Raw genomic sequence first — 123542 nt, forward strand, 5'->3', positions numbered from 1 at the left:
GATGGTAGTTGGTGTTAGCAGAAAAATGGGTGCTTGGTGTGCAATGGTGTCGCAGGGTTTGCTCACCACAATTTGGTCGAGCGGTGAAGCGTAAATGTTGTTGACAGTTCCTCCTTCCTGTCGGTACAGACTGTCGTGGTGAAGAGAGAGCTGAATCAAAAAGTGAAGCTCTCGATTCACTGGTCTATGTACGTTCCTACCCTCATCTTTGGACACGAGCTTTGGGTAGTGACCAAAAGGATAAGGTCACGTATACAAGCGACCGAAATGAGTTTTTTCCAAATGATGTCTGGGCTCTCCCTTAGAGATAGGAGCCTGGTCATCCAGGAGGGACTCGGTGTAGAGCCGCTGCTCCTTCACTTCGAGAGGAGCCAGTTGAGGTGGCTCGGGCATCTGGTCAGGATGCCTCCTGGACGCCTCCCTGGTGAGGTGTTCCGGGCACGTCCCACCGGGAGGAGGCCCCGGGGAAGACCCAGGACACGCTGGAGGGACTATGTCTCTTGGCTGGCCTGAGAACACATTGGGATTCCTCCGGAGGAGCTGGAAGAAGTGGCTGGGGAGAGGGGAGTCTGGGCCTCCCCATCGAAGATGATGGGTGGATGGTTCCTCCTTTGTGTTGAAGCTGTAACTGAGTGGGGCCTCAGTTGTAGCTTGGCCCCAGTGTCAGGTTAGTTGGTGCTGGGAGATCTTTTATTAGAAACCTTAGATGTTTAGTTATTCTCATACTTTTTGTTCAGGTTTCCTCCTTTTCAATCAAAGATCCTTCTGCTTATTATTATTCTTTTTACAAATTAAACAATTAATTGTACACACATAAGAAATAAGTTAATAATAATAGTACAATGCAAGGGGGTTGTTTTCACACACATCATGGGAGAGGAAACGTCTCCCACCAGTTTGATGGAGCTGATGTAAGTGAACCAAAGCAGCAGCTGTGTGTAAAGTCTGTAGTTCTGGTGCAGAGCAAAGCCACAAAACACACAGATATTATCAAAATAAATTTTATTCTAGACCTTAAGATCTGAGTGATATACCAACAGTCTGATCAGGAGGCTGCAGGCTGCAACCGTGACAAAGTACAACGTAGGACTGTGGAAAGACCCCAACCCCCCCAAAAGAAAAAAAAAAACAATTTTCAGAAAATTGGTATTTACATGTTCTGTGTTATATTACACCAACAATTACATCTGTTTTTTGTTTTGTTTTTCTTTTTATTGTTTTGAGTACGTGGCTACAAACGAATCAAAATTACAAAAGTACAAAACCTTCGAGGGCTTTCCGACATAGCAAACATGGGATCGGTGTTAGCACTGTTCCTGCCCACCCAAAACCAAACGGGGGGGGGGGGTAAAATACCATTTCATTGTCACAGGGATCCAGCTCAGACACTGGATCTGGCTTTATCGAAGCAAATAAAGGTACGAGCAATTTTTTGTGGCGGATATGTAACGGGTCGGCTGACGGGTCCTTTTTGACTGATTGTGAGTTGAAGACGACCGGTAAACCTGCTTCTAAAGACAAGTTTCTGATGGATTGAATCTTCCCTCATTTTAGGCTAAAGTGCAAAACAACTTCGAGTGCCGACTGCTTTGGTTGCAGCTGTGGCGGTGCAATGGTGTCTCGTAAGATTCAACGAAGCTGCCTGCGTCTGGATGTTCGCTTCATCAACAGCCGACTTGTCTTCAAAAGCAAAACCTAAACACTGCAAACTAATCGCCGTCTGTCTGTCACCTGTGTGTTGGCGATAATGAGGGGCAACAACTGTCCACTGCGGTGTGGCGCATCGGTCGGGACAACCGGGTACGGCCGTTTTTAGCAGAAGAGAGGACGCCCTTTTAGAAGAAAGCGAGGGAAAGAAGGACTGTTCCAACACCGTCTGGTTTTCATCAGGAGAGAAACAAAGCACAGCTACCGGATGGTTGTGTCAGCCAAATTCATGTGGCTAAGCTGGTTTATCGCTTTGCCTCACACCTGAAGAAGATGTGTGGCCCAGATGAACTTTTAGACGTTTTGAATAGTCAGTTTGCAAGCACCTGAAAAATGATTTCCTAGAAACCGACAAATTGGCCCGACGTCCTTCAAGTTTGCGTCGCCCGGAGAAACCGATTTCATCTACCTCTAACTTTGGGGCTTTTGTTGGTATATTTGCCATTTTTTTTGTTATTTTTTACCAAAAAAAAAAAAATGTATTGATTGACATCTACCAAAATCGGAATGGGCAGGTCAAGCTTTTTAAATATCGGTGATTGGCCAGAAAACAACAATCGCCCCCCCACCCCTTAAATGAAAACAGCTAGGATGGCTGTCAAATACTGTCACTTGCAAAAGCAGTCATAACTCTTGAAGCTTTTCAACATTCTGTTATGGTAAAACCATGTATGTGATTGGGTTTTATGTGATGGGCCAACATAAATTGTAGCTTAATCGCGCAGTGGAAGAAAAATGGGTAGAAAATTTTACAGTGTGTATTTGTATTCAGCCTCATTAACTCTGATAAAAACTGCCTTTAAGATAACCAGATCAGTATTGGCAGGATAACAACCAACTGATTTTAGATCAGGCTCACTTTCCTATCCCCAAAGTTAAAAATGGTAGTGGCAGCATCATGGTGTGGTGATGCATTTATTTATTTTTTTTTTCTGTAGAAACAGAAAGGTGGTCAGAGGACAGATGGAGTTAAACACCTTGGTGAAAAAGACTTGGGACTCGGGTGGAGGTTCAACTACCAGAGTGGTCCAGTCAAAGCCCAGACCTAAATCCATTTTGGAATCTGAGAAAAAACTTAATTATTGGTATTATTTATTCAACTTGGCTAAGCTAACACTAGTTTGCAATGATAACTAGTCCAGTTGTTTTCCAAATTTTTCACTATTTGCTTATTTGTGTAGGACTATCACACAAAGTCCCAACAAAATAGAAGGAAAGCTTATGGTTCCGACTTAAAAACTGAGGAGATGTGAATACTTTTGCAAGGCTCCGCTCACTCTTAAAACCGGCGACAACTTAAAAACGTCTCTTCGGTTAGAAGAATGAGTTGGCATATGTCACCAACAGGAAACGAACAGATCTGTGAATGGAAAGAGACGAGCTTCTCAAAACTTCCCCCTTGCCTCGTTCTCACACGTCACAAGACGAACCCGGCGAGGTCCAAATTTAGCTCTGTGTGGGCCGCCAGATTCTGACGGGTATGATGCGCACGCAGCGACAGAGATCAAAAATCTGGACACTTCTGATTTAGCGGATATGGACATGAGAAGACAGAAAGGATGCCGGAGTTTTATTTGACCGATTGGGGGTCCCAGTGACGTTGGGGAGGCTCTTCCGACGTCTGCACGGCGCAGGCCAGACGAGCTGTGGGACATCCACGAAGAAGCGGAACCTGATGGGACAGACAGCAGTGTGGCGGACAGGCAGGGACAGTCGTTTTGGCTATGTACACATTCGTAGTCGGTCCACAGCTACACCACACACACAAGTGTCATTTCCTCAGCTCTAGCACGCAAACCTGTGAAACAGAAACCGCAAAAGGTTAGACGGGGTGTGTGTTTTTTCCTTTTGTTTCCCTACCATTTCACAAAACATTCAGCATCTGCAGGGTGACAGCTTCTTATCAGCTCGCACTGGGAGACGCTCTGCTCTCCGTCTGCAGACTGGAGAAAACATCTCCACCGCAGAGACGTCGGGTCTCAGAGCGTCGTGTTGGGTGAAACTACGTGAACTGGTTTGGGAAAACGCTGGCAGGCGTGATCTCGACCTGCCTCTACTCAGCAGACCTGTGACATTTGCGAGATTGTTTTTGTAGTTTGCAACTAAAAGAGAGGAAATGTGGATGGAGATCGGATCTGATGCCCAATGCGAGGATACTGAGTATTCAGACCAAGGCTGCAGCTGATGATTATTTTAGCAACTGATTAATCGAACAGAAAAAAAACTTGCACAGTGTGCAGATTTTTCATTAATATAAAAGATATAAATAAATAGTCTTTTAAATTAAAATAAGACTTTTTATTGTCTAAAATTAAATAAGGTTTTTTTTTCTTGCGTTTTGATCATTTCTAACAAAGGATGTCTTTGCAGATAAAGTAATACCTTCTGCTTGGCTTAACATCTATTCAGTGTGGGGCTGATCTGGTCATTTGTTTTGTAATAGCTAATTAATTGGATAAAAAAAGGTTCTTGATTGGTTGTTTCTAGCTAGAGCTGTGAGAGGGCTGAGGAGCGCCATTTTCTCACAGATCGTTTGTCTCACAACAAACTGTCACGACATAGTGAAACTTTCAACAAATACGTAAAAAAAATATTTTTTTAAAATAAAAGTTAAATAGTTAAACTTAAAGCTTTTGCAGTCATTTACCACATTATTAATATCTAGAGTGCATTTGAAAAGAATTTAATCGAATAAAATTGTGCTTTTTTTTTGCTGTAAGATCCCCTGTCCCTCAGGTAGTGGCTCCATCTAGTGGAACTGAAAGGTACTACTATTTAGTACCTATTTAACCCAGGTTTAAGAGCTGTTTCATTTGAGAATGCCCAGAATCCTAATCGCAGTAATACAGAGAGGAAAACTCACTGATCCGTCTGACGCGCTCGCTCCTACTCTGTCCCCTGTGGCGTTCCAGCACACCTCAAAGATCCCACCGGTCCCCCGGTAGCTGTGAACTAAAGCACCCGTCTGCAGACGCACAAAAAGTTCTCTTAGACCAGCGTGTGTTTCTGACATGTTTCATCTTCTATCTGTGAGTAAAGCACAGTTTTTTTTTTTCCCAGACCTGAGTATTCCAGATGTGGACACACTTGTCGAAGGAGCCGCTGGCCAGGTGCTTGCCGTCAGGACTGAAGGCTACGCTGTAGACGGGCTCCTGGTGGCGGATTAGTGTGTGGATGCACACCCCACGCTCCACGTCCCACAGGCGCACAGTCGAGTCGAACGAGGCGCTTTGAGGGAAGGAAAAGCGGATGTAGAGTCACGGATATGAAGGTATGTGCTGCAAAATATATAAATAACTAGAAACCGTAGCGACACCAAATGGTTATGGGTTCACCCGTGGATCGGTCGGCCGGCCCAATTTATTTAATTTTGGGTTATTGCATCACGAGTGTTAATAGCAAGTTTCTAAACTGCTACAATTTGTTCTGTTGGCAGACAACATTAATGTATTTCCATACAGTAGAAAAGTATGTAAGATTTAAAAAAAAATGCTTGTCTGATATTTTAATTGATTATAAATCAAAGTAAAGCAAAATATATGCACCGTTTTGCAATTTTTTTTTAATCCAATTTAACAACTGAACTGTTGATAAATGGCGACCAAACATACATAGTGCACATTTCTTGCCGTATTTGTAGACAGACATTTAAATCATTTTCCAAAAATGAAGAAACTTTTAGTATTGAGTGATGTATTATCCTTATATTTTGAACTGTTGCCGAGAAACACAAAGTTTAGTTTATCCTTTAAAAAAACAGAAAGACAAGCAGAAAATGTTATTAAAGTTATTAATAGAGAACCAACAAATACAATTTTTATTCATTTTAATACATCAGCGTTTCAGCGCTTGGCAGATTTTCCAACAGCAAAAATGATCTGTGGTGTAATAAGAGTCTTGAGGGGGCAGAAAAAAATAAAAAAATAAAAACAAGCAAAAAGTCGCCGTCTCTGAACTCGTACCTGGCCAGCATGAGGTTTGCACTGGGATTGTTGGTCGAAGGGCCCGTGGGGCTCCATTTGATGGTGTAGATTTCTTTACTATGGGCCTGAAGGTCATGGACACACGAATCCTGCTTCATGCTCCAGATCTACAGCAGAAGGATCAGAGGTGATGACCAGAATGAATCTCTGAATTGGACATACGGTACATTAACAAACACGCTGGAATACAGACTGCTGACCTTGAGCGTCATGTCGTCTGAGCAGGAGGCCAGCAAGCTGCCCGTGGGATCCCACTTTATGGCGTTCACTTCGTTCTACATGAGCATGATTTAAATTCAAATAGAGAACATGTCATAAGAATTAAGAGATGCTGAAGAAAAAAACGACACCAGCTATTTTAGAACCAAAGCTTTCTTTGTCCACTGCAATGCTGCTTTTATTACAGCTTAGCCCACTTCCTGTTACTGGACAGACTCTACTTAAAGGTTCTTGGTTCTTCATGTCTGGTAGGAGTCTAAGTTCAGCCTTTGTGTTTAATCACAGCTACATCATGACTTAAAGCTGCAGTATTTAACTTTTATATATATATAAAAAGGAAGGATATGTTTTCCATAGTTATTGAAACTGTTGCTTTATGTGGTGACAGTTTGGTATGATAATGGAGCTCCTCTGCCTTCTCACAAGTCTAACTAGAAACAACCAATCAGAGCCAAGAGGCGGGACTTAGTGCTGTCAATCACAATCTTGTGTGGCTCTTCCTTTCTGCTAAGCTGCAGCTGGCGCAGCTTGCCATAAATGCTAAGGCTAGTTAGCATAGCAACCAATGACGACGGATAAACACTTTTCCTGTAACGGTAACTTGTTTCCCCACCATCGGCTCATTTTTAGCAGCGAGTACATGAGGATGATTGACAGCCCTAAGGCCCTCCTCCTGCCTCTGATTGGTTGTTTTTGACCAAGAGCGGTGCATTTCTTCAGACGGCAACAGCTAGCTGAAAGAGGATGTGGAAGGAGATTGATATTTTCACAGATCATCTGCCTCATATTACACAGACGCAACATGGCAACAGTTTTAACAAATATGTAGTAAACATATTTGGCATAAAAGTGACATACTGAAGCTTTAACAATGTGAGCGACTAGTTTTTCCCATACTCTTATCTCTATCTGACGTCAGCGTTAGTTTGACGTTCTGAGACTTTTCGGTTTGAAATCTGAGGGTGAACATGCTCGAGCAGACGCCGCGTTCCCACCGTGCGCGCGGCGTGAGTGAGGATGGTGACGGCTGTCGTACCGAGTGTCCCTGGAAAGTCTTGACGGGTCTGTCCTGACCCAGCTTGCACACATGGATGCACATGTCTGTGCTGCAGGAGGCGAACGTGTTGTTGTTCTGCCAGTCCACATCCAGAGCCGGTGCTGTCGGCGCATGAACACATGGAAGTCATGAGCTGGATATAAAATGTTTTTATTCTAACCTGTTGCGGTCAGATCTAAGTGACCTGTGAGAAGATTATCTTCGCAGCGACATCAGACTGTAAAAACACCTGATTTTACAGGGGGAACCTCAACTTCTAACACGCAGAATTTAGCCAGACGTTACGCAGGGAAACAGTGGAGTGAAAAAAAGCGGCTGGCTGTTGTCACTCACCTGAGTGGAAAGGAAACTGCTGCTTTGCTTCCCCTGTGTGCGCGTCCCAGATAATTGTTGTCTGTGTGGACAAAGAGGCAGAGAGAGAGAGTTCCACTACCTTACTTCCCAATGTGAAACGTGAAACAAAAGACTTTCTGACCATTAAATTTGTGTTTTCTGATTGATTCTGAGACAACAGAAAAAACTTCAGAGTGACATAAAAAATCATCCAGAATTTCACCAACAATCTTGTTGGATACGTTGAAAGCGGTGCCAAGAGGGGAAGTGATTTTTTTTGGGGCATCGTACATGAATAAGTGCAGAGGGACAAAACCGACAGACAAAAAAAAGATAAAAAATTAAGAAAATACAAGGTGAAATAAGATGATATATGGAAATAGGGTTGGGTTTAAAAATTTTTTTTTGAATGCCTTGATATTGATTTATAAAACCCTTAAATTGACCTTTTAATACGTCTTCAGACTTGAGTCTTTCCAGATGTAAACAACAGCATGCAACGTGTCAACAAATCTGTGCAAGCAACAAATGGAAAATGTGACGTACAAGATTAGGAATCCTAAAGTCCAAGAGACACTGGTGAGCCCAAAAAGCTAATTATTAATAAGTAATAATCGGCTATTAACTCCACATTTCGAATCAACATTTTATTTTATGTAGCATGAGCTGACATTTTGTGCAACCGGCATTTCCCTCTTTTGTTGCACTGGAAGACTGCTGGAGGTCGGAGGTCATTAAGAAGCGACTAGGATCAGGAAACGGGATGTGGTTTTTTTTAAGTAACAGCTTATTTGTTACTTATTGTTACATAATCCTGCGTAACAGGAGTATATTCTTTAACATTAATTCTATACTTAACAATTAATATATGTAATCAATAACATCACAACTAATGATCTGCTATCTGGATTTAATAGTAAAATAAAACAATTGCAGAACAGATCATGAGATCACGTTAGGCATTTTTGTTTTAATTTGCATGCAATTACAATGAAACTGTTTTATTTCTGTTCATAAGAGTCTCTTACCAACACTGCCTAATACAGAGTTAACATGCTGTTACGCTTTAGTACACTAGATGGCAGTGTTTACTCATCAACTGATGCGTTTCTGACTCTTCAGAAACATTTAGAGCAGGGGTGTCAAAGTCAAATGGACGGAGGGCCAAATAAAAAATTTAGGTACAAGCCGAGGGCCGGACTGATCGAATGTTCATTGAAATTTTTTTAAATGACGCATATAGTCTAGTGAACCTAATTGAACCTACTGAAAACCTAACAAATATATTCCAATATGATCAGATAAATAAAGCAATATTCTCTTATGGCTCTGTCAGTAATCTTTAATTTTCAACAGACACAACTGAAATATTTTTAAAATATAATTGGATTGAAATACAATAAAATAAAGTGCAAAAATCTATTAATCAAAAACAACACTTTCATCAAGGAGAAGTAACATGTAGTGAAAACAAATATTAAACTCAGTGTCCACCTTCCTTTTGCCATTTTTGATGGGTATCTGAAAGTTAATTTTACAGTTATGCTGACGACTGCTGTGCTAATAACCCTTCTAGACCGGACGTGTCGCCAGCGACACATCTAAATTTGCAGTACCGTAATTCCGCCACACGTAGCGCTAAGTGGAAAAATTCCAACGGTTTCTGAAAGGGGAGACGTTGCACTTTCCAGCAAGTATCGGGTTAATACGGTAACTTCGCAGCTGCAGCTGCAGAAAGTGTAATTAATCCGGGGGGCACTCGTTTAATAGACGGTATATTTCGGCAATAACTTGGTGGATATTGAAAGTCTCATCTCACAGAACATTTAAAGAACTACTTACTGTTCAAATAAGGAAGATATTTTTTTTCAGACGGGGTGCCGGCTTGCTGCGGTCTGCGGGCCGGTTCTAATAATAAATCAAGATCATCCCAGGGGCCGTAAAAAATCTTCTCGCGGGCCGGATGTGGCCCGCGGGCCTTGACTCTGACATATGTGATTTAGAGCGACAAGCAGCTGATGTCTGATCCCATCCTCAACTCGTCAGAAATCTGCACAGAATGCTTTCCCTGTCTTTATATTTGTTATTCCTAATCGCACGTTTGTAAAAGGAAGAGCAGCTATCTTCACTTTAAGACAGCTTTTCTGCTTCAGCTTTAGAAAATGTATAGCTTCAAATCCAAAAATACGGCAAGCGGCCAAACTCCAGCTGAAAATCAATGAGCCTTACCTTATCTACTCCGGCGCTGAGGATGAAGTTGCCTTTTTTGTTCCACTTGAGTGCAAATATGGGCCCTTTGTGCTGACCCAAAGTACTGGCCAGGTTTCCTGAAGAGCACAACAATCAGACGACTCCACGAAGGAGATAAACGAGGTGTTTTGTAAAGCTGTGTGTGTGTGTTACCATCTTTCGTCCATATCCGGGCGAAGCCGTCGTATGAGCCGGTGGCCAGTAACGTGCCCTCACTCTGGAAGAGAGGCGGGATTCTTGTTAGCTAAACGGGTTTCATCTTCATAATTAATGAGTTTATTGTTTTTTTTTTCGTGTGAGACTTTAAGAGGAAAACGTCAGCTTTGATTTTATGCTGTGAACGACCCTGGCAGTGGGATAATCAGTACATGTTTTGTTGGAAGAGTGACATCACGTCAGGCAACAGGGAATCACAGATTCCAGTTTTGTGGCTGATCCCGACCTGCCGATAACTATAGGGAATGTCAGCAACCTTTGTAGGTTAGATTGACAAATAATAAGCTATTACACGACGCTTTGTAAAAGTATTCACATCCCTTGACCAATGGAACTTTATTTTTCTGTTTTTATTGGGGGTTTTTTTAACGATGGACTCAAACCAGTCCATAAAAATGAAGCCTTGTAGTAAAAACTGTCTTGAATGTGACCTGAATTTTATTTCTGCCTTTTGCTGCAAACAGTCAAATTTCTGCCATTTGTTTGACGCAAATCAGCTCAAGCTTTTTTCATAATACCAATGTAGGTCTGGACTTTGACTAGGCCATTCTTACACCCGACTATGCTCTGATCTGAACCAGTCAGTTTTGCTGAAGGCTGTTGTTCTGCTGGAAGGAGAGCCTCCGCATTTCCTCCCAGGATAGCTCCGCCCATTTTCCCATCAGGTACGAGCAGCTTCTCTGTGCCCGCAGCATGATGCTGCCACCACCGTATTTCACAGTTTGGGATACAAAACACTTGCATTTCATCAATAAAAAAGGATAAATACAGAAATGAAAAATAAATTAAAATGATGAAAAGCAGATTAAAGAATAATAAACGACAAAATATCAAAAGACAAAATGTTTATTTGTTTCAAAATAAAAAGAAAATCTGAATTTATTTTTTTAAAAATGTAAATAAATGTTTAAATAAATGAATAAAAACAAATAATAATAATAATAATAAAACCAAAAATATTTATGTTATGCTATTTAAAATTGAGAAGAAGAAAACAGTACTTTTCTCGTGGGGAAAAATAAGACTAGACGTTGTGACTAGACGGAAGGGCTTCGGCAGTAAGAAGTGCTTCGACGTCCAGATCGAGAAACGTTTCTGGGTTAGACTCCACACACTCACATTCCAGTCCAGCGAGGTGACGTCCTTGTTGCTGGGGACGTCCTGGCCACCCTCCCGTATGCAGTGCCTCAGAACCAGCTGGGTGGACCCCCCCGTGCTGTTCTCACTCAGGTTCCAGATCCGCGCCGTCGAGTCTCCTGACCTGGATCAGAAAAAAGGAAAGACACCATTTACAAAGCAAAAAGAAGAAAAGAGAAAGTCATTTATCTGGTCAATCGAGGCGTTTTTGGGTTTTTTTCCCCCCTGCGCATTTAGCCTTCTATGTGAATTGTCACTGTTTATTCGCCGTATGTACACTTTTACAGGGCGTCCTTATTTAATAGTGTCTGTTTTTAATCCTGTTTTAATCTCCGTGGAGCCGCGATAACGAGCCCAGGGATGTAAAGGCGGAGCGGCAGAAAAGAGCACAGCTGATTCAAACGGTGGGCGTTATGACTCAGAACAACACAATGGGTGACTCTGACTTCTTCATTAAACAGCAGTAAAAGGGAAACAGTGTTTTCCTGTGTGATGACGAAAAAAGAAAACGCGCAGAAAGCAGAAAAACATACAGACGGATCAGAGCCGCTGCAACGACGCGGTGGGATTTCTGCTGCCAGATCTTTCCCCGGAATGTCAACCTCGCGCGTTAACGTGTTGCTATGGTAGCAAAATAAAACCACATCAGATCAGGATCGGATTCATTAGCAGCAGTGTGCTGACATGTAGAAAAAGGATTAATTGTCAAAGTATTTCTGCGTGTTTCAATGTAGAAAAACGAAGATTAGTGTTTGACCGATAATCTGGGCTAATATTTGCAAGGTTTTTTTCTTACATCGACAAGTGTACGCTTTCAACTACTTTTAATGTATTTTTAGCTTCTAATTTAGTTCTTCACACCCTTTGAAAGTCTGTCTTTGTCTCAGCATGAGTGGGAAGAAACAACGGTAAATGTTCTAACTACTGTTAAAATGTTTTCCTTGTTTTGTTAATGTCTCTTTTTTTTTTTTGCTTAAATTGAGACTTTTGTAACATTTGTTACCATTGTTTCATTTTTATCATATAAATGGAGGAAGAAAAGGCTAGAAATGCACTTATCCGATATGATGTTTATCAGTTCCAATATTGACAAAAATTCAAGATTGGGATTCTGTGACATACGGGCAGATCTACTCAGTCTAATTCTATGGTCTGTGTAATGAACAACGTCATGCTTTATTTATTCTATATTACACTTTATGAACTATTCTTAATTGAACTAACTGAACAAATGAAAGTTGCTTGCACGTGTTTGACCAAGCTTGTGAATTTATTGGTGCATTTAAGTATCTTTACTGGTGGAAAGTTATCTAATTAATTTATAATTCAGTATATTTGCGTCTGTGTTTTTCTAAAAAAAAAAAAAAAAATAAACATTTTAAGTCCATCCGGCTGTTTTTCTGAATCGGATCGGTATCGGCCGATACAGGAAGTGAAAAAAGTGGATCGATGCTTCCCTAGAAAAAGCAACATCGGTTTCAAGAATCGGCTCAAAACAATCGGCAGCACATAATGGGGATTGCTGAGACTGACGTCCAAATAATTGCCATTGGTTGAAAAAAAACAAACCCCACATGCATCGGTTGATTTCTACAGAAGATGGATTATGTTTTTCTGAGAAAATTGATTAAAAACGCCACGACCGCTCTGAAACACGTTCCACACACAGAAAGGCGGCGCTGACCCAGAGGCGAGGAGGTCGTTCACCGGGTTCCAGGCACAGATAAAAACCTCCGACTCGTGGCCTCGCAGGACCATGGCTTTGCTCTGGGGGATCTCCACATCCCGGTCCACCTCCATCATTTCTGAGTGGTTATCTACAGCAGAGGGAAGGGAGTACAGTCAAACCGAGGATTAACCGGCCATGACACAAATAATCAGTCAGACCTGCACACGTTCCAGACTTTGAGGCCAAACTCTAGTGTTTCAGCATTGAGCTACCGATACTGGTTTTAGATTATTTCAATTTTAAAAAACAAAACAAAGATAAAATATCAAATCAAAGGATGCAGCAGTGAGAAGCGGTGCTCTTCCTGTTGTTCACCTCAGTAACTTGTTTCCATGAAGCGAGTGGCTCCACTGGGATTTAGATCAGAGGAACATGCAGGATGTCCATTTTGAGAGTGAGCATCACAAAGTGCTTTAATATGACTCCAGGATCTGCCAGAGTTGTCATGGTAACAACTTTTGCTTAGCACTTGTGAAATCTATGACTTGATATTTTGTCTCACGGGGGGGAAAAAAAACTACATATGCAAGTATACAACTTTATGAATTTAAAGGAGCAGCCTGTATTTATGAAACACAGCACCATTATATAACACAATCAAGTAACTGTCAGCTTGAGTTGATATGGAAATGCTGTACATATCAAACATAATGTAAAAGAAATTGGATTTTACAATTTAATGCCTTGCAATTGTGCCTTTGTCTCTTTAAGAAGCTCTTGTTCCTTCTTGAAACTCCGCCTTCAGGAAGTCATCAAGACATTTTTATCAGCGCTGCACTGAGAAGCAAATCCTATAATGACTCAGCAGATAGGGAGTTGGGGGGAACAACACATGGTGCAGTTCCACCAGCAGCTAATTGCTGCTGGCTAGTCTGAAGGAGCTGAGTGAAGGAGCCTCTGTGACGCAGAAGCTTGGAAGCTGCAGCTCAGAGGAAGAGCTACACCTCGAAGGCGGGGCTAGGGCCAATCAGGCGTTTTGTACAGCTGAATGGTTGCCATGGAGATTAAAATATTTATCAAGCATACATGAAAGAATCAAAGCAACACTCCAAATGAGTTTTTGAGTTTTACATGACAACATCATGTAAAACTCAGAAAAAGTAGTTTTTACATAATACTGCTCTTTTAAGACATTTTAAGGTCTTAAAGACATTTGTGCCCATCCAATCACTGAACAGATGCTTAGAACAGATATGTGTGGATGTGCCAAAACTTCCTCCAGCTGAACAAAAACAAAACTGAAGTTATTATTTTTGGACCTAAAGAGGAACGATCTAGAGTCAGGGCACAGCTTCAGTTATTACAACTAAAAACCAGCGATCAGGCCAGAAACCTGGGAGTAGTGATGGACTCTGACCTGAACATTCAGAGCCACATAAAGACAGTTACAAAGACGGCCTTCTATCACCTGAAGAACATTTCCAGGATTAAAGGACTAATGTCTCAGCCAGATCTAGAGAAACTCATCCATGCGTTTATCTTCAGTCGTATTGATTATTGTAACGCCGTCTTCACAGGTCTGTCCAACAAATCAATCAAACAGCTGCAGCTGATCCAGAATGCTGCTGCTGGTGTTCTCACTAAAACCAGGAAGATAGAGCACATAACACCAGTTTTAAAGTCTCTCCACTGGCTCCCTGTAGCTCAAAGAATAGACTTTAAAATACTGTTGTTAGTTTATAAATCACTGAATGGTTTAGCACCACAATACATTAAAGATTTGCTGCTGTTGTATCAACCTTCCAGACCTCTCAGGTCTTCTGGTTCTGGTCTGCTCTGCATCCCCAGAACCAGAACCAAACCAGGAGAAGCAGCATTTAGCATCTATGCACCACAAATCTGGAACAAACTTCCAGAAAACTGTAAAACAGCTGAAACACTGACTTCCTTTAAATCTCAACTAAAAACCCACTTGTTTAGAGTTGTATTTGAAACGTAATCAATTGCAAATTTATTGATGGAATCTGACTTGATATTGTTTTTATTGTTGATTCTATGTTGCATTGTGTTTTTGTGTTTGATTTGATGTAAAGCACTTTGAAATGCCTTGCTGCTGAAATGTGCTATACAAATAAAGTTTGATTTGATTTGATTTGATAAGGTCTTAATTTTAGATACATGAATTCAAAATCTTATAAGGATGCACAGACACCCTGAGTGGGAGAAAGCTTCCTCATTTCTCAGTGCACGTTTATCTTGACTCATCCTAAATTCCCTACAAATCACACAAGGAGCAGCATGGTGTGCGTGGAGTTAGCTTACTGGCTAAGGCATGTGATCCGTTTTCCTCTCCGTTAGCAGGGCCCCCGTCGCCATTCTTGGAGCCTCCCTGTGGCCCTGTGCTGCTGCCGCTGCCACTGCTGCTGCCGCTGCCTGCCGCCGCCTGCTGAGCCAGTTTGTCTCGGTAGGCCTGCTGCCGGGTCTGGACCACATCCGGCATGACGGCGTCGATCAGAGACAGTGACTCGATGGGCCGTCCGTCAAACAGGGTCCCGTCCTAGAGAGAGGCAACAAACTTCACACTCACACCGCAGAGCAGCGCGTCACTGTCCGTAGGAGGACGGACGTTGGGAAAAGAAGCGAAACTACGAAGGAGGTTTTTCTCCTAATTAAAAGGAAGCGGAACCTCGTTGATGCTGACTTCGGCCTCCACATACTGCAGGCCCTTCTGGATGATGGAGATGAGGGCAGCAGGGGGCACCAGGGCTCCATTGATGTTCGACTGGCTGATGTGGCTCTCTATGCCAAAGGTGAATGCTGAGTGGGAGAACCCTGGAGCATGGTGGGAAAAAAACGGGAAGTAGGACGGAAGCTCATTAGCGTAGTGTCCGAAAGGTTAGCTGCAGCAGCGGCTGTGAAATAATTTTAAATCGACACTACAAGGTTTTCTGATGGCACAGAAAGCACCTGTACCTGACTCTTGTAGGTATCTGTAAACCAGGAAGTTGACCTCATCACTGCTGATGCTCATTTTTAGTCCTGCTGATTAAACCATCAGGTCAGCACAGGTCAGTAGCCTGTAAAACACGAACAGAAGTGGATGAAACAAACTGTAAAACTCTAGAAAAATCCCAACCCGGAACTGTAAATCTGAACGAGATTTTCTGTTTCCACCCTTCTTTCACTAAAGGCACATGCCTCGTCGCTGAAGCCAGGCCCACCGGTTTCCACTCATTAACCTACATCTGGAAGTGATTCCTGCTCGGCTGGTGTTTGTGCTCTATTCCTGTTCTGGCAGAACCTACGCTGTTTAAATGGAAATGTCGGAATAAACAAGGAGAGTGGAAAAAGGACAGAATGTCCACTGTTTGCATTCTGCCAGCCCGCTGAGTGAGTCAACGCGTCTTCTGCTGCGTCCCTACAGACTGACCTCCAACGCCAGCTAAACCTGGAGGCCTGGAATGGAGGAAAAGGCCTCCAGGAAGCCGTGAAGCAGGCGGTCAGAGAGTCCAGCTGGCTACTGGGCCTCAACAATACGACTCAGCAGATTTCAGGTTATTCTACACAAGCTCTGGCAGAGATGGAACTCAGTGTTTGATCCTACATGGATTCACGCCAGTCCAGTTCAGTCCGCTTTAATCCAACTCCAGCTGGTCTCCCTATAAAGTCCGGTTCAGTTTGGGGAGGTGTGAATTCGTAATCGAACTCTTGATTTAAAAAAGCGAACTGTGGTCCGACTAAACACCTCGACCTCAGTTCGGTTGAAGGGAACTCTGGTGTGGTTTGAAATCATATGTGAACACCAAGCAGACCGGAAACCGCTTCAGAAGCAGGAAGTGGACTGTAAGGCAAGGCTTTCTGGGTAAACATAATCAAAGCAAATACGTCTAGCGTTGGAGGGAGAAATAGGTTGTGTTTTTTTGTTGTGTTTTTTTTTTTTAACCAAAGGCAAAAGAGAAATCCTCCAAACACTAGAATCTGACGCTACTCCATATTTGCTTGCATTTCGTGAAGAAGGATGTTGTGCTCCGTGTCTTCTTCAAAGGTTTTCATGTCGTTTCCTTCAGTGGTTCTTGATGCAGCGCCACCACAGGTGTGGAGGGGAACAGTTTTTCAATCAGTTTATGGTGTGAAAAAGAACCGCAGCACCCGAAAATGTAACAAATGCTGCAATTTTGTCCCCAATGAAGCAGAGTTTCCTGGACTATCGGGTCTGAAAATAGAAATAAGATATTGGCTTCTTAGGGCATTTTCACACCTGATAGTTCGGTAGACTCGGTTCCATTGGAGACCAAACTGGCAACATCTGGTTTATTTTCAGCTACTGTAATTCACTTTCACACCTCACTCAGTCAAATGAATAAAACACTTAGAAAAATTGTTCATCCCATCACCTGTAGGGGCGCTCCACCAAAAACCACTGAAGAAGAATTGAACGCAACTTCCTTCTTCACAAAATGAAAACAAAAATGCAGTAGCGTCAGATTTTAGTGGTCGTAGAATTCTTCTTTTGTTTTTGGTAAAAAAAAAAAAAAAAAAAAAAAACACAAGCAACTTCTCCTGCTGGCAGTAGACTCTCATTTACCCAGAATGCCCTGCATCATAGTCCGCTTCCTGCTTTTGGAGAGGTCTCCAGTCCGCTTGGGATTCACATATGAATTTGAGCCGTACCGGAGTTCACCTCAACCAAACCGAGACCTGTGTTTATATGCAAACCGGACTTTTTGTTTTTGGTCCCCATCAGAGTTTCATTTCACATTCACGCCTCTAGAACTTGATTAAAGGAAACCAACAAAGTGAACGAAATAATGAAACCTCCAATCAACAGACAGACAACCAACCAATTTAAATTCAGAGTCATCAAATACGGAGCCAGAATTATGCTGACTGATGGCTAAAGTGTGCAGTCAATTCCCTGAGTTTCAAAGCCTGGAATTTTGGGATTCAGAAAACAAATGACACAAAAAGGCCCGACTGCATGTACAGAATCAATTTAGCGTTGCTTTTCTCAACTCCTAACAGGAATGCGGTCATCAATACAGTACCCATGTGATCATCAAGACGTCTTCAGTTGCACATGACGGCCGCCTCGTCTCTGGCCCCTGAAACAGAGAACAAAAACAGACCCTGAATGTTCACCGTCGACTTCACGAACCTTCAAATACTCTGTACTTGCACTCTGCAGTGTCGATTTGCTTCTTTCAAACTGGTGTTTTTCAGAAAATTGAGGCAGCGAGACAACTTCTCAAGATAGTAGAGCGACAGTACATTAGTAGAGCGCAGCTATATGAAAAGTTATATTTGCGAAATATTCCCCGAAAACGTGGTTTGTCTGTTTTATGGTGACCTCGTGTCCAGAGGGCCAGAAAGCTGGGAACAAACCGAAACAGAAAAGAAAACAAAAGTTTCTTCTTACTTTTAACTGAGTTCTATAGTAACAAGGATGATCTGCACAGATTTTATTAGTTTTACTCAAAGACATTAGGCTGCTGTCCTTCATTGTGAGGAAAATGAAGAACAGTGTAAAAACTGTTTTTGTATACTAGATTGTTGTATTTACATTTGCATAATATTACACCATTCCCTTCAAATGTTCAAATAGCCATTACCTTGCACACGCAGAGACATTCTGTACAATTGAAAAGTTCATTTATTTCAGTAACTCCTTCACTAAGTGAAGTTTATATACATTACTTAAAACACAAATTGATGTTTTCAAGCCTTCATTTCTGCTAAATATGAAGATTTTCCAAATCACAGTCATAAAAGTGTGACATTTTAGACCAGAAAATCATGTCAGATGAATTAAAAACATTTCTAACACAGAAATTGGGGTTCATTAGAAAAGTATGTTTAAAACCAGCTGTAAGGTTATTTTCAGAAAGGTACTTTAATTCTGAGAAATGGGCATCATCGAATTGAATACGTTCTGCACCTGAAAATTAACCAAAGAACGAAAAAACTAAGACGTCTTCTGTAACTAATGAAAACGAAACAATATTTAACTAATAAAAACCAGCAAACCCGCTCTAAAAACGAATTAAAACAGACATAATTAGACTAAAAGTCACCACAAAAAATAAAACCAAACTGTAACGAAAAACCCTGGGCTGAAGGTGTTCAGGAAGTCCAGATTGCCTTGATAATCACATTCAGCTTTTGTTAGTGATGAAGATGACGATGGATGGTTTGCGGGACCAACCAGTCACGGGACTGACATCAATCACCAACAAGAGAAAGACGCCGAGGTGTAAACTGTAAATCTGAAGCATTTGATTGGCCTCCGGAGCTCGTTTGCCTCCAGTGTCTTCAAAATCTTTAGAACAGGGAAACACCCGGCACAGATTTAGTTCACATGGTGATATCAATACCAGAGCAGACTTCCTGTTGTCCGCCTCGTCTCTGAAACCTCACAGCTGTGCGGCTGCGGAGCGTGTCGGTGACCGCGAAGGGAAACTGTCCAGTCAGCAGATTTCTACATCCTAATCTAACCCTACTTTACGCTTCTGTATCAAAAATACACTTTTTTTCACTTTTTGTTTGTTTGGCATAATATTCAAATTTTTAAAGAAATTATATTTGGGTTTCTCATTAGCTTTAAATTATAATTATCAAAATTAACATGTAGGAGTTTAGCTTGAAAAAAAAGGATTAGAAGATTTGAATATGGTAATATTTCCATTCATAAAGACGCACCTGTGCTTGTGCAAATGCTCATACTTGTTTAAAACGGATAGCAAAAGGAGCTAAACTAACTTTAGAGTGGACATCAGGCGGACCAGCCCAGTTCGTGGTGATAGGGGAGTATCACGGCCATTCTATAAATAAAAAGACAAACAACGTGGAATATCTGGAGCTGCCTGCTGTTCAAATGAACTACTGCAACTCAGTTGTTTCGGAAATTAAAGTTATCACAGCGGTAGTGTAAAGCCGTGTAACCTTAGCTCACTGGCTACCATGCGTGTGTAATCAGTTCTGCATGGCGCTGGTTGTACCCGTCAACACACATGCCAGTCAGTCAAGGCGGGGTACGGCTTACTTATTTTGATGCAGGCATTTGCGTCCCGTGCCTATTATAATAACTTCGCATTTGTGCTTGTTATCTTTATTGCGTTATTACTACTAATTACCATTAGTTGAATCCCTCTCTAACATAAATTCCTCCCTTGAACCAAAAGGTCGTTAGGCTGCTACCCCCGTGGACTTGCCAACAAGCTAGCTAGCTAACTGGATAAACCAAGCATGCTATGCTAATGACAGTGTAGCTACAATGTCATACCTACTTGGATTAAAACTTCCAACAGACGGTATCTTCCATTCACTTTGACGCTAAAGTCAGACCATGATGTCGCTTTAATCCATTGTAGGGTTGCTCCCTTTAACGCATAGATGAACTATGGTGAGGTTATAATATTAAAGCTAAAACCCGGCGGTAAGAGCCCAGCAACGGCTTCAGACACACAGCGGAGTGACCTGTCATGCTAAAATGGGCTCCTTGTAACTACTGTTATTTCAGAACGTTAGACAGACACTAAAGCCTATTTGAAAGATCATTAACCCGTGGTGGCAGCAGGGACACAGTATATGTTTACAGTTACGGTTAGTGTGGAGGATAACGTTAAGTGACTTGATTTAAGGCGGACATAACTATTTATTGGTATCTCTAGCCTAGTTTTAAAAGGCCACCATGCACCTGCGTGTGTTTAGCACAAGCTGAAAGCGTTAATTAAACATTAATTCATGGTACATTACTCACGTTCAAAGAAGGGAAAAAAACAACGAAGCAGCGATTCTTTAAAACGAGCGAAGACAGAAGAAAATGAGGAGAACTAAAAGCCTAGCGTTCAGAAGTTTATCATGAATCAGTCATAACAGAACCTTGTTGCCCATCCCCCACTACACCTCATTTTCTCTTGGCAAGTCACCACTAGCTGTGGATTAATGACACCCCAGCCCCCCATCCTTTGCTCAGTCATTCAGACTAGGAAAGTCAACAACAAGCTTACATCATCATTGCAATTTGGATTTTACACAGATTTTTTTTTTCTGGCAGCTCTCAGTGCTCATATCCGCTTCCCTAGCGTTGTATCTCATGGTGAAAGATATTTTCTCACATTCCTGTCTTTATAGGCTTAACGATCAAGCTGGATTTTTCTTTCTCCCACTGACAAGTATCTAACTTGCTATACTTTTTTTTTCTTCTTGGAAAAAATAATATCCTTAAATTCAGTGGTGGACTAATGTGAAAGCACTATTCATACTTGCTTTCACCAACCAATGCTAAAACGCTACACAACACACTATTTAGTGGAAGCTAATACTAAAGCGCTAACGTCAATCAAGTTTATAACCACTAAGTGTCTAATAATGTTCATCAAAATTATATATCAACTTCAACAGGGTCAAATGCCGTGTCAAACTGCTATTTGTACTTTATACTTTATCAGCTAAAATAGCATATAAAATCATGCCATTTTATAGCATGACTTTGTAGTCATTAAAAAGTCTTTAGTTAGTAAAACAGCAAAAGCCACACGTTCTACAATTAACAATCTATATGTAGCTTAAGTTCTACTAACTTCACAGAAAAGCTAAGGGTGCAGCATTAAATATGTAATAAATAATCCCTGTATGGAAAAGAAGAACACAAATACAGCATTCTTTTCACAGCAGAAATGGTTTCATTCTTATTTCAGGATACCTTCGTTTAGTCAGCGGTCCAGCTGCAGTCCTTCTTTTTCAGCATGAGATGATGAAATATGCTGAAATGCTGTTATGGAGTCCTTGAAATTTGCAGAACAGTATCAGAAACTGTCCTGCATAATCATTGTCGCACGGCTGTTTTATATGACCACTAAACATCAGCTGTGATAGAAGAACTTTTTACAAATTACAGCATCTACTCATTGGTTTTTGCATAATCAAACGCTCACCTACACGCCCGGTGTTCTGTCAGATAGCCATACATTGTCAGATCGTCATACGCGTATGACAAACTGATGGCTATATCTGTCCGATCAGCATACGTTTGCATACGTTTCAGCATACGTTGTCAGATAGTCATACGCTTAGCTCAGACATGTATACGTTGTCATTACCATATGATTTTATTTAATGAGCAACATAGAATCATGACGTAGATAAGGATTTTTTTCAAAAGTGAAACACTGGTTTTGCCCCAGTTTCAATGTGGGTAAAATTGCGTTTTCATACACGACATGCTATCCAAGTTAGCAGACATGTTATCCAACCCAAAAATATTAAGGAAGTGGGGGACGTGAATTTAAACAGGGCGTGTTTTAGGACGTGTTTTGTAGTTTACTGCAGCTGCAGCAGCATTAAATTTAATTTATTTAGTTACTTTTTATTGTGTCTCTTCTCGCGTATGACAAGCTGACGACTCCTCTCAATATGGCGGACCTCCTGCAGAATGCGCATGCGCTCTTACCATATGTATGCTATTCTGACATGTATGGCTATCTGACAGAACACCGGCTCTCGCCCCACACACACATCCTTCTGCTTTACAAACTGAGAAATTTGTTTTGACTTTTATTCATTTTTATAACTGCATTATGCCTAACCTAGACTTATTCCTTAATATGAATGAAAGTGGCTAACCTTAATTCACATCATACCTCTAAATCAAACTAGTACAATGTGTTAAACTGGAGAAAGTCAGATGCCAAAATGCTCCCAAAACACTAAAACTATCCCTTTAATTCAGCACAGAACTTCCTGTTGTTCAGCGAGGTTCTGCAGAGTTCACACGCTGCACCACTACCGGGGGCGCCAATCCTCATTGACTGGACACGAAACAAAGGAAGTGAATATTTGTTCTGAGCACAAATGACATTTTAATATTTATTTTGTTTCCGTAGCGCCCTGGGCGGAACGCCCCGTTGCCCCCATATAAAACATGCCTGCCGGTCTGAAGCAGGTCATTTGCAATACGTGGTTGCATTTTCACAATCACTTGCACTGCTTTACTAATTTTGAAACATTTCTGCTATTATTGTGCATCTATTTTTTTTGTTGTAAATAGGTGTTTTTTTTGTTTTGTTTTTTTTTTATGTTCAATACTTGCATGTTTAAAAAGAAAAGAGAGAAAAAACTACTTTGGTTCCCGTAGAGAGGAGAACGCTATTTTTATTTCTGATAATCGCATCATTTGGGGCCTGCCATGCAAAGCAATGGCAGGAACCATTACTCTACACCCAGTAAGGTGTCTCTTTATTATTCTTTAGTTCTTCCGTGACCGTTAATAGAGCTGAAATGGTAGAATGAACCCCTATAAAAGTGGTATCAAAACGTGCGGCTTGATCCCGGCATAGGAGCTATTACTTCTGGTGGGATTCTGAGTAAATATGACCAAAAAATAAGCAAAAAACAACCCCCATAAAACCATCTCCATTAGTGTGTATTGCGCCATGAGGGCGATTTTTAAATCGCTCTCACGGCCACAAATATCGTCCTATTGGTATGAAACTCGGTCACGACATTGATAGGCATGTCTGCTCAGGGAAAATCTGTTCGATTTTTTTCTTCGATGTACGGTTTTCTGTCAATGTGCTTCAGAGTAAAGTCATGCATTTTCATTTAAACACAGGCCTGCAACTTTTTCACACTCTCCGGGAGTTGGTGAGTAGCGAACTGAAGATTTAATATAAAGCTTACTGAAAATGCTGCTTAGGACTACAAATACGCATTACTGTATTTCTAAGGTGGAGAATCAGTGGAAACAGAGGAGGAGCTGCAATTTAGAACTACTTGTGTTTTGAGCGTTATTGTACTGATTTAACCCAATCACTGTTATACATGGCATTAGTTTGGACCTTAGTAATGAAGATTAACAAAAATTTCAAAATGAAAGACTTGACAATTTTTACATCATGTAATTGCTGGTTTTGGCTTTATTTGACTGGTTTATCCACAGCACTGTTACACATTGAATTAGTGTGGCCATTAAAATAAAGCTTACTGAAAATTTCAAAATAAAAGCCTCAGTATCGTCCTCAAGTTAGTGCACTGCTGCAGGTGGTGCAATAATATTATTCTGAATTATCTTTTTTTCTCAGGTTAGGGAACTGCCTAGCAAAACAAGGCAGTTCATTAGCATTAGCCTTTTAGCTTAAATAAGCTATTACCTATATTTCTGATTTATTAGTCATGTTTAGTATGCTGAATGGAGTAAGTAAAGTACAGACAACACGCTAGTGATGCCTGACATGCTACTGACAGCATTCACGCTAACATTAGCATTTTGGCTATTTTTAGCAGATACATTCACTTTATCATCCTGAATGGTGCAAGTCCATGTTAGTGAAGATGCTTGTGACTTTCCACACACTATTGACTACTATTTAGCAAAGCTTAGGCAGTTTGTTAGCATTAGCTTGTTAACCTAAATAAGCTATAACCTATTTTCTTACTTATTAGCCATGTTTAGTGGACTGAATGGAGTAAGTTATTCATGGACAGTTAGCGATGCCCCTAATGCTACTGACAACATTTAGGCTTATGTTAGCATTTTGGCTAATGTAAGCCAAAATGCTAATGTGCATTTTAGCATACACTATCATTTAGTTAAATTGATAAAGATAAAGCTAAATTTAGCTAACCTTAGCATTAGCAAATATTAGCTAAATGCAATTTAGCTAATCTTAGCATTAGCAAATATTAGCTAAATGCAATTTAGCTAATATTAGCTAAATGCAATTTAGCTAATTGCTAAAATAAGCATTTAGCAAAAATTAGCTAATGCTAAATTTAGCTAAAATTAGCATTAACAAAAATGAGCTAAATGCTAATTTAGCTAATTAGCAATTAGCATTTCGGTTAATATCAGCCAAAATGCGAAATGTCTTGGCTAATGCTAACATTTAGCCAAAACATTAGCATTTTGACTAATTTTACCTCATACGCTCATTTTAACAAGCTGAATGGCGCAAGTCCGTGTCAGTCGACGTTCTCGTGATTCTCCTCATGCCGTCGATCGCGCTGCAGCTTTCTATGGCGTCGACGCTAACTTTTATTGTCGGAACGCTGGGTCCAGATCAACGGGGGACTTTGGCAAGCCCCATTTAAATTTCTTAAGAAATTTTCTAGTTTTTATACTATTTTACCTCTTTTAAAAAGAACTTGCGTTTAACTTCCTCCCGTTTCTTCTGTGGCAGGTTCTTCTCATTCTGGAGGAATTTGGCTCTCTTACCGGGACGTATCTCAATCTTTGCATGACAATATCGCTTATGGAAGTCAAGAAAGAGAATAAAACTATTTCCTGATATTAAGTCTGAGTAGTAAGACAAGTGTTATACTATCAATTATATGGCTTCCAACCTCAAAATCATGTTGAGTTTTTTAAAAAAAAAAACCATCAAGCTCTCTGCAAAATGGAGGAAGAGGAAGTTTAGCTATGAAATTATATTCACCTTTCTTTTTTTGTTTTGGTGGTCAATTTAAAGTTAGTACTATTGCTTTATGGTCTGTTAAGGTGTTGGCATAATTTCTGTTTGGCAATGCTCTGATTGTCTAAGACCTGCAGCCACGAATCAGATGAGACCACAAAAAAAGTCAGTCATCCAACTTCAGCCTGGGAGCTTGTTGTCAAGAGCACATATGACATCATGTTCAACCCTTATGATTGAACATGATGTCACGGATAATTAATGACGAGCACAGAAGTCCAGAACACCACTAGGGTTTAAATCGTCCCTTCATCCTTCCATCCCTTCATCCTTTCATCCCCTTCTAACATGACAAACAATCATGCACACACACCGACCTAAGGACAATTTAGAGAGACCAATTAACCTGACACTCATGTTTTTGGACTGTGGGGGGAAGCCGGAGCACCCGGAGAGAACCCACACCTGCACAGGGAGAACATGCAAACTCCATGCAGAAAAAAGGCCTGGAATTGAATCCAGAACCTTCTTTCTGCAAGGCAACAGTTCTACCAACTGCGCCACTGTGCATCATGCCTTCTTTTCTAAATCTTTAAACTTATATCTTTGTGTTGTGGTCTGTGCTGGTGAATTGAAGTCAATATGTTAACTTATGTTCAGGAGGAGGGTCACATCCAGACCACACCTCTAATTATATGGATTTATCTAATTTCATCCCTTCGTCCCATCCATTTATTTTCTTACACCTTTATCCCATTGAGATCTGTGCTGGTGCCCATCTCCAGTGGTCAACGGGCGAGAGGCTGTGTACACCCTGGACAGGTCGCCAGTCCATCACAGAGACAATCATATCCACACAAACACAGAGACCTAAGGAGAATTTAGAGAGACCAATTAACCTAACATGTTTTTGGACTGTGGGGGGAAGCCGGAGCACCCGGAGAGAACCCACACCTGCACAGGGAGAACATGCAAACTCCATGCAGAAAAAAGGCCTGGAATTGAACCCAGAACCTTCTTTCTGCAAGGCAACAGTTCTACCAACTGTGCCACTGTGCATCATGCCTTCTTTTCTAAATCTTTAAGCTTATATCTTTGTGTTGTGGTCTGTGCTGGTGAATTGAAGTCAATATGTTAACTTAAGATCAGGAGGAGGGTCACATCCAGACCACACCTCTAATTTTCCAATCAGTTCTTGGCTCACTCTTTCCAAATCTTCATCCATCATTATTTTGAGAAGACTCATGGTTTTGACCCATAACATGAACAGTGTAACACATTTTCTTCCTTCTGTCTCTTCCATTTTTCTGGTTTTCTCAAACCCAGAGCATGGCGGAACTTTTTCACTAACGACTTCTTCACTGGCGGGGGAGCCTTTGCCTCTGCAATCTCCTGATCCTTCTTTTTGAGCTCCTCTGAGATCTGGCGATTTTGTGCAATTTGCCGTTCAAATTCAGCAGTCAATGCATCCAGTTCTTCTTTATACTTTACTTCGTTTAAGAAGAGCTTCCGTTTTACTTCGTCCAGCTCCTTTTGCAGCAGGTTCTTCTCAGCGTGGAGGAATTTTGCCCTCTTCCCGTTCCTTATCTCAACCTCGGCATGTCGATATCTTTCATCTCTATGTTCCTGCTCCATCGTTTGTATTTCCTCCCTAAGGGCTAAAATATCAATTTCGTATTTTTGGACCATTTCCAGAGTCGCATCTTTGACTTGGTCCAGCTCTTTCTGGATGCATCTCTCTGCCTCTTTGGAAGCATCTTGCGTTGCAGCCATTTTTTGATGAAGCGTTTCATTCTCCATCTGTAATTCTGCATATAGCAGTTTGTTAATGTTCGCCATCTCATCGTGAGCTTCTTTGTCATCTTTCAGCTCCCGCTCCAGTGAACATATCCGTGTTTTAAGTGTTAAAACATCTGTCTTGAATTTTTTGGTCATTTCCATGTTTTTGTCTTTCATTTGGTCCACTTCTTTCTGGAGAGAAGTCTCTTTCTCTCTGCTGGTGTTTTGCAGAGATGACAATTGTCTATGAAGTGCCTCATTTTCCAATTCCAAATCTGAATATAGCATCTGGTTGATTTTCAAAACTTTAGCCTGAGCTTCTTCATTCTCACTCAGCTTCATCTGCAATGACTCCACCTTTTGTCCCAGGGCTTTAACAGAAGTATCATGGTTCGATAGTAAGTCTTGGTAGGAATTGGTCATCTTTTTCAGCTCTTCTGTCAGATGCCTCTCCTTCTCTTCAGACGTCTTCCTCAGCAGTGACAAGGCCTTCTTCATTTCTGTTGTCTGAGCTGGATTTTGACCTTTAAGGATTTGAAAAAAACTCTTGTTTGTCTTTGTTTTTTCTACCTCCAGCTCTTCCTGTAAAGTTTCCACCTGTTCTGCTAGCTTAATCATGTCAGTTTCAAGCTTGGCGAGAACTTCTTGGAGGGCCTTATTTTCCATCTGAAGTTCATTCGTTCCTTTTTTTGCCTCACTGCATCTGTCAAAGTTGTTTCCATTAAGCTCATATTTTTCCAGCTTCAGTTTTACACTGCGCAGTTCCTCTTCCAAATCATTTGCTCTCTGGTGCTCCTCGATGAATTTGGCTCTTTCTCCATCCAAGAGAGTCTTCAGTCTGTTAAGCTCCTCCTCAAAAGAATTACCGCCATCCTGATTTTGACTGTTCTTCAGTCCGTCTTCCTGGCATTTAGTTTCCTCTTTGAGGAATTCCTTCATCTGTGTCTCCATTTCGCTCAAAAATCGTTTTGAAAATATGCTGCAAAACAGTGATAACAGTGATTTCTCTAGAAGCTGTCTCCACTCGACCTTGTGCTTTCTGACTAGCAAGAGAACTAATCGACTGAACTTCAAGTGAAGTTCTGTAGTGACATCACAACATGTCTTGTGACATCATAGGACTGTCCATGGTGACCTTTGACAGTGTTCTGGAATTCTGCACCTTGTGTATTTTTATTTTTTTTTAAAGAATGAAAATGAATTAAGAGTTCCAGCCATATTTTATACAAATAATGAAATGAAATCAAATAATCAAAAGTTTCTGTAAGCTAAGTTTAATTTTGTCTATGTGTGGTGGATGCTCCTACCATCCACCACACATAGATGGTAGCACCACATTTCTGTGGTGTTAAACATACTAACACCACATCGTGCAAAGCCTCCAAATGTAAAAGTCCTGAAAAGGGAAATAATTCAGTAGATGAACCACAAACATGTTCTTTCCTTTGTGTATTGAATGAGTTATTGTTGTGTACATGCATACACACAGAATGATGACTCCAAACTTAGAACAACCTCCTGTGAGGTTTGAACAGATTCATAAGAAACAACGCCGCTAAAGTGGCGTGTCATCCCGCGCACTCAGGCAGATATCCTGCCTGAGTTTGGAAAGGCGGGCAGATGTTGCAGGCCAACAACATCTGCACAGCTGCTGCAGCACGCTGAGAAATTAAGAAGTTTTTTATTTCTCAGAAAAATCAAACTTGTTCTGAACTGGAATTGACTTTTTAAATGCTTTTTCTTACACCTCCTTATAAAGGTTTGCACCAAACCTTAACATAAGTTACCAGAACTCAACAACTGAGAGAAACTTCCCCCGCTACACACACATATGAGTAGTAGCAAACTAGTTCAGCTTCAACTGACAGATAATATACATTTTATTTTTTATGTAAAAAAATGTAAAAAAAACCCCAAAAAACAAAAACTGTTCCCATTTGTAAAGTTTACCTTATTACACAAGTTAATGAATCATATTGTCATATACAATCCCAGTACTATTCAATAACAGAGATCCTCAGGCTCTTTTCCTCCATCTTTTTAGTTTGTAGCATTTAAAACTCCACTTTTTTTAATTAATTGAATTGTGGCCAATTGCTCCTGTATTGCTTTGATTGTTAGAAGGAAAAAAAAAAAAAAAAGAAGCACAAATCTGTTTCATTTTGTCTCCATATTAACGAGAAAGTCCCCCCACTTTCTGGCCGGTTCTCTGACAGCTGACAGGACTATGTGCTCCTTCACTCCCACTGCATGAGAGGCTTTTGGCAGCAGAAGAAGTCTGGAGCGGATTCCTCATGCAGAGTGCCAGGCTTTATGCAACATATTATTCACATTCAGAGACAAATCTTGTGAGATGACGCGCCTCTTCTTTGTCGCTATAAATCTCACTCGTCCGTTTTCGCCTCCTGTATTGCATGGTGCAGACCCGTGTGCAGCAGGACGGCAGACGGAAGGCTTGTCTGCATTATTAGACAGGAAAAAGCCCAAACTGTGAGGTCTGTTTGTGTCAGCAAAGCACTGCCGCTCTCCAAGAAACCTGAACCAGCACAGACTCCTTTTGTAAAATAAATAAGATATTGTGTTGCCTGTATGTGACTTTTTGCTTATACCCCTGGAAACATTTCAGCATTCGTCGTGACAATGCAATAAACCAACAAGAAAGCTGGCGGGCGCTATGGGATGTAGGTCCAGAAGCGTATTACAAGCTTCAGCGCCTTTCAGTCCAGCTCTGAGACGCCTGAAAGACATCATCCCAGAGGTTTTCACAGTGCAGACACAGAACCACAAGAACTCCCTCTAATTAAAACAGAAATTGTGGAAAGCGTGCATGTGTGCGTGTGTGTGTGTGTGTGTGTGTGTGTGTGCACCGAATGCACCTGGGAAGACTCAATGTGCTGTTGAGCCAAATAGTTGCTGGAACTTTCTGTGGTTGTTTTAAGAACTAGAGAACTTACTGACGTTTTTTCTTTTTTTTTTTTTTTTTCCTCATTGTGATTTGCATTGAACATAGAAATGCTGAGTGACTGCAAACACGAGTTCAACATTCACTCCAAAGAAATCAGATTTTTCTTTTTTTTTTTTTTTTTACCACACTTCCACCATAAAGTTCAGCAGAGTTTATTGGGATTTTATGCTCAGATGACCACAAAGAAGCGCACAACTCCAATGGAACTAGTTTTTATTGTTTCAGACACAAAATATGGAAATATCAAAAAGCGTAGCTATATTAGACATTTATTTGCTTTTCGGGGGCCCTGAGTTATTGTGCTGTAAAGGTGCCTGTCAATAATATATCAGCTGTTGCAACTGTTTTGAATTACGTCTTTGTCGCCTTTGCACATTTCCAACCTCGTCCTACACCTGCTTATCCTGGTGGGCCGAGGCCTGGCGGAGGTCGTGTCAATGTGTGAGAGGTCAGCAGAGTCTCTGCAGGAGGCAGCAGGAGGGCTCTGCATAGCCACAGACTGACAAGTCGTCACATTCCGCTTTTCAAAGTAGCTTAATCTGTTTGGGTTCATTGTTCAAATGCTCATTTTCACCATGTCATTCATTCATTCATTCATTCATTGATATTTATTGCATAATTCAACCTAAATATGTAGTTAACAAGCTTTGGCATCTAACTAAATATTTCATTAGCCGCAATTTACATTTTTAGCAAGTAACAATGCAACTATTTTCTTTAGTTTGGAACTAAATATTAAAATGGAGTTAGCAATCTAAATATTGAATTTGTAAATGAATTATTTAGTAATTATTCAGTTTACCACATAAATATTTAGTCTCAAAATGTAGCATGCAAGCTAAATATTTAGCTCGAAACTAAATATCTAGTTAGGAAGCGCAATATGTACTTCATGCTGCTCCCAACAAGATGCCGCCCTGGGTGGTTGCCCACGACATCGCCCACATCAGAAATCTCTACTCCCTATAATACCCTTCAGATTCATTCTTCTCACTCAGTTTTTGCTCTTGTATTTTATGTTAGTCATATTTTTCATTTTGATTTAGTAAATTTCCCACCAATCCAGCATAATTCAGTTCAATTTAATTAGAAGATGACTATAATATCTGTGTGTGAGCTCAGAAAGCTGATCTGAAGGACACTTTTTTTGTTTATGTCGACCAGTTGGTCTATTTCAGTCACATTTGCATCAATATCTGTTGGAGTAAAGCTTTATTTTACGGATGCGGCAAATGAAAGGGCTCATTCAAGGCTCTGGCTGTCTGCGTTTGATGTGTGTGAAACTGAAAAAGAGGCAAAGACATGGGGCTGCAGCTCAGCTCGCTGCTGGGTCAGCAGGAGCTATTTCAAGTTCCCGAGAAACAAAGCAGCAGCATCGCCTTTCATGCCCGGCGTACACGTTTCACCTCCGAAGGGAAACACAGGCCGCACTGTCTGGTTACATTTAGGCTTCACCTCCAATAATGAACACAGGTTCCTGACCATCCGCCCCCTTCAGTCTTTCTCATCTTGTCGTTTTTTTGTTTTGTTTTGTTTTTTGGCCCGAGGTTTAATTAAAGGGGAAAGCTTCCTGCAGTTCTGCTTTAAGAGAGTTAGATTTTTTTTTTTTTTTTGGCTGCAGCTGCAGGGAGACGGACTCGTATAATCTTACAAACCAAATAGGATACGCACAGGCTGCAGCCAAGACCGACTGGGGTCAGCCAGGAATAATCCCTGCTCTGGTCAGACTGTTGAGGAAATGACTCCTTACAGAGGGTTAGAGGACAGAAAAATAGCTGGAAGGCCGAGAAGAAATAAACAAGCCCTTCATTATTCTGAAAGGCGGTTCGTCAAGCGAGCACACAGGGGTTGTGTTCATGTTTATTCACTTAAATATCTGGTATAGCACCAATACTTATTTATTGCTTGTTTGATTAAAAGTAAATAAATCTTTTATTTACACTTTATTAACTTTATTTATGTCATTAATTGCTTGAAATGATTTCTGTCCATTTTGTTCGTTACCTTTCATGACATGTTTTGAACGCCTTTCATTCATTTACTTATTTATTTTTATTTTATTGATTGATTGATTGATTTCTATAAAAACATTTCATGATTGTCTCATGAAGTTTTTTCAACTTTGCCTTTATTTGTTTATTTACTTATTAGTTAATGGATTTTTGTTAAAAAAGTCATTGTTTTTTTAATGACATCGTTATTGACTTATTTGATAAATTTTATCTCTTGGTTGATTTTTATACATTTTTTTGTGATCTTTTATGAACTTTCTACTAACTTTTATTTACTTATGTATTTTATGTTGTTGATTGGTTCATTAATTTCTATTTAAAAAAAAAAATCATGATTGTTTTTTTTTAAGGTTTTTGTCAACTTTTTAAATGCTATTTATGTATTTATTGGTTGATTGATTTCCAGAAAACCTTTTCTTTATTTTATGGTGTTTTCATTAAATGAACTTTACTTATTTATTTATTGGTTGATTGACTTCTAGAAAAATATAATATATTGCATCAAATATCGATTGTTACTTTTAATCCTTCATAACCTCTATTGCCTGCGTTAATACAGAATCTGCAACATCTGCTGTGTGTTATGAAATGAATATAGTTTGTCAATAGAAAAGTTGCAACAACTTTTCAACAAAATAAATCATCCTGAAAAGGAACTTCACTGGAGGTAACCTGAAATCAAAGAAACAAACAAATAAATAAAAAATAAAATAAAAATAAAAAACGTGTGCTACACTGACACCTTGTGGTCAAATTTAGCCACATTCGTGAGTCAAGTGTCTGACATTCAAGTTGGGCTTTTGTGACATTTGAAGACAGGGGATATTTGAAATCTTAAAATTCTGCCTTTGAAGCCGTGCCCTCCCTGCAGACCTCCTCATACAAATATAGAACTGGACGCAAACAGTCCTGGCCACTTATTCAGAGCGATGTAGCAAGACCGGCTGGTTTTGAGCAGGACTTGCATTGTGGAGAGAACTCACATGACGGTGTTAGGCATGGCAGGCATCCCGATCACTTGGGGCAAGAGTTTAGACGAGTGGTGGCCAGCCGCTCTCCGTTGCCACCCAGACCTTGTTGAGAGAGCCACTGCTGACACTTGAAGTCCAAAGACCGGATTATCTCAACAGTCCAGCGACAGGAGGTGGAATCCCTCTGACTGTACGTATTACCACCTTTATTTCATTTTGGCTGACACTAATGACTTGGCACAGCTGGGGACTTATGCTTAGCTTCATGGGGATGTAGGAGGATATTAAAGCGAGCGCATGGCTGGAGATGGTGATCATAGATAAGTCAAGCCATTTCCTGGAAATCTGCAGCTATTTTCCAAACCAGTGTACTAAATAATTCAGAACAGGCAATTCCAGAATTCAAACAAATAATTTTGAGACACAAACATTTGTCAGGAGTCCGTTAAAACACCAGTATGTAACTCTTGCTTTAAAATGAATAAAAATTCTATATATTTGTTGAAAATGTCTCTATGTCGTGACAGTACGAGACAGACAATCTGTGAAAATTTTTTTTAGCTCCTTTCCCTTCTCCCAGAGCTAACTAGAATCAACCAATCAGAGCCAGGAGGAGGGTCTTAGTGCTGTCAACCCAGACAGATATTCTCTAATATATATTGGAAGCCTACAAGTTCCACCTGATCAACAGCATTTATTGATAAACTGGAGAAGTTGGTGGGGTTTCCACTAAAGTGTTTCAAACGTCGACAGACCAGGACTACTTTGTGACACTTGGTACTTATACATCTGGGAAAAAAACAATTTAATTCTGGGGCTCCTCCAGGCTCTCAGTCCTCTTCATAATCTCCCAGCTCAGATTATACAGTACTACAACAACACTAACCATCAGTATGCTGATGATAGACATATTTATATCTCTGTCTTTGAATGACCAACAGCTCACAGCTGTGTTTGAGTCAGTGTGTCAAAGGCTCAAACAAATGGAGATATATATATATATATATATATATATATATATATATATATATATATATATATATATATATATATATATATATATATATATATATATCATTGTTTTTGGAACCAAAATTGCAAACATAGCTGTTATCCAGCACTTAATGGACTTGGTGGGGCTACAAATCCCAAAGCATACAAGAAACATAAATGTTACTTTGAACTCAGATTCAAATTTGATCAAGCATAAAATATGCTATTAAATCGTCTTATGACAATCTTGAAAACATGGCAAGAATAAATGGTTTCCTTCCAAAATAGGACATTAAATAATTGGTGTGTGCTTTATTCCAGACATTAAAGGTAACTGGAATAGTAGAAGACTTCATAAATTAATACAAGAAAAGGGTTTGGAAGCTTGCCTTGCTCGGCTCACAATGAAATTCTTGCTCTAGCACAGAACCACAAGTCCCACAACAGTTTCTGAATTGTATTCATTCACATACAACCCAAGTAAACACATCGCTCTCACCCTTCCATTCTGAGCACTTCCCCCCACGCAGCAATGGCTTGTGGGCCTTTTCTGCACAAGAAAGGCATCTTAATAATAAGACAGAGCATAACACTGATTTGAGCAGGACTCTCTTTCTTTTGGCCATGCATGCAGATGCTTGAGGATTGTTGTGCAGAGAGCGGGTTTCGTAGCAAACATGTCTGATTTTGTTCAGATGTGAAATGTGTTGCTAAGCCTGGTCTCTCAGCAATGTTTGGTCTCTCCTGCGAAATGTGGGAAAAAAAAATTAGTCATCTAAAAGGCCCTTGCTCATTATTCTGCACGTTGCTTACAGGATTTTATTCAGTAAAACAAAAACAAAAACAAAAACCCCCAACAAATCAAGGCAGCTTCTTTAAATCAAATTAGGATCTGCAAAAATTTCCCACTTTTCTGGATGAACTACATGAGCAAACTGGTAAGCAATGCAATTAATATTATTCATATGCTCATATATACATACCATACAGACAATGTGCAACATAATAATTTAATGCTGCACATTAAATTACCATTTAATGTGCAGCAGTTAAGACTGAGTTCTTGCTAACAGTAACAAGAAGACTGACAGAAAATAGTTCCAGCAACAAAGCTCTGAGCTGAAACAGTGGAAGGGGCCTCGGCGCCCCCTATGGGTGTGTTCTCACACAAAAGACTGCACTTAATTGAAGCCCATTGAAGTTCCTAAGGCTCACTGATGAAACCCCTCATTGAGTCTTTGTAGAGACGGGGAGCCGGAGAAACTTTCCACACGCTCCCTGTTCTTTCAAATCCAACCCAATTTATTTATAAAGCGCATCAGAAAAACAGAAGTTATAAAATAAGGCAAAAAAGAATAAAAGTCGAGAGCAAAACAACACTAACCCCATAGAAACAAATGCATTAAAAAGAACATCTCTATTCAGACTGGAGCCAACGCTATTGGAAAACGATGTGTTGTTAAATTAAAGGCGACTTAAAGACACTAAGCAAAGACGTCTGTCTAATATTCAAAGGTGATGAATTCCAAAGTTTGGGAGCCACAACAGAACGAGCTTGTTCTCCTCTCAGTGGTCGGCTGAGGGGAAGGGAGATAACGCTGAGTACGACCAGTTCAATTCAATTCAGTCTGATACACCAGTTCACAGCCTGGGCCGGATTTTAGCAGGGGCTTACCGGGGCTGCAGCCCGGGGCCCCGGCATTTCGGGGGCCCCGAAGGATGTTTTATATTTTTGTGAATGGATAGTGTCAGAATTTAATCAATGACTACCATGATTTTGACAGCACCGATGAAAAATGTTCCAATTTGTTCTGGCAAACGTCCATCTTGAATGCTTGCTTGTTATTGGTCCACTTTTGACGCATCTTACGCATTGGGGAGGAGGAGCGTCAAGGGAATATTATTTTACAATGGCGGACAACAGAAAATATGACAGCGGAGCGCAGAAAAGAAGGAAGAGAAAAGAAAAAGAGCATCGCGCCAAAGAGGCGACAAACAAAATGCCTAAACTGACAGGCTTTTTTAAACCTGTTAGCGGAGATGGAGCAGAAACATCATTATCCCCGCTCCTCAAACCCTTAGCTATGCTAACACCGGCACTAAGATCCCGCCAGAACCTATAACCGTGACTGAGTCGGTGGCTGGACTGGCGTCTGTGGAGTCAGAGTTGGTGAGCGGGATCTTCTTCCGCAGATGGAAAGCGACTGTGGATCCGTACAGTACCGATCCGGCGCATTGGGGGAAATTGACGAGTCCGTGCGAGCTTACTGGGCTGGCGAGGACCGGAGAGCTGTCAAAATATGAATGTTGGCTTTCAAGCATCAGAGCGGGTGTACAAGCATCAAAAGCGTCACTTCTCCAAATCTCACTTTAAAAGCAAGATGTTAAATGGTGAGTACGTCGAAAGACCATGGCTGCTCTACTCTCCATCCACCGGAGCTGCATTTTGTTTTGCATGCCGCATTTTCAGCAATGCTAATACTCAGTCAAACTTTGAAACTGGTTTCAGTGATTGGAAGCACGCAACTGAACGCAAATGCCTAAACTTTAAAAAATCCTTCAGAGGGCAGCACTTTGGACTTACCTGGGTCAGGATATTTTCTGAAAACTACAGTATGCCTGATCTCTTTTTCCAGAAGATATTGTTTATATCCATGTTCTGTCTGACTGGCAGAGAAGCACTTTTTTGACATTTATTTCCTCCACTATTTACCAAGAACTTTAAAACCAAAGAAAAAGTTTGAGTTTTGATATATTCCACTTGTACTTGTATGAACTTGTAAATGCTGGGGATATTTGTATAAATATTGTTTTACTCGCTTTGCTTTGTAAAAGTATATTTGAGCATTGCATTTCTTGCACTCAATCTGTTTTATAGTTTGTGTTGAAGTCCAGGCAACAATAACTATTCAGTGATTTTATTTTGTGATGCAAGCATCATATTCTAGTTTCAACCCCAACATGTGGTTTAGTCTTTCTAGAAAAGAGTTCAGAGTTGTTTGTAGTTTGTGACAACTGGCTTATTAAAGTTGTAAGTTGTTAAAACTTACTGTTCGGTCATTTTCTGTTCATCCTCTTAAACAAAACAAACAAATATATATATATATATTGAGTCTATTGACTCTAGCCCAGGGGCCCCCATCCTGACTCCAGCCCAGGGGCCCCCATTCTCCTAAATCCGGCCCTGTTCACAGCAAATGTCGTCTCGAGACACTTCACAAAGAAAATCATTTCAATTCTGTCCCACATTGATCCTAGTTGTCAAACAGTACAGCATATTTGGTTAACTATTCACAGTAGTTAAAACCGTTTCTATATAAGTGAACCCAGCAGATCGCAGTGAGTCATTGGCACATTGTCGACCGTAGATAACATTGGGTTGTTACGATCCACCTCTCTGGGGAGCGGTGCAGTGGCTCCGAAGAGCAAACCACGACAACAAATCACTAAGCTGTGAGGATGTGGGTATTGTGTGTTAATTAGTTAATTTAGTCCCTGTGCTGTCGTGTCTAGCCCGATTGGTTCCAGCTGTCTCTTGTTCCCCTGTGTATTTAACCTCACCTGTGTCTCCTGCTGCCCGTTGGATCCTAGCTTGTCGTTCCTTGTCATAGTTCTTGTCATTGTGCAGGCGTTGGTCGTCATTGTATGTCTTCATGAGTTAGCGATCTCGTTTGGTTCCTTACCTGCGTTTTCCCGGCGTTGTGAACCTTGTGGACTTCATTAAACTCATTCCATCCTCTTACCCTGGGTCTCACCGTGCCCAAATCCTCATCTACAGACCACACTACAAATTGTAAAACACAACAACATATTCAAAAACACAACAATATTAAGTAAGCACCGTTTGTTAATGTCATCATGTTCTCTTAATTTGTTGTTGTGCTTAGTTAATGTCCTCTTGTTTTTGAATATTTTCTTGTGCTTTTAATTTTATTATTATTATTTTTTTTTTTTTTTTTTTTTTTTTTTATTAAATCTTTATTCATTTCATTCAATACAAAGAAAAAAATTTAATACAAAGAAAAAAAAAATTAATTTAAAAATGAAATGAAAGGTAGCAGAAAGAAGAAAATAATCTTATAATATCTGCCCCTTTTTCTGAACTATGGATCAAAACAAAAAACAAAAAAACAAAAAAAACTAAAAATTTTTTGATTTGTCTTATGTGACAAAAAAAGAAAACAAAGGAAGAACAAAGAAACAAGGTCAATCATCAATCTCAACTGAACAATACTATACTTTGACTTTATACTATTTCATACTTCTTCAAAAAAACAATCTTTAACATTCTTTTAAACATGTGTAATGATTTAACATTTTTAACATCGTTTTGCAGGTCGTTCCACAGTTTGACTCCATGTATCGAAGTACATCGTTCTTTCAAACAAGTTCTGAATTTAGGTTTCTTAAAAATCTGTGTCCCCTTAAGGTTATAACCACTCTCTCTCTTTTCAAAATTTTTTTGGATGTTTAAGGGTAATGTTTTTAGGTGTGCCTTAAACATAACCAACAAAATATTATAATCAACTAAATCATTGAATTTCAAAAACCTCAAATTACAAAATAATGTATTTGTTGGATATTTACCATGTTTTCGAGCAATAACTCTTATTGCCCTTTTTTGCAAAACAAAAACAGATTTTGTACTAGTATAACATGCCTTTCCCCATACCTCAACACAATAAACCAAGTGTGGAACAATTAGTGCATTATACAACATAAACAGTGCATGATCATTCAGAAAATCCCGTACTTTATAAAGCACTGCAATTGATTTAGCTAATTTTGTTCTTAGATAATTCAAATGGGATTTCCATGATAATTTCTCGTCAATTATCACACCCAAAAATTTCACCTCACTAACTCTACAAATCTCTACACCATCAACTTTAAATGGAGTGTTTACAGTTCTTTGTCTCCTTGTAAATAACATATAATTTGTTTTGTCCAAATTTAAAGATAATTTATTAAGTTTGAACCATTTATGTATTTGCATAAATTCTATTTTCATTTCTTTTAACATCCCTTTTATATCATTGCCCTGACAAAAAAAAGTGGTATCATCCGCAAATAGAATACATTTGAAAAACCCTGATACATTTACCAAATCATTTACATATAAGATGAACAACTTTGGTCCAAGTACTGAGCCCTGTGGAACTCCACATGTAATTTCACAAAATTCGGATCTAGTATCATGTACTTGTACAAACTGTTTTCTATTCTCCAGGTAGCTCGAAATCCACTGTAATGCCGGCCCTCTAATCCCGTATTTAATAAGTTTTTTGAGTAAAATGCTATGGTCAATCGTATCAAATGCTTTCTTTAGATCGACATAAATGCTGGCACTATATTGTTTTTGATCAATAGCATTTGTTATATGTTCTGTCAATTCCATAAGGGCCATTGATGTCGAATTTCTGGCTCTAAATCCATATTGACTACTACTTAATATATTATTTTTATCTATAAATGTATCTAATCTATTTACAAATAGTTTCTCCAAAATTTTTGAGAACTGTGGCAACAACGATATCGGTCTGTAATTACTAAACATACATTTCTCACCATTTTTGTAAATGGGAATTACCTTTGCTATTTTCATGGCGTCTGGAAATTTTCCTGATGAGAATGACAAATTACAGATATAGGTGAATGGTTTAATTACATAAGACATAATTTCCTTTACAAATTTCATATCCATATTTACCCAATCCTTTGATTTTTTATTCGCCATTTTGTTTACGATACTCAGTATTTCTTTCTCATCCGTTTCTCCAAGAAAGATGCTGTTTGGACAACTCCCAATTTTTTGGGTAACGTCGCTATCATCTTTTGGTATCTGAGCAGCAAGTCTTGGACCAACATTTACGTAATAATGATTGAATTCGTTTGCTATTTCATTTCGATCATAAATTTCTGTATTTTCTTTTAAAAAGTGTGTTGCAATACCAGATTTTATTGTATGCTTTGTAGAAACACTATGTATAACTGTCCATATTGCTTTTGTGTCACCGTTACTTTTTGTTAATAGGTCGGTATAATATTCTTTTTTATGTTTTCTTATAATCCATGTCAATTTATTTTTATATTTCTTATATCTATCCTCTGCTTCTTTCGTTTTTAACATCAAAAAGGATGAATACAAATTATTCTTTTTTTTACAAGCATTTCTCAACCCTTTTGTCATCCATGGCTTGTCAACAGCATCTTTCTTAACAAAATTAGTTGTCATACAATGTCTTTTATACAGAACTCCCAAAATATTCATAAACTCATCATATGCTCTGTGTACATCATCCACATATACATTAGTCCAATTTTGTTGACACAAATCATTTTTCAATTTATCCAAATTTTTTTTTGACATATTGAACACTTTTTTGTTAGCGCAGGTACAGTAATAATTTTCTGATGATTTTTGTAAATAGCAAAAACTGGTAAATGATCACTTATATCGATTGTGAAGAGTCCACTCAACACCTCTCCGTCCGTAATATTAGTAAAAATATTGTCAATTATTGTGGCAGAGTGTGTCGTAATTCTTGTTGGTTTTGATATCAATGGAAAGAAACCCAAACTACACATTGTATCAACAAACATACTATTTAAATCAGTTTGGGTTCCTAAATCTATATTAAAATCTCCACACAGAAATAATGTTTTATTTTTACTCATTTCAATAAGCTCTATTAATTTTTCAGTAAATAATTCTAAGTTAGATCCTGGTGTTCGATACACACAACTCACCACTATATTTCTCGATTTCTCGCTTAACACTTCTATAGTAATCATCTCCATTACACCTTCAACAGTTGTTGACATAGTATCCTTTATTTTACACCTTATTTCACTATCAGCAAACAAAGCAACACCCCCACCTCTTTTACTACTTCTATTCACATAATATAATTCATATCCATTTATTTGAAAATTGTTTTTATTTTCCTCATTCAACCAAGTCTCTGAAACTGCTATTATACTGAATTGTCCATTCAACCGTTTTAAGTAATCTGTTATTTTTGAGAAATTAGAGTTCATACTTCTACTATTTAGGTGAATTACAGAGAAACCTGCTTTTATCATTTTACTGTTGTTAAATTTCTCCTCATCATAGTATTCACACTCGATATCTGGAAAAGGATCTGCAGTTATCAAGTTTACATCATACAATTTAGAATCTGAAAATTCATAGTCATTCATTATTTTTGTTTGTTGTATTTTAATATAAAGGAATCCAATTTAAAAAAAGGAAAAAAAATAAAATAAAAAAGTACTTAATAAACCCATAATGTTAACATAAAACCACCTCACTGTTTGTTGTACATCCTCTATTTATCCATTATTTACTTGTCCAGTTGCTCTAAGGATCTAATCCATATACCTCTAGCATTTTCAGGAGCATCCTTTGTTTTAATATAAACTTTACAATTCATCGTCCATGTTGCCTGAATTTTATTTTGTTTCTTCAGTATTCTGGCTTTTTTTGCAATTTCTGCATTCTTTTTTGTGAGATGTTCATTTATATAGACACTTGTACCTTTCAAATTTTTTCCTTGTTTAAGCAGCTCAATCTTATGTTTTCTATTTGTGAACCGAATAATTATTGGTAATGGTACTTTCTTTCCTCTTTGACCTTTAACTGATAGAGTATGACAAGCTTCAATATTCTCCTTTTCAATGTCAATGTCTTTACTTTGCAGGAATGCAATAACCTGCTCCTCGGTAGTAGCTTCATGTTCAGAGTTAGTATCAGACCTGCTCCCTCTCACAGCTTGAGAATAGCTTGATCTTATATCCAGTCCTGTTATCAAGACATCGTTTATTCGAGAGTATTGTTCTAGGTCTGCAACTCTGTTTTCCAAAAAGTCAATTTTCTTTGCTTGTTCCGCAGTTTGTATCTTTAGCTGCTTGATCTCAGTTAGCAAGTCTGTTATAGTTGACTGTTGCTTTGTCAGTAACGCCAACTCACCAGACATCATATTCATAGCGTCCTTTAGTTCTTCGATATCTTTCTGTATTACCTTCAATGCCATCTTCATCCAATTCCTTAGTCAAATCGCCATACCAGCCTCTGCCCGCTTCCAGTTAGCTTTCCAATTAGCCTTGTTAGCCTCTCTCCTCTCACCGTCGACAACTCCACAGTAGTGCCCGAATAGAGCCTCCGTACACGAACCGATTTGATACAGTGTTCTCCACAGCGTCCTCTCCCCCGCTGCGACTCGACACTTTTTCAAATCAAAGTCATCCACAGAAGGTTCCGAGATGGTCCGGTTTTCCAGCCGGTCTCCGCACTTCCAGCCGGTCTCCGAAGTTCATCCATCCATTTCCTGTTCACCCTTGTCCCTAGTGGGGTCAGGAAGGTTGCTGGTGCCAATCTCCAGCTAAAGTTCCGGGCGAGAGGCGGGGTCACCCTGGACAGGTCGCCAGTAGCCTTCAGCAAAATAACATTCCATTCATTTTCCCAAATCTGGCAGGTATTCTTTGAATTGCAGAACATTCTTAATGACAGCTGTTATTCCCACATGTTGAAACTCCTCCATGTTTTCCTCCCAGGGATGAACTCATCTGGCTCATTGTTCTGATTTCATCCACTGAACCAAACAGAGGATATCCAGTCGGATGTGTTCCTGTTCCCTTCTCCCAGAAGCAATACAAACAGTGACACCGACAACAGTAAAATGATAGTTGTGTTTAGTTATTTGTTGAAGTGGTTTGCACTTCAGGGCCACCGTAGATCTGAGGTGGCCCTCACACCTCAGTCTGGAGATTGGCCCTCCAAGGAGGGCCCAGCAGTATGAGGTTGCATTTCACGGGGCAGGATAAGAAGTACGGCCCATTTTGGAGGCAGTGATCAGAATCTTTACTGCCATTGTTATATCAAGTGAGAGATACAGAGCTAGTAAAAACCAACAGTCATGGACAAAGTTTTGTCCCCAAGGCAGTCTCTACGATGATCGCAAAAAAAACTTAACAGCCAGACGGTTAGGATCTAGGAAAACAATATCTGTAAAGCACATTGTCCATATTTCCACTATTCTAAACGTTCTTCCAAACTGCTGTACCCCCCCACATGCATTTTCTCTGCCGATGTCGAATAATTGTTGCTATCAGTAAAGAGTTTCCACTGACTCGCATCACAAAACCCTTGGTTAACTCCCGGCTCCCTTCCACATATCAGCCAGTCGTTCATTTAAATCAAATTTATTGCTGTTATTTATGGGACCAACGCCAGACGGATCGAGACAATTCCCCCGTTTTCAAAATACCATCGCTGTGGACTCGATGACTATGTGTTGACAGCACAAATGTTGGGGATAAAGAAGGTCGGTTTTCGTCCCTTGACCTCATCAGCGTCAACACCTTCCGTCTCCAGCTATTTTGTTTGCCCTTTGGAGGATTTCTTTGTGTTAGAAATGAGATGTTTACCTGGAAACCACAGGAGTGCTTTCAGGGCCGGCAGAAAAAGCTTTATTCTCCACTGAATGAGCTCACCAACAAATAAATTGTGTTACACAGGCGAAATCCATCAAAGGTAAATTCTTATTTGACATTTTCTTGACTTAACTTACTCTGTAACCCAGAACAGAGGTAATAAATGGGAGAATTCATTACCAGAGCCGAACATAAAACCGTAATTTTTCACAGGACTTTCCAGAAGTCTCGCTGCTGCTGCTGCGCTTCGGCAAGCGGAGGAGCTCCAAGGTCATCAGCGAAGATGTTTTTTGTGGCAGGGGCCAGAAATGCCGCAGAATCGGGAAGAGAAAACGAGAGGAGGTCGGTGCTGTGTTCAATATATTTACACTGAGAAATGCAAAAGTTCCCACGTTGCTGAGAGAGCTACACTTAAAGCTACAATATGTAACTTTTACAAAAAAATCATTTTTTTCCACATTTATTAAATGTGACAATGTCGTGACAGTTTGCCAAGAGACAGAAAATCTGCGGAAAAAAATCCATCCTCCCTGAGCTGTTATATCTGTCTGAAGAAATACACCGGTCCCTGTCAAAAACAACCAATCACAGCCAGGAGGCGGGGCTTAGCGCTGTCAGTCATCCTCATGTTGTCCCTGCTAAATGTACTGATGGTGAAGATGAAACAGCTTACCATTACAGGAAAACCTGTTATCTGTTGTCATCACTGGCTATGCTAACTAGCTTAGCATTTGTGGAAGACTTGCAGCAAGCCAACTGTGGCTGAGCAAATAGCAAGGGAGAAGGGGTGAGTATGAGAGTGACTGAGAGTGCTAAGACCCTCCTCCTGCCTCTGATTGGTTGATTGATTTCTGTAGTGAGTACTGGGAAAGGCAGAGGAGTTCAGTTTTCTTTAAACAGATCATCTGTCTTATCACGACGTAATGATAATTTTAATAAATATACTTCTAGAAATGTCATATACTGCAGCTTTAATGACCACGTTTTTCTTGTTTTTTTACGTTTGTCTCTGTTTTTGTCTTCTAAAAAATTTGTATTTTTATTTTTTTAAATGATGCCGTTTAACTTTCTGGTCTTAGGTCGATTTACCAGAAGTTTCGTGAGGTGGATATTTTGGACAAGAAGAAAACGGTGACGGCTCTCAAACCCGGAGAAGACCGAGCCATTCTCTTTGGACTTGGGATGATCCTGTGTTCAATCGTGATGTATTTTGTGTTGGCCCTCACCGTTTTACGCTCGTGTGCAGACAGGTACTGGTCTGGTGCTTACTGTGTCATAGAGATACATCTAGTAGGACAGAGGCACCTAGAAATGAAAGAAAAACTTAGCAAAAAAAAAAAGAAAAGCAGATCGCAAGAGGGTAAAACAGAGAGAGATGAGCTGCGCCACGTGAAATTGTGATTGACAGCGCTGAGATGTGCCCTCTGGCTCTGATTGGTTGTTTCTAGTTAGTAATAGGTGAATGCAGAGGAGCTCAATTTTTTCAGATTATCTGTCTCATATTCATACTGTCACTACATAGTGACAGTTTCAACAAAAAAAAAATTGTGTTTTTTAAACATTTTTTATGAAAGTTACATACTGCAGCTTTAAATAATTCATTGTTTTGTGCTGGGACCCATCGCTTCCAGGCCGCCATCTTAACCCACCTGGTTCTCTTTAATAGGACTGAGTTTAAAACCATAAGTGTCAGAGTCACGCACTATTTGACCGGCGGTGATGTCAAACCCACAGGGAAACTGAAACGTTGCTCATACGGAGCTTAAGCCTGTAAGGGTCGAAACAAGATGGAGTGTCTGAATTACAGCTTAAACCTAAATGGTTTCGATGAGTCAGATTTAATAAAGTCTCAGTTCTCAGAGTCCAGTGAATTGTGCGTTTCTGGATTCCTGCGCAGTGTTTCCTCTCCCCCCCAGTGACCTTACTGGAAAGCCAAATCATGAGGAACGGTTTTGGCTTTGGCTTGTGTCACTTATCCAATCGGATTCCAACGTCGAATGGTTTCTGCAGACTTTTGGAGAGTTCTCCGGAGAGCGTCGGCAACTTACTTGGACTCCTCCACTACATGCGCGATGAAGCATGAGACTTTCTAGACTGTTCACAGCCATGCAACCGAGCTTCCGAGGCGAAACAGCAGTGGCTGAGTGCTGTGGTGGAGCAACGGAGAGTTTGGTAGCAACCAGGATCCCTTCGAGATGGACGCGACCTCACCATGCCTGAAAAATAAATTAATGTGAAACTCTTGGGCTGCTGCTACGTCCTTCCCGTTCTGCCACTGCTAGGATTGCAAGCCAAAAGATTTCAACAAGCAGCTGAAACAACCAAAAACCTCCACGCTCTGTCCCCTTGCTCATAGAAATCAAGTGTACTGAGAAAAGTATATTGAGACAGGACTCTGGGCCCAGAAAGTAAAGGCAGAGCAAAATGGGCCAGTAAGATATAAATAATAGCTCAAGCTAGAAAAGTATTTTCTAACCTCTCATCCTGCTTTACGTTTAGACAAAGTTTTAAACCTGAAATGACGTAGACGTTAACTTCAAGCTCTACCCTTGTAGCCAATAGGAGAATGTGACTGCAGCGTTCAAAGTTTAACCAGAAGAGGGCAGCGCTGAGATGGGTTTAGGCCAAATATTGCAGAATTAAATACATTGACCCAAAAACGTCACATTTTTTTCACTGTAACAAAAAAAATGCACCTTTAAGAAACCAATCTATGCAATTTCTTAGCAAAAAGGTTGATTTGGGGTTTAGTTATTCTTTAAGATTAAAACACGTTTCATAAGATAACACTGAATATAAGACAAGCCTCCTGATTAACTTAGCTATAATATTATGTTGAATAATTGACAGATCTATTTGCCTCTTGATGCTGCAGATCAGCTTTTTGTTTTTTTGTGTAAATTTAAAGACTTATCACCCACTTGTCAAAATTTGGGTTTTACTTCCTCAGATGGGCGTGGAGATGACCACCAGGGGGCAGGGCTCCCGCTCTTTTCTTCTGTTGTTAGGTTTGCATTTTATTTTGATTTTATGGAAAACATAAAAAAATATTGGACTGACCTCCTCCAGCACCACCCAGTACTACAATTGAGGCCTGCAAAAATGCACCAGTCCTCCAGCCAGGAGGAAGGTTTTAGTGCTGTCAATCAGTCTCATGTACTCACTGCTCAATGTGCTAATGACAGAGAAACAACTTACCGTTAAACAAAAACCGTTTATCCGTTGTCATTAGTGGCTCTGCTAACTGGCCTTAGCATTCTTGGCAGGCTATGTTGTGCTCAGCTGTAGCGTAGCTGAGCATGAGAGTGATTGACGGCAATAAGACCCTCCTCCTGGCTCTGATTGGTCGTTTCTGATGGTATAAATTAAAAGAGATAACCTCTTTTATATACTCTCATGAAATAACAATAATTTTAACAAGTAACCAAAAACATATATATGTATTTATATTATTTCTCATAAAAATTGCATACTGCAATTTTACATCTAGTAAAGGATTTGTTTCATCCAGAAGAAGATGGGGGAAGAACCAATTCCTCCCTTAAAGGACGATCACCACTGGCTAAAGTTAACCTTGCAGTCCTCCAGTTTCTTTCTTTTCCACATTTTAAAAACAGTTATTGTTTTCTACTGTAGGCAAGATACTAACAACTCTCAATTTTTTAAAAGAACCTTACTTGAAAATCAGTTTTTTTTTCTTTGCCCCTTTAGACAAAGACTTACAAGTAACACAACCTGAGATTCCCGCCTGTCTTTTGTGTCGATACAGTGTGTGGACAGAGGAAGGGATGTGTGCTGTCATCAACTCCACGGTCACCGGGGACATGAACTGTACATACAGCTGCGGGTCAGACTGCTGGAGGGTGTCCAGGTTCCCCTGTCTGCAGGTGTATGTGAGCGTCAACAACACGGGTCGAATCGGCCGTCTGTCGCACAACGAAGAGACGCAGGACGCTAGCTCTGAAGTGAGTCCAGCGCCAGAGAAAACACCGTGACTGGCTGAATCAATTCAAATGGAGTCGACATGCTGGCCACAGTGACAGACTCACTCCAACCACTGATCACAAAGGGTCTTGTTTTGGTCCCACTTCAAGAAGTGCTCCTACATAGTGCATACCAACTTTATGCGCTGCTACTAAAACTTTAGCTATATTCCACTAACATCAAAATATCACAACTTTGCAATTGCCAAACAAAATCACAGGTGAAATGACAAGTCGTTAATATGCCACTCCATCACCCTCCAACTACTTCCTGACATCTTCTTCTTCGTGGTTTGCGCCAGTAGCTGCATTTCCATTCCAAATGTGCGCAAAACTTTGTCGATATTCCGCTAACGTCAAAAAAGCACAATTTTCCAATCGTGGTATTTCCAAAAATCTTTCAAAAAATATGCTGCCATATTCCTCATACCACTTCCTGTCGACTTCATCTTTTCCGCTGGTAGTAACATCTGGTTGTTGATCATGTGACTTGTGTGATGTGAAAGAAGTGCTTCCGTTGCAGTTTTGCGAACTACACTAAATCACTACATTGTAGCGCCAAAACTTTAAACTATCGAGTCTCCATTGAGCAACTTTATTCTCGAAATGTCAAATTGCTCAATTTTATGGTCTTAAAATGTACAACAGCAGCTAAATCCACCAGTTAGTTCAGTGATAACTCATTAGAAACATGCCACGCCATCATCCTCCAACTACTTCCTGTCGTCTTCTTCGTTTGCGCCAGTGGCAACGTCGGACTGTTGATCCTGTGACTCGCCAGATGCAAAAGAAAATGGCTTCCATTGCAGTTTTGTCAAAAACCAATTTCAATGTGACCCAAAAAAAAGACACATCATCCTAACGCCAAACTTTTTTTAATTTAAAAACGCGTTTGTTTGTTTGTTTGTTTTTTTTGTTTTTCTTTTTTTTTTTCAAAATTGGCAAATAAATTAAACAAATCTATTCTTAAAATGTCAACTTGTGCAATTATATGGTGAATGGGAAAACACAGCTACTAGTTAGCATTCACTGTTGCGTAAAAAAAACCTGGCCAACCAAATAAACGTTTCGCTCAGTGTAACCTGCCGTCCTCTGGTTGCCTTGCAGTGTGTCTACATCCCCCGGTGCCAAAAGGACAGCGCGGCCATGCGCGCCGTCATCGTCCACATCTCCCAACACCTGAAGACCAACCAGCACGTCTCCTGCTACGACCCCAGCGAGCAGCAGGACGCGGTCCTGCTGACCCGGCTCTACGACCACAGCGCCGTCTTCCACACCCTGCTGTGGCCCTCGTGCACGCTCACGGTGGGGGCCCTCATCATCGTCATGGTGAAGCTCACGCAGTATCTCTCCAGACTTTGCGAGGAGATAGGGAAGATCAAGAGGTGAATTACGTGCGGCGGCTCTAAAGGTCACGAATGTTGGGCGATCGTCATCTGACATGTAAAGAGGATTTATTTATTTATTTATTTTAATCTATAACAAACTTTGCCGTCACCTTTGGCAGACTTTCCTCCCTGGCTGAGACTCTGAAAACTTCCACGGCGCTGCAGCGAGGATGTAGCTTGTTTAGAGAAGCGGACTGGATGTTCCTGGCCGGAAGCTGACAGACATTGGAACTGGCTGTTCCTGACAAAACAGAGATCTTTCTTTTGCATGGTTTTAAAGCTTTGTAAAGCATCCGCGAGGACGTGTTTAATCCAAGCACTGCGTGAGACTTCAGGAAAAAAAAAGGAAAAGAAGTCCTGAGTGACCAGAGTTTTCTGCAGCTGCACTGAGCGTAGGATAACAATGTGCTGCCGCTCCCCCCACCTGTTTCTTTGCTCTGCCACTCGAGCGTTGAAGCTAAAGGAGTCCCACCCATCACTCATTCAGACAAGAGACAGATTGAGACTGAAAGCTTTTTAAAGTGAAGATGTGTTGTTTTTCACTCAAGGTTATCCTCAGAACCTCATTTCAGGATATTCCTACTTGAAGGCCCTGACTTGTAGGAGAGTAAAATATTAAAGTATCTTTGAGGAACTTCCTGATGGTTTCCTTTGCATCCAAGTAGGACACAAAGTAGATGAGAGAAAATAACTTTAAATCACTGACCTGACCTGACCTGACCTGCGCTAGCCTGCCTCAACGGGACAGTGTTTATAAAACGCGCCGTTGTAGACGCTTTTTTCGGGTTTTCAATTGAACAAAACTAAAAGTATTTAAACAACAACAGATTATTGGATTTTTACTCTCATTTTGCTGTGTTTGTCATCATTTCTGCTGCTCTTTCTTAATGTCTTTGCTACTCATTTCAATCATCCAGATGGATTAGGACTAGGGATGCAACGATATAAAAATTGGTACCGATTCCGATATTATTATTGATGTCATGGCCGACATGAGATTTTTATTTTTTTTAATCTGTATGTCAGGAGGCCTGCTTGTGCCCCTTAGCAATAATTTTTAGCTAAATATAATAATCTAGCAAAATAAACTAGTCTGAAAAAAAATAAATAAATAAGATGTCTCTTTTTCTCATTTGGTGCTGGTGGTCTGCTCCCAGACATGGATGAACAAGTTTTACCTTATATCTTTAAGAAAAACTGCATTCCGTCCCAAGAGCTCTGCCTTCCACTCCCACATTCAGCCTGAATGAAGCACTAAGGGCCGCACTGCAAAAAAAAAGTTTTAAAAAGTTGCTCGACAGGACAGCAAACACTCACAGTCAAAGAGTGGGTCTGGTTGTGGTTTAATTGTAATCAATGCAGGAACTGGAGGAACCAAAGCTGCAGTAATAAGTGAGTTTTTTCTGCAGGAGAAAAGCAGCTAACTTGTTAGCTGGAGTAAAACTGATGTGAGCAGGACTCTTTGTTGTGGATTTGTACACAGACTCTTGTGGATTGCTCCGCAGAGCGTGGGACTGTAGCTGACATCTCTGCTTTCGTTCAGATGTACAAGGGTGGTCCCTCAGCAACGGTTTTCTTTTTTTCCCCCCTCTCTGCAGCTGGAAATGTGAGATAATAAGGAAATTACTCATGTAAGAGGAACTTTTTCATCTGCTTTTTTTTTTTTTTTTTTTTTTAAAGATTCCTCTTGTGGCACTTCTTCGGCAAAAAGAAATAAAGGTAATCTAGTTGTTCACCTTCTGTGAGCCAAAACAGGAACACGGGTAACGGATGTCGATCCTCTGCTGTTTTACTTTTTAGAAAATGTGTGAGAAAATTGCAACATTTCACCCGTTTTAGTAAGACGGATGGAAAAAATGCTGCATGTTCACAGTTGACAATAATCCCCCCACTGTTATCAACTCCGTGACTTTTTTGCTATATTTTGCAACATTTCAGATAAAAAAAAAGAGTTAGTATTGGCCAAAATCTAAATCTACGAGTCAGACTTTTTTTTTTTTTTTTAAAGAACTGTAATCGGCAATCAGCCATGAAACTGCAATCAGTGCACCGCTGGTTCCTTTAGCACTGAGTTCCTGCTAAAGGAAAACATCGCGCCATACAAGAAAGCTATCTGCTAAAACAATGGAAGGGCTTCCAAAGCTGGAAGCCTGGAAAACAGGACATACATAACAAAAGAAGTGAAAAACAAATGGTCGAAAATGGAAGTTGAAACCTCTGAGTGAGCTGCGAGGAAGTGGGTTTTTTAACCAGAAAAGCCAAATAAACCATCATCAACAAGCAAAACAGACGAAAACACAGTTCTGCTTGGTTGAACCAGATGACAGGAAGCATAGTATCCATCCATCCATTCATTGTATTCTGCTTATCTCAGATCAAGTTATGAGGGCAACAGGTCCAAAGAGGGAAACCCAGACATTTCTCCAGGCCAGAAAGGAAACGAGAGTTCCTCCAGCGTGATCTGGGTCTTCCCCCGATTACTAAAGCATCTTCTGTTCAAGGTTCTACTCTGCAGAAGCTGAGTTTTCAGAGCCGACATAAAAGGGATTTTTAAATCTAGAGAACTTGCTGCGACCTTTAGCAGACTTCCCTCGGGGGCCGGGGCTCTGAAAACATCCACTGAGCAGCAGCGAGGATGTAGCTTGTTTATAGAAGCCGACTGGATGTTCCTGGCCGGAAGCTGACAGACACGGAACTGGCTGCGAGCGGGGATTTTCCTCTGCATGGCTTCAAAACGCAGTGAGGCGTCTGAGAGTAGCACTTTACACGTGTGGCTAATGATCATTTAACACAGTTCTTCTCTAGTCACATACACTGTGAAAGTTGTCGGGTAATATATTTATTTTTAAAATCCAAGCCATGTGTGAGATTTCAGAAATAGTGGCCAATGTTTTTTCCCGGCTGTCTCCCATGCAGCCAAAAGAAATCTTCTCCCAGAGTCACCAGAACCCAGTCCAGGGGTGCACCAGAAGTCACATCATTAGTCACTGACTAAACATCTTTCTCCCCAAGTGACTCATTTAGTGGGAAGTCTAATGTTCGGGGGCTCTGACAGGGTGTTCGTATTTTTATTTAGCTGTATGCTGGTTTTTTGTGTTAAATGTGTTTTTTTACAAGCAAAGATAATATGAATTAGAAAAAAAAAACCCACATGACTAGAGAGTCTAAATATATTGTTTATAACGTTTGCTCCTTAAATTCATCATGAATTTAAGGTCCTCAAAAACCTGTGGAGGAACCACGGAAACATTAAAGGGGCAGTATTATGAGTTTTCCAGCCACATATTGTCATTCTATAACACAATCAAGTAACTACATTAACATTAGTTGTTATAAAAATGCTACATTAATCATATATGATTTTAAAAAAAATTGACTTTGTAAATTAACGCCTTGAAATTGTTTAAAAACTCCCGCTCTTTCTGAAACTCCACCTTCAGGAAGTCATCACAACATGGCTCCTCTATTAACCCTTTAACAACATTTTACCAGCTCAGCAGATGCACAGCTCCACCACGTGTTTGCTAATTGCTGCTGGCTAGTCTGAAGGAACTAAGTGGGGGAGGGCCACTCTTGAAAACTGCAGCTCTGAGGAGGAGCTGCCTCTTGAAGGCGGAGCTAGGTCCACCCAGGTGTTTTTTGTTGTTTTTTTCAGCTGAATGGTTTCCGTGGAGATTAAAGGATTTCTCTTGAAAGAATTAACACAAAACTCCAAGTATGTTTTAGATGAGGGAATAACATTGTAACATGATGAAAAGCTCAAAAAAGTCAACTTTACATCATACTGTTCCTTCAAACCATGTTCCCTCACATGGTTCAGAGAGGAGTCGGTTTGCTTTGGGCCTTGCATAAGACTGTATGCAGCAACATATTTTTTATGCTTTTCTCATTTTTTGCTGACATTCATTTAAAGATGTCGGTTGTGTTGTCCTTTGTCAAAAAACAACAACACCAAAAACAACAAATAAAACACAAGGGGCAGGGGAGTTGATTTCCCCTGTCTCATCATCCCGTGAGGAACATCTGCTCCAGCTGGAAAATTGTGATTTTCCACTCATGACCAAGCTGAGTCTTTGTCCTGGTTCAGATGTCTGAACGACAGAAGGTGGCTGCCGTCTTTCCTGCGGTCGATGCCTCTGTGTTAGACAGAGAGGGGCTGATCTGATAACTGAACTGAGATGCTCTCAGTAGTAGGCCAGAACAACTCAAGAACAATAGTCAGACATCGTCTTGATAGAAAGGATCCAATTTCAATGCAAAATTCAACAGCTTTGCATTGAATTTCCATGAGACAATAACACTAAAACGTACCTGTGATATTCATTAGATCTATTTTTCCTTTCTCAATAAGCTTTGATTCTAGAGATCAAAGCTTATTATTGGGTGAAATTGGCCTAATCCAAGTCCAAACCTAAATTCAAATAGGAATCGTTTAAATGTTCATTGATTGTCATGCCTTTTGACAGAGATTGAGCTGTTTGGTAAAGAATAACAGGGAAAAGTTTCCAATTCCAGATGCACAGAGCGGACATACTCCATATGAGTAGAAACTCATAAGTGATAAAGCTTATTTACAGGCTCATTTGTGTTCATGGTGTTGGTTGGTTCATAACATTAATTAAATTAATAATTTAATCTGGAAAAATTTTGTTACTTTTTTAAACCATTTATTCTTTTTAGAATTAAAAAATAAACATAGACACTGGATGAGCACACTTTATCAGACTGAATGATTGAGATTAAAGTTAATGATTAATGTTTTTAAAAAAATAAATTTCCACATACAGTCAGTAAATTATCTTTTACTAAGCAACAAGCTCAAAGATTTTGTTAGTCCTTTACTTTTTCTGTAAGCAAAAACATAACATAGTAAAAAGGAGTTGTTAGTGTGTTTAATTCACTTTCTTTTACAATCATATAAAACCAGCATGTAATTTCTTCATCGTGTCCTATTTTGTTTTTAAAGTCAAATCACGGTTCATAAATTTGATCCTGACGGTGTTTACAAACATCATCCCAAAAATATTTCAACACCTAGTGTTGAAATATCCACCGAACGGGTAGACTCTTTTAGCACAGTTGAGCCAAACGATCCGGATCTCAAAAAAAGGAGCCGAAATTCCCATCAGTCCAGGCTAGCTGTGTGAAGATAGCGCGCTATGAAACAGAACAGTTTGTTTTCAGGACAGCACAATGACGAACAATATGAAGTATGATAAATTAATATCGCTCCAACATGCTGCTAACGTCACCGGCAGCTAGGACCGGGGCTTTCTGCTCCACGGTTATCGTCTACATGGACAGAGGATAACATTAACGTCGCTGCGTGAGACTTCCCGAGTGGGCACGGATGGGATTAACTGGGCTAGCCGCAGCTAATGACGGTGCTGGCTGACTAGCTTCGCTGCTAACCGGTTTGAGTTTGCAGTCTAACTCAGGTACTGTTTTCTCGTTTCTCCTTTATTTTGTTCGCTTTCGCTGTCCACCCAAACGACTGTAAAGTCCCACACACCCAGCCAAGTTTTAGCTCGCGCACATTAAAAATATTAACGTTAGACTAAAATTAGCTCATGTATGAGGCGAGGTTGTCATATTGCCAATGACATTGATCTGCTTAGTGAGCTTGGCTAGTATGGTCATCTAGCTCCCCGAGTAACAACACCCAGCTAAAGTTTAAAAAGAAAACAGTAGAAGTAGAGAAAGCGTTGCGTCCAGCTGCCAAAGCTAAACCGCAGCCGTGTTAGCCTCTGGCCAGCATGCAGTTGAGCCTCAGGAGCTACTGAGTTTGTTTACATGCTGTTTGAAGTCCCTTAAACCCACCTTTCTGGGCACTTGTCGGAGCTTTTGCGTAAATACACATAAACATGCTGCGTTCTGTTTTATAATTATATCCAAAACATTTGAGTAGTTTGTTATCGGCAGGGGTAGCTCATCTACTCCCAGGTGCCAGCTAAATTAGGTGAAACAAAATCTAAATTAGTCTTCTCCCTTAAATAAACAGGAGCGCTCTCTAGATGATCAATATATAACAAGGCAGCTTTAAAGCATTTGATAAACCCGTTTAGGATATTTTATGGGATTCAGAACTTCTTTATTCAATAATAATAATAAAAAAAATACATCAAATGGACAAAACTAACACAAATGTGCGATGTTATGTAAGCAATATTTTTTCTCAAGTTTTGTAAGTGTAAACAAAGTCACATGACCTCCTCCGACCACAATATTCATAGCTTTCAGGGCAAAAATGAATAAGGTCTGGAACATCAGAATACAGTGGATCTTTGCCAGTTTTAGTTTGAGATTATAGCTATAATCTTCCATATCGTCCATAGATTAACAGAATCCTGTATGTCACAGTTGGGATTAGAGATCCACCAATCGCAAAGTTTGTGGCCAATATCTCATCTCCAAAACTGCAGAGTCTATATAACAATGTTAGCAAATAGTTTAGTTTTTTCTTGAAGATATTTAAAATGTACCTTTTCCTCACTTTTGTGTGTGAGAATTCAGTTCAATTCAACAATACTTTTATTAATCCCAAACAGAAATTAAATGACTGAATGATGACTTCAAAATATCTTCAAAAAGTCGTTTTGGCTGGGAGGTTTTCCAGTAGCAGTCGGTCTCACAACGAATCTGAAAGGGCCTCTGACTAAAGACTGTTGCTGTATGACTGCCTCGTGACTGTCATGACATGCTAACAGCTCAACAGAGATAATTTTCCACAGAAACATGTCATGGATAACACCTGCAGCTGTTAGCAAGCCATCCTAATCCACCTAGTTGGGTTTTCCCGCTCCTCTTTAACGATGGATGGAAGGGAAGTTTTCAATTTCCTGCTTCTCCCTCTGCATCCATAAAGTTTCCTTTTCAACTCCTCAGGGATTTGGGGTCATAGTTCACGTATTATTTTAGCTTTTCAGATGCTAATCAGCTGCTCCCAGTTGTAAAAACAATCTTTTGTTGCCCACGGTTACACATCACAGCATCTTTCCAAAAGTGAAAAAAAAAAAAAGTAATGACTGTCTGCGTCACACAGTTAAAAAGGATTATCTCAAAACAAACATGACATGAATAAAGAGGAGGACATTTTAACATCTTAGCATGAATTAGGCACTTTTAGCTGTACTGAACCAAAACAACAACAGCTTTGTGTGTATTCCCTGCAGAATGAAAGATACTCATCTGAGCTCTGAGGTCTCCAATAAGCTGCCAGCATTTATAAAACCCAACATTTTCCTTTCAGAAAGAACATTTTTCTGTAACACATCCACCATCCAAAGGCTCAGGCTTAGACCTTTTGTGTGTTAAAAAAATAAAAATAGATTAATTACGTAATTAATTAAAGTCTATGTAATAAATTAAAATCCCGGCCCTAAATAAGATTTCTGTGTCATTCTACCCAGCACACTCACAATGGTTCAATGAAAGTAATGGGTAAAAAAAAAAAAAAAAAAAGAAGCTGCTTGAGTCCTGCCTAAATCTACAAGGTTTTCATTTACTTAAAATGAAGAAAATTTAAGAACAACTCTGAAAATCCTCTTTATAAAACTGTCATAGAAAAACAGAGTGTCTTCAGTCAGAGGATTCAAGATCCTTCAGCCAGGAAGGATCTTGAATTAACATGATAAATTAAGAACATTTCATTTTCCTTTGGGATCAATAAAGTATTTTTGAATTTGAAGTGAATTTCTCCAAACAGTACGCGTTTATTCCTCTCTTTCTGAGTTTTTTGGGGGGTGGAGAAGGCTAAATGTTAATAAAATACCTGGAGGTGAACATGTGTATTATCTGGGGAAAATGTTATTATAATATCTGCCGTGTTTAAAAGGTCAGCCGTCGTTCTGTGATTTCTTACATAATTGTCCTTTTTTTTCCTTTTTCTTCCTTGCCTCACAGTCAGCTGATAGCTCTCATCTGGAAATCGCCGGGCAGGATTCGCCGGAACCGCCATGCCTCCCCGGCCCTCTTCCGGAGAACTATGGGGGATGCACTTGATGCCCCCCAGCATCCTAGTGGACTGCCTGCTGCCAAACGGCATGATCCTCACGTTGGAGTGCCTCCGGGAGGCTACGCTCATTACAGTGAAGCACGAGCTCTTCAAGGAAGCCAGGAAGTACCCCCTCTACCATCTGCTGCAGGAGGAGAGCTCCTACATCTTCGTCAGCGTCACGCAGGAGGCCGAGCGCGAGGAGTTTTACGACGAGACCAGGAGGCTGTGCGATCTCCGGCTCTTCCAGGCTTTCCTCAAAGTTATCGAGCCAGTGGGCAACAGAGAGGAGAAAATCCTCAACAGAGAAATAGGTGGGCCTCCCGTCAGCGCTGCCGGGGTGCGCAACGTGCGGCCGTTGAGCATGTATCTGATTGCGATCTGTTCTCCGTTTATCTGCAGGCTTCGCCATCGGAATGCCCATATGCGAGTTTGATTTGGTGAAGGACTCCGAAGTACAGGACTTCAGAAGGAACATTTTAAACGTTTGCAAAGAAGCCGTGGACCTCAGAGACAGCAACGGCTGCCACAGCAGAGCGTTGTACGTCTACCCGCCTAACGTGGAATCGTCCGCAGAGCTTCCCAGGCACATCTACAATAAACTAGATAAAGGTGAGACGCTCCACCGAGCGGTCACTGCATCCTGGAGAATTCAGCCCATCGGACACGCTTTTTGCATTAGCACTGGTTCATACAAAGCACCGCCTATTTACCCACAGCTCTGCCTTGGAGCTGGACTCCTGCCTCACAGAGCCAGTCTGACATTTATGTTCCGAAAATTAAGGCCTTAAAATGTCTTAAATCGATTAAAAACATGTGAGTTGGGCTGAAATACATCAATCACAGGTCTTACATTTTGCCGTGGGAGGACTGGTTAATCTCTTCACCTTCCTTAAAATGATGGCCTGAGTGATTTTTGCCTAAAGATATCTAAGGGGGAAAAAAAAATCACTTTTGGCAAAAAAAAAAGACTTAGAATGGTGACTATATGTAGTTTTTTTTTTTTTTTACTTGCTGGACTTTCCTGTCACAAAAGTTGGTGTTGAACGCAGACATCTTTATTGTGCTCAGCAGGTGGATGGTTGGTTGATGCCACCAGCAACTAGCTGTTAACATACTCTGGATAGCTAGGCCAATTTCACGGCATCAGATGCAAGGTCAAATTTCTTTTAAATCATATTTGATATGTGCGGCATTTCCATGGCAACTGAAGGTAACGTAGTTAGTTGATTGTGCTATTAAATGGCATTATGTGTCTAGAAAATAGATAAACCCTCATTGTTTTAATAAAAGCTAAAGTATAACGATTCCAAAAGAACACTGGAAAATTCCTGTTTTACAGAACAGCTTCTGCCGTGCCTTTTTTTCTGTCCTTCAGGCCAGATTATCGTGGTGATCTGGGTCATCGTTTCTCCCAGCAACGACAAGCAGAAGTACACCCTGAAGATCAACCACGACTGCGTGCCCGAGCAGGTGATCGCCGAAGCCATCCGGAAGAAGACGCGCAGCATGCTGCTCACTCAGGAGCAGCTGAAGATGTGCGTCCAGGAGTACCAGGGGAAGTACATCCTCAAAGTCTGCGGCTGCGACGAGTACTTGCTGGAGAAATACCCCCTGAGTCAGTACAAGGTATCCCGCTCTGCGCTTTTCAGCACTCGTCAACAGCTGAGTGGGAACTTTGGATTAGCTTCATTTCACCTGTCGCTGTGCTCTACAGTACATCCGCAGCTGCATCATGCTGGGAAGGATGCCCAATCTGATGCTGATGTCCAAGGAGAGCCTGTATTCCCAGCTGCCCATGGAGAACTTCACCATGCCGTCGTACGCCAGGCGGATCTCCACGGCGACGCCCTACATGAACGGCGAGACGGCCACCAAGTGTCTCTGGACAATCAACGGGACGCTGAGGATCAGGATCCTCTGCGCCACATACGTCAATGTAAACATCAGAGACATAGACAAGGTAGAGCTGCTGATCGGTCTCTTCTTTTAGCAAATAGAAAACATTTTTGGTAATCCCAGTGAAGCTAAAACGGGGAAGGTTTCTTGTCAGACAGCAAGGGGAAAAAAATTGGCATCTGTCTTTTTATGTAGTGTATGTAAACTCCTGGTTTCAGCTGTTTTTGTTAGTTTATTACCTGCTTCAAATTTCTCTCGTTTCCTGCTGTAGATTTACGTCAGGACTGGGATCTACCATGGTGGGGAGCAGCTGTGTGACAATGTCAACACTCAGCGCGTTCCCTGCTCTAATCCCAGGTAAGGAGGCATAAACGAGAGCACTTCATGTTCTGGGATTCTGCGCCGTGCTTCGCCGTTAGCTACGTTTCCATTACAAACGTGCACAAAACTTTGTCAATATTCAGCTTGTGTCAATATAACACGAGTTCACAATTGTGACGCTTTTATTAAATAAAGAGACGCAATGTAAATCTGACATGACTAAATTTGCCCACATGGTGAATCATTAAAAAACAAGCCATGCCAATGCCAACTACTTCCTGTTGTGTTGTTGGTATTTTCTGCCAGTAGTAACCTTTTGTTGTTGAGCAAGACTTGTGATTCAATCACAGTTCAGCGAAACACGCTATTTTTGATATGGCTGAAAAACCATCTTATCCTAATGCAAATATTTTTTAATCAATAATGTGACTTTTTTTATTTATTTTTTAATTGGCGTATTTCCATTAAGCCATTTTATATTCATAATTCCATTTGCGCAATTATAGAGACCTCGCAACATGATGTCACGCGCACAAGAAAAAAAACTGCTTGCCCACGATGACTACCATTGGTTCTAGCTGCCAAGTTGTTAACAAAACACGCTGAATTGATAAATCAAAGAAAAATGCTTACAACACCTTTACACAAGATAACAAAGTGTAAAAATATCACATTTCATAATGTCAGGAAAAGGTTTTAATTAAGAAAAATAGCAATGGAGAAGGAAGTAGGCTAGTAATGCTAGCTTGACTTTGACAACTTTAACATGTAGATGTGCTGCAGAATTCTGAGTTTTGGTTCAGTTAAAAGAGAAAGGCGACCCGAACGCCAACTCTCCGACAGATCACCAGTAGAGCAGCTGTTTAAATTAGCCAATCAATCGCAGACATTACATAAAAGGGTAATGGACTGAATGTTCTGCTTTTTGAGAGGGAAATGTTTGCATGTTTTTTGGTGTAGAGTCCTGATACACATCGGAAACTGTTGTCTGTCAGTTACCACGGCAATGGGACTTTCTGTAGCATAGCCAACACAGAGAGTAACAAGATAAACAATATGAGAAATGTTGAGATATTTTTCAATGTTTCTCTGCGTTGTCTTTCCTTTTCTGTGGCGCACTGCGCTAAATTAATGACGCCTACATCTCCAGGTCTCATTTTGTTAACGGAGTTGCTCTGCGGCGGCGGCGCGGCTGTGAACGGCAAGCAGTAATTGGATCCTAGATATTGAGTGAACGTTTCCTTTCGATTTCAGGTGGAACGAGTGGCTGACCTACGACATGTACGTCACAGAAATTCCCAGAGCCGCTCGACTCTGCCTCTCCATCTGCTCCGTCAAAGGAAGGAAGGGAGCTAAAGAGGTCAGCCGAGAAACACACAGAAACCTTGACCCTGGGGATTTCTTGGTCATGAATGATTTGATCGAAGAGTTGTTGTTAACAATTGTTTTAGAATATGGATCCGAATGTGTGCGTGTCTGCTTGAGCCGCTGGCTGAATGTGGTCTAAATAAGCTTAACCCATTTACCAGTTAGCCATTTTACTGGGCCTTTATGCGACTGAGAAATAGTTTGTCGAGTGGAGGAAAAAAATAATACATTTTAAAGGAAATTTTTTTGAATTTTTAAGAAGTAAAAATCTGAAAACACGGCACGCGTTCAACTGCCGGAGTCAGTTCTGTGCCTGTAGAAGTTCAAATCTAGACATGCAGCTAAAGGGAAATCAAAGAACTTCGCAAAAAAATCTGACACTCGTCCTGAATCCACAGAGAATGTGTGTAAACATCAGCTTTCATGTGCTGCCGTAGATTTTGAACCACTTTTAAATCCGTACTTTGACTAGGCCGTTCTAACACCGGAATATGCTTCGATCTAAACCACTCTGTCGTAGTGCTGGCTGCATGTGCACAGATTCAGAGCGGCCATGAAACTGTTTCAGATGTCATACAGATTGGGATATTGTCTTCTAATTGACAACCTGAAAGCCAGGTGACATTTTTCCTTCCACTCAACATTCTTCACCATTTTTTGTTGGCCTGCTACATGCAATAAAACGTCAAGAAAGTTTGTGGTTGGGATTTAATATAATGTTCAAGGAAAATGAATATTTTTTGCAAAGATATCTGCATGTCTGAAGTGAACGTATATATTGGCATATAAAAGGAATTTGAAAAGATAAAATATGGATTTATGTTCTGTGTAGACCTCTTTTAGATGGAAACAAGAAGAGTAAAAATTCATGAATCGATTTTCCATAATTTAAGGAGCGGCTCAGACAGGCCTTTGTTTTTGGATGGGCTGTAGTTTTCCACAGTGGAATGAAAGGAGCTAAAGATACGCTGCCAGTTATCTGCAGCTCTCCATTTTTCCTCCACCGTCTCACTGCAATAAATTACTGCCAGGACGTTCGAAAGCAACACATAAACCACCTCTCTGTTTTGCTGGCCTGCTTTCCCTTCAGACGCACGTTTTGACAAAAGGCTCTATACGTTTAACATCTGTTCCTCCTCAGAGCCAACCATCCCGCTCCAATCAGAAGCCAATAAAAGGCCAAGAAGGGGTTTTAATGTTTGAATGTCTAAACGGGGATTGTGCTCCGTAGCCCCGAGCCAGAGCCGTTTGGAAACATTTTCCTGCTTATCTCGTCTTTGGTGTTTTCCTGCAGGAGCATTGTCCCCTGGCCTGGGGCAACATCAACCTGTTTGACTACACACACACGCTGGTAGCAGGGAAGATGGCTCTCAACCTGTGGCCTGTCCCACACGGCCTGGAGGATCTGCTCAACCCCATCGGCGTCACAGGCTCCAACCCCAACAAGGTGGGCCCTCAGCGATACGGTTCTTTGGCCTGTGGATACAGTTCTAATTCTGACCTTATCCGTAGCGGTTGTTCTGAAAGAAATGGAAATGATGTGCATAAATGTGATCTTTTCATGTCTTTTATGACATGTGTTGGCTGCTTACATTTGAGCTTGGTGACTGGATTTCATATGATGGGGGGGATGTCTTTTCAAAGCTGGCCTTAAAGGGGCAGCATTATGTAAAATTGACCTTTTTTAGTTTTACATCATGTTGTAATGTTATTCCCTCATCAAAAACATACCCGGAGTGTTGCCTTGATGTTTGTTTAATTGTTTAATCTCCCATAGCAACCATTCAGCTGTAAAAAAACAGCTTGGTGGACCTAGCCCCGCCTTCGAGAAAGAAGCTCCTCCTCGGAGTTGCAGTTTCCAAGCTTCAGAGCTTCTGCATTACAGATTCCTCCACTCGGCTCCTTCAGACTAGCCAGCAGCAATTAGCAAACACTTGGTGGAACTGAGCATCTGCTCAGCTGATTATAAGAGCTACTTCTCAGTGCAATGCTGATAAAAATGTAGTAGAAGGTTTAATAGAGGAGCCATGTTGTGATGACTTCCTGAAGGAGAAAGAGCAGGGGCTTCTTAAAGAGACAGTTGCCCAATTTTAAGACGTTAAATTAGGAAGTCAAATTTCTTTTAAGTTATATTTGATACAGCATTTTTATAACAACTTAAGGAAGCATAGTTACTTGGTTGTGCTATAAAATTATACGATGTGGCTGGAAAACACATAATGCTGCCCTTTTATCAGTAACCCGTTGACGCAGACACCTGCCTGACTGTAGTGAACTCTCTGATTGAGCCCCCTCCCTCTCACAGGAAACCCCTTGCTTGGAGCTGGAGTTCGACCACTTCAGCTGCCCAGTCAAGTTCCCTGACATGAGCATGATCGAGGATCACGCCAACTGGAACATTTCCCGGGAGCTCGGCTTTAATTACTCACACCCCGGCTTGGTAAGATAATAGCGTCAGGAGAAGCTGGCAAACGCAGGACTGTACAGTATACTCAGCGTGTTGGTGAAGGAGTTTGGGGTATTAAAGTGTTTGACATCTGGTTTCCGCAGAGCAACAGGCTGGCACGGGACAAACCCCTGACTGAGAGCGATAATGAACAGCTGCGCCAAGTGTGTAACCGGGACCCTCTGTCTGAGATCACTGAGCAGGAGAAGGACTTTCTGTGGAGCCACAGGTACATCTATCTGTCTGTGCTCTACGTTGAAACGTTAGAAATCGGCTGGTAACCAGTTTTTATCGGTCACCGGTGGTCTTTGGTGTGGAAATCTGCAGCCATTTTCAGCACAATTCTAAAGGCGTTTTTCAGTGAAACATGGCAGCTGTTCACTCAGAACGCCACATTGAGGGAGTTGGACCTCAACATTAGCTTCTGTTGGAAAAACCCGTTCTGTTCGTCATGGGAAATGTTAGCAGCTTCTTTTAGGGATGCACCGATTTGAACATTTGGGCTGATATCACCAACTGATATGGACATATTTATGGCCAATGCCTGATATTAAAAATTTTTTTTACAGTTTTTTACATTTTTTTTCTCCGAAGAGTTTTTGCGGCGCTAGTGGCTCGTATTTTTTGCGACAGTAGGCAGACAGGAAGGAGGGCGAGGAGAGGGGGGAAAACATGCGGCAAAGGTCGTTGGGACCGGGAGTCGAACCCACAACGTCCGCGCCAAGGACCAAGGCCTCCAAACGCGGGGCGCGCCAACCCCCGCACGCCAACCCCCCGCGCCACCACAGCACACGCCCAATGCCTGACATTCACTAATATCACATTTATGTTATCTCTTTCTACATGGTGCTTGTTTTGTTTCATTTTAGTTTGGTTTTATGTTAGTACTTCCACCCCATATCCTTGTCACGTTTCCTGCTGTTGTCGACTTTCAGTCGCTGCGTTTTCATCGACAATATAATTTGATATTTTTGCAAATAAATTTGCTTAACAGAAACACTGCAATTTTGAAAAAGCTTTTGCCGTTAAAAAAACTTTCGCCGCCAGGAGGAGGTGGTATCGAAATTGGTTTGCTTCTCAAAACTGTAATGGAAACACTGTTCGCATCGCACAAATCACATGACCAACAACCGGATGTTGCCACTGGCACAAAGCAGGCAGAAGGCGGCGACAGGAAGTGGTTGGACCATCATGGCAGGACGTGTTTTACAATGACTTATCGCGTGAACAAATTTATTCATGTGAGTTTAGTTGCCTTTCTTATTCAATGGAATTAGACAGTTTAATTTTTAACTTGTGTGTGGAAAAAAAACTCCCCAACTTAACACAGTTGTAAAAGCTGGCTAAAATCTCAATCTTACAACTCGGAAAACAAACCACAATCTCTGCTTTGTTTTGTTTTGTTTGGGGTTTTTTTTTTAAGTGATGAAAGATGCTTCAAGTTGCACATGTGTGACCTCCAACCTCCTTTGATTCCAGGCATTACTGCATCAACATCCCAGATATCCTTCCCAAGATCCTCCTGGCTGTGAAGTGGAACTCCAGAGACGAGGTCGCGCAGGTGAGGTGGACATTCTCGCACGCGGGCAGACCCGACCGGCTGGAGACGTTTCAGGCAGGCTGAGTTTAAACCTTTTTTTGTTTCTTTGTAATTCCAGATGTATTGCCTTCTCAAAGACTGGCCTGCCATTAAGCCAGAACAAGCCATGGAGTTGCTGGACTGCAACTTCCCCGACCCCATGATCCGAGAGTTCGCCGTGAAGTGCCTTGAGAAATACCTAACCGACGACAAACTGTCGCAGTACCTCATCCAGCTGGTCCAGGTGAGTCAGGCTGCGGAGAACCGGCTCCCTGCCGCGTCGCCCTCAGCAGCAGCTGAGGAGCAGGATGCTGAAGTTGTTTTTCCCCACGTCGTCTGTGTCCAGGTTCTGAAGTATGAGCAGTACCTGGACAACCCTCTCGCCCGCTTCCTGCTGAAGAAGGCTCTGACCAATCAGAGGATAGGACACTTCTTCTTCTGGCATTTAAAGTGAGTTCATTTCTGCCTGGAAGGATGTGAACAATTAATCGCACGATAAATCAAAGCAAGCTCGGTAATTTCCGAAGGGTAATTTTGTTGACAGTCTTTATAATCCATTACATTTACGTTTCTTTTGTGTGTGCTTTTTATTTTCTCTTTATTTGGTGTTTTTGGTTGTTGTGGTTTATGCGTTGGATATTTTAAATGTCTTCCAGCTCCAGTTTTGGTGTGATCTGTACAAACGTAAACTTTTTTAGTTTTTGAGAGGGTGAACTTGCATTGTTATACCATTATCAATATATTAGTTGAAAATGGTCTCAAAACGACATTATTATCGTCACAATAACTCCTGGGACAAGGGCTTAACCAGGGTGTCCAAAGTGAGGCCCTTAACATGATTTTGTTCGGCCCTCCTGACCACAAGTCAACAATGGTTATAAAAAGATACAAACAAATCAAATGGTGATCCAAAAAATGTTGGAAATCGTTTATTTTTCTATTAATAAGACAACAATCCGAATCCCTTTTTATGTTTCAGATTTTTGATATGCAGATTTCAGAAAACGTTTATTTATTGTTGAGCAGGCAAAACAAAGAAAAATGCAAATAACTAAATTTTGCATTCTTTATCTAATCAATTTTGTACTAACTGTATCATTTACAGTTTGTTGTGGTAAATTTCTTGTCATGATAGGAATTTAAATTTATTGTTGCCATGATAAATTCCTATTAAAAACTGTCCGTATTGTCGGTATTATTTGTACTACTTCCTCCAGTAGAGCATTAATAAATATTGATAAACTTGAAAATATAATTTAATTCAGTTGCTGTGTGCAGTTTAATGTGACCGGCGTCCACCAAGTGGAACGTTTTTCCAGGGAAGTATTTGTGTTTGTGGTGCTGTGATTGCTGTGACGCGTCGTTGCAGCCATTCCATTTCCTTAAAAAGAAGTAAGAAATTGTTCTTATGGTCATTTTTTTATTATCACAATCATACCACAAAATATCATAATGAAACTTTAAGTCCATATCGTCCCCTCTCTTGTTAAAATGCTCCAGTTTTCACGTCTGGGGCCAAAAATTTTGACAAAATTTTGTTTTTTGAATGTTACCTAGCGACCCAAATGCAGTTTTCCAAATCATCCGTCCATGATTTCAACGCTGCACACGACAGCATCATCTCCTAACCTCCTAAAACTTCCTTCTTCTTCTTTTTTTTTTTTTTTTTCTTGTGTGTGTGTGAAGATCAGAGATGCACAACAAGACGGTCAGCCAGCGCTTCGGCCTCCTGCTGGAGTCGTACTGCCGGGCGTGCGGCATGTATCTGAAGCACCTGAGCCGGCAGGTGGAGGCCATGGAGAAGCTCATCAATCTCACCGACCTGCTCAAGCAGGAGAAAAAAGACGAGGCGCAGAAGGTAACCCGACAGCTGGCAGCTGCTTCCCTTTCATCCACGCAGGGTGCGGGTTCAACCTCCGCAACATCTGGACCGATCCGGAGACGTAGATGCCACAAGAGTTTTAGATCCCTGCTAACTGGAGGGCAGACGGTTCTTGAATGGGAACAGTAAATATTATTAGATTTGTGCAGGCTTTAGCGTATTGAATATTCATTGAGTATTGAATATTACTCCACTGAAGGCTTGGCGGGGGTAATACCAGGTTTATATTCTGTATTATAAAACAAGACTGTATGACATGATTAGATTTTTGGACTGCATGATGTTATTAAAAAAAAATAATTTGTGCAATAATATTGGGAAATATTGCGATATCAAGTGCGTTATATGTCTGTTTTCTCTCCATCTTTCTAGTTTGTGCTTCCAACTCTGATTTTTACTGCAGTTTGAGATTTTGCTGCTGTGAGACACGGACTGAACGTTTTGTCACAACGTTTTGTGGTGCTGTTGCGATAACGATACAAACCATTAATTACTTCTTTCTTTATATTATGGCTGTGTTTGCATGCCACAGTAATTTTAGAACCACAAACACGAATGAAAAACATTCCCATTGATTATGAGCTTCTTCGTACGGCACCAGTCACATGAAGAAGTGTGATTTGTATTGCTAAATAGGACTTAATTATATTTTCAAATTCATTGTTATTCATTAATACTCTTAAACAGAGGAGAAAATACTGAAACCTACAAAACGGACGGTTTTGGTTGTTTTTTTTTTTAATCGTTAATTTGAATTTATTACGACGTTGTTAAATCTAAATTCTTATAATAAGAATAAATTTATCACGATAAATGATACACAATGCGATAAATGCCCGCCCCTACAAGAGACTCTGTCCTACTGGTCAAATATCGCATTAGCATAAAAGATAAAACTTCAGAAATCGTAAAATATATTGGCCAACAAATACTTCAGTCCTTTGCAGTATGATATTGAAGTGACATATTCGCAGTATATTCTCCAGGCCTAATCTAATTGTTTTAATTTAAAATGGATAACAAATATTACACTGCTAAAATAATATACCATATTTTCCGGACTGTACGTCAAGTTAATCACAAAATGTGAGATGAAGTGAAAAAACATAAGATTCATCGGAGCATAAGTCGCATGTATTTCGAGATTGTTAAAGTTGAGCAGGGCTTCGTCCGTGTTCATGATCTGATCTGGAGACGCGTTGAGTTCAGTTGCTTTACAACAGACTCACAATAATAACACAAAGTCACCCAGTATATTTGTCTAGTTTCTTGCTGGGACATGTTAAGTACACTTACAATAAGACAAACTAACTTATAAGTACTTTTTCAGCAAGATATACTAGCATGTTGTATTTAATACTGCTTTAATATTGATTTTAAAAAAGTACTCCACTGGCAGATTATTTCATTCATAACATGAAAAAAAGCATCTTGTTATTAATGAAATAACCTGCCAGTGGAACTAATACTTTCAGATATTAAGGAAATATCTACTTAAAACGAGCTAATATGTTTTGCTGAAAAATTACTTTTAAGTTAGTTTTTTTTTCTTTCTTTTATTCAAGTGTGCAAAAACATTTTCATTTTTTGTGTTTTTGCAGTGTGTGGGCTTTGGCTTGGACGTCTGCTGTGCAGACTGTAAGGCTGTAAGAAATGTGCTCTTAGTGTATCCCACAGCTCTGGCCACAGCTTTTAAATGCACGAGAGAGAAGTCGCATGAAAAGCTGCTGTTGCAGCGTTTAGGCTTACCTCCACTTTTGCTCATATCTTCTTGTGAAAGTCAGCTCTTGTAATTAGGATGCCCGTGTCTGTGACACCGTTCTGCTTTCTGTGCTTACTTGTGTCCAAACTCCAAGCCGCGGCTGCCAAAGCGAATTGTCCTGATTGTGTCCCAGCCAAGCGGAGCTGTGGAGCAGGAGAGGATGTGTGCAACGCTCCCTTTTATTCGTGAAATAAATCTGAACGCAGATCAGCTGCCAGACTCCGATTTTTGGCTTCATGAAACTGTCGACTGTAGTTGAATTTTAAAGTATTTGTAGATCAAAATCTTACAATCAACACTATGGATGTAATCCTCACATGTGACCACCAGGGGGTGCTTTCTCATACAAAAAGAAAAAATTGAGGTGTTGAAAACGGTAAATAATGGAGGTGAGTTTGAGGTGTAGCGTTTACATCGGAGTTATGGAAGTGACTGATTTCTCTTTCGTCTCCTAAAAGGTCCAAATGAAGTTTCTGGTCGAGCAGATGAAGAGGCCTGACTACATGGATGCACTACAAAGCTTTACCTCTCCGCTCAACCCGGCACATCAGCTGGGGAACCTCCGGTACGCCCTCTGACCTCTCACAGCAAAACAACACACCGGTCTGCAGTCTAGGGCCGAAACGATTAATCGGATTAATGGAGGTCAATTGGATTAATCGGGATCAATCCAGTTGTCCTCTGATCAACTGATCTGATTAATTGGATCAATCGGGATTAATCAAATTTATTGTGATTAATCTGGATTTTTCGGCTTAAATTTGATTTATTGTGATTAATCGGATCAGTCGTCATTAATCAGTTTACCCAAAACATCAACACTTTGCACTCAAGATAAAAAAAAAGTCTGTAAAAATATTCTACTGAGAACGCCAGTTTTAGCTTCATGTGGTTCGAATTCAGTAAAAAAAAAAAAAAAAGAAGTAAAAATTAAAGCATGTTGGATGTAATTTTTTTATCAGCAGATCCACCTTTTACTTCAAACGATCAAGCGTTCACAGAAGGAATCTTACTGTGATTGCATGTTGGGCAATGAAATGTTTTTCTTATTTAAAAAATAAATGTAAATATTTGTGCCTTTTTAATGTATTTCTAATGTTGTATAAAATAAGGGTAGGTGGTCAAATGAAAAATCTGCAGAATGAGCAAATTTTTCATCTGATTAATTGTCAGAATAATCGTTTTCTGAAATAATTATTATTTATGTTATTTGGGGACATAATGAACCAACTGCTTGGTTTATGCAGACGTACAGTCAACCCTACAGCTGCTGCAGTCATGAGTAGAGGCAGTTCTGAAAAGCTGACTGTCTTTTCTTGCTTTTTCACAGAAAAATTTTTCTTTTTTTTTCTTTTTTGCTTTGGTTTCAGCCTGGAGGAATGTCGGATGATGTCATCGGCAAAGCGACCTCTCTGGCTGAACTGGGAAAACCCGGACATGATGTCCGAACTTCTCTTCCAGAACAACGAAATCATCTTCAAAAATGGAGACGGTGAGTCCTGCCTCTCCTCCTCTCTCTGACTCGGTGCAGCATCCAGTTAAATCCTGCAGGGTGTGTCACAGCGCACACACACACACACACACACATCTCCCTATCTCTATCTCCCCTGCTCTTTTAGCAGCGTGTCTGATTCACACTCGGCTGCGGCTCGTGTGAGATCGGCCTGACTTTAACGGCTCCGCTCCCACAAAGAGCGGCGCAGAGCTGCTGATCAAAGCGGCTAATATTCAGTTGTTCACCTCGGTGTTTCCGCAGATCTGAGGCAGGACATGCTGACGCTGCAGATCATTAGGATAATGGAGAACATCTGGCAGAACCAGGGCCTTGATCTCAGGTAGGCCGCTCGCTTCCTCATGACAGCGGGAGACGCAGGCGCACGGCTTTTTTTTTTTTTTTTTTTTTTTTTTTACATGCTGACAGATTCATCGGCCCCTCCCGTTCTGTGAACAAGCCCGTCACCTCTGTCCGCGTTTCCCGTGTTTTTCTCCCAGGATGCTGCCGTACGGCTGCCTGTCTATCGGCGACTGCGTGGGGTTGATCGAAGTGGTGAGGAACTCTCACACCATCATGCAGATCCAGTGCAAAGGAGGCCTGAAGGGGGCGCTGCAGTTCAACAGCCACGCTCTGCACCAGTGGCTCAAGGATAAGAACAAGGGGGAAATGTGAGCCGCGTGAAAACTTCATATGTAGAAAGTATTCACACCCTCATTTAAAAAAATCAAATAAAATTCACACAAACTTATTGGGTTTTCTACGACGGAGCAACAGGAAGTGGTTCACACTGTGAAGGAAATCCACACTTTCCATCTGACTGAATAAGATTTAGCACAGATTCTTAATTGGATTCAGGTCTGAGCTTTGACTGGGCCGTTTTCAGACATGAATATGCGTTGATCTGACTTGTAGCTCTGGCTTGTATGCTACCCATTAGTTCCAGCTGAAGACAAAGGCATCCCCGCAGCATGATGCTGCCACCGCCATGTCTCGCTGTGTGTCTGCTTTTGGAATCAACTCGATCAGCTGAGCAGCCACTTCCACGTGTTTCTGCGCTTACATATCAATTTTATCGATTGATGAGATTTTCTGTAAAACTTTTTGGAAAGTCTAAAAAAAAAATAATTAACAATTAAAATAAAAAGCAGGTTTTTGAAGATATTTTCTGATATTTTAAGAAATATTCACAACTTTGTTCTCATAATATTGGGACTTTTGTTGTACGCTTTTTATTTTTTTTCACATTATTACGACTTAATATTGTGTCGTCAATCTCATACGACTTTTTCTTACAATATTATGAATTTTCTTGTGCTTCATTTTTTTTCCTTAGCATTAAACTCGTAGAATGCTAATGCGACGCAACTTTGATTTAATTTATTTATGCTTGATTTTATTTTGAAAACCATATTTTTCCTTTAGTTTCAGAGGAACACTTGGCTCTCTGTTGGTCTGCCACCTAAAATTCAAACTTGGAAGAAAAAAAAAAAAAGTAACTTGGTGTGAATACTTTTGCAAGCCACTTTGCAGCACAAACACATAAACAGTTTGAATTGAACAATTATTTCTGTGTTTGTTTTGTTTTCTCCTCCGTTAGGTACGACCAGGCCATCGACCTCTTCACCCGGTCGTGCGCCGGCTACTGCGTGGCCACCTTCATCCTCGGCATCGGAGACAGACACAACAGCAACATCATGGTGAAAGACGACGGGCAGGTGGGAAGACCTCCGCTTGACTCGTTCTCAAAAACTCCCTTTCTCTTTCTTTTCTTTTCTTTTTTTTAAATAATGAAACGTTTCCGCGGTGCGTTCGCAGCTGTTCCACATCGACTTCGGCCATTTCCTCGACCACAAAAAGAAGAAGTTTGGGTACAAGAGGGAGCGGGTCCCGTTTGTTCTCACGCAGGACTTCTTGATCGTCATCAGCAAAGGGACGCAAGAGTGTACAAAAACCAGAGAGTTCGAAAGGTGAGACTGCTGGAGTGGACCGAAGGGGAACGACCCGGGACGCAGCTCTGGGAAAGATGAAAAGCACATTTAGCCATTTTTTCCCAATAATGAAAAGTCCGTTTATCTACCGGAGACAAAAACAATTCTCTTTTATTGCGCGATTAATTGTTTTATTGCTTATTGTGACCCCTCCCCACCCCGCTGACCAACCCTCTCAGGTTCCAGGAGATGTGCTACAAGGCGTACCTGGCCATCCGGCAGCACGCCAACCTCTTCATCAACCTGTTCTCCATGATGCTGGGCTCGGGCATGCCAGAGCTGCAGTCGTTCGACGACATCGCCTACATCAGGAAGACCCTGGCCCTGGACAAGTCCGAGCAGGAGGCGCTCGACTACTTCATGAAGCAGATGAACGACGCCCATCACGGCGGCTGGACCACCAAGATGGACTGGATCTTCCACACCATCCGCCAGCACGCCATGAACTGAGAGGACTCCGTTTCCTTCCCAAAGCCACGTGAAGGTCTGGTTATTGCCGCCGAGCTAAACAAAAACAAAGAGGCTTAAAAAAAAAAAAAGCCTTCATTGAAGACAAAACGCCTAAAAGCGTCTATGAATCCAAGTTAAGATATTTTTTCCACTTAATAATGGGGAAAATAATGGTGGAAACGGTGGGAAAACAACTTCCTGCTACTTTGAGAAACAACGGTGACGTTTCTCATACGAACAGAATGAGCAGAGAGGACCTGAACGGTGCCGATCTTTCTATATATATATATATATATATATATAGCTCAACATACAGACACAAAAGAATATTTCCTTACTTTTTATTCCTTCCCGTACATCTCCAACCATCAGCCGGAGCTTTCCCTGTGGGCGACCTGACTGAACCGTTTTCTACTACCTTGTTTTGATGGACAGAAGGACAAGAACCCCTCTTGGTTTACGACGGGGAGGAACCGACAACACTCAACGATCTGTGGTCTGAAAGATTTCACGTTTTCTGCAGCACACTACCAGACTGAACCCGGAACTCGACGGCGAGCGCGCCGCGTAACTGAGTTTTCTACAGCACTATATCTTTGCTTATATGCATTTGGTGCACATATTTCTATATAACAGAATTTTCTACTGAGCCAAAGTACCATATATATATACATATATATGTATGTATATATATATATATGTGTGTGTGTGTGTGTGTGTGTGTTCAAAACCCCACTACAGAGCAGTCTTATTTTAATCAGCCTAAAAAAAAACAGTCACTACTCTTCCATGTTTTGTGTGTACACATAGCACTGATCTCTGCAGTATTTGTTTTGTCTGTCAGTATTACCGTCGCACCCACCCAGCAGAGCTAGAGGAAACCCCCCCCCACATCACCTAGCTCCAATAAGTCTTTTTTTTTTTTTTTTTTGTCCAGTATTGAAACATAGGAGGAAGAAAAAGAAAAAAGTGCGTGTAATGTTCCTTTAGCTTGATGTTCTGTTCCACTATGCAAGTTGTGGCTCTAACCTGTACCGTACACTAGAAAAGGAATGAAAGCTCCCTAAGGATACTCAGAACCGTGACGGTGAAGGACGGACAGACGGCTCGCCTCTGGGGAGGGAGAGCAGAAGAAGCAAAACCGTTTCCCCGGAACACTAAAGTCTCCTCCCACTTCCTCCCAGCAGAACGAACTGTGTGGAGGATACACTTTGGAACCCCGCCCCCTTTTTTGTTTCTCTCCTCCTCGTCGCCGAAGCCACGTGCGTTATTGTGCCTCATTCTGTTTCTTCGTCTTCCGATTTAGAGAGAGAAAAGGTGACATTCTCTGTCGCTTTCAAGTAGGCGTGGGTGGAGTTAGGCACCGCTCCTAAAAACAAGTCACAGAAATGTTCAAATGTTAAAGCTGCAACATGTTTTAAAAAACATGTCACTGTGTCGCAACAGTGTAATATGAGACAGAAAATCTGAAAACGTGAAACTCCTCTGTCTTCTCCAGGTGGTCCTACTGCAGGAATGCAAACGACCAATCAGAGCCAGGAGGAGGGCCTTGGCGCCGTCAGTCACCTACGTGTAGGCTAGCTGTGCTAATGGTGGAGAAACAGCTTCCCGCTACAGAAACCTATTCACCGTCACCGGTGGCCATGCTAACTAGCTGTAGCGTAGCAGAGAGCAAGGGGGAAGAGTGTGAGCAGCGCGTACATGATCGTGATTGACATCGCTAAGATCCTCCTCCTGACTTTGGTTGGTTGTTTCTGACCAAGTTATTTCTGCAGATGACACTATGACCACAGTTTTTTTCACATTATTTTCTGTCATACTGTCAGGACATAAAGACATTTTTAACCAAGAATCTTTAATAAAAGTCCTAGTTTTAAAGTCCTTTGAATGACTTAAAAGGTTCTTTTAAAAGATTTTGATAAGGACCATAATTACTTTGCTCTAGCCAATAATTACCGTGGCGACCTGATACCAGCCCATGTCTTACTTGCAAACCTTTCGTTTCCTTTCCCCCGGTGAATCAGTCGGTCTCCACGCTCTTAGGAAGCTCCTCGTCTCCAACACGACGTCCTCTTGGCCTTTTCTGCTGCTCAGGAAGCCAAAGCCCATCGTGGCGAAGCGCGATCCCGACGCCCCTCTCCCTCTAAACGACCATCTCCTGCCGTCTCTACGTTGTCACGCAAGAACTCCCCAGACATAAACTCCTCCCCCCGTTTTCTCGTCTGACGTCGTTTACTTGAATTTCATGTACAGAAACGATCTCGTTACTCGTGTGAGGTACAGTCCCAATGAAGGTAACAAGACGCTATTACATGTGCAAATGCTTTCCTTGAATAACTACAGAGGTAATATATATTTTTGTATTTTTGAAATGTACACAAACTCATGTATGTAACCGCTAAAAGAAAAGAAACAAAGAACAAACAAACAAAAAAAACAAAAAAAAAGAGGCAGCAGTGCGTTACCTTTTCCAGTCTCCTACCAAGTCCAGCTGCCTTCCTCCATTAGTGGTGAGGACGGAGTGACTGACGGACAAGTTCTCATGTACCATCGTCTTCTCCCGCCCCTCAAGTGGAACTCTGTAAGCACAAAACGTTGTATTTTTTTTTTTTTTTTGAAGAACCATACTTTGCATGTTTTAAAGCAGACCAGTTTTTGGGTTTCTTCTATACTCACTCGTCTAGAACCCGTAGAACTTCTTCGGATCACTTGTTTTATGCGTCCTCATATGACCATGTCTGTTAAGAAACTATACATTCATTTATTGTGCTGTTGAATAATAATAAATAAAAAAAAAAACATTAGATCTTGCTCTGAAATTCAATCTACGCGTTTTAAGCATGTGTAGAATCGACGAGAATTTACAAAATGGTTTCATTACAAACTCGGTCAAGCAGAAATTTACATCCACCAAATAAAAATACTTCTTTTTTTTTTCACTGTAGTGAAATCGGACCAAATTTCTCCTATTTTGCATCGGTGAGAATTGCAAAACATTTATTTAACAAATGGCACAAAAATGAGAGCGAATATGTCAGAGATTTGTTTCTAAAATTTTGACATACATTTCCTCGTCTTTCGGAAAAATTTTCTGCCATAATTTGAGAGCACACATTTTCCGTCTGAAAGCAAGATTTCATGTCTTTTGTTCTCAAAACTTTGGAAGCTTTGCTCTCAGAATGTGTCTGCTCGCAGAGAGGTTTGCATGCGGAGATTTGATCTAAGAGGAACTTTGAGCGTGAAGAGAAAGGTTTGAGAGAGCACAGCGAATATTTGAAAGTCGGCAGAAGTTTTGAGCACAAGCATTACCAGTTTTAAGAAAGACACCAATTCCAGCTTTCAAACTGAAAATGTACGCAGAAGTATTAAAAGCTTTGAGAACAAAGGACTCAAAACTCAAAATCTGTGTTCAAATTACAGCAGACAAATTCCCCCATACTCATTTGAATGTGTCGGCTAACCTATCACAAGTTTCCAAAGCCATGACATCATCCTCTGGACTTTCCCTCGATGTTTAAAGAGACAGGAATCATTGTGGATGTAAGCCTTAGATTTCAAAGACATTAAGTCTTTCGTAAAATTTTTTCAATATATTTGTCGCTTTATTAGATAAATATCTGAGATATTCTCTCTCATCATTGTGGCATCAAGCAAATAGAAATCAATTTGGTAATTCTGTTTGGTGCAATTTTACTTCAGACATATATATATATATATATATATATATATATATATATATGTATGTATATATATATATATATATATATATATATATATATATATATATATATATATATATATATATATATATATATATATATATATATATATATAAATAAAATCTTCTGGTTCAGTTGTTTTTGAATTTTTACTCTCAGATCAACTTTTAAATATTTAAATACTTCGCCTCAGGACTTTTGCCATAAGACGTCTAAACTAGGGGTTGAACGACTACATATTTTTTAAGGTCGACTACATCATGATAATAGTCGAGTCGATGTCGACTAGTCAGAAATGGTGACGCTATAGTGACGTGGCGTTAAAAACCCTTCACAACTACTTGGAGGCTTTATTAGCTATTTTCACGGCAAATATTTTCTAGTCAACGTCAACATGATAAAAGTTGAGTCGATGTCGAGTTAACTAGTCGTTGTGACGTCATAGCAACGCAAGACGCAAACTTTGGAGTAACTTTATTACCGCAGAACAGCAACAAGTGAAACAACAAAACATCGGGATAGTTTATGATAAATAATAATTTGCTGGGAAACCAACATTCAAAAGGAAACGCACATCTTTTAGATGACATTACCACAGATCTTTATTTAATCAGCAACATAACATCATAATGTATTAGTTAGATCGTCGTGACAAAGACATTCGCGAGCCGGCTAAGTGACATCCTTAGCGGGAAGGGGCGGATTTTCGTGTTTTGTAGTTGACTGCAGCTGCAACTCCATCTCCTTTTAAAAACACTGTAAAACCACAAATATGCATCCATCTACATATCATTTAAACTAATGTATTAACTTATTTTTCTTGTGTCTTGTGACGTATACTGTGCTGTCAGATCAGCACAGGCTGTCACCACCGGCAATCACATGACTGCGACTAGTCGACATGAAATGTAAAAACTCGCGAGACGTCCTAGAGTCGACTAGTCGACTAATTGGTTCAACCCCTAGTCTAAACAGTTATGAAAATACATATTTTTTAAAATTTATTAATTAATTAATTTTTTTATGATTCAGAAATATAAAGTGCAGAAATGGCGCTGTTTTAATTTCGCAGTGACGTTCCATGATGTTCTGAGTGACGGTCTCTTGCTCTTGCCTGATTGTTTGGAGCTGATCCCAGTTTGTTTCTCCACCAAGTTCTTTTTTTTTTTTTTTTTAAACAAATCATCAGTCGTGTAAAAATATTTCAAGTGAGCCACTTCTTCTGTGTGACGTTCTGCTCCAACATGCCGGTTGCTCCCGGAGGACGTTTCCATCCAGCTCTTTATTCATGGCTGTGTTTTTGGACCGAGCTTGAAGGAAGCGCGCAGCCTTGGATGAGAAGCAACCCTACACATTGTACCAGGATTCTTCAGTGTTGGCACGGCACCGGACTCATGGGATTGCTCTTTTTTTTTCCCCCCTCCTCCTTCTTCTTCTACTTGCTGATTTTCTGTCTGTACTCGATGTTTTTCTGGGGGCGGAAGTAGCTTCTTGTCGCATCATTCTCTGCAAGTGGGTGTGAGTAGCAGATCCACTCATACAAACATTCTAAACAATTGTTTTTTGTTTTTTTTTTATTAACTAACAATATAAAACAGTGTACACTGCAAAAACACAAAATCTGGCCATGTATTTTTGGTCTAGTTTTTGGTGCAAATATTTTCGAATAAGATGAAGCTAACTCAGAAGTGGATTGTTTTAAGTTAAAAATTCCTTAATACTGATGAAAAAGTACTGGTTCCACTAGTAGATTATTTCACTTATAAGATGGGAAAGATGCCCTGTTATAATAATCAGCCAATTGAAACCGTTGAAATAATACTTTGTCATCAATATGAAGGAATTTGTAACTCAAAAGAAGCTCCCAGATCTTCCTGAAAAGTTACTTGTAAGTTCCAACGTACGTCTCCAACTGTTTAAATTCAGGCACGAGCCAGAACATGCACTCTGTGAGAAAATTGGAGTAATTTGCTGAACATATGGAAGAGAAACTGCAAACAAAATGGACTATTTCTTAAGGTAACAAATAGGCAGTTGATGAACAACAAGCAGCTTTACTGTAAAGCAGCAGGCTCCAGGCTAGCCTAACATATTAGCATGATTATTATGTACACTGTGTTTTTGCGGTATAGTAGTATAGTACACAGAGTAATATCAACTTTACAGTCCTGGTACTTTATACACAACAGAACAACATTAAGGCATCACTGGTAGAGCATATTTAGACTTGACAGATCTTTTCTTTTTCTATTACTTTACCACCATTGGCTTAAACTGAAGTGAAATTAAATAATCAGCATAAGGTTTTGATTTTATCAGATTAGGCCCGACCTAGTTAATTATCAGCTCCTCAGGTATAACAGGATTTAGAAATATGTAGATCTATGGGGATTTAAACCGTAAACTCCTTTGATGTTTTGACCAGTCAAGTGGTTCTGTCAACCATTTTTTTCAACCTTTTTTTTTTTTTTGTGATCTCAAAGACCCCAAAATGTCTCACTTCCTCAAATTCAATCGGTGTGTGTTCCACCATAAGTCACAAGGCAGATTGCATGCTTGACCTCCGGAGGAGTTTGTACATTTTGCCCTGAGTGTATTTCAAACTCTGCTTTCCTCCTCTGGAATAACTTCTCACATCAGTGGACAGACGGGCCAAGCACTGTGTCAGCTTCACAAGTCCCACCAATAAAGATCCGCCACCCAGCATCAGACAGGGCCACAACAGTCCGAACAGCGCTCTCCGCAGGGTGTACTTCCTGTTCAGGATGACATGGTTGGGGTGCCCCTTTTGGTCACTGAAACACATAGAGCTGTTCTTCAGCTGGCCGTCCACCCACTTTTTTACTTTCTGCACTTCGTCCTGAAGCCCTTTTCTGTCCAGTTGGCACTTGGGGAGATAGAAACACTGGAACAGAAGAAAAACAATCCAAGTCGCTTGTTGCCTCGGGATCCGCTACAATGGATGTGTTACCGATTCATGGACTTCAAGTCTTTAATTTCACATCTATCCCATCAGAACTAGCACAACCATCTTTGGCCATTAAGATCTCAGTAAGCTTTAGTGCAGAGCCGCACGGAACGCCAGGAGACCCAGGAAATTTTGAATGATTAAACAAACGTGTACCTCGTTTGGAAGGAAGACGAATTCACAGGATATCAGTCTGAGGCAGGACACAGCTAGCCTCCTCCCAGCAACTGGAGAACAGTCACCGGAGACATTTTACAGAAGAATGACCAAAACCCTCTGGCATTGTAAACTATCACCAGTATGACAATAATTCTAGTATGTCAGATAGAATATTGGCATAAGAGGAACCGACTGAGTGAGCTCAAGCAAACCTTTTTGTAGAGACATGACACTTTTGAGAAGAAGAGAAGAGTTTGCAGATGTGGTGTAGCGGTTCCTTCACAAACTGATTGGAGTGAAAGAACGGTGGTCTTAAGAATCTGTTACTTTAACTCATTTTGTTGGCAGTTCTGTGGAATTTCCCACTGAGGTACCATTTGGACTAAACTATCATTTTTTTAGAATGAGATGACCTACCATCAGATAACAAGTACCTCAACCAAAGACTCTCCTATAAGTACGAACTAACAGATCTCATTAGCTTCACACCCTTACAGACTTTAAGGGTTACAAAAGATTTTGAGTTAGGGTAGCATCTTATTCAGCTTGTTCTCACAACTCTTTTTTTTTTTTTCTTAATCACGTTAATCAGTGCTTTTAAGGACTTCATAGTGCTACAACTGCTGTGGGAGGTTCAGTTGTTAGCCCTTCTACCTCACAACAACAGCAACGACCCGGGTTTAAATCTCAGATGGAGGTCTTTTTATTTGGAGTATGCTTGCTCTTCCTTCTTTCCCTGTGGTCTGCCAAAGAAGGTATAGTAAACGGGTCGATGCGCAGAGCAAAGACACATTCCAGAGAAGCCCACCCCGCTGGCGAGCAATGCGTGTTAAATACGATGTAAAATCTCAGCCCCACTGACAGCTTGGATGTGAACACCAGCGTACCTGTCGATGTAAGGCTTGACCGTGGTAATGCCGACCACAAAGAACATGAGCACAGAGAAAGCCATCATGGTGAAGCCCAACAAGATGGCTCGCTCTTCTCCGACACTAGACGTAGGCATCTGACTCCGGGCCCCCTCGGGTCCCCCACCGTCCCCTCTTTGGCTCCTCTCCTGCTCATGCGTCGCCGATGTGTGCTGGATCTCCCTGTGTCACACACACACACACACGAGGACATAAATCAGGCTTAAGCAACACAGCTTAATGCCACTCGACGTCAGATTTTATGGTGTGTGTTGATTTGCGCTGTAAAAGACGTCTACTTCAGATTCTTTGAAGCAAACAAAGAATCTGAGGACGTTTAACCCACTTGAGGGTTAAACACCAAAATCATCTGCCAATTTAGGACTTCAACTCTGACATTTTTTTATTTTTTTTTTGTAAATCTGTATAGGAAGCTTTAAAATATATGGATTTGTTATTACAGTAGCACAATCTTGCAAAAAAAAAAAACAAAAAAAAAGCTTGAAGACAAAACAGACAAAAGGACAAATCAATGGATTTCACAGGATTCGTCCGGCTCACTGAGTCCTGATGGGTTCAATTATTTCACAGGAGCCATGAAGTGAATGAATACGCAGTGGAATTATTATTAGATTCTTGAATAAAAGATTTCTTTAAAAATACATTTTATGATTTAAATTCATTATCTAAAAAGGTAGATTTAATTATTTTATGGGACATCTGATTATTTAATTGCTATTTCATCATTTCATGGTATATTAATATATTCAATAATCTAATGACATAATTTTGTGCTAAATTGAATAATCTGTATGTTTATATTTAAGGTAGGAAATATAAGCAAACATAGCCATCTACTTTTAGAAGAATGTTTTTCCCTCTACTTTCAAACCTGAAATTCGGAATAAAGCTGTGGTAGACATCCCCCCCCCCAAAAAGAAAACCATAAGTTATCTTTCTCTAAAAGGTCACGTAACACTCGAGGCTCTGAAGCAGCTTTATTTAATTGCTGAGGGCAGCAGAATGCCTCTCTGGAGCGCAAAGGTTGCCCGGGACGTCCAAGTGCAGATCAGGAATAAATAAGTCGCAGTGTTGAGAAGTTTCCCTCCATGCAAACTTGAGCCGTCCGTGTTGCTATACTTCCACGCCGTCCCCATCGTCCGCCTGCAGAGTTTATTTGGTGGAGCTCTGCCTGCATTTCCAAGTGTTTTCCAGCCGTGATGAACTCCCAGCTGTGTTTCCTCCAGGCCCTCGCCGCCTGGCCCAGTCGATCATTTGCTCTTACCGTGTCTGCCGCCTGCGAGCGCCGTGCAGGTTGATGTTAATGGGGATGCTAAACGACCTCCGGGGAGAAGCCGTGTTCAAGAACATGCCCGGTTCTATCTTGAGCCGCCTCCCTTGGCCCGCCGGTACCTGTATCCTCCTAACAAGGCTGTATTTTTTTTTTCTCTCTCTCTCTCTGTATCTGAAACTCAAATGTCCTTCCTGCGCCCTAAAAGATCATCTCATGTCCTCCAGCGGGCAGCGAGGGGGATTAATGCTCCGGGTTCCAGTTGATTCACCAGGGAACTTCCTGTTGTTTACCAAAGCTCAAAGGTGAGTGCAAAATCTCCCACCCTCGTGTGTGTTTCTATAGAAACTGGTTCAGGTAAGGCAGGTAGCATGTTAATAGGCTCTCACTTGGCCTGTGACACTCAGCTGGGGCTGTTTGTCATGAGAACGCTGAGCGTGCTTTTTACTTTTTAGACCGATTCAAAGCTTTCAAACAGGATAAAAAGTAAAGTAAATTTAAAAAAAAAATCTCACCTGAGCACGTGAGTCCTCATCTTAATCCGTCTGACCCGGTGAGGCGTCTCTGATTGTCTGGATGCGCTGGCTCCAGTGCAGGACGCCGAGCATGTTCATATGTGTTATTCGAACATTCAGACTCCCTTATATTATTTATGATTTGCTGAAAAGCAGATGGAGGTATTAACCTGTTGACAGTTGAGTTTAGCAAAAGCATCCCGAGGCTACGAGCGGCCCGGAAACACAACAGCCACGTCTCACCCGCTTCACTCGCTATTGAATTTATTTAAGCTTTTTCCTTTATAAACTGTATTATGTAGATAGCCGGAGGCGCGCCTCATTACTTTGTGTTTTGTTTCCTATAAATTTTAAAGTAGATTTGATCAATAGTCTGCCAGGCTTTCTGAAGGTCACTGAAACTTTTTTTTTTTTTTAAAGTTTTCCAACAGTTTCTGGTTATATCTACCTCAGCTAAATAAAAAAAACTCCCAAAAATATTTCCTTATGTGAAAGCCAATAATAAAAATAGTAATAAAAAAAACAGGTTTGACACGGAAAATGTTCATACATGGTAGACCAGCAAAAATGTTAGGGGTGCGCAGCTTAAAATAAATAAAAAAATTTTAAAATACCTACATTTTTATTAACTTTTGAATCTTATTTGTAATTTTATACATTTGTTTATTTGTTGGGTGTTACATTTATCTCTTTAACTTACATTTTGTAACTTTCCAACCACAAGCTTCTGCGTCGTTTATGAGATACACATACTGTAATGATGTAGAAAGACAATAATCTATTATTATTATTATTATTATTATTATTAGAAGTAGTATTATTAAGGAGACACTTTGACTAATAGCAGTCAGTGCTGTAGCTCCACCCACGTTCATCACACACTGCGCTTGGGCCACCAAATGGCCCCTGAAGGAACCAAAGGAATCAGGCTCAATCCCTGTTAATTAATCATATTTGTAACATATTCAACTAAAAATGTATGAAACATTTTAGTATATATCAGAAATGCAGAACAAATTTTGCGCCAGTCTCCCCTGCGCCCTTTATTTGTAAAGAATGTTGACAACATGGATTATTTTCCTTCCTCTGCACGACTCACTAACACATGAAATCTCACTAACACACGTCGACGTTTTTGCAGTTGTTCTGTGACAAACGTTGGAAAGGTTCCAGGCGTACGGCCAGCTGTGGAAGACACTGCAGGTGTTTTCTTCATTCACCTTAATAATTAATAGTTGGATGTCTCAGAAATCTTAAAACACACTCCTGCCTGCAACGAGCGGTTCTGAAAGGAGCCGACGTTCAAAGAAAGACTCTCAGAACGCCGCAAGAACTACCGCTAACAGAAAGTCTGGCCGCTATGAAGCAAAACACAAAGATGAAGGTGAGGAGCAGGGAGATCAACCACAAACTAAAAGCTCCAGAGGGTTTAAAAACAGACCAACTCATTTTGGAGATGCAAATATTTATGACCAACCTGGTGCTGGATACCAAACTAGAAGAGTTCTGGTAATAATGAGAACCCTTTTCTACTTTTTTTTTTAGACAGTTTGAATTTGAAGTAATTGGGATCGTTCCCTATAAAACTTTAAGACTTGCTGTGGACATTTTGGGTTTCTTTCCACAATCGTACAAGTTTGCTAGAATTTTGGACCTCTCCTCCTGGTGGAACTGAGTCAGATTTGATTTTTTGACTTGCTCACACACACACTCACACATACACACACCTACTTTTCAGCTCTGCCCATCAATTTTCTGTCAGACTGAGATCAGAAATTCGTGATGGCCGCTCCAGAACACTGACTGCGCTGTTCTTAACAGACTTTGCAGCTGTTCTTCTCAGGATCATTCTCCTTTTGAAAAACCCATTTATGCCCAAGCTTTACCCTGTATGATGCTAATTTTGAAATCCACCAGTCCTTTCAATTGTAACACTGGTCATTATGGCCAAACAATAATGACCAATAACACAAACAATAATGTGCTTTAATGTGATTGCGGTTTAATCAGACCACAAAATATATCTCTAGAAAGTGTAATTAACCCCCTTGTGAAACCATAACCCCACACCCAGACAAATTTTGAAAAATTGCCCCAGAGTGGGCGGAGCCAAGATACTTTAGGGCGTGGTCAAGTCAAGCAGAGAGGTGATGAGTGGGTCTTGTCGGGATGAGGGGAAGGCCTGTTGCCAGCGTAATGGTTTTGTTGCTATCCTCTCTTTCAAATGTTTTTGTCACTAATGTCATGATGTCACACAAGAAGCGCTGTGTTTTAGGTGTTGTCTTATTGTAAGAATACTTTGGATTTTGCAGAGAGTGACTGGCTTGAGAGAGGAAACATTTGTCTGATTTATTTCAAAAATTTGAAAAAAAAAAAAAAGTTTTTGTGACCTTTTCTAAATGATATGTAAACACCTTGTTTCAACCGTATATGTTTATTTGGATTTTTGTTGTTGTTGTTGAGTTAAGTTGGTGCTAAACTCCTTTTTCTGTAATAAAAAAAGCAAACACCTTTGCACGCATTCTGTATGCTGCGCCCACTTCCTTACAGGACGGCAGTAGAATCTGATGCTTTTGATGTAACTGGAGAAAACAAGATTAAAAATGTATTATGCGCCGGGTAACTCTGCCTCACCTGGCAACCTGAGACCTTGCTTTGACCGTGAGGCTCGCGGCTTGGTCCTGCACTTGTAATGCAGAATTTCATCTTTAGCGTAAATTCCTAATGGAGTTGTACCGCTGCAATTATTTCAAGTCGGGCTGAACTGTTTTCTGTGCTGATGTGATATCTTCACACAGCGAAGACCTCGGCTTCTGTTGTCTTGTCTCTACGAAGCCGTGCTGTGATCTTGTACAATGGTGTGACTCATTCCTCCAATTATCCGGGCCAGAGGCTGTAAGTGGACGCATGGTGTGTCTTGTTATCTTGTGGCGCCGCTGAACATTTCACGACAACATGTACTGGGTTCAGGGCGGCGAGTAAGTCAGCACAATGGAGAATCACCAGAAGAGGACTCTAACTTTTCTTATCATTGGATTGATATTTATGCTGAGCGGGATAGAGTACGGTAGGTTTTTTTTTTGTTTGGTTGTTTTTTTGTTTTTTTTTCAAATATTACCATTGAAACATTCTCCTGGTAGTGCACGTCACAGATAACATGGCTTCTGTTTGAATGTCCGGTGCTGCGTTAACAAAACCTCCACCAACCTTCACGTTGCAACCACAAGCTGAAGGGTTTCATTAGGATTCTATGTGACAGACCAACACAACGTAGTGCGTCACTAGCTGCGCTTCCATTACAAATGTGGGCAAAACTTTTTTAAAAACCAAAAAAAAGTGATGGAAAAACCTAATTTAACAATTGCAGTGGTTCCATTAAATAAGAAACATGATTCAAGTCACACCTGAATAAGCTTGTTGGCAGGATAAGTCATTTGCTAACATGCTGTTGCGTCATCATCCTCCTACCACTTCCTGTCTTCGTATTTGTCTTTTCCGCCAGCAGTAACATCCAATTATTCACGACGACTTGTGTGATGTGAAAAAAGCGTTTCACCTCACTTTTTTCGCTGTATCGATTATGAAATCGATACGGCCGAAAAACCGCCTCATCCTGGCGCCAAAACATGGTATGGAAAAATCTGTCTGTTTTGAAGCCAAATGTATTTTCGTAATTGCAATTTGCGGACCAGAGATCCTCCAAAAGCAGGAAGGAGATTGCGGCGCAGGGCATTCTGGGTAAATGCGTCCAAAACAAACGCTAGCAGGAGAAATGGCTCATGTCGTTTTTTTAAAATTATTATTATTTTTATTTTTAACCGAAGACAAAGAAGAACTGCTCCAACCACTGAAATCTGATGCGGATTCCATTTTTGTTTAAATTTCGTGAAAAATGAAGTTGTGCCTAGCGGGTTCTTCAGAGATTTTCATGTTGCCTCCTTCAGTAGTTATTGGTGGAGCGCCACCATAAAGTGAGGAGGTGATCAGGTTTTTCAAACATTTTGTTTGGTTTGACATAGTGAAGTTTGAAAAAAGACCACGGCAGCTGAAAATGTAACAAATGTTGTAATGTTGGTCCCCAATGGAACGATTCTAAAGGACTATCAAGTCTACAGAGTTTAACCCAGGGTTGTTTGGGGTGAGGGTGGGGGGAGTAAATACCTAAGAACAACACGCTTTTCAAAGCTCATTTAGTTTTCATTTTATTATTATTATTAGAAACCATGTGCTTTTTTCTTCCATTTCACTTTCCCTGCGCCAGTTTGTGTTGATTTGTCACATAAAATCCCAACAAAGAATGTAAAACAGGTGGAGCAGTATCAGTGTCTTTGCACCAATTTCATCTGTAAGAGCTCTTCTCTTCCCAGCCGTCATTCTACCCACAATATGGAGGTATCTGCAGATTCTGGAGGCTCCACCTTACTTCTTGGGTCTGGGCCTGTCTGCCTTCAGCCTGAGCGCGCTGCTCACAGGTCCTCTTTTTGGAGTCTGGTCGGATCGAAGCAAAACTACCAAATCCATCATCCTGTTCTCCAACCTCTTTGAAATCGCTGGTGAGACTTTTGTGATACTTAAAATAAAAAAAAACACATGGTTCTATGATATCAGCAAAGGCTCAAGCTAAACATACACCCAGAGTTATACTTTCTAAGTGAAGCCTTCGCTGTCATTGTAGAGCCTGAATTACCAGCATTGTTCTTTTTCATTTGCCCCCAGGTAACTTCATGTATTTTATTGGCTATTCAAAGTGGCTGTTATTATGCAGTCGGCTTGTAGCAGGTAACACACTCACTAATACACACTCATCGGCATTCATGAGTCATGGATTACTCACCATCAAGGACATTGTTGAACTGTGCCAGGTGTTTTGGTTGGAGTTGTTGGCACTTTGAGTCTTCAGAGGCAATTTGGTGTGAAGTTTGCAGGTTGTTAAAACGTTTCTTACGTTACATCTGGTCTCCTTCATAAGTCCAACTACATCCGCTTTAGGAGTGGAGGAGTTGGAGACCTTAGCTGCCTCTTACCTTTTTTACGTGCTGGAATTAGATCCAGTGCTTCTGAAAACCCGAACAAATCAATGCGGTCACAATAAACACACTATTCACTCTCTACTTTTTTACAAATCAAGTTTGAGTTTGTTAAACTTTTCTATCAGTAGCATTTGATAAAAAAAAAAAGATAAAGTACATTCTCTTCACTATGTCATAATGTTATTCCTTCATCAAAAATGCTGCCTTGATTCTTTAATGCACGTTTGGGAAATCCTCGAATCTCCCGTGGCAACCATCCAGCTGTCCAAAAACGCCTGGGTGGACCTAGCCTTCAAGGGCGAAGCTCCAGTTTGAAAGCTACTGCCTCACAGAGCACACGTCCTCCATGACTCCCCCATCAGCTCCTTCAGACTAGCCAGCAGCAATTAGCAAACACCTGGTGAAACTGTGCACCTGCTGAGCTCATTATAGGAGCTACTTCTCAGTGCAACACTGGTAAAAACGTTAAAGGGTTAATAAAGCAGCCGTGTTGTGATGACTTCCTGAAGGCGGAGTTTCAGAAAGAGCTGGGGCTTTTGAAGAGAGAGAGAGGCAAAAATTTTAAGGCATTAAGCTACTAAGTCAAATTTCTACAAAGTCAAATTTTTATACACACACACATATGTATATATACATATATATGCAACTGCAGATGAATAATACTGCCCCTTTAAGCTGAGATGAACAGAAATATACTGTTTTTCTTTCAGGTGTGGGTGCAGGAGCAGGCTCTTCCATCTTTGGCTTCCTAACCCGAAGCACTCTGCCAGAGGAGCGCGCCGGTATCTTCGCAGCCATCATGGCCTGTCGTCAGGCCGGCCTTCTCATCGGTCAGTTCCTTTCCTCCCTCTCCCACCTCTCTGCACCCTGCTCTGTATTCCAGTGAAACATCAGACACCGGGAAGGATCCTTTGGCTTTGATGTGTGGTTTGATCTGCGAGGAGAAGCGGCCATTCAATAAAATCACCTAGGTGTACGGCTAGTGTCTTGTGCACGTCCTCCGTTTGTCTCATCTTTAAAGCTCTTCCTCCCGTCTCTCCAGGGCCGGCGTTCAACTTGTTCCTGCGGCTGTGTGATTTCAAACTGGGGCCCTTTGTTGTGAACAAGTACACGTCTCCTGGGGTAACCGCATCCACACAATCAGTAATCTGAGGTTCTCCGAAAGGCTCGTGAATAAAGAATCGAGCCATAGAAATAGTCGCTCTGCATTCTGAACTCTTGTGGATCCCTCCCACCCCCGCTTTGTTCTCTCAACAATAGAAATAAAACAATACGCGGCAAAGCTCAGGCTTGTAACAACCCGTATCTGTCTGTTTCCATCCCACCATGCCTTAATTAAAGACCTGTTGCACCGATTCAGCCAAAATGAAATGTAGAGGCCCCTCCTTCAATGCTTGCTTCAGTTTTCTACATAATTTGATGCTGATCTCGCGTCTCGATGTTTCAGACATCTAGGATTCACATGTGTGTCTTTTTCAGATCTTCATGTGTCTGCTGTGGACGCTGCTTCAGTTCATCATCCTGGCTGGATACTGGGACGTACCGGCCATAAGCTCGCAGGGGGGAGTCGTCGTGTTGGAGATGAAACAAGAGGAGGAAGAGGAGGCGCCCCTCATGGGGTCAGACGAGGACGAGGCACGTACCTACAGAACCGTCGACTCCGACCAATCGGAGACTTCGTCCGCGTCGCAGAGAGCCCACGAAACCTCAAACCCCTTTAAAAACTTCAGCGTCAGCAACGGTGAGCGAATGGCTTGGCTCGGACTGACTGAACACCGACTCTCAACTTTCCTCCAGGCTCTTGGAGGCTTCGTGTAGGAAGAGGTGTCACAGCCGATGCACAAGTTCTGGATCTGCTTTATTGACTTTCCTTGCAGTCACACAAACATGCACACACAGTTACATTGACTTTCTCTGCTCAGAAGGATTTCGCGCAGCGTATCAAATCAGATTCTCTTGTATTGACAGAACTTCTGTGTGTATGTGTATGGAAAAGCAGAAAATACATATAAATGATGTTAGGCGTCCTTCTGCATTAGCCTCATAGTAATGATACATACAAGACGAGCGGTGATTGGCTGTCATCATTGATTTTCTTTTGTTGCACTTTGAACGGTTGTGTGTGTGTGTGTGTGTACTACACACAGAGAACCACTTTCACAATGTTTACCAACAAAAACAGGTCATATGTGGAAAGTGAGGACCTGCTTTCTCTCTCCTCACTTTTTTCGTTTATGTTTCATTTTGTGACGCCGCTGCTTTGAAGGACCTAAATGCATCTTCTATTACTGGCTGTCACACGTGTGCTTAAAGAATTGAGGAAGGATATTTTTACCCATCACATGATTCATTTCTTGTTTTCTGCTTGCCTTTCACAAGATCTGGCAACGCTGATCAGTGGGCGCTGACTGGACACATTTGGGAACAGCATACGTACATACTGCAAGAACAGGAAGCGATGCTAGAACTAACTAACTAACTAACTAACTAACTAACTAACTAACTAACTAACTAACTAACTAACTAACTAACTAACTAACTAACTAACTAACTAACTAACTAACTAACTAACTAACTAACTAACTAACTAACTAACTAACTAACTAACTAACTAACTAGTTTGTGGTTGACTTTTACTAGTTGGGAACGACTGCCCCAATATTCAGGTTTTCTCTAGACCAGGGTTCTATAATCCATGGAGCCATTTTTAACTCTCCTCATTTTGGTGTAATCTTCCCTAAGGACTGAATGGGCGACTACTTTAGAAAACATCTCATCATCAGTCTGAATGTTTGGAGAGAGGTTTGGGGTCATGGTTGTCAGCCAGGCCCTCTACTACTGATGAAAGTCGGTATGGTGTCCCAGTAAGGATAGTTGTAAATGACTCTGTGTGTGTGTGTGTGTGTGTATGTGTCAAACCCTCTTATCGATCTTCTCACTCTTTGAAGTTGAGGCAAAGAGAAGGCTTGCAGACCTCCTTGTTTATTGACTGGCCTGCTGTGGTTGACTCGTGGATGAAATGGAGACAGAATTGGTAAAGTGACCAGAGTTCCCATCGATTCCTGTTTGTTCTGAAGAGAATCTGCCACACTAGAAACCCCGCCGCTCTGTTTAACTGTTACAGTGTGTCTGGTATTCGATCTCTTGAATTATTGATTCTCCTGGACTTTTTTTTATTTTTATTTTTTTATATAGCTGTGGAGAACCTTTGAAAATGTGGCAGAGCATACATTTTCTTTCATTAAGTCCTGTCTCTGTCAGGGGCCAAAGAGAAGAAAAATAGTTACAAATAAAATCACTCTGATTTTTTATTTTTTTATTTTTAATTTTTTACTTTTTGGCTTTTGAACTGCTATGGTGTTTTTTAATAGTTTGCTTGTGGCCTTTACAGTTCATTTGGTTAGAACTGGATCGACCTTCCTGTGCATTTACAGAAAACTGAAGCATTTTGGTTGTTTTCTGATAATATCTTCAACACTTATTGATCCAGTGAGAAATGTTACAGCGATTATTAAAAGAACTAAATGAAGAAGTTTGAATTTATCGTAGATGTTCTCTAATACACATTTGGATCATTATAATACATAAATACCATCCATCCATCCATCCATCCATCCATTCATTCATTATTTTTATTTCTAAATGTGGGTGGAAGGAAGAAATCAGGATGTTCACTCTGGATGTCTGACAGTGGAAGCTTCTGACCTTTCGACATGTGAAATGTGTAGGAACCATTCAATCCTCCAAGTAACTTTATCGACAAAATCTGTAGTCAACATTTGAACCTATTCTGGCTCGTATTTGCGTAAAACAGCAGCTGCTTTAAGACAGCATATACACACACACATATCTATCTATCTATCTATCTATCTATCTATCTATCTATATCTATATCTATATATATATATATATATATATATATATATATATATATATATATATATATAGATATAGATAGATAGATAGATAGATAGATAGATAGATAGATATGTATATACACAAAGTAAAAGAGCGCTTTACAAAAGCTGAACTCCAGTAAACAACAGAGGAGGGAACACAGACATCTGAACCAGAGCGGACCACTCGCTGTAATATGGAGGCTTTTCTCCAGCCATCTGGTGAGAACATCCAAATTTAGCCCAGCTCGTTTTCCATCCCCGCTTCGTCCATACGGGAGCTTCTGTTCCAGGAAAAGATGGGACGGAGACGTGGAATTGACTAAGATCTATTTATCTCTCATTCTCACAAGAGGAAAACCTCCAATTCACACTTGTCGAACGCAGAAGAGGCTTGGGCGAGGCTCTCGAGTTTTCACTCCGCACCAAACTTTCTCTCCGCATCGCGTGCCAGTCGAGAGCTTTTTTTCAGTCGATCTTGTTTGCTGATTTTCTCGTCGATTTTTCTGTCTTCCACATTACAGAGTTCCTGAGAGAAGAAGTGGTTGTTCTCCTTACGGCTCAGTTCATCACTCTGTTCAACCAGACAGCGCTGGAGGTGAGGAGCAACCATTTCGATCTATCAGCCAAAGCTTGCAAACATTCTGCTCAGTTTTTTGACTTAGGGCTAGAGCAGGAGCGAATCCCTCTGTGAAAAACTCAAGACACTTAATTTAGTTGTTATAGATTCTTGATCAAATGAACACATAGTAAAAATCAAGTAACCTTTTCTCAATATTAGGGTGAATCGGGGTGAACGGTGCTAAAAAGTGTTTTTGCTCTTACAGATGTATTCTGTTGTGGATTTTTGTTCATTCTGCACCTAAATGTTTCAGATCATAAAAAGCATTTTTACAGTTTTTCTTTTTGGTGCATTTCTCAAAACAGAAATGAAATTCTCAGAACTACTTGTTCAATTAAAAAAAAAAAAGTTGTTTCTCATTTCAGTGAGCAAGAGGTTAATGTACGACCACGCACGCGACTATGTACAATTCTCTGCTTTTTCAATTTCTTATGTCATGTTGGTCAGTCTGCTGAATCGTCTCCACTTCCACAACAAGTTCATCGTATGAGTGGGAACATGCAAATGCTTGAACAGGTTGTCGTAATATGTCAATCGCATTTTAATTAGTTTTCATTAAACTGTTTTTCTTCTAAATCTGTCTTGAACTGGTAAATAACTGCTTGGTGAATCCAGGTTTTCATCAACATAGATAAACATGTGAAGCATTAGATCAGCAAATGATCAATCAGTTTTCTGAAAATCTCAAAGGTACAATCTCTTGAACCATCAGTTGACAAGTATGTAGTGTATATAGCAAGTTACATTTCTGACAATGGAAGGACGAGGGCTTGGATGGGGTCAGCACCCAGAGAGAAGAGGAAGAGGAGTGAGGCTCTGGCAGAGGAGTTGGAAGGTAAAAGAGACGAAGAGGCTGAGCACATCTGGCACTTTCCATCAATCCGACATCGTCACATTATGGTTTTGTGATCCACAACGAGATGCTAATGGAGTTCCTCTCCCCCTACTCCTTATTCCTTAACTTCATAGAGGAGTTTTTCTCATCATGGAGATGGAACGGATAAGAAGTCCATCGACAAATTACCTTCTCTTGCCATTGATCTCTCATAATTCTAACAGTTCCTGTCATCAAAACATTAGTCATAGTTTACAACAGATCATCCCTCCAGGGTACACTGTCATATTGACCACATGACTAATCAGTTTGATACAGACATTTACCTCTGAGAGATGATCTATGGCTTTTACAGACAATCCATAGTGCTTTGCTGTTTTATATGGATAGTTTTGAGAAACGCACTTCCTCTGTTTTGCGAATGTCTGAAACGATTCGAGAAACGCACCGAAGCGACTGAGAAAAACTGTAAAATTTGTTTGGTGACGTGAGAGACCCTTAAAATTGTTTGATTAAAAAGCAAGCAGACAAAAAAAAAAAAATGTGAACGTGGAAGCAGTCTACAGCATGCACCACATGCCTCCTGTGTAATTGTCTTTAATTAGTTCAAGGTACCCAAAGTCATTTGTATCCTTTTGGAGTCGCATCGATTTCTTACCGAGATCGTGTGCTGATGACGGGACGCTCAGACTGCTGTGTAAAGTCCTCTGGAGCACATCCTAAAGATTTTCAATAGAGTTCAGGTCGGGGCTCTGCGGAGGCCAATCCATGTGTGAAAATGATACCTTCATGATGTCTGAATCAGTCTTTCCTGGTTCCAGGCTCATCACTCCCATTGTCTAATATCCCACTTCCCTTTGGAAGTGAAACCTGGAAGTCAGCTGACTTTAATATCGTCACCAAACATCCGAGTCCAAAACTGACCAATTGCAGCAGCTCCAGATCGTTAAATTGCCCACTCGCTATGATAAACCCATCATTTCTTCTTCTAATGTGCTTATCACTCTGAAACTCATTATACCACATGACCTTATTCCATTGACCAGGGTTCTGTCTTTACTCCCCACATAATGAAGCCATTTTTTTTATTTGCCTCACAGATTAGTGGCTCTCAGGAGGCCAAACAGTTATTTAGTCACAGTACACTGAGTTCTCCTCACACGACGCGTTAAACTCTATGCTGGACGTCTTTTGATTATATTTAATAGACCTTTAAATGGTTTCCAAACACACGAACTCCACTCTAGTTTCCTGTCAGCTGGGTTTTTCCCCTCAAAGTTTCTGTTTTTTTTATTTCAATTTTAGAATTTCATTTGAAACTGTGCTTAATCCAATTTTATTTACAGATTTATTTATTTATTTCATTTTTTTTTTTATTTTATAGCACCTTATGAAGCTGAGTGACATGGTTTACTTTGAGGATGTCAGAAAAGGTCAAATCATTTTCCCGAACAGCGTCATTGACAGGAGTATTGATGACAAAAGTTGGAAACAGCTTGCTCAGAAACCGACCCGCCCTTTCTCTCTCCTGGCGTGTTTGATTTTATCAAATTGCCTGAATTCACGCCACATCGTTCATACCAGTAGGCCAGAAAGGGCTTTTTCTCTAACACCGAAGAACACCTACAAAAGTCTGGATGCTAGACCATTTTATTCGTACATGGTGTCGGCTACCTGATCATGTAGCACTTTCTCCATGGTTACTATTAATTAGATGTGCACCTTTCCCAAAGCGCCGTATTTGATTATATTTGACCAAACTCACTTTCTGATGAAGAATATCAACGTTAATTGTGTCACCTTGTAAAAAACGTTCACTTCAGACCCACGATTACACCGACGGCTGCCAGTTCTTCCATCTCTGTCTCTTTTCCTCGTCAAAGGAAATAACACGTTTGCTTTGAATCCTTGTCCGTTTGTGCAGGAATCAGCGCACAACTCTGCGACCATTTTTACAGTGAAACCAACTAAATAAAAGCGATATTGCTCTGCCACCTGTACCCTCTGGTGCCATGGGAGGAAACAATAATTGTGACAATGACCTGACTTGTGGGAACGATTCATTTCATTCGTGAGAACATTTTAATATCTCTCGGGAACAACTTGTTTCATTCATAGGCACGACCCACGAATGAAACAAGTCATAAGTAACTAAGTTGTCGATACGAGTTTGTTTTTTTTCTCCGTCTGGTGACTTAGGAGAGAAGAGAAGACGATTTCTGGCCACGACTTAATATTTCATGGACACAACTTGTAATGGTTAAGTCGTTCCCATGAAATAAAGAAGTAGTTCCCGTTAGATATTAAGCTGAGCTCATGAATTAAACAGGTCATTTCCTCTTATTATGAAGTCGTAGCCAGGAGATACTAAGATGTGGGCATGAATTTATTTATTTTTCCTCCCATTCCGCCTCTGTACGATGACGTTTTGCAATCTTGCTATAACTAATTTCACTTTCACCTCAAATTTTTACTAGATCTAAACCTGTCTGTTTGTCTTCAACCTTCCCCTGCCCCCTCCAGACCATGGTGACCCCTCTGACTCAGCGCTACTTCAGCTTCGGCGAGCTGGGCAACAGCCTGATGTACAGCCTGTGTGGGGTTGAGGTCATCGTGGGCTTCTTCTTCGTGCGCTGGCTGAGCAGCAAGGTTGCGGACCGCGTGGTGCTGGCCGTCGGCCTGGTCATCTGCTCCACCGCCTGTATCTGGTGCCTCGTTTTCCTCTGCAAGCCCCGAGGTGCTGACCTGCCCGTGAAAACACGCAGACACACCCAAACGAGCGCGCACGTACACTTGGGGAGGGGCTGTTCCGGAGCCAAGTTGTCTTTGTCTGACCGGTGTTGGAAGTGGGTCACCCGGCAGATGAAATGAATGAGCTCTTTAAATGATATCATTCAGGCTCTGGTGGGCCAGCAGGAGCTCAGGCAGGCAGGCAGGCCGGATCCTGTGCGCTCGTGTTGGCCTGCGTCTGTTGCAGCTCGTCACGTTTATCGCTCTGATTAACAGTGACAGGTGCTGGAGCCGGGTGCAGCCTGGGTACATTTAACAGGATTACAGTAATCTAATTAAAGGGGGGGGGGGCGGCTATTTGTTAGAGCATAGCCTACATTTGTTCTGTATTTGTTTCAGTTCCACTTAAACAAACAATGGCATCAAACTTATGACAGACAGATACCTGAGCAAAAAAAAAGAAAAAAAGAAAGGATTTCCAGACTCTGTCCTCTGAGGGAGCGGCTTAATTTGCAGAACTGCCTTTTCATCGTAAGATTATAGACGTTCACGTCGAACAGGAACATCCGAGCGTTCGAGTGGGCACAGATTCCCACAAACATGTGCATGATGCAAGGCAGCGCAGGGCAGAAATGGAGTGGCTGCCAGCTTGGCAGAGGTTTTATTTTGCAGACAAGAGCTCTCTGTGGAGGAGCCAGCCTGTTTATGGAGGAGAACCTAGAAACCAGTGGAGAGAGGTGGGGAGGGGGGGACCGAGATACACCAGCTGCGTTTCCACCGCAAATGTGCCCAGATCTTTGTCTATGTTCCGCTAACGTCCACAAAACACGACGTTGCAATTGCAGAGTTGACATTAAATAAGAAGTGAAGTTGAAATCACATGTGAACAAACTTGTTCATGCGTTATGTCATAAAAAAAACATTTGAGTAAAAACATCTTGTATTTGTGCCTTTCGGAAAACTTAAATGGAAACATTTTGTTTGCATCACACGAGTCGCATGATCGACAGCCGGATGTTACTACTGCCGAAAATGACAAAGAAAATAACAGGAAATAGGAAATAGAGGGATGCTTTTTAATGACTTATCCGTGTGATTTGAAATGTGTTTCTTACTTAATGAAACACCACAATTGCAACTGTGTTTTTTCAACATTAGCAGAATATGGACAACGCTTTGCTTTGCGCGCATTTCTATGGAAAACGCTGCCAGTCGCTCTGCTCAGTTTGTTGACGGTTAGCTGGAGAACAAAAACAAGCAAATCTATTCGATAAAAACTTGGAAAGAAGAAGTTGTACTGAACTTCTGACCTTGGATTCTGTTCTTCCATATTTCCCGCGCCTTCCAGGTGGATTTGAGTGGCAGCTTTCAGCTTTCATAGTGGGAGTTTTCCTGCAGCTGCTGGGGCTTCCGTTCGTGGCTGTGTCTCAGGTGTCGCTCTTCTCCAAAGTCACCGCTGAGAAAACTCAAGGTGTGCTCATGTTATGTTGTCAAGATGTGCAAACAACAGATTGTTGCTGTGCACATAGGATTGTAAAAAAACAAAACAAAAAAACTCACAAATATGGTATGTCAAAGCCATATTTTAATATTGGCACAAGTGAAATAAAAATGAATATTTTTTTGTTTTGTTTCTCTTAAAGGATTCAGCCAGGGTGTCCGGCGCTCCGTCGGAGGCCTGGCTACCATCTTGGGTCCTTTGTGGGCCGGAGGATTGACCAATAACTTGTACATAATGCTGGGCATGATGCTGGCTCTGCTCGTCATGATCACAGTGAGTAGAGTTGGAGCCTTTCACTGAAAACTTCGTTAAAGGGTCAATAGCAGAGCGATGTTGTGATGACTTCCTGTAGGCGGAGTTTCAGAAAGAGCCGGAGTTTTTAAAGAGCCAGAGTCCCAATTTTGTGGCGTAAAGTTAAAAAGTCCTATTTCTTTTGAGTCGTATTTGATATATACAGCATTTTCATAACAAGTGAATGTGACATAGTTACTAGATTGTGCTATAAAATGGCACTATGTGCCTGGAAAACATATAATTCTGCACCTTTCAGGTTTTGGCTGTTGTGTTTTGGTTTTTGGATTTTGTTGACCCTTATGGGCCACTGTATGTAGCAAAGATGCACCTGGTCATCAAGCCTAAAGCACACAACTACATTTTCAGGACTCAAATGAAAAGCTAACCTAACTTTAGCAGACAAAGTAAAATACTGCCAACAACTGGAGTGTTTTTTTTTGTTTTTTTTTGTGAGACAGGCTTCATTTGACTAGAAACATCATAGAGCTTTAATGTTACGAGAGCTCAAGATTTCATTACACCTTTAGTAAAACAAGCTACTTCCCACTGTTAGCTCCCCACTGTAGATGCACCCATTAGAATATCTCTGCAGTGATTGTGGCTTGTTTTGTGCACAGTGCAGATAAGGTGGAGTTCAACCTCTACATGAAACATTTGGTATTAAAACGTATTCAACATTATCATCTTCAATTCTCCAGTTAAGACCAGATTTGTTCACACCCCTTGTAGATTTAGCTTTAAACTAACGTCAAACCTCAAGAGCTGCTGTCCTTCAACTTTTCATCTCCTTCACAAAAACATCTTAGTCAAACGGTTGAGGTCCTTCATGAACAAGTCATTCAGTTCTGTAGAGGCCTGCCAACGGACCCATTCATTTGATTTCGGTGAAGTGGAGAAGAGAATCTTCTGAAAGCTGCAGGACGGGGTTAGGGTTGGGTCCTGAGGACTGGAGTTTGGTCCCACAGCTGCTGTAGGGTGATGCCAAGGAAAGAAATTAATGTTAAAATCCAATCCTGTCAGGACGTAGGTGTGCATAATCTTAAATCTTAACTTCAGATTACGGCTTCTAAACAGTGAAGTACAATGTTTTCAGCGAGCTGCAAGGTGTCAGGTGCTATTCTTAGATTATGGCCTGTAGACGAAACATGGTCTCCTGGGGAAACCTGGTTTTTGTGGTCACCGCATTGTCTGCTTCTCCTCCAGACCTTAAATCCTTTTTTATGTATATTTTTTTCAGTGTTTAAACTTAAACTACCCATTCATTGGGCCTTTAACCGGCCTGCTGTGATTAATAGTTAATTGCCTCGATCAATAGCACTTTGTCTGCATGGGGATAATGGTGCGACCCAACAAGTTAAAAAGCAGTTACCGCTAGGTTTTTGTTTTTTTTTCATTTTAAAGCAAAATCCTTTGCTCAGCATGTCATTAACAGCCCATGCGTTTCTACTCAAAGGCCTCTGTTCTCTGTAGCCACATGCCGCTGTATGTGTCTGCAGGTTATGACGGTCCTGTCCTACGAGCGGCTGGCCGAGCCCAGGGTGGTGCAGTGTGCCCAGAGCGCCGACAGCGGAAGGTAGAGGGGAGAGGAGCGGGCCGAGACGGACCCGGTGGAGGCAGGAGAGAATCACTTCGGAGAGAATAAATCCAAGTTTCCTGAGGAGGAACGCACATGAGCCCGGAATAAAGATGATCAAAAAGCTTTGCACGCCGTCTCCACCACCAGCCTGCATTAGGAGGAACCGCATTATTCATATTACTACCAGATAATTAATTACATTTTACACAAGGGGGCACCATTGCTCTCACGTTGAGTGCTTACAGACATAATTGTAGATGAAAGCTATTATTTTTAAGGAGAACTATTTATATTCCCATGTATAAGTGGGAAAAAAAAAGCATTTTTTTTTTGTCTTCCTTTCCTGTGCGCCCCGTGTATCAGAAATGTGGTTTATTCTTCCCCCTGTGAAGAGGAAAGCTCTGTGAAAATGAAACGGCTGACACAATGAGTGCAGAAAGTGGAGTTGTCAACATCTTAGCGGCTTCGTGTCAAGAAAGCTGACAGGAGAAGAGGGTCAAAGACAGTGATTCTTCACCGATTTATTGGTACCTTTCTCTTTTTTTTTCTAAAAAGTGGAACAAAAGCGAGATGCACACACACACACACACGCACACGCCTACACACACGCACACAGACTTGGATGTAATTACACCATGTTGTTATCTGAATTCCTTCCTGTTCGGCTTGCACAAATGAGACACTCGTGAAGCTTAAAAGACAAACTCAATACAATAAAAAAAAAATACTTGCTAAATTGCCAATTCTACCCTTTTAACTAAAGGGAGCAAATTAAATTTTAACAACATAAATTCATAATTTACAATTTGACAAGGTGTGAGTAGTGTGCAGTCAGCTGTTCTTGCCTGTGTTCTCCTCTAGGATGTGCTGCGCTACACATCAGCAGACGAGGGAGGAATGCTGTAAGCAACATCAAGGCATTGTCGATTCTCTTTGTAGAAACCGGTGTTGGTTCGGCCAGTCTCTGTGTTTTTGCATAATTGCAGATAAGGCTCAGTAACCTTTCCAGTTTTCCTCGCTCAGCATGTGATATTTGCCTTCTTTTCTTTTCCTTTTTTTTTTTTTTTTTTTTCCCCAAAATGGAAATTTTAATCTCTGGGACTCAAGGACATAATATATATAAGTACTTTTATGCCCTGATCAGCGTATTGAGGTGCTTGACATTTTAAGGGAGATAACAGAGTGCACAGATTCAGGTCAGGCTACGATTTGACTCACTGTGAACAATAGCTCTGTCTTCCAGGACGCGTCTCTCCTTTCCACTAACGAAAACAGACAGTTTACGGCGAACCTGCATTTTAATCTGCGGGGATTTATTTTTCATTTGAATATTTAGGGCTAAAAAAAAAAAAAAAAAAAAAAGCACAGCTAGATAGCATTTAGAAATAAACAAACAAAACTGCTTTACTCACTCTGCTCTGACAAAAGCTTAAGGTGCTTAACAAACCTGCTGAGTAACGCACATCGCTGCTGTCTTTTCATTTGCTGTTTTACCATCGTTTTGTGGACATTTAAAAAGCAACGCAGCGTTTTTAGAAGGCGGCACGTTCCACGTCAAACGAAGATAAACGAAGACGTCGGAGGGCCTTCGTGGCTTCATCACGGGAACCGAGCCAGCCGGCTCAGCAGCCGCGGCAATGAAAATTTTTTAAAGCTACGCAGAACAACCATTTGATGTAGGGGCAACCAATTATTTCTGTTAGCCAAGGACAGGCGTGCGTCGCTATGGAGATAGGACTTTGCAAAGGGTGGTGGTGGGGGTGGAGGGGAGTTAGTCGGCGAAGCCAGGGAGAGTGGACGCAGTGGATGTTTTGGTGGAGCAGAGCGTGGAAACTGTTACTGCCACTGAGATGAAGCAGATACGGCGCAGTAATTACAGTTTTCCTCCTCTGCTGGAAGGAACGTTTCTTCTTTCACTTCAACAATCCATTAGGAAGACAATAAATAAAAGGCTCCGTACACCGTACTGGGTTTTCAACCCTTTTTTAAAAATATATATATATTGATGATGGCAATGTTCTGATGAATGAAGGTCTGCACGCTGGAAAGAAGAGGTCAGATAATTACAAAAAGAGGAAGCTTGGATTGTCTCTAGCAGGTTCTGTAAAGAAGTTATGAATCATTACTATCTTACCTTCAGTAGATAAGCCTTTTATATACAGTTTGGATTAAAGAAAAGGAAATACGCGCAGCCTCCGAGAGCTGGTGATTTGTCAGAGCCGCGAATTTCTTCCATCTGAAAAGAGTTGAAACAGATTAGCAAACACTTTATTACTGTAGTCCACACAGGCCTGCAGCTCGCCACACAGTACGTAACCTACTGCAAAATTGAACAGATCAAGTGTTTCTAGCGAGATAAAAAAACCCCGAAGAAAATCAATAAAATAGCATCCATTCTATAATATCTTTATTTTTTACCCTACATGTTTGCTTTGTTGCACAATTTGTGTTTCGCCTAAGTATTCTGTACTGTGAAGTATCACTGTCTTTGTTGGACGGATGTTCCGATCCAGTCCAAGGCATCAACTCAGGTTTTCAATCAAGGCCTTTTAAATTATTCTTGTCCAAACATCTCATTAAACCTTTGGACCCTTTTTTTAATGTACTGTCAGTGATTTTGTCAGAATCAACTGCTGCAAGCTATGTGAATATATATATATAGATCATATTTTTTAGGTCAATTTTGAAAAATCTAAGTGTGTTTTCAGGTTCCCAGCTTTTATTGACAACGTACATGACTTTGTTAGTTCAATAAATCATTTTTTTCCCCTGAAGCAATTAAATTTTTTCAGTTTTTACAGTGAAGCTGAAGGTTGAAGAAGCTCCTGGTCTATTTGTGTCTTGGCATTTTCTGACCAGAGAGCATCTGAAACGCCACACGTTCAATTTTAAGAGGAACAAAACAAGTTCATGACGCTCATAGGAATATGAGCCTCTATGTTCCTATAGAAGCTCAAAGTATGCAAAGTTGCTTTGCATACGTCGCAAAGCAGATTATGAACAAGTCAAAATGAAACATGGTGGAATTCTCTAACAGAAGCAAAAAGTAGGAGTTTCACAGGACACATTTCGCTGTGATGAGGAATATTGTGTCTGGTCCAAAGGTTACCAGACACTGAGGCCTGACTGAGTTCTGTGGTGGCGTCACCTCGGGGAAATGCTAATGTGTTCATGTGTAACTGCACTGATGTACATTTGAGAAGCAACCTCTGATGGTAAAAAGATTTGTTTAGTTTTGGAATTTACAAAATATACTAAAGAAATACCCCACTGCTAGCATATGTCGCTAACAGTAGTTAGCTTGTCGCTGAGTTCAGTTGTTAGCATATCCGCCTCTCAGTTAGAACATGTTTAAATAGGGCTTCAGAGCTAACCAAGTAGCCACTGGCGCTTCCTGTTTGTTCACTGACGTCTGCTTCAGTTTCTAAGGGAGTTCTTCAAATACATGCTCATCATTTTGAGCGTTTCTGCTGAGTACTTGCCAGAAAGTTAGCTTTGTTTGATATCAAGCTTTTCTCTGAGAATGATTGAAAGGAAACCCAAGAACAGCAGCTCGTATTTGTGAACCATTAGACAACATTATTAACACTTGATTGATAGAAGGCCATTTAGGGTTTCTGAGTTACCTGGTGATGAAACCAAAGAGTAGTCAATTATGCAATACTGTAAATATGACTGGACCTATTTTATATTTTAGTAATATTCAATGAAATTGAGTATTCTATCTGATAATTTCCTAATTACTCAAGTAATCGATATACCTGCATTACACCTGGGTGTTTCTTTTTACAATAAGAGCTACGCATACTCATATACTAGTAGATAAGTTACTAAAGTTCTTTTTTCTCAGATTGTCCTTTCACAGAGAATTGTGACCAGGTGACGCATCGACTCAGACATATTTGCGTCAAGTATTCTTTTGAATGAGTTAATTCAAGGACTCATTTCAGCCCTCGTTGCAAAGATTGCAGCCGCTGTTGTTGGACGTACCGAGTCCTTGTTAATCCTTCATGTTCATTCATTCTGGGGGTTTTTCAGAGACTTTCTGTCTTCGTTTATAACCTACCTCATACCGGTCTCCATTTCCTGCCTGTGGGTCCTCAAGTCACACACCAAAGTTTCAAGGTTATGAATCCAGCACCCTATAGAAAAAAAAATAAAAAATAGAGTATGTTGGGGATGCTAAAGAAAGTTCCTCAGGAGCAAAATTCTCTGAGTGACGAAAACACGAAAGGCACAATCGACGGCCATCAGCTTTGAAAGCTGAAATTTAGATTTGGTGCATCTTTGACACTTTGCTGCGAGACAGCATTGGGTAATTACATACCGCGCATTCGAAATGCATCTGGAATTTACAGAAAACTGCTAAATGTTTCCCGGTGGCTAAAAGCATCTGCTTTTCATGGTAATGTGAAACCACGACAATGAGCGCACCCGAATGTGTACGCCTGCCTGCAATTTCACAGCGTTTCTATACCTGAAAGAACCTGCGCCGGCTGACATGAAATGCGAGGTGGGGTCATGTTGGTATTCAGCGCATGCATTTAAAAATTAGATCTCCTAATTTATGCAGCAGACCAAACCGCTTGTATCGAGGGATACATTTAGAGGCTGTTATTTTGGCATTGACGCGCTTTAAAGCTAAATTGGCGATGTCATCTGACAAAAGATAACAGGTCCGCGCTTCTGAAGGGAAAACCAGTGTCCGACTGGAGCCAATATGTAACAATTATGCTACCAGCAGCCGAGTGGCTCTCCTCTTCCTGATGGGATTAGTCGGACTGAGGCTGCTTGTTAATAGGTTGGAGATGATAGATGAGTTATTAGCTGTGAAGGAGGGGGGATGAAATAGTGCAGCACAGCTATATTCCTTCCACGGTTCTCCTTTTCTTTTCTCCGCCCTCTTTAACTGTCATCTATATTTTCTGTAGAAAGGTTTGACCTTCCAAAACATTTATTAAGAGCTTTAATTCTCCAGGGATATATATATATATATATATATATATATATATATATATATATATATATATATATATATATATATATATATATTCAGGACGTGATTTTGTTTCTCCAGTGAAGACTGTTGATCAAGAGATTTTTTTAAAAAGTGTCAGCCCTTGGTGTTGCACCGAATAGATCAACTATTTACAGTTTTACCAACATTTGCTGACTTGGGAATGCGACCTGTGGGATGATTTTGTCAGGGTGTGTGGCTCATGTCCAGTTCTGACAGGGGGGGGGGGGGCGGGGGTGTCTCTGCAGACAGAGAAATGGGTGTTTCTAAAAGAGTAAACACTATGGCTAGTTCCAGCAGCGGAAAGCATTCAGCAACGTACAGAAATTATCTGCTGCATTAAAAAGTTAAACAAGAAGATAAGGATTTATGGTTACAATTTCTTCGTCTTTAGACAAGTTTAAGTAACATTATTATTATTATTATTATTATTATTATTATTATTATTATTATTATTATTATTATTATTATTATTATTTTATTATTGTATATATTTGTATATATTTTTTCATTTCTTTTTAACTACTTATGTCTGTTTCAAATTATTTCTGTAGCCAAAACGGATTTCATTTTTAGTTAATTTATGAAAACAATGTGCTTTATGTTGATGCTCTTATTTTGAAATTCAACCTTACTTCCCCTGTTAAGACATCCGCCAGGAGACGCCCCCGCTTATGTCGGACTGGCTAAAACAGATTTTATTTTTAATGTAATGGCAAGGTATCAATATCTTGCTCTCCCAACTTATAAACAGATCTGAAAAATCGATATCGTGAAATGTGAAAACAGTGTGATTTATGTTGATGCTCTTATTTTGAAATGTAACCGGACGTTTTCTGTTAACATAGCCGAAAGGAGAAGTTACGGAAACGCCGCTAATGTCGGACTGGCTAACACAATATGTCTGTCGTTATTTTATCAAAGTGCTTACGGTGTAGCTAACCCTCCAGGTCTCTTAATACTTTGGGTTACATCAGCGAAATTGTGAAATTAAAAGCCTAAATGAAAGTTCGATATGGCAGAAAAGTAAGCTAGCATGGCCGCACACAGAGATGACTCGATGTAGCAGTCCCGAGTTCGAGTCCCGCCCTTGGTTCTCTTGCTGTATGTCTTTCCCTCTTCTCTCTGCCCCATTAGTGTAACAACAACAAAAAAAAACAACTTAAAAAGTAAAAACGACAGACATTAATTTCGCCCAATCAGGTGTGTCTCTTGAGAAACACCTTCCTTTGGAAAGTCCTACTGTGACTGCAGACATACCTACTTGAGTTTTCTGTCTCCAGGCGAGAGATTAACACTCAAGGAGGAATATATATATATATTTTCTCTCCAACTAATTATGCAAAAGTTTTGCTTTATCTAATTCACAGTTTTGCCTGTGTTCAGGCATAATTAGATGAGAGTTTGGATCCACACCTTGAAGCAATATCGAGATGGGCGACTAATGAGCTGACAGGGGAGCGGGAGCAGAGAGGGGACAGTATCGATGAGTGCAAATCACCATTTTTCGCACGTTGCCTTCCTCATAAGTGGCTCCGGAATCAGAAAAACCAGGACTAGCTGGCGGCGGGGAAATTATTTGATTTATTGCACGTGACAGTCGCATTTGAGGGGAGCATCTGCAGGCCCCCAGATCGCCGTCCCTTCTGGATTCCGTGCGGCTTGGCGTCGCCTCAGATGCTCTGAATCAATTGCGTCCACCCACACGAAGCTTCCACCCCCGAACTAATATGTAGGTGAAATTAATGCCTGTGGGACATGCGCATGTTCTGAGTTTGAAGACAGCCGCGCTCGCTGATTGGAGCCGCTTGTAATAGCGATGGAAATGTATGCAGATAATCATCGGGCTCATTTGGGTGTGTGGCTTGCTTATGAACCTGCTGTTGCTTTGTGAAGACGGGCCTGATTCTCGTGAAGCGGGAGGAGAACCAGGAGAGCCCGAGCGCTGACGGCCAAATTTGCTCATCAACCCGTTTCGTTCCAGTGCGAGGTAAAAAATTAGCAGATATTTCACGGTCTGGCCCTTTGAAGGTGGCGTTGCTCGGCAGAGAACTGAGGAACGGCAGCAGAGAGATGACGGAGGAGAGGAGGGAAGGACTGGATGAGACAGCTAAGCAGTCTGGAAATGGACGGAAGTTGACAGGTTTTTCAGGGCTGGAGAAGAGTGGAAATTCGGATGGAGTACAAAAATATTTATTTTTCCATATTTAAAGGGGCAGTATTGTATAAAACCAACATTTTTTAGCTTTACCTCATGTTATAGTATTAATTTCTCATCGAAAACCTGGAGTGCTGCCTTTATTCTTTCATGCATGTTTGAGAAATCCTTGTATCTCCCCTGGCAACCATTCAGCTGTCTGAAACGCCTGGGTGGGCATAGCTCCGCCTTCGAGGCTCAGCTCCTCCTCAGAACTGCAGTTTCTAAGCTTCGCGGCTTTCGCCTCACAGAGAGACTCGCCCACTGAGCTCCTCCAGACTAGCCAGCAGCAATTGGCAAACACCTGGTGGAACTGTTCATCTGCTCAGCTCGTAATAGGAGCTACTTTTCAATGCAACGCTTGTAAATACGTTATTAAAGGGTTAATAGAGGAGCCATGTTGTAATTACTTCCTGAAGGCGGGGTTTCAGAAAGAGCAGGAGCTTTTAAAGAGACAGAGTACCAATTTCAAGGTGCTAATGTCCAAAGTCAAATTTCTTTTAAGTCATGTTTTGATATTTGTAGCATTTTTATGACAGATGAAGGTAACATAGTTACTCGATTGTGCTATAAAATGATTGTATGTGCCTGGAAAATACACAACACTCCCTCTTTAATGTGTATTTTACTGTTTCCTTTCGCACATCCATCCGATGCATTCTTTTATTTTTCATTTGTCTGTCCATTGATCAATTATCTTTAATTCTTCCCTTTTGTTTTTTTCTGTCCTGCTATACAATCTGCTATAAAGTCATGTTGAACTTTTGAACTTCGTTTGGATTTTTGCTTTAAATCTTGGTAAAAAGCCAAAAAAAAAAAAAAAGCTTGGAGACCTCCAGCCATTCGAGTGTGGCGCAGTAGGGAATATTGCCTCGAGACACGCATAGGAACCCTGATTGGAGAAAACCAGGCAAAGGCCCAAATCTACCGGTTGTTGTCGGACGGCGTTGAGGTCAAGGTTTATCTGTGCGCAGGGCTGCGGGAGCACACTGAGCTCATTAACGGCGTGTGTGGAGAATATTATCCAATGATGAGAACTTCATAGGAGGTCAGCCGAGGATCAATATTAAATCCTATCTCATTTATAATCCTGCTGGGCAGAGAGGCTCCGCGGGGCTTTGGCTGCTTGAAGGAAGACGCCGTCTGTCAATTTACCTTTAATACCAATACGAATAGATGGAATGACACACAAATGCTTTGAGATGAGATTTTTTTTTTTTTGTAGTGGTTGTTGTCTGTTTGCAATGCAGTTCAGAGCAATTTTTTTTTTCTTTTCCCCGGTGTCAACGAATGCACTAAAAATACACAGATGACGGCTGATGAGGCCTGACCGCAAAGCACTGCCACACGCACACGGAGAAACGTGATCAAGGGGAGTATTGACATGGAAGCCATATGAAATTATTTGTTTGAAATCAATTCATCAAATGTCCGTTGGATCTCCTGGCAGATTACTGCGGCGTCCTCGGCTATTTTAAGGAGATTTGTCTGCTCTTATCTGCCATCGTTACCCTCGTTCACACGCCATCCTCAGATCAAGGGTTTGGCTTTGACTGCCTTTCAAAAGTATTCATACCCCCAAAGAACCCATTTACATTTGCTCATGTCCTTTGTGGATTTCATGTGCGTGACTAGATGGAAAATAAAAGGTCGTTTTTGAAGGTTTTTGCAAATTAAAATCCGAAAAATGTGGCTTGCGCTTGTTTTCTTACTCCCGAATCAGACGCAGCACAGCCAAAACAAAGTCTTCTAGTAAACAGCTCAGGAGTTTAATTTCGTTCCAGAGTAGATCCAGCTCTTCTGCGACGGCCTGAGGAGTTCTGCGGAACTTTAGAGAACAAACGGCATCATGGAGGCCAAGGAGCACAGCAGACAGGTCTGGGAGAACGCTACGCAGGCGGGGTTAGGATACTAAACAACATCTCAAGCTTTGGATATTTACAGAGCTCCATATTTTCTTGTGTGTATGCAAACGGTCACAATTAGACTGAATTGTATTTTAATTGAACCAAAAAGTTTGTTTCTTATTGTAATTCAGATGTCTTGCAATAGAAAGGATCGTCTTCAAGAGGTATTTTGAAGGAAAGAAAAGCTGTTTTATTTATATTTCATGAAAATATTGTGTGTCAAAAATGACGTATCCTCTTCGCACTAAACAGTGTAAAAGCTTTTTTTTTTTTTTTTTTTAAGAATTACAACTAAACCCTTCTTATGGTCCTTTTTCATTGGTATTTTTGACCATTAAACTTTTGCAACAAACTACAAGTCTTAAGTGGCGCCCCCAACAGGGCACCGGGTGGGTAAGACTGTTAAACTAATTACTAAATTAAAAAATTGTATCCATAATTTGTGCTAAATTTTGTGTGTCATGCTAAAATTCTGACTGGTCTAGTCTGGCCACCCCTATGGACAATTTTTTTTAAGGGATGTAAATCTGGTATGAATCATTTTGGGCTTGACTGTATGTGTGATGATGGGAAAGCAACATTTCACATCGACTGGGTGAAACACGGTGGCGGCAGCATCATGACGGGAGAACATTTTCCCTCAACAGGAACAAGGAAGTGAGTCAGAGTTGATGGAAGATTGGTGGATCTAACCGTGGGACAATCTGGGAAGAAAAGCAGAGGCTGGAGAAGACTTGAATGTCATGTTGAAATGGACCAGTCCAAGGCCAGACCTAAATCCAATTGAATATTGGTGGGGGCAGGGGCAAATCCAACTTCTGTAATTTGACTTGGTTTGGGCTATTTTGCCAGTAAGAATAGGGGAGGGGATGTTAGTCTGGTAGAAATCTGAGAAAAACAATTGTACAATCTATTGAACTATTGAGATGAATACAAATGGACACCACACTTTACAGACTTTGACTTTTTTCCATTGACGTCAAAACTATTCTCCACTCATGTCGCAGAAAATTTCTATTCCTGTCAAGTCGAGTTTATTTGTGCTGCACTTTTCAGCAGCAAGACGGGTCAAAGTGCTGCACGCCATAAAAACAGCACACAGTCATCAATTGTCATCTTGTCAAATGCCCATCATCAAATTACTCAAGCAAATATACATCAGACATATCAATCATTGTTCTAGTTTGTTTCAATCAAAGACGGTTCTGGACAGGTGGGAGTTTTAGCCTTGAACAAAATGAACTTTGAATCAAGTCGGTAAGTTTTCTGGAAGTTTGTTCCAGCTGAATCCTGCTTCTCCATGCCTGGTAAGGCGTTGTTCATTTTAACTTAAAAGGTTACAATTTTTATAAGCATATCTGTCTGCTACAAACCTCAACAAGAAACGCTTCAGGACATAAATTCCCCTGACGCAGCTACAAAAAAAACAAAAGAAAAGAAAAACAACCCATCCCAAATCCTTTATTTATTATCTTCATACTCTCCCAGATCTTGGAATTTAACCTTCGCTTCGAAACCATTCCTGAGCCAATTAGGCCGAGAGAGTCATTTGAAGTAGCGCACCGAAAGGCCGCTGCCAGAACCCGCAGAACAGCAAACGGACACCGTAGGGGTCCGGGTTCCCAGAGGCTGCATGTGTAATCCAGTCTAAGACGCATGCAAATCTCATCGGTGGGCCGCACACAATGGCCAGTCTGTGTGGATGGAGGGAGGAAGGAAGCAGAGAGATGGTGAAAGCTGGAAGTGATGTGACGGCTCATAGTAGAACAAGACTAAATAAAGTTCCCAGACTGGTGAGAAACTTAAAGGGGTAGTGTTATGTAAAAAAGACTTTCTTTTTTTTTGTTTTTTTTTTAGTTTCACGTCGTGTTATGATGTTACTCCCGCACCAAAAACATACCTGGAGTGTTGCTTTAACTCATCAGTGCAGGTTTGAGAAATCCTTGACTCTCCCATGGCAACCATTCAGCTGTGCAAAATGCCTGGGTGGACCTAGCTCCGCCTTCGAGGACAAAACTCCTCCTCAGAGCTGCAGTGGCCGAGCTTCCGCGTTTCCAAACAGATTCTCCCTCCTCTGTGACTCACTCAGTTCCTACAGACTAGCCAGCAGCAATTAGCAAACACCTGGTGGATATGCACATCTGCTGAGCTCATTATGTGAGCCACGTCTGAGTGCAACGCTGGTAAAAATGTTCTTAAACGGTAAATAGAGGTGAGATGTTGTGATGACTTCCTGAAGGTGGAGTTTCAGAACCAGCAGGAGCTTGTTAAAGAGACAGAAGCCCAATTTCAAGGCGTTAAATTATGAAGTCAAATTTCTTTTAAGTTATATTTTGATATTTGTAGCATTTTTAAAACAACTGAAGATAACATTGATTGTGCTATAAAGTGGTGCCATGTGCCTGGAAAATACATAATACTGCCATTTTAAACATCACCATAGGTAATCTAATAAATGAGAAAGAAAAAAAAATCAGTGTTACCCATATTCTGCTAATTTCTTCTCTGAGCGCACTTCATCTTTGGTGTATGAAAACAAAAGTAAGCAACCTGCAATCCCGTGGGAAATTAAAAATCTTCGTCCGATCCCAGTCAATTAAATGAAACCCATTTTTTTTTTTTATCTCTTGTACTTGCCCGGCCCCAGAAATCTATTTTTGACGACGTTCACTTCAAATATGCCCTTCAGAGAAGCTTGAAATCAGAGCTCTGAGGTGAGAGATGCATGGATTATCCCCCCCACACCCCCCACAGACGCAAAGAAACAGAAAAGTTTTCTTTCCGTCTGTCTCAATCTTATAGATTCCCCGGTATTACGGCGAGGAGGAGGCTGGGCTCCTCGTGTGAAACACTGGATTAGGTCGCCGTGGCGCCTTTTGTCTCTCCTCCTTCAATGGCGTCCTTCTTAATCGTCTTTATAGTTTTGTTTGGCGAATCTTTCTGGATCCCTTGAACCTTATTACGTTTCGACAACTTCATGCGTGTGCGTCTTTATTCCCTCGAGCCGGCACCCCTGCTCCATTGAGGGCAGACCATGGCCCAGCGGGGGGCCTTCACTCCAATTTGCCATCGTTTGTCACCATTTGTTGGACCTGACAAACAAAACGCCGGGCCCCGCTCGCCTCCCGTTTGGCCACAGCACACACGGGATCAGCTGCTCCGATCCCTTTTAGCAGGATCCCGTTCTTCCTTTCGCCCTGTTAATAATCCTACTGCTCATACTGGTAGGGGAGAACAAGCGCTTAAAATAGCATCCCGTCTAATTACCTCATTCCATCTGACATTAATATTGTAGCATGTTGCTGCTGCATTATTGAGGGTGTGTTTGTTTTGGTGTGTGAGATGTTAATTAAAAGATACAGGGGGAGCCGCGGCTGGATGACAGGTTCTTTATATCCCAGAGTCAGGGGGCTTTCATCCCGTCTCCCTGTCTATTGTTCTTCCAGGCAGTCTTTTTTTTTTTTTTTGTTCCTGCGGCTTCCGAGTCTAAAACATCTCTATTACATCCCCCTTTGATTTCAAGGTAGGTGTGTAATGCACTTTAAAGCCTATTTTTATGATCAACTGTAGCTGGAAAGACTTCCATTTGCAGGGCTGAGCCGCGGAATAAAGCCCAGATGTTAAAGTCTGATACGGCTGAAGGACGGTAAAACCTCCTCCTCGGGAAGATGGCTGGGACTGATGTGGCTCTCAGTGGGTTGAGCGGGAAACTGAAACATGTTAAATGGCTCCTCGACGCCATTAAAACACAGGAAGGTCTGGGAAGGCAAGGACCCGCCTCTGGATGGCTTGCAAACGGACAAGCTATAAACTGGAGGTGATTTCTGATGTGTGAATCTGCCAAAAAAAAAAAAAAAAAGATTATGTGTAGTTAATGTCCTACTGTACCTGTGGCCTCTACATCCAGCTTAGGCAGTCCCAGAGTACGAATGAACAGCTAGTCCAAGAGGCGAGCATTGGCTGGCCATCCATCGACCATAAAATTGCACAAATTGAAATTACTAATATAAATTTGCTTGATGGAAACATGGCGATTTCGAATAAACTTATTTATTCATTGAAACATTTGGGTTTTCTGCAGTGAATTTTACAGAACTGCGCTGGAAACAATTTTTTCGCATCATGCCAGTTTGTATGTCACGGCCAAACGCCTATTTGTAGGCATTGACTGCCTTTCCAAATGTGCACAAAGTTTCATCGATATTCTGCTAACATAAAACCCCCCAAAAAACACTATTTTGCATTTGTGTTGTTTTCATTAAATAAGAAATTAAATTAAAATCACACCTAAATAAATCTGTTCAATCTATAAGTCATAGTTTGGACAGAAACAAGAACAAACCATCATCCTCCTACCACTTCCTGTTGTCTTCTTTGTGGTTCTTGCCAGTAGTAACATCCAGTTATTGATCCTGTGGGTCGTGTGATGCAAAAAAAGTGTTTTTATTGAAGCTTTACAAAATTCAGTAATTTTGCACAACTGGTAAATTTTCACTGAAAAGCTACCTGATTTTAGCGCAAAATACTTTTATCGAAAAACGTGGCATTTTCGTAATTTCAAGTTGCGCAGTTTCATGGTTAATGGAAACGCTGCTACTGCTCCTCCTTGGACAATACGCAGCTGGCTTCACCAGCTCTCACAGCATCACACAGTTCAAAAGTTGAGTTTGTAATTTGAAAGCGTTGAATCCATAGCTCTTCTGTAAAATCACAAAGTACTATTTCCCCAAAACATCCGTAGCGCCTCCCCAAGTATGAAGCGCTCGTCGCTGCGATGCCTGAACAAAATGTTGACATCTGATGGTTTGGCTGTTAGCCTCCAAGACCAACGGATCAATGAAGATCCCAAAAAGGTTTTCCACTGCTGATGAGATATAGACAGAAACTCACTTGAAAAGGACAGGAAGAAATGAATCCAGTCATTCAGTCGTTGTTCATTCCCCCCGTCTCTGTGTTTTATCTTTGTGATAAAGTACCAGGTGAGCGGGCCATTAGGTTGAGTTAGCCGGCTGCTTCTCTGGTCAATCAGGCCACGGTGACAAACAAGTTGGCAAAGAATTAGACACGAGGCTCCTTGGCACGGCAGCTCGGACTGCCTCCTTTCAGCCCCAATGAGGGACAAAGAACAGATGTCTGGTTTAAAGCGACAGAGTTCCTCTTGGGCTGCAAATTTGCTCTCGTTTGAAGTTAGCCCCGAGACAGATCTCATTTTCTGCCCCTGTACCAAATCACATGCATACCTTTATTCACCTCTTGAAGACTCTCATTACGTGAAATGAAGAGTGTCAGATATGGAGGAAGCTATTAGGGGAGAGCAGCAAGCTCAGTAGGTCATAATTGGAAATATTTGTGCTGAGATGAGCTTTATATCACCGAGGCTGGTTTAGAATCTGACCTCTTGGCTGCTGCGTTTGTGACCCAGAGGGCATCTACAGTCCCCACTTGTGATTTATTGAAAACACACGAGTGAAGCAATAATTTTGTCACAAATTTCAAATGTTGATATTTCTGGGGAAAACACTATTTATGCAACAATAGCTTAATGATATCTAAGCCATGGAGCTCCAAAGCTGATCAATAAGCTGAACTCTTGTACAGATGTTATAGAAATACTGCCAGAAAGATTGACTAAGAGACATGGAAGATGCAATCAGAAGCTGAAAGTAGTTATCAGTGACTGTGTTTGTGTTCTGGGAGGAAGTACAGTTCTGTTTCGTCTTAGATTCTTAAAAATGTAGCAACAAGAAAATCTCCTCTAATCAACATCAAATCAAATCATTACAGATTTGTCCTCGACAGAGAGGTAATGGAAACTGATACGTGATAAGGGAGCGCTTACTTTATTTCCTTTATTTTCTCATAAATCACTCATTTTCTGTACGATTACGAAAGAAACATCAATTTTTCCTCCTCTCTGCATTGTGGTCCTCAGAAAACAATGGAGTATGTTGGTCAGGCTTTGAAGAAAAACATTGATCGGTATTAGCCAACGTAAACCAGACAGCCGCAATTCTAAACTATTTCAATCTTAAACAGAAAATATGATTTCTATCTATTACCCACAACAGCTAACATAGCAATCAAAAACTACAATGTAACTATAAAGAAAACTATAGCTGCATTTTCACTGACCATAAAATTGTGCAATTTGACATTCTGAAAATAAATTTGACTAATGCCAATTTAAAAAAAAAACACACATTTTTTCATTAAAAGGTTTAGGATGACGTGGTATTTCGGCCGTGTCGAAATTGGTTTATTTGGCAAAACTGCAATGGAGCATCACACCAGTCACATGATCAACAACAGGATGTTGCTGCTGGCAAAAAGCGCGAAGATGATGACGGGAGGATGATGACGCAGCACGTTTTGAATGACTTGTCTGAAAAAACGTGCGTGTGATTTTAATTGGGTTTCTTATTTAATGGAAACGCCGCAATTGCGAATTTGTGTTTTTTCGACATTCGGGGGATTTTGACAAAGTTTTCATTAATGGAAACACAACTACTATTATATAATATTCATAAATTCAATCATATAACAAAAATTTTAAAAACATATTTTACTTGGATAAAATATATCTATGACATGATAGTTTTAGTAGAAAATTATAGCTAAGCTAAATATAGTTAGCTAAAGAATTGTTTAGCTAAAGCACTAGTGTTTCTGCAGTGTTAGCAAAGCTTTAGATGAATGTATTCCTAAGTCTCCTGTCTGATAATTAACAACTGAAACTATAATCCTGAACAGACTGAACTTTGACTCCAGTTAATAAATACTCAGACGTTCACCGTTTGCTAAACACCCTACATTCTGAGTCAAGAGCCTTTTTACCATGAAGGCTATGTTCTCAAAGCAACTCCTAGTTCTCCTTTTTTTAAGTAGCCTGTTTCTCTCGGCATAACAGGAGGGTTTTAGTGCAAAAAGAAAAAAAAAATCAACTTGGAGAGTAACAATTAAAACAGAAAGACAGAGCGGATCCAATTAGTACAAACTATCACATTTATTTGTTTTGTAATGGTGGTTTTGTTATTTTTTGGAGCTGATTGTACCTGCTGCAGTAGCCATAAAAGCATAGCAACAATAGGAGCTCCGCAGCAATAAGTTGCATTTTCACTACTTGTCAGCGCAGTGTGTGTGGGTGTGTGTGTGTGTGGGTGTGTGTGTGGGTGGTGTGTGTGTGTGTGTGTGTAATAAAATTGTCTAGAGCAAATCATGGCTACCAGTGAGCAGATGCTCCACTGCGGAGCTGTTGTACGGGTTAAGATAATCAGTATCTATGGGCTGAAACTCTGTCTTGTAAAGTCAAACATTCTTTCTTTTCTTTTCTTTTCTTTTTTTTTTGTTTTGCTCCTGCACAGTTGTATTTGTGCTTTTCAAAGTGAGGGCCGCAGTCCACTGGTAGGCCACCAGGGGGCGCGAGATACGCCTCAGAAAGTTGGAGGGAAGAAGAGGAGAAAAAACAGAGTAAAAAAAAAAATACATTTTTTTTTATCATAAATCCTTCACCATGTTTTTTTTCAGAAAATAAAATCTGTTTTTCAATCATTATCATGAAATAGAAGAGCAAATATTTTACAAAAATGTTATTTTCCCTGCGCATCTTTTTGATTGGCTGATAGTCAAACTTGTCAAGCCAGTCGGAACCGTCCAGCAGCCGTGCTGTGAATGACATGGCTGCGAAAAAAACAGTAACATACGTCCAACTACAATAAGAAGGTATGATTTTAACATTTATCCTAAAAGGAAGGGAAAAAACATTCTGGAAGTTGATGTTTCTTTATGTTGTCTGTGGGTTTGTACAGGTCGTGTTGCTCGACCAGAAGCTAACTCTGTTTGGAGATCCCTGTTGTCGACCACATAATTCGACAACAATACTACCTATCTGAATGATGCGGTATTATTATGGAGGGCTCATTGTAAATAACTCCAAATTAAGTTCCTTATCAGTTTCTATCCGTTTTTAGCACGTATTGCCTTTTCTTCATTTCATTTGTAGAATCTACACTGAACAAAAATATAATCGCCCCATGTCAAATATGAGAGTTTTATGAACATTTGGGTTACGCAATATATAGAGAAACTCAAAATATATTTTCAGTAATTACTGCTCTTCATATTGGCATTGACGACATGGCGTTCTGGCCATTTGTAGCGGATTGACAGTCCTTTGAACATGCTAGGGGTCAGGCAGAGGAATTAGATTTTGACCAAGTCGGCTTCACGTAAGCGCCCACGGACAGTCTGAGGTGTGAGGCGTCTGTTGTGCAGACCAATAGTCTCATCAGCTGTGTGTGTTTCCGGTCTTCTGTGTTTCTGGCCGATCCCGCAGATGGACGAGCCGCATGTGGCGATCTTGTGCTGGAGTGGTCACACGTGGCCGGACGAGGATAAGGTCGATTTGCAGTAGTACCAGTCTGTTGGAAACAAACTCTTAAACAGCCTGTGGTTCGAGAATGGACATCAAGCCGTGCAACTACTGCTCTGGTGGACATCAGTTTAATTTAAAAGCCACATGCATTTAGACATGGCTGCAAAATTTTATTTTATTTAATTTTATTTTTTACATTTGCTGTTTTTACAGTATTTCTTAATCTAACTGCTAGATGCTAAGCGGTTAACATAGCTTAGCATTCCTGCATTGGCTGCTAATCTAATCTAACTGTTGATATCAGTAATTTTTATAGATCATTCTACAACACAGTGGCGCCATCAAGCTAAATTGAGCAACAATGATAAATAACATTAAATAAAACTTGAACCGTAACAAAGCTTTAAAAGGCTTCAACAATTTGCTGCGTGCAGAGCTTTTTGTTTGGTTTTCATGCTGTTTGATGGATGACTACATAATTCTCCCACTGGGACTAATAAAGTTGCACGACTTTAAAAGACTAACTGCAGCTGAACCTTTAACAAAATCCTAAAGAATTCACCGAACAATAGAGGAAGAGAGCCAGTTTGCATTTTGTCAAAAACAAAGGAGGAGAAAGAAAGGGAAGCATGATGTGAAGTTTCCTTGTGAAGTTCTGCAGTTTGCGTTGGTGTGTTGAGTTTTTCCTTGTGTTGCAGTGTGAAAGCATGCAAGTCGTAATTGGGTATTTTCTACATGAACTCTCGTCCCCCAACTTTCTCTTGAACATTAGAAAAATAGAAAGGGGCTGCAGAGACGATCCTTTTATGTGAAGCATGCATTATGTTGAACATGTGTGGTAAATTGAAAGGCAAAACAAGATTATTTGTTGACATTTCAACACAAATCTATACCCCCATGTCCTAAAGAGCCAATATTTCACATTTAAATGGTTTTCAGGGATGCAATAAAACCCCCCCAAAAAACATTTTTTGTCCGAGTTTAAAATCCTCAATAGAAATAACATAAAACAGATAAAGAATTAGGATAGCTAAGGATGCCAACAGAATCGGACTCAAAACTCAATATGCAAAACAATAAAAGTAGTAACAGCAAAGTCTCCAGTCTGAATGTGAGATCACAAAATGGATATGAATAGGGAGATTTTCTCACAGTAAGGATCAGGAAGGGAGAAGAAGCAGCAGTTTGGACCCTCGGCTATTGAGAAACAGTTGCTTCCTGGAGGCGTGGACTCTGCTGAGGTTTTAAGTTTTTCCTCAATCACTGACGTTTGTCCGTTTCAGCGCTATGAAGCTTACCAGAAATCGCCTGCGCTGTAAACATCCCCCACTGCGAAGAGAAAAGTGCAGAGATGGTTGTCAATGTTAATAAAAAATTTGGAGGCGTGGCCAACCTGCGCTGAACGGCTTTGTTCACTTCCTCCTCTGCCGTTGCTAAAACTACAGACGGTGTACAATTCTAAAACGGTACAGAAAAGTAACGTCATTGTTCGCAAATTCTCCTACTGTTCGCTGATTGGTTGAAATTCTACCGGAGAAATCCAAGTCAATGGGAGAAAGCCTAGAAGGAGAAGTGAATTGGAATTGCGTAGCAAGGCAATAGCCATGCTAGCTCAAAGAGTGGTCTGGGAATGAAGTTCGACCTAACTTAACCATGTCTCTGCTACAAATTCAAAAACCTACAGGATAAGCTAACTACGGTGCTCAGATACAAGCTAATATTAGCTATACTTACTGATAGCAGTAGATTTCTCTATATTTATTTAAAAAAACTAAAGAAACAGGCTATGCAGTTCTACGTGTCAAAGTTTGTGTCCCATTTAATTAGCGTTAGCTCAATTTACTTCAATATTTCAAGTGTAAATATGAAAGTTTTCTTACTGGGTCGTACACACAGGAACCATCTTTGTTAATTTTCCATCTGTCTGTCCATTCATCCAGCCTGGAAAACGCATTCATGGTGAACTTTCATATTAATATTTGTCTAATTTCAGTCTAGAAACTCCTGAAATTTGCATATGAAAAAAACCCTGAAAGACTTTTTTTTTTTTTTTTAGTTTAAGTTTTTAAAGATTTTCATTCTCAATAAAAGGCCGTGGCTCAGAGGCAACACAGACGCCAAAATGCTGCAGTCCGTTTGTTGACTAGCACACAGAATATCACATGTCTGTTGATATGATAGCATGATAAGATTATGGTATTTGTCATTGAATTACACTAATGCAACGTGTTCTTGCCAACAAAAATGGGTGGGATTAGTTTGAAAAAAAAAAACAACAACAAGATTTTATGCTTTGGAGACGCGTAATCGTTGATTGTCATATAAAACACTTCAAAGCTGAATTAAATCAGATGCTTCTGCCTTGGTTTCATAAGCCTCCACCATTTCCTAATCAAATCGCTTTCATCAAGAGCTCATCTAGTTGTTGGAAACTATGTTAATGTGTTAAAATGAGCAGAGGATTCACCGGTGTAGCTGCAATCAGCGCTGACTTTCATTACAGTCTGATGGAAAATAAAGGGAAGGGAGCACAGAAAAGAAAAGGAGGGGAAAAAAAACACACTGGTGAATTATGCGTCAGCGACAGAAAAAAAAAAAAAAAAAAAGAGTTCTCTCTAATTAAATCAAGCGTGCCCTTCACTTTACTACGCTTCCGTATCTTGTTTTGATCTGCTAGTGGCTGCTGGTAACCTGCACAGGACGTCTGAAAAATAGTCCTAGGATTAGATTACGCTCTGCTCCTTTCTGTTTTCATCCGCCGCCCTGAATGGAAATGACTCAATATGGTTTGTTTCAAGCAGACAGCAGTCCGACTCATCTTAGACCTCAGACTGGTGGCTGCGGCAACGCACTTCAAATAAAAGCTTAAGCAGCGCATTTTAACGAGGCTTAAAAAAAAAACAAACAAAAAAACATGTTAATTAATCCTCGCCTCAGTCTGTTGTGTTTCCAGAAAGGAAATGTACATTCTCATTCAGGTGTGCCCGGCGTCGCATTGTGAATGATTAAATAAGAGAAGGTGGTGACTTATACAGCAAACGTCTGTCATCTTCAGCTCGGTGACTGTAGTCAAGCACTTTCATGCAGAAAAATCTTAGAAAAATTGTCATTTTAAGGATAATTAAAATGATTTTTTATTTTTCTTCCCCCCAGCTTTTGTTTTATGTCGCGGGGAAAAAAAAAACTTGTCGGATTTTGACACAGATGTTTGCAATTTGCTGCTTGTTTCTCGCATTAGTTAGACGATGTGCAATGCTGAAAAGAAAAAGGCTTGAAATGTTGGAACGTTCAGCAGCTGCCAGTGACGCAGAACATCCCTGGTTTTAAGCTGCGACACCAATCAGTCATCAATTACTGCAAGTGCTTTAGAATCAGAGGTAACTTCTCTTTTCCTATTTTTATATTATAGTAACAAACTAATGTGTCTTAAAAGAGTTTTGTTTCAACACAACGAAGCAAATGATTGTGAAGAGAAGGACAATGATCTAGCACTTTTTACTACCATACGATCACTTTTTTTTCATTGCTTAGTGAGACTTGTATATGTTATTATTATTTATCTTCCTCTTCACGATGTGTTTTTTGTTTGACTGATGGGTTAAAAGTTGATTCATACTGACGGACTTGAACCGAGGAGTAAACATTAGCTTCCAGTCGGGAGGAAAGCTAATGCAGGCTGAAAGCTATAGAGGTCCAGAGCCGGAGGAACAAGTCTGCATTGGTTTCCTACAGAACTTTCTGCTGGAACAGGCAGCAGTTTCGTGTCCACACCCTGGCAGTTGCCAGAAAATGAATCAGACGGACTTTCAAAGCAGGCCTTCTTGGTGTTACAGCTTTATGTAACGCAACTGCTTCTCTAAAACCCCCGATTTACACCGCATGCGCCTCCGCTCCTCTCCGCAGGTGAAGTGCTCAGCGGTGCTGAGTTGTTTCCTGACCAGCCCTGTTCAGAGCGAGAGTGGACACTGAGAAAATGGCTGCAGACTTCCAAGCCATGGTGGACAGTTTCCAGGACCTTGTTGAAAAGCAGGTAACTGAACACAACATGACACGGGATCGTACCATCAACATGGAGGAGGTCTGCCTTACGGTTGACAACTTCTAAGGAAATGCAACTTGTACTCCAGTCCAGCGCATATGTTTTTCTTCCTCTTCATGATGCATTTTTGGACTGATAAAACTCACGCAGTGGCGCGACTTAAAGTCCTGAAAATACAGTAAAAAGTTAAATTTATTCACACCCCCTCAGTTTCTCCTACATAGATATGGCAAATTAGAAACAGGAGTGGTTGTTGCTTTTTTCAACAATGGTCAGATTAGGTGAACAGAATAGGTAGACTTGCAGCTGTGGCACACTATTTCCATTTTCAACGATGATCGATTGAACTCACACTCAACCTTTGATGATTAACCTTTGGGATATTGTCTTACAACCTGCTTTAATTTTCTCTACAACATTCCTCCTGACTTGTGCGCTGTGTGCCTTGGTCTCCATGACGCCGTTTGCTCACCAGTGCTCTCTGGAAAACCCGCAAGGCCTTCACAGAACAGCTGGAGTTACGGTGTCTGAGTGCTATTGCGAGGCAGTGAATGTACAAAAATGGCCTGAGATCACCCACGGAGATACTTTCATTGCTTTGCAGCGACTCGTCTTAGAAATGAGAAACGCAGCAGGAAACTGCGAGTGTCGAGATGTGAAATCTTCCCTCGGTGCCTACAATCAAATCTGTACTGTAAGAAGAAAAAAAATCAGCACACGTCGTATCAGAGCATTCTGTCAATGATCCGACGTTTTCATGCCAAGAAATACATGAGCAGGGACTCGTCGTTGTTTTAATGTCAGATGGGTCAATCGCTCCGAGCCACACAGCCTCATCGATCCGGATCAGTAAAGCCTAGATGCTTTTGAAACCCATCCGGCTTGTCAACAAAGAATAACCTTTGTTGTTCTCCTTAGTATCAGTAAAGCAAACCTTGTTGAAACATCTTTTGGTTCACTTTCATCATCCAGTCTCGTTTAGAAAGAGTCTATGGGAAACTCCTGACAACAGCCTGACAAGACAATATTTACCCACTCTGCTTAGCAAAAGTTCTTCCAATCTGTCAGATTGTGAGAACATCTGTTGTCCACTGCCCTCTAAAGGTGATCCCAAAGTTTTTCTGACAGATTTAGTTCTGGACTCTAAGTGTATAACTTTAATTTCCTCCCCAATCATAAGGTATGGCACGTAGGAGACAGGCATTTCAAAGCATTTTTTTTTGTGTGTGTACCTGTCAACCTTTTGGTGACCTCTGCCTCCCGCTTTTTGTGACGGTGGGATGTTTTCTCTCTCAGATGCGGGCCATGCAATCACAGAGACATACAAGGGAAAACGCCTCTGTCACAGACCACTCCTAGCAGTACTCGGGTGCCTTCTCGCTGTCTGTGGGTTTTCTTCAAAGCGGATTGAAGTCAACCCTCTGCTGATATGACTCTGAGCAACCAGGCAAGAGAGTCAGAGCCTGGTCATGACCAGCTGCTGAAAGAGTTGGGTTTTTTTGCTGCTTAAGGTTGTGATGCATCGATGACAGAAGGTCTCTGTGGCGGGGTAGCCAGGGGATTTAAGGCAAAAACCTGCCGTTAACTCGCATAGGATTGTAATGATGTAAGTCAAGACAGGACAGATCACTGGACCAAAGGTAGCTGTATGAGTAGTAATGATGTGTGTCGAAGATCTCTGGTGCTGTCAGTGAATTTTACGTTTTAGAGCTGTAAGTGCATTTCATGTGTAATGGTTAGTTTATGTAATTTCAAGTTTCCTTTGGTTCTGTGAGCCTGGTCCGATCTTTTAAATCTCACGTATTTGGAGGATACATCCGGCTAAGCTGGTGTTAAAGAAGGTTCATCTATGACACTTCAAGACCAACCTGCTCCGTGAAAGAGGCTAAACAACCTTTCTGACCTTTGTTAGGGTCCTCAGCTAACCTAACAAGTATGTTTTTGGACTGTGGTAGTAACATGGGGACAATACATGTGATTTTATTGTCACAAGTAGAATTAGTAAAAACCACACAGAAGGTCACCAGCTGAGATTCTAACCTGGGGTTAGAATCTCGTTTCTGCCTTGCTGTGCAGAAACGACGCCAAGTAAAGCAGTTCTGTGGCACACAATGGTCTGAACTCTATTTGTAATTACTAGTGGAGATAAGTATTTTTTCTGTTTTTGCATCCATTGTCTTAAACAAGATAAATCCCCAGGTATTAGCGATTTACAAGGGGTGATTAATCAAACGTACCTGTTACTTACCATTACGTTAGCTTTAACAGAAAAATGTGTTGCCGGGATGTCAACTTTCTTTCAACAAGGACAATACACCTGTAGTCAAATTGGTTGAGCCTCAAAGCTTTTAGCCAAAGGTTGAACTTTTGTTGCGTATTCCAGATGGCACCCAAACAGACTGCTGATATTAGTGAGTATGAAACAACATGGGGGTGGACACAAAAGAGATCTCTGTGATGAGATGTGAAATCTCAGCAAGTCTGCAGATGCAAATTAGGGTTGAAATTAAGTATCTTCTGTTGAATTCTTGTGATATTAGGTTTTGAAATGGAAGTCATTTTTAAATAAGGGAGACATGTTTTGACCTTTTATGTAAAGTTCACCAGGTCTTGATGAGGGTGCGCTGATTTATCGACCAGCTGATCTCCCTTATCTTTAGGAGATCGGTGATCGACCGATACTTACATGTGTAGCTGATCTTATCTACGTCAGGAAAGGTCTAAAAATCAACCACTGTCCTTTTCTGCTCTCCCCTGACAGAGGTTTGACTGACAGACCGGCCCACCAGGTCATGTCTGCATGTTTGCCGTGAGCAATAGTCACCCCAACGTTGCCAACTCAGCGACTTTCTTTCTCTTTTTTTTTTTTTTTCGTCTTTCCTTGGTGATACATGCTACTTATTTGTTTTTTTATTTTTTATTTTTTTGTGGCTCTAGTGTCCCTTATATGACAGTAGGCTGACAGGAAAGGGGGAAGAAGAGGGGGGTAGACATGCGGCAAATGTCGGTCGGGTCCGGGAATCGAACCCGCGACGGCCGCGTCGAGGACTCAAGGCCTCCAAATGTGGGTCGCGCTATCCCCTTCGCCACCACAGCACGCCCTACATGCTGCTTATTAAATGCTACCAGAGTCAGACTTCTGAACATCATACAATAGCTCACTGTTTATGGCAGTAACAACGGATGGGTTGATGTTTAACATTGTCGATCTGCCAGTATTGTCTTAGGAAACTCAGAGGAAAGTTAAGTGTTGGCCCTACTTGCTTCAGCCGTTGTTAATGTCTGGGATTACTACGTCTAGCTTTGTTCTGGTGCAGAAAGGTCGGATAAAATGTGACACAATCGTCGACTGAAAACGCTTTCAAAAGCTATCTGATACATGTCCACATTTAGAAGTGACATAAATAACAATTTTTAGGGGGTGAAAAGACTGGAATTAGTCTTTTCAGGCTACGATGGAGAAATGAGATTTGAGTCTCGTTTGCCTGATATGTGAACGCAGCATAAATAAGCAGGTTTTTCTTGTTGTAGACCAAAGAAGACTATAGAAGATTAATGTTTTGGGAAATGGGAAATTGTGAGTTACAAAGCCAGCAGTGCTTTACAGAATTTAGCACTTTTGCCAAATTATGCAACTCAACGGCTTCCTGGTTAAAATACAGAATGTGGTCAACAACAGATTAACGAGACACCACAGGAAGCTGTTGCTCTGTAAAATCCAACCAGCATATTTCACTGTTTGCTCTTATTTATGATGTACTCTGCATGATTCATCCAATTTTATTTTAAAATATTAGCACCAACTTACCAATTCTGCATTAAACCAAAGATAGATGAAAGCATCATGGCGAACAAAGACAGAATAATTCCCGTTTCCTTCTGAGGCATTGGATCATCTGGTGCTGTTGTAGTTTAAAGAGAGACCCTTTTTTTAAAAAAAATCCAAAATTCATTTCATTTAAGATGCATGTGCAACCACTGAAACAAGCTGACACGTTTCATTTTTATTGCTTTTAGCAGAAAACGTTGAGGGCATGCTGTTGTAAAGTACTTAAGTTTCCACTTTTTTTTTTTCCCCCTTTTTCGCAAACGCATCATATTTATGTGAGGAGTCGGTATTCATGGTGTTGGCCCTTTTGTTTAATATCTTCTACAATCTTTCCTCTATAAATCAGCTGCTGGAGCACAGCTTGTCTCATCGTGATCTGTTCGTGTAAAAATGTTGCTTTCTGTTTATCTAACCGCCTTTTCAGAACTACAAGCAGGTTCTCAAGGTGTAA

General features: G+C 40.8%; 5 protein-coding genes across 8 annotated transcripts; 3 read left to right on the top strand and 2 right to left on the bottom strand.

The window, feature by feature from the left end:
• Positions 1 to 985: 985 nt before the first annotated feature.
• LOC122840611 (F-box-like/WD repeat-containing protein TBL1XR1) lies at positions 986 to 20465 on the bottom strand. 3 transcript variants are annotated; one of them, XM_044133132.1, is made up of 16 exons: positions 20328 to 20465; positions 17617 to 17673; positions 15545 to 15648; positions 15258 to 15403; positions 14894 to 15128; positions 12587 to 12719; positions 10885 to 11026; positions 9703 to 9766; positions 9529 to 9626; positions 7300 to 7360; positions 6946 to 7067; positions 5891 to 5965; positions 5670 to 5797; positions 4770 to 4935; positions 4571 to 4672; positions 986 to 3505 (listed from the first exon to the last, which is right to left on the bottom strand). In XM_044133132.1, exons 3-16 carry the CDS (start codon positions 15600 to 15602, stop codon positions 3479 to 3481), a joined length of 1557 nt encoding a protein of 518 aa, XP_043989067.1. In that variant the 5' UTR covers positions 15603 to 15648; positions 17617 to 17673; positions 20328 to 20465; the 3' UTR covers positions 986 to 3478. The 3 variants fall into 3 exon arrangements, with proteins under 3 accessions (XP_043989067.1, XP_043989065.1, XP_043989066.1); XM_044133130.1 differs by lacking the exon at positions 20328 to 20465 and adding an exon at positions 19855 to 20060; XM_044133131.1 differs by lacking the exon at positions 20328 to 20465 and adding an exon at positions 19851 to 20060.
• A 12049-nt stretch (positions 20466 to 32514) lies between these two features.
• LOC122840612 (calcium-activated potassium channel subunit beta-2-like) lies at positions 32515 to 49567 on the top strand. Of its 2 annotated transcripts, none has more exons than XM_044133134.1 (6): positions 32515 to 32895; positions 43347 to 43475; positions 44213 to 44383; positions 46903 to 47098; positions 48224 to 48501; positions 48624 to 49567. In XM_044133134.1, the coding sequence occupies exons 2-6, from the start codon at positions 43417 to 43419 to the stop codon at positions 48721 to 48723; spliced, it is 804 nt and encodes a 267-aa protein (XP_043989069.1). In that variant the 5' UTR covers positions 32515 to 32895; positions 43347 to 43416; the 3' UTR covers positions 48724 to 49567. The 2 variants fall into 2 exon arrangements, with proteins under 2 accessions (XP_043989069.1, XP_043989068.1); XM_044133133.1 differs by lacking the exon at positions 32515 to 32895 and adding an exon at positions 42603 to 43233.
• A 3986-nt stretch (positions 49568 to 53553) lies between these two features.
• On the top strand, positions 53554 to 74491 carry LOC122841182 (phosphatidylinositol 4,5-bisphosphate 3-kinase catalytic subunit alpha isoform). The gene is made up of 21 exons (XM_044134262.1): positions 53554 to 53942; positions 56407 to 56811; positions 56900 to 57109; positions 57876 to 58126; positions 58215 to 58460; positions 58668 to 58753; positions 59972 to 60077; positions 61380 to 61532; positions 62391 to 62525; positions 62636 to 62760; positions 64011 to 64092; positions 64190 to 64354; positions 64457 to 64560; positions 65797 to 65968; positions 68213 to 68319; positions 69125 to 69246; positions 69511 to 69589; positions 69747 to 69917; positions 70847 to 70964; positions 71065 to 71216; positions 71417 to 74491. The coding sequence occupies exons 2-21, from the start codon at positions 56460 to 56462 to the stop codon at positions 71685 to 71687; spliced, it is 3207 nt and encodes a 1068-aa protein (XP_043990197.1). The 5' UTR covers positions 53554 to 53942; positions 56407 to 56459; the 3' UTR covers positions 71688 to 74491.
• A 2965-nt stretch (positions 74492 to 77456) lies between these two features.
• Positions 77457 to 81560, bottom strand: kcnmb3 (potassium calcium-activated channel subfamily M regulatory beta subunit 3). The gene is made up of 4 exons (XM_044134590.1): positions 80727 to 81560; positions 79371 to 79624; positions 78531 to 78601; positions 77457 to 78359 (listed from the first exon to the last, which is right to left on the bottom strand). The coding sequence occupies exons 1-4, from the start codon at positions 80810 to 80812 to the stop codon at positions 77943 to 77945; spliced, it is 828 nt and encodes a 275-aa protein (XP_043990525.1). The 5' UTR covers positions 80813 to 81560; the 3' UTR covers positions 77457 to 77942.
• Positions 81561 to 82038: 478 nt separating this feature from the next.
• On the top strand, positions 82039 to 98956 carry mfsd8l2 (major facilitator superfamily domain containing 8-like 2). Its single transcript, XM_044134772.1, has 11 exons — positions 82039 to 84314; positions 85615 to 85800; positions 85964 to 86026; positions 86988 to 87107; positions 87320 to 87399; positions 87757 to 88018; positions 90698 to 90771; positions 94154 to 94367; positions 95709 to 95831; positions 96004 to 96134; positions 97652 to 98956. The coding sequence occupies exons 1-11, from the start codon at positions 84239 to 84241 to the stop codon at positions 97730 to 97732; spliced, it is 1410 nt and encodes a 469-aa protein (XP_043990707.1). The 5' UTR covers positions 82039 to 84238; the 3' UTR covers positions 97733 to 98956.
• The last annotated feature ends 24586 nt before the right edge of the window (positions 98957 to 123542 follow it).

This window comes from Gambusia affinis, linkage group LG12, assembly GCF_019740435.1.
Source record: "Gambusia affinis linkage group LG12, SWU_Gaff_1.0, whole genome shotgun sequence".
In the NCBI taxonomy this organism is placed as follows: domain Eukaryota; kingdom Metazoa; phylum Chordata; class Actinopteri; order Cyprinodontiformes; family Poeciliidae; genus Gambusia; species Gambusia affinis.

What these genes read in the sequence shown, in the direction of transcription:
- LOC122840611 (XM_044133132.1), bottom strand. Translation starts at nt 15,602, where the DNA reads ATGAGCATCAGCAGTGATGAGGTCAACTTCCTGGTTTACAGATACCTA. An exon ending in GCAGTTTCCTTTCCACTCAG is followed by an intron (nt 7,068 to 7,299) that starts GTGAGTGACAAC and finishes ATGCGCCGACAG; the next exon opens with CACCGGCTCTGGATGTGGAC. An exon ending in GCAAACCTCATGCTGGCCAG is followed by an intron (nt 4,936 to 5,669) that starts GTACGAGTTCAG and finishes CTTCCCTCAAAG; the next exon opens with CGCCTCGTTCGACTCGACTG.
- LOC122840612 (XM_044133133.1), top strand. Translation starts at nt 43,184, where the DNA reads ATGAGCTCACCAACAAATAAATTGTGTTACACAGGCGAAATCCATCAA. An exon ending in ACAGGCGAAATCCATCAAAG is followed by an intron (nt 43,234 to 43,346) that starts GTAAATTCTTAT and finishes AATTTTTCACAG; the next exon opens with GACTTTCCAGAAGTCTCGCT. An exon ending in CGCAGGACGCTAGCTCTGAA is followed by an intron (nt 47,099 to 48,223) that starts GTGAGTCCAGCG and finishes GTTGCCTTGCAG; the next exon opens with TGTGTCTACATCCCCCGGTG.
- LOC122841182 (XM_044134262.1), top strand. Translation starts at nt 56,460, where the DNA reads ATGCCTCCCCGGCCCTCTTCCGGAGAACTATGGGGGATGCACTTGATG. An exon ending in AATCCTCAACAGAGAAATAG is followed by an intron (nt 56,812 to 56,899) that starts GTGGGCCTCCCG and finishes GTTTATCTGCAG; the next exon opens with GCTTCGCCATCGGAATGCCC. An exon ending in GACTTTCTGTGGAGCCACAG is followed by an intron (nt 62,761 to 64,010) that starts GTACATCTATCT and finishes CTTTGATTCCAG; the next exon opens with GCATTACTGCATCAACATCC.
- kcnmb3 (XM_044134590.1), bottom strand. Translation starts at nt 80,812, where the DNA reads ATGTTCTTGAACACGGCTTCTCCCCGGAGGTCGTTTAGCATCCCCATT. An exon ending in TGGGGCTGAGATTTTACATC is followed by an intron (nt 78,602 to 79,370) that starts GTATTTAACACG and finishes ACTGTTCTCCAG; the next exon opens with TTGCTGGGAGGAGGCTAGCT. An exon ending in TCGTCTTCCTTCCAAACGAG is followed by an intron (nt 78,360 to 78,530) that starts GTACACGTTTGT and finishes CATCCATTGTAG; the next exon opens with CGGATCCCGAGGCAACAAGC.
- mfsd8l2 (XM_044134772.1), top strand. Translation starts at nt 84,239, where the DNA reads ATGGAGAATCACCAGAAGAGGACTCTAACTTTTCTTATCATTGGATTG. An exon ending in AAACTTCAGCGTCAGCAACG is followed by an intron (nt 88,019 to 90,697) that starts GTGAGCGAATGG and finishes TCCACATTACAG; the next exon opens with AGTTCCTGAGAGAAGAAGTG. An exon ending in TCAACCAGACAGCGCTGGAG is followed by an intron (nt 90,772 to 94,153) that starts GTGAGGAGCAAC and finishes TGCCCCCTCCAG; the next exon opens with ACCATGGTGACCCCTCTGAC.